Source organism: Arachis hypogaea, chromosome 18 (genome assembly GCF_003086295.3).
Source record: "Arachis hypogaea cultivar Tifrunner chromosome 18, arahy.Tifrunner.gnm2.J5K5, whole genome shotgun sequence".
Lineage (NCBI taxonomy): Eukaryota > Viridiplantae > Streptophyta > Magnoliopsida > Fabales > Fabaceae > Arachis > Arachis hypogaea.
Window position 1 is genome coordinate 126,456,476 of NC_092053.1, and position 144,179 is coordinate 126,600,654.

The 144,179-nt window shown below is 32.0% G+C and overlaps 7 protein-coding genes, 2 long non-coding RNA genes and 1 pseudogene across 16 annotated transcripts in view; 5 read left to right on the plus strand and 5 right to left on the minus strand.

Annotated features, from left to right (window-relative positions):
- The window catches only part of LOC112769364 (RNA-binding protein 208), a 7,348-nt gene extending 6,789 nt beyond the window's left edge, over window positions 1-559 (minus strand). The window contains exons 1-2 of one of the 2 annotated variants that reach the window (XM_025813867.3): window positions 362-559; window positions 1-192 (exon numbers count right to left, since the gene is read on the minus strand). In XM_025813867.3, coding sequence (XP_025669652.1) covers window positions 1-114 — 114 coding nt within the window. In that variant the 5' untranslated portion in view covers window positions 115-192; window positions 362-559. The remainder of the gene's footprint in view (window positions 193-361) is intronic. The other variant, XM_025813868.3, reaches the window with a different exon arrangement.
- Window positions 560-23,080: 22,521 nt separating this feature from the next.
- LOC112771939 (UDP-galactose/UDP-glucose transporter 7) lies at window positions 23,081-26,517 on the plus strand. The gene is made up of 8 exons (XM_025816801.3): window positions 23,081-23,508; window positions 23,700-23,823; window positions 24,037-24,142; window positions 24,398-24,643; window positions 25,109-25,219; window positions 25,332-25,490; window positions 25,737-25,880; window positions 26,147-26,517. The coding sequence occupies exons 2-8, from the start codon at window positions 23,783-23,785 to the stop codon at window positions 26,309-26,311; spliced, it is 972 nt and encodes a 323-aa protein (XP_025672586.1). The 5' UTR covers window positions 23,081-23,508; window positions 23,700-23,782; the 3' UTR covers window positions 26,312-26,517.
- A 195-nt stretch (window positions 26,518-26,712) lies between these two features.
- On the minus strand, window positions 26,713-27,265 carry LOC140181178 (uncharacterized). The gene is made up of 2 exons (XR_011875967.1): window positions 27,136-27,265; window positions 26,713-27,062 (listed from the first exon to the last, which is right to left on the minus strand). It is a non-coding gene; the product is annotated as an uncharacterized lncRNA (long non-coding RNA).
- Window positions 27,266-31,839: 4,574 nt separating this feature from the next.
- On the plus strand, window positions 31,840-35,853 carry LOC112771448 (probable xyloglucan glycosyltransferase 5). Its single transcript, XM_025816202.3, has 5 exons — window positions 31,840-32,920; window positions 33,484-33,792; window positions 33,893-34,183; window positions 34,550-34,663; window positions 34,789-35,853. Exons 1-5 carry the CDS (start codon window positions 32,180-32,182, stop codon window positions 35,431-35,433), a joined length of 2,100 nt encoding a protein of 699 aa, XP_025671987.1. The 5' UTR covers window positions 31,840-32,179; the 3' UTR covers window positions 35,434-35,853.
- A 2,792-nt stretch (window positions 35,854-38,645) lies between these two features.
- LOC140181177 (uncharacterized) lies at window positions 38,646-41,777 on the minus strand. The gene is made up of 4 exons (XR_011875966.1): window positions 41,609-41,777; window positions 41,467-41,523; window positions 41,323-41,382; window positions 38,646-39,263 (listed from the first exon to the last, which is right to left on the minus strand). It is a non-coding gene; the product is annotated as an uncharacterized lncRNA (long non-coding RNA).
- Window positions 41,778-52,828: 11,051 nt separating this feature from the next.
- On the minus strand, window positions 52,829-54,643 carry LOC112772362 (molybdopterin synthase catalytic subunit-like; annotated as a pseudogene).
- A 2,562-nt stretch (window positions 54,644-57,205) lies between these two features.
- LOC112772365 (probable aminotransferase TAT2) lies at window positions 57,206-66,176 on the plus strand. 3 transcript variants are annotated; one of them, XM_025817295.2, is made up of 7 exons: window positions 57,206-57,481; window positions 63,052-63,391; window positions 64,001-64,219; window positions 64,567-64,626; window positions 65,254-65,409; window positions 65,527-65,620; window positions 65,860-66,176. In XM_025817295.2, the coding sequence occupies exons 1-7, from the start codon at window positions 57,225-57,227 to the stop codon at window positions 65,976-65,978; spliced, it is 1,245 nt and encodes a 414-aa protein (XP_025673080.1). In that variant the 5' UTR covers window positions 57,206-57,224; the 3' UTR covers window positions 65,979-66,176. The 3 variants fall into 3 exon arrangements, with proteins under 3 accessions (XP_025673080.1, XP_072080479.1, XP_072080480.1); XM_072224378.1 differs by having other exon boundaries at window positions 65,866-66,176; XM_072224379.1 differs by lacking the exon at window positions 64,001-64,219.
- Window positions 65,476-68,856, minus strand: LOC112772366 (molybdopterin synthase catalytic subunit). 4 transcript variants are annotated; one of them, XM_072224380.1, is made up of 4 exons: window positions 68,659-68,856; window positions 68,519-68,577; window positions 67,227-68,011; window positions 65,476-65,950 (listed from the first exon to the last, which is right to left on the minus strand). In XM_072224380.1, the coding sequence occupies exon 3, from the start codon at window positions 67,823-67,825 to the stop codon at window positions 67,256-67,258; it is 570 nt and encodes a 189-aa protein (XP_072080481.1). In that variant the 5' UTR covers window positions 67,826-68,011; window positions 68,519-68,577; window positions 68,659-68,856; the 3' UTR covers window positions 65,476-65,950; window positions 67,227-67,255. The 4 variants fall into 4 exon arrangements, with proteins under 4 accessions (XP_072080481.1, XP_072080482.1, XP_025673081.1 ...); XM_072224381.1 differs by lacking the exon at window positions 68,519-68,577 and having other exon boundaries at window positions 68,659-68,834; XM_025817296.2 differs by lacking the exon at window positions 65,476-65,950 and having other exon boundaries at window positions 67,125-68,011.
- Window positions 68,857-69,687: 831 nt separating this feature from the next.
- Window positions 69,688-71,710, plus strand: LOC112772367 (probable sarcosine oxidase). 2 transcript variants are annotated; one of them, XM_025817299.3, is made up of 2 exons: window positions 69,688-69,850; window positions 70,186-71,710. In XM_025817299.3, exon 2 carries the CDS (start codon window positions 70,197-70,199, stop codon window positions 71,394-71,396), a length of 1,200 nt encoding a protein of 399 aa, XP_025673084.1. In that variant the 5' UTR covers window positions 69,688-69,850; window positions 70,186-70,196; the 3' UTR covers window positions 71,397-71,710. The 2 variants fall into 2 exon arrangements, with proteins under 2 accessions (XP_025673084.1, XP_025673085.1); XM_025817300.3 differs by having other exon boundaries at window positions 69,706-69,845.
- A 27,128-nt stretch (window positions 71,711-98,838) lies between these two features.
- LOC140181472 (uncharacterized) lies at window positions 98,839-99,747 on the plus strand. The gene has a single exon (XM_072225074.1). It carries the CDS (start codon window positions 98,839-98,841, stop codon window positions 99,745-99,747), a length of 909 nt encoding a protein of 302 aa, XP_072081175.1.
- The last annotated feature ends 44,432 nt before the right edge of the window (window positions 99,748-144,179 follow it).

Sequence of the window (144,179 nt, forward strand, 5' to 3'; positions counted from 1 at the left end):
CTGAGACATTGCAGCAGCAAGCATGCCAGGGTGGTACATCTGCTGTTGTTGAAGCAAGGCTTGTTGCATTAGGGCTTGTTGTTGTTGTTGCTGCAACTTCAGCCTATGTTGCATATTCCACACAATAACCCCAAAACACACACCGAGAAATCAATCGCAACTTCTCTCGTTATTTCTTCTCCCGATTGATTCCTGAGAAAAAGAGGTAGAACGAAATGGTGTGATTAAGAAACCAAGATTCGAAGTCGATAATCTAAATAGTGACGAGATGAAACGCCAATCGGTGATTGGAATCTGTGATTGGGGGAAAAATAAGGGTTTTTCTGTTTTCAATTTGAAGTTTTCGGTTCTGAGTGCTTACCGTGAATGTGAGAGAGGAAGAGGGCGATGTGGGTGGGGGTGGGTGTGAGGGTTGCGAAAGATGGTTCCCAATTGCGTGTGGCTACTCTTTCTTTTTGGAATTTGCACACTCTTTGTTTCTTCTCATTTTCTCTCTCTCTACTTTCTCTCTCTCTCTCTCTTCCTTCCATCCACTTACTACCACTGTAACTCAAACCACGGGATTCGGACCTTTGGTAGGGTCGGGCCTAAACCCGTTTAGTTTTACCCTATCCGCCTATTTTTTTTCCTTTTCTTTGTTTTTCTGGGCCAAAACCCGAGGGTTAAGGCTTAGGACAAAGAAATGAAATAGGTGGAGTTGAAACCATTTTGTGGACCGGCCTCAATTTCGACCCTCAAATTTATAGTTATCCAATTAACACTCTCAAATATTAGATTGTGTCTCACGCTTGTCTCTATAGCTATTTTCGTTAACGGAGATCTGATATGACACGTTAAGTTGACATAATGTGTATCTACGTGGCACCCAACTTGCTAGAATTGATGTGTGATGAGTGAATGATGTGGCAAAAGTTGAATGAACTCAATTTTTCCAGTAAAGTCTCGAACATATTGGAAAAAGAGGATCGCAAATTGAGTTCATTCAAATTTTGCCACGTCATTCACTCATCACACATCCATTCTAGCAAGTTGGGTGCCACGTGGATACACATTATGTCAACTTAACGTGCCATATCATATCTCTGTTAATGGAAATATCTACAGGGGCAAATGTGGATCACAATCTAATATTTGAGAGTGTTAATTGGGTAACTATAAATTTGAGGGTCGAAATTGAGGCCGGTCGAAAATTTCAGAGACCAAAATGGGCTTCAACTCGGGTGACACTTAGCTGTGGTCAATAGAATAATAAGGATTAATAGTCAAATTCATTTTTAAAAGACTATGAAGCATAGTATATTTGTATGTTGGACACATTTTAGATACGATATTTATGGACATTCGTCCAACATACATGTATGCTGTGTCCAACCGTGTCTTAATAAAAAATAAAAAATTCTTTTTTAGACACACTTAGACACACCTAAATATCATTACGTATCAGCATATTCACCCTTATTCTTAACATGCATTCATGAATGAGTTTAAAAATAATATATATTATTTTTTATTAAAACAAAAAATATTTTAAATACTTTTATTTAGTTAAAAGAAGATATTAAAAACAGTTAAAAAATTATTTTATATTTTAATACTAATAAAATATGAAAAATTTATTGTAACTTATCTAAAAAATACTTTATATTTTATATATATACGGTGTTCTCGTGTCTTATAAGATTTTAAAATTCGTGTGTTCATGTGTTCCCTATTGTGTCGTGTCCCGTGTCCGTATCAGTGTCCATACATCATAGCTAAAAGAACATTCATTTTTTAAATTAGTTCTCAAATGATTTTTTTAGTCATATTAGTCCTTGAAAGATAAAACGTAAGTCAAATTGGTCCTTCCATTAGTTAGATGATGACATGTCTGAAAGATTACCATGTGTTTATAACACGCAGCAGAAGAAAAAATAATTTTAAAAAGATTTATTTTATGCTTAAACTTTATTCAAATAAGAGGTAACTACCAAATCGGTACTCGAAAGATTCTGACGCTGACAAAATGGTACCTGACTTTTGTTATTGACAAAATAGTCCCTAAAAGATTTTAAAATTTGACAAGCGTGTCCCCAAACTCGCCGGAGCAAATCTCCGTCAAGCAGAATGCTAAAGTGACCACCGTAACCTGGCAAACCACCCCCAAACCCTAATCCCTCCCTCCCCAGCGCATACTCCCCCTCCCTCTCCCTCCCATCGCAACCCCCTCCCCTCTCCCTGCCCAACGCACACTCCCCCCTCCCTCTCCCTCTCCATCGCAACCCTCCCCCTACCCAATGCACACTCCCTCCCCATCGCAGCCCCCTTCCCTCTCCCCCCCCCCATCGCACCCCCTCCCCAATGCACATTCTCCCCTCCCTCCCTCCACTACCACTCGCAGCAACAACCACCTCAACATCAACAGCAACAACAACAACAAGCAACAATAACAGCAGCAACCCCAATACACATTTTTCTCTCTTTCCTATCGCAGCAACAATCTCAACAGCAATAGCAACTTCAACAGCAAGAGCACTATCAAGGACCATTACCACCACCATCGGAGCGACAACAAGGCCTGGAATTGCTGCATCTCCTCAGTCCCTCAGCCTTTCTCTCTTTCTCTCTTTATATTTATATATGCAGGTTATGTGTTTGTGTAAAATGTCTGTGTGTGTGAATGGATATTGTTATTATTATGGTCCTCCGATAAGAGAAGGAAGGAATGAGGGAAAAGAGAGAAGGAGGAACAAGCAAGGTTAGGTTTTGAATGTGCAGGTTCTTCTATTGGTTATGTTCTGAGTTCTGATGGTGTTGTTTTTGCTGTTATTGAGGCTTCTGCTGCTGCAATTAGGAAGAGAGAGGGAAGGAGGTAGTGTGCGTTAGAGAAGGGGCTGTAATGGGGAGGGAGAGGGAAAGGGGCTGCGATGGGGAGGGAGTGTGCATTGGGTAGGGGGTTGCGATGGAGAGGGAAGGGGGAGTGTGCATTGGGGAGGGAGAGGGAAAGGGGGCTGCGATGGGGAGGAGGGATTAGGGTTTGGGGTGGTTTGCCAAGTCACGGCGGCTACGTTAGCATTGTGCTTGCCGGAGATTTGCTTCGGCGAGTTCGAGGACACGCTTGTCAAATTTTAAAATTTTTTAGGGACTATTTTGTCAATAGTAAAAGTCAGGTACTATTTTGTCAGCGTCAGAATCTTTTGGGTACCGATTTGGTATTTACCTCATTCAAATAATATATATAGATCATATCTAAATACTTTGGACGCTTTAGTAAAAAATTTATTTTTCGATTGTACGAAGATTCTATGTGTATCCATACCGAGACCAACCTTCGCTATCAGCTCATTCACCAATGGATATCTGATTTAAATTGAGAAATCTCTTTGTAACTCTTTGCACACCATAAAATTCTTCTCCAAGAATTAGACACACATACGTTTATATGTGTAGAAATAAAGAAATAAAACTCTTATTTTGGTTTTCGTCTTTTTTCTTTACTCTTGGCATAGATATATATAGTATGAGATTTGTTACTAATTTTAAATTTGAATCTTTCAAATTTATGAATCATATCATAACTCTATTTGAAACATAATCAATTAGGATCTCATCTAAATTTAGAATTCAAATTTAGAAATAGAATGTTATTCTCAAATCTCATCTAGTATTCTCAATTATCATACTATTATTATATTCTTGGTACTAACAAAAAATATAATAATATTTTATTTGAATTAATATAATTATTTATTTGATCAAATTAAAATAATAATTAAATAATTCTACAGCAAAGATTAGAACGCTCGTTAATGTGCGACCTCATCGGTTCAATACTAAGTAGGTAGTAAATTAGGCATACTAAATTTACTAATCAATGTTGGCGTCTAACAACACTCCTCAACGACATGATAGTATGAATATAATTTTACTAAGAACTTGAGAAGAATAAAGTATAATTCCTTCCATCTTTCAGCTCTTGGTTAATCTTTAGAATATAGTTTAATTGCCAAACTCTAATTTATTACTATTATTATAATGAACTGTGAACGACTTCAAAAACTCATTTCTTCATTCATTCAATTTTCTTGGCCAATGTTTTATTCATTTCAATCATTATAATCATAGAGCTCAAACTCTTTACCGATAGTTGACAGATTCCTTTTTTACTAATCATTAATTCTATAAGTATTTCAATCATACCCAATATCTATTCAACTAGCATCATAGGATAGTATTAGGTATATGGAATCAAAATATAATAAATACATTGTTAATTACTATGACAGTCGCAAGTCAAAGGAAGCTTTATTACTATGTTCATCTTGAAAAATATCCTATTGACAAATATACATAAATTATAACCATTAAGAATTCTCAAATTGAATGAGTTCAATGGTCATGTCTCTATGTGTACCATCTATATATATAATTTAATAAATGAGATTTATTAATTTTCATCCAATGAAGACCATTATATATATATTGATATTTCCAGATTATTAATGTCCTTTTTAATAATCCTATGACCAAGAACAATTTAAATTAAATTATAAAAGATTTATCTCTCAATATTATAATTATTATCACAATGATAAATCTCTAAATTTAACCAAGGACCTTATTATATTAATATTTTAATATAATAACAATAACAAATTATTTGACAAATGATTGATTGGATTAGGATCATATTATTTATTCCCAACAGTGTCACGTTAAGTGCCACGTGACATGATGACGTGATAGGTTAATGTCACGTGTCACAAGATCATTGGTTGACGTGCCAGGTCAGTGACGCCTAGCATGCCACGTGTCACTTGACATGTCAAAAAGTTATTTATAATCAAAATAGTCTATAAAATTTCAGACGCAAGTCATTTTCATCCCAAAAATTTTAAAAAATGATCAAATTAGTCTTTATATATATTTTTTATTTTTTTCATAATATTAATTTTGAAAATTTTTTTATAGTACTAATTTTAATATTATTTTTCAGACCTTAATAAACAAAATTTTCTTTACATAAAATAATAAAAACAATTAAATTATTATAAAATTTTGTCATTTGTATTTTAAAATTTTATAATTTTAAATTATAATTTTTTTAATAATAATTTTTTTATTTAAACGAATTTATTAAATTATTGTTGATTATATATTTAAAAATTAATATTTTAAATCTCACTAAATAATATAATATTTATTTTAAAATTTAAATATTTTTAAATGATAATTTTATTATTGTTTAATTTATACGATAGAACTCAAAAATTGAAAAATTGATTTATGGGATCATTTGTTGAATCTTAATATTTTAATATAGTTTTTTTAAAATAACTACTATATTTATTTAGTGAGATCTAAAATATTAAAATATTTAAAATAACTACTATATTCATTTAGTAAAATTCAAAATATTAAAACTAGTTATATACTAAAAATTTTAATGTTTTGGATTTCACTAAATAAATATATTAGTTATTTTAAATATTTTAATCTTTTTGATCTCACTAAATAAATATAGTAGTTATTTAAAAAAATTATATTAAAATATAAAGATTCAACAAGTGATCCCACAAATCGATTTTTTAATTATTGAATTCTACCAAATAAATTAAATAATAATAAAAATGATAATTTTAAAAAATTTAAAAGTTTTAAATTTTAAAATAACTACTATATTATTTAATGAGATTTCAAATATTAAATTTTTAAATATATAATCAATAATAATTTGATAAACTTGTTTAAATAAAAAAATTTTACTATAAAAAATTACAATTTGTAAATGTAAAATTTTAAAATACAAATGACAAAATAACTTTATAATAATTTAATTATTTTTATTATTTTATGTAAAGAGAATTTAGTTTATTACTATCTAAAAAATAATATTAAAATTACTACTATCCAAAAATATTTCAAATTTAATATTATGAAGAAAAAATAAAAAAATTATATAAGGACTAATTTGATTAATTTTTAAAATTTTAGGGATGAAAATAATTTACGTCTGGACTTTTAGGAACTATTTTGATTATAAATAACTCTTTCGCATGTCAAGTGACACGTGGCGTGTTAGGTGTCACTGACCTAACATGTCAACCAATCATCTTGTGACAAGTGGCATTAACCTACTACGTCGTCATGCCACGAGGCACTTAACGTGATATGTCATCATCTAACTAACGAAAGGACTAATTTAACTTATGTTTTATCTGTCAAGGACTAATATGACTAAAAAGAATTATAAATAACTTGAAAGCTCACACGCTGGATGTTGAAAATTTTCTCAGAAATTCTTAGCCCAAAGATTATCCATATTAAATCATTAAGAAATAAAATATTTAAATGCAGAAACATACCTGAATTCATAAACATGAATCATGATGGGAAGAGTTTGGATCTTGTGGTTCTTTCGATTTTCCTCAACCAAATCCTTCTGTATCTCCAGGCAGTTGAATTGCAACTTCTCTGATGAGGAAAGAGTTGTTGAGGGGGCTTTGGTATATTGGGACCGAAACCCTGAAGGCACTATTTATATTTGAGCATGCCACCCATTAAACATTAAAGCTCAAATAAAATAGTATTTAAAGTCCAAAAGATAATATATCTAAAATCTAAAAGATAATTATCTAAAGTCCAAAAGATAATATCTAGTTTTATTCTCATTTAGTTCCAAATCAAAAGTAATTATGACTTATTCAATTTAGCATTTATAACAATAATTGATATCACCATTATATAAGTCATTTAATTGGAAATAGCATAATTTGTGATTATAATTAATATATGTATTGCCCACAAACAAATTAGAAAATTAAATAATTTCATAACAATCTCCCACTTGAGCTATATATATATTCGTTCTTGACATAATCACATCTTATAAACTTTATACGTGCATCTGAATGCTATTTCTCTTGTTACTTTAACAATCTTGTCCGTCTCATATATTAGATATGGAATTACCGCAGCTTTTATCACATTAGTGTCATGACTAAATCATGATGATCACTATACTAATATATTTAACGACATAGATTAAATTTGGATGAGTAATATGGAAATTACATGCCAAGTGATCTCATGCATGTTTATTTCCAGTTGGTCCAATTTTAAAATTTTATTGAGATAAAATACAAAACAAATATTGTAAAATGAACATTTCATGTAACATGAAATAAACCATCAACTTAATTCTGCAGAAAAATAATTCAATATCTCTCATAGGACATATAGCATAAAATAAACTTCCACTAAACCAAAGTATCATAAATATTGACACCCATCCGAGCCGTGTGCCCATGAAAGATTTAGGGATCAATTCCTTAGTTAATAGGTCTGCTAGCATATACTCTGTTTCTATATGTTCTATGGAAATCTATTTTTTTCTTGAACTTTCTCCTTGACAACTAAGAACTTGATTGTCTATATGCTTCGATTTTGTCAAGTTCTTATTATTTGTTGGAGTATAGTACTATTGACTTACTGTCACAAAATATTTTCAATGGCCTTTCAATGTCATCTACTATACGAAGTTAAGTGACAAAGTTTCGTAACAGTATGCCAAGAAATCGAAATCAGAGTACTCAATGATCTCCAAATTTTCTGATATCCGACAAGTAAGCATGTAATCCTTTGTTCTCTTTTTTAGATAATGCATTACGCATTTAACAGCTATCCAAGATCCATGCCCGGATTGTTCAAGTATCTACCAAACACTCCCACTATAAATGATATATCGGGACGTGTGCAGACTTGAGCATACATTAAGCTTCCTAGTGCTGATGCATAAGGTTTAATCATGCATTGTTTTTCTTTCAAGATCATTTTTAGGGCATTGCTTGAAACTAAACTTGTCTCCTTTAGCTACGGGTGTGTCCATTGGTCTACAACCTTCCATGTCATATCTACTTAAAATCTTTTCAATATAGTTCTTTTGTGATAATCCAAGAATACCTTGCGAGCGATCTCTTAGTATCTCGATTCCTAATATAAAAGAGGCATCACCAAGATCTTTTATTTCGAATTTGTTCGGTAGAAATTTCTTAGTTTCATGCAACAAGCCTATATCGTTACTAGCAAGTAGAACGTCATCAACATATAAGACAAAAAAAAGTATTTCCTCCCACTGAACTTGCGGTATACACATTCATCTATAATATTTATCTCAAAACCAAATGAGGTAATGACTTGATTAAATTTGTGATAGCATTGACGAAAAACTTGTTTGAGATCATAGATAAATTTTCTCTTTTCTCTGTTGGATCTCCTTAATGACATTTCTTGAGATTATTGAGCTTGCTATATGGATTAGGATTGAGGAGGATTCTCATTATTTTTCCTGTGCTGTAGCAGTATCTTGAGTAACAATGATATTCTCATTATTCTCTTGTACTTTAACTGGATCTACAGTAGGATTCTCATTGTGCTCTTGTACTATAACTGTGTCTTGAACAATAATAGGTATAAAGACCTGATCATTATCAGTTATAGAATCCTCATCAAAAGCAACATTCCTGATATTTCCTTCCCTTCCAAACTTAACATCCTCAAGAAATCTCACATTTTCCATTTCAAAATAGACCTTGATGCAAGATTGTGAAACTTGTACCCCCGTGAACACTCAGCGTAACCAACAAAGTAGCAACTAATTGTTCTTGAGTCAAATTTTCTTTCATGTAGCCTATAAGGTCGCGCCTCAGTTGGACATCCCCAAATGTGCAAATGCTTTATATTGGTCCTTTTTCCAGTCCAAATTTCATAAGGGGTTTTGTTAACTGCTTTGCTTGGCACCCTATTAGGGATGTACACTGCGGTCTTTAAGACTTCTCCTATAGTAATTCAGGCAAGGAATAATGACTAATCATACTTCTCACAATGTCCTTAAGAGTTTGATTCCTTCACTCTGCAACACTATTCATGTTAGGTTTTCCTGACATGATATATTGCGGAACAATACCACACTCCTCTAGAAAAAGAGCAAAAGGCCTGGGACGTTGCTCACCTAAACCGTCATATCTTTCGTAGTATTTACCACCATGATCAGATTTGACAGCTTTAATTTTCTTCCTAAGTTGAAGTTCAACTTCAACTTTGAAATACTTGAAAACATCCAATACTTGGGACTTTTCATGAATTAACTATAGATACCCGTAACGAGAGTAATGATTTAATAATAGACGAATCTGATACCACTTGTTGAAAATTTTCTCAGAATTTCTTAGCCCGAAGATTATCCATGTTAAATTATTAAGAAATAAAATACTTGAATGTGAAAGTGTACCTGAATTCATAAACAAGAATCATGATGGGAAGAGTTTGAATCTTGTGATTCTTTCGATCTTCCTCAACCAAAACCTTCTGTATCCCTAGGCGGCTGAATTGCAACTTCTCTAATGGGGAAAGAGTTGCTTAGGCGGCTTTGGTATATTGGGGACCGAAACCCTGAAGGCACTATTTATATTTGAGCATGGCTCCCATTAAACCCTGAAACCCAAATAAAATAGTATCTAAAGTCTAAAAGATAATATACTAAAATCCAAAAGATAATTATCTAAAATCCAAAATATAATATCTGGTTTTATTATCGTTTAATTCCAAATCATAAGTAATTATGACTTATTCAATTTAGCCTTTATAACAATAATTGAGATCACCATTATATAAGTTATTTAATTTGAAATAGCATAATCTGTGATTATAATTAATATATGTATTTCACACAAACAAATTAAAAAATTAAATAATTTTCTAACACTGGACAAGTTACACTTGAATCATTTAATGAGTCACGCGTGAATAGTATTTATACACTCCAGTAGACACATTCACCCTTCCGGCCACAGGCGTGTGGCTTCGTTAGTTTAAGTGGACATGTGGGGTCTTTGCACCTTGCTGGCAACATGATTGTGAGTGAGGTCTCCCCTTGGTGCTAACTCAGAATAAACCATTTAATTTTATCTTTAAATTTTTTAAAGATAATTAATTAGAAACCCTCTCTCTTTTTTATCTTCAGAAATAAGATGCTTTGTGTTGAAACTCTAACGGATAGGGAAGAACATGGGTTCATTCCAGGAAAAATCAAGCTCGTTATCCTTAAATTGTGGTAGTGCTATTGGTGGTAGATCTTTGTTATTGAGGAACAGGAACAAGAAGAAGAAATTTGACTACAACAATGGTAAGTGTTTTCACGGGATTGAAGCAGTGGTACTGAAGTCTAGAACAGACTGGAATCCAGACAGATTGTTTCTGCGATGTCCTCTATGGGAGGTAGGTTTTCAAATTGCGTTGCTTTTTCTTACTGGCTTTAGGGTTTCATCCATTTCTTCCCTTCTATATCCCTTTCAATTATTGTGTCAAATTTTCAAAGTGCTGAATATCGGTGTGAATATTTTGTTTGACTAGACAAAGTTGAAGAAAAACTAAGAAATGTGGAGACAGAGGTTAAATCTAAAGAAAGGCTGTAATACCCTACCACACAAAGCCTTATGCTTAAGTCATAAAGCTGAGGTGGCAACGTATTACGACCTCTAAAAGTAAAAAATTATATATAATAATAATAGTTGAAAGGAATGTTAACTAGAAGCTTGTGAAGAAAAGTTAAGCAAAGTGTTAAACATAAAATTGCATCACTCGCGTAAGAGATAACTATGAGAGAAGAACTCTTTAATACATATATATATCACTTTCTAACCTTACTTCACCTCCAAAGTACCTCCTCTTCCCTAACTTCATCTCATTACTAGGCATACTACCAAGATCTAGGATTAAAAGAGTGAAAATAGAGGTTTAGAAGTCTAAAATCATGTTTAAAACACAAAAAATCCCATTTGCTAAAAACAGGGGTCACGCGTATGCGTGGGCCACGCATACGCGTGGGAGTGCATTTACTGAAAGGTCTCGCATACGCGAGATGCTCATTCCGAATAGGTCGGTCGCGTCGTGTACAGTGGTCGCGTACGCAAGTTATGCAGAACAGCAAAAATGCTGAATGCTGCAGAATTTTCAACTTTGCACTCCAAACTTCCGACACGCATAACTTTTTTGTTTTAAAATATTTTTCATCCGTTCTCCGAACGACATAAACTTCACGGACCCAATTTTCATTTAAAATATGTTTGAATTAATTTGGTGGTGCGGAAGCCAAGTTATGGCTTTCCGAAATTTGGCTAAAAATTAGTTTTATATAAAAACCTTCAAACCTCAATTTTCATTAAAACTAAACTCAAAACCAAACTTCTATACCAACAATCAACTCAATAATATATCAAAGCACACTAACACCATACTAAATTGTTCATATCACACCACCTTCAATCGTACTTCGTTATTACACAATTTCAACCTAATTTCATCATTTTTCATCAATAACATTAACATATGTCCACTTACTCAATATATATCTTCATATCTTCCTATCATTTACCACCAATTCACCAATTAACATACTATTACCAATATACACAACAATCATCGAACACATATTCAATTCACATCATAATCATCATCAAGGGTGCTAAGCATTGAACGTTTTCATGCATTCCAACCTATCCTATGGTAATCTAGCCTAAGTTTTCACAGAACATTATATATTAAATACGTGAAACCTAAACCATACCTTGGCCGATTTCTCCCTAAACTCAAATACCTTAATTCAAGCCTCCAAGGTTCCAAATTAAGTGCTATAGGTTCCAGCCACCAAAAGCTCCAATTCAAGTATACCACTTCGCCAATTTGACTTCAATTTCACATATATACAACCTAATATCATATAATTCCATATACATACAAATCTTCAATATCCTAATCTCATGAAATTGACAAATTAGAAGGAAAGTAATGATTCCTTACCTTACCCACAGATTCAGTGGACAAAACCCAATAATTATCCACCGCTAGAGTATCCCTAAACCATCAAAATCACAAAAATCACTTAATACTCACACTAAAATGTGAATTCAGAAAGGGGAAAGAAACTGGCATAATATACAGAGTTTCTTACCATTTTGTTTGGATAGAAATGAAGATGATTCCAAGACGAACACGTAGCCGCTGACGGCTCATCAATCGGAGCTTCAAATCAAAAGTTATGGGCGAAACAAGTGAGGTGTGAATAGTGATTCTCTTCCTCCCAAGAGTTTCACTCTTTCAGCGTGCTTGATGAAGAAGGGGAGAAAGAAGGCTGATTGCAGCTTATGTATAGAGTAAGGTGAGTGGGCTTGGGCACATTGGGCCCGGTTCGGCCCAATTTTAAGCCAAATTTTTTAAAATTAGTGTTAAAATTCTTATTTTAATTAGTTCTACCTCGCTAAATCATAAAATTTCATTTTCTAATTTATTTGATTAATAATTAATTTATTAACTAATTATTCACTAATTACTCGGAGTTTACAAAGGCCATGAAAACAATCATACCAGAATATGATTGAGCTTACAGACCGTGCAACAAAGGTGGAAGAAGATGTGCAAAAATTATAGAAGATATTTAATCAGATTAGTGGTGAAATAAAGTGTATTAAGAATACAGTTATGGTCATTTGTTTGGGGTTGAAATTTTGTACATTATGAATTTTTATTATATATGCTCAGAAGTGAAGATTATGTGTAATCATTTTGAAACTTACATTGAATAAATGAAAAAAAAAAGCTATATTTCATTGTAAATTCCATATTGTACTCTGTGTAACAGAAACTATTGACAAAACAAAGTAGACTAAACCTGTGTAATGCAAATTAAGGACAAAACAAGCAATTGTCAGTTTTAATGGTACTGACTGTGACTCATAACCAAGCAATTCATTGTCATTGTATCACCAATAATACCCAAGAACATATTTAGAAGTCTCTACTTCATTATAATAACAAAATAGTCATAGTAGTGATATTAATCACTGAGTTTCCATACAAGGCTAAAATACCTAATTAAGATGCAAAGTCACTTCTATATTACATGTCACATAGTACCAAAAACCAAAAAAAAAAAAGTGTATCATCATAAACAACATAGTCTTATCCAAAGGTTTTTTAAATAGCCTAATAACCAAGAAAAAGAAAACATGCAGCATGCCTTCATTCTGGGTCCTATTTCTTAGTTGCAGTTCCTTGCATGGTCCCACCTCCACTTGGGCCACCTTGGTCAGTTGGTGTAACATCCTAATTACCCTAAGTCCTACCTCATGCCGTAAAGCAAAGGATAATTAAAGGTCATGACAATTCTAAGGCTTATACAATAGTATATATAGAAAGAGATAGTAATTTTAAAAGCCCGATGAAGAAATAAGCTCAAAAACAGAGTTACAAAAGCGCAATCATTCACACAAAGCTAAAATCAATAAGGCACAAGATATAGATTCAACATAACAAGGTATATGTAGATATATAAACATAATAGTCACAACTCGCAAGTACTAGCCTTAGCCCGCAGAATTTAGGCCAACTAGTATATACAGACATACAGAGTTTTGAAGGCTAAAACAGCATATACATCATCTCTCTCAAAGTTAGCCTCTGAGGCAAATAAAATACAAAAGTGAGAGTACTAAAAGATAATATCCAAAAGACTCCAAAATATGTTAAAGATCCTCCGCTCTGTCACCATCATGGAACTTACCGAGGTGGGTTACGACCTGCATCTGAAAAATAACAACAGAATATGGTATGAAAACCGGAGGTTCTCAGTATGGTAACAGTGTCCAGTAATGTAAGATATAAGACTCCGGGACGCCGAAGGCAATCATAGATCTTCACATCAATCATAATATTCAAGCTTATAAAACAGATAAACAAATCCTTAAACAAGTCAACTAATTTAGGGGATTTCTAAACTATCAGTTCACCGCTATCCCACAGCCTTCACCAGTCTAACCTCCATGCGATCCCATCGTCACCGCCTTCCGAACCTCCTCAATCCCAGTAGAAAATACAAGTAATAGCAATACAAGTAAAACACAAGTAGAATCATGTATATCAAGTAATTCAAGGAGTAATTAAACATGTTATACAATTAGGCAAACAATGCAAGTCGGCAAAACAAGAAAACATATAGAATATGCACATGATGAATGTCTGTCTTATTTGGCTGTGATATCACGTTGTCGCCAACCCGACACATTCCCATGGGAATGTCGCCTTTCGGTCACGAATATAAGTGGGATCCCCCCCCACCAATATAGTGTCGGGCACACTACCTACGGATATAGTGCCGGCCACACTCTTGTGGTCCGAAAGGATGTGAGTGGGATAAACCAACTGTCCTTACGCTGCCAACGCGACCTCGACAAGTGGGATTAACCAACCGTCATTGCCAGGCGCATAGCGTCTCAACAATCTCAGTATAAAACAATATCTCAGTGGTTTTTAGAAATCATTTTCAGAACTCAGTAAAGCCAACATTACACTTCGAGTCCTAGACTCATCTCAAACATCATCAAATCCATAACTCCACAATTCATCATATAAATCATCATTACAGTACATTTCCATCTCACTCAACTAATCCACCCTCACTACTCCAAAAACCTAAGGCTCTATCTTCTAAATTTATGTAAAATTCCACATATTTAAGTCACTAATTCTTCTCTATTAAACTTAGGGCCTAATTACTAGATAATACTCTTAAACAGCAATTTAAAGAAGTTTAGAAAGCAAGAAAATCCTTAAAAACGAAGAAAAAATATTTTCAGCAAAACAAGGTCTCTGTGTACGCACACTCCAAATTTGGACCATTCCACGTACACATCCATGGGCCGCGTACGCAGGAGTGCTTGATAGAGACCACCACTCGCGTATGGTGCATTGGGGCCACATACGCATCATTGAGTTTTTGGCCCATCCCGTGTATGCATGCATAGGCCGCGTACGCAAGAAGGCCTGGCAGAGACGCACGCCCGCGTATGGAGGTACTCGCGTACGCATGCCCCTCCAAATTTATAAAATTTTGTAACGTGCAAAATTTTCAGTTTAAACACCAAACTTTAAATATTTATAACTTCCTCTACAAAACTCCATTTCCTCAAACTTTATATCATTTTAAAGCTCTTGAGATAACCTTTAATTTAAAATAAAGTTCATCCAATTTCAATGTTTGAGGCTCAAGTTATGATCCGTCAAAGTTCGTAAAAAACCAAGTTTTACAAAATCAGCAAGGTTCTCAAAATTTCCAAACTTCACAACCCAAAACCATTTCATAAACAGCCTAATACATACCAAATCTCACCATCCACACTCACAATCACAACCATACATTGCATCATTTACCATTTTATTTTCTCCATCATTTTCACATCTAATTTATCATTCTTTCACCAATTCCCCAATCAATCTCAACAACCTTATTCATCAATAATAATCCATTCATACAAGCATCATTTATCATTTATCATCGTCCTATTAACATTCTACCACAATCATATCTCAACCATTCCATCAACATGCATATAACACAATCACAATTCAAATAACCAATATTCATTTCAATCCTATCCTATGGTCTACTATCCTAAGTGTCCAGAAATATTACATATTACATAGAGAAAATCGAAACCATATCTTGGCTGATTCCCAATATGCTCTATGCACCAAATTTGGACTCCAACAAGCCTCAATTCACCGACAATCCACCAACTCAAGAACCAATGTTCCAATAATCACAATTTAAGCTAGACATACATAATTAATCACAAATCAATAACTAGGGTTCTTAAATATACAATTTCACAAGGATAAAGAGTTTTCTTACCTTTCTTGATGGTGTTTGGGGCACAAACTACCAATAGCCCAACCTTAGATACCACTTAATCAATTGAAAATACAAAATCCACTCAAAACCAAAACCTTAAATTTCGAATTTTTTAGAGCAGAAGAACGGGGAGTGAAATTCGAAATCTTAGCTACAAAAGTTAGATAGAACTAACGATCTCGGCAAGAGTTTCGCGTGCCATTTCAGAGGACCGTAGCTCAAGTTATGGTTGAATGAAGTTGAAGGTGAATAGTGACAATGGAGGGTTTTCTCTCTTCTTCAACCTCACTTCAGCTGCTGGGTTTTGTGTTTCTGAGGCTGAATGGGTCTCATTAACACACATATATATGTTGGGTTTGGGCCCAATTTGGGTCCAGTACAACCCATTAGCGTTTTTGGTCCGTTTAACCCAATTTTGGGGCAAACCTTTAAAATTAGCGCTCGATTTTCAACTTCAAATGTTTTTATAAGTTTTTCTATTGTTTTTACCGCTCTCACACAGTACTGGACAGATTTAAGCCGGTACTGCCGGCTAATTTACTAGTACGCGTTTTTACGCAATTTTCTAACTCAAAAAAATCTACTGAGTCCAAAAATTATATTTAAATTTTTTAATTAATATTCTAAATTTTTGGATCCTATTTTGGATAATTAAATTAATTAATTAAGTGGTTAATTAATTATAGTTCTTACAGTTGGTATAGTTGGGTCAGTAGTTCTCTCAGGAACTCCTCTTGGGACCAGCTTTGATGGTCTTGGGCCAGGGACAGGTTGTTGTCTTAGACTTGGGGTTGACATGAACTGCTGAAACCTCTCTTTCATAGTTGGACTTGCAGCATTCATTATTTCAGTTGAGACCACAGGGTTAGATTTAGGTCTTGGAGCTGTAGCTGCATGATTAGGGTTCTGTTTTTGGGATGCATTAGTTGGAGGGTTCTCTTGTGGTGGTGGCGACTATGCAGGTTTTGGTTGGTTTTGGTTTTCAGTTGCAGCAGCAGCTTCCTCTGCTTCTATAGCTGCTACCTCATCAGCCATATCATCAAGCTTTTTTTTACAACTCCTATTGTTGTGGCCACTCTACAATATATACACATGTCTTGATGTAAATATAATATTATAAGTTTTTTCAATTTGAATAATAATACAACACATTCATATCTCACCACAGTACTTGCAAATAATTGTTCCATATCTCCTTTATGCTTGTGTGAGTTGGGGTTCGGTCTTACTTCATTTCTCTCCTTTTTTTTTCTTTTTTGTTGGTCAGCCAATAGGTGTCTTATAATGAGGAGGTGGGGGATATCCTTCAGCCTTATCCCAAAATTCTTTACTTGGTACAGGGTTGATGTTATGTTGATATGTTGTATTATATGCTGACATTCCCAGCCAGTTATGAATTTGATCTTCTGGTTTATGACCTCTCAGAACAAGTGCTTCACAAGCATGCCTGCAAGGCAAGTCTGTGGGCTGCCAAAATCTACAGGTGCACTTCTGATTTCCTAAGTCCACAGTTATTTTAGTAGGATATTTTTCAACCTCATATATTTCTCCATTGTCATCACCTGCCCATGTGGGAGTCCATTTATTGCATTCTTCGTTTTCTCCCTCAAGCCTACTAAGTTGTCTTAGTGCAACCGAACCAATATAGCTACTAAGAGACTTTTTGTTCTTTGTCATAACCCTCATGATATGTACTTTGATCTCTTCCAACATTGTAATGATTGGCTTGCCTCTGTAATTCAGAATCTTTTCGTTGAATGTCTCAGTTATTGTTAGTCACACTGTCCACTTTCGACCACTCACTAAAATGTGCCTTTGTCCAAATCTTTGGGTCAAGTCTATCTAAGTATTTCCAGGCAGCATTGTTGATTCCCTTTAACATCATCATTGTAGCCTCAAACTCATGAACAATGGTGGCTCTACAACATTCCCAAACTGCTCCTTCAACTGCTTATCCTTCCCCCCTTTAGTGAAGTTACCCTAAATGTGCATTGCACAATAATGATGATGAACTTGGGGCATAACCTGCTCCATGACTGGTATGAGACCCTACAAACACACAAACAACAACAGTAAAAAATAACAGTTTGCCAAATGAACCAAGAAACAATGCATAATCAAAGAAGGATGTGAGTAATTACCTTTTGTTGGTCACTCATGAAGTTCTAATCATGCACCCTATGGTTTCATAAATCATGATGCAGGAGTTCTAAAAATCATATCCAATTATCTCTTGTCTTTGAGTCAACAACTGCATATGCAATGAGGAAGATTTGATTGTTAGCATCTTACCCCACTGCTGTAAGCAACTGTCCACCATAATACCCTTTGAGGAATGTCCCATCCAGTCCAATTAATGCTCTGCAACCTTGTATGAATCCTTTTTTGCAAGCATCAAAACATATACAAAGTCTCTTGAAAATCGAGAGGGAATCAGGCATGGGGGTTGTGTCCATGTCAATAGTTGCTCCTAGGTTAACAGTCAATAGGGCAAGGATATAATCCCTCAACTCAGCATACTGCTCTCTCTCTCCTAGCCCTCAATATTCTTCCTTGCCTTCTTCATTGCTCTCTATATCTTCTTATAGTTAATGGTGACATTAAACTCTCTCCTAAACCATGCCTCAGCTTCAGCAGTTTTAAAGTCACTTTGGTCCCTTAACTTCTCCTCTAACTGTTCAATAACCCACTTTCTATCAGCTGATTTGTTGGTGTGGCCTTTTGCACAAACATGTTGGCTCACAAACATTTTTACTTGAAAGCTCTTTGGTTTATTAGACTTTGAACAATAGATAGTCCAAGAACAGTTGGCATCACAACAAATTGCCTTGCACTTCATAGGCTCCACTCGGCTAAACATGATACTCCTTCCAATTTGTATATTGAACTTCCTAATTGCTCTTTTGAATTGGTCCATAGTATCAAATTCCATCCTAAACTCTAAATGTACTGACCCAAAAGCAGCATTCGGATTTTCTTGAGGCCAAACCGTGCACTCTGCCTCATAGTCACTATCACAATCTGATGAATAAGGGCTATGTAACTCCTCAGCCTCATATTGATGGTAATCTAGGTCAGAGTCATCATTATCACTTTCTGAAGACTCACTCCTTGGACGAGGGACAAATATCTTAGGAGCTTCACCTTTGCCTCCTTGCATAAAGGTTTGTCCACTCGGAGCTGGCCTCTTATAAGAAGCTTTTCTGTTCTTTTGATTTTCTCTTGATTCCTGGGTAGGGACCTCATTTTATACAACTTTGGATTGTGGTTGAGTGCCAGATTCAGATTGTGGTGGTGGTTCAGTTTGTGTGGTTTGGGCTTGGGCCACAGGTGGTGGATCAATTTGTGTGTGTTGGGATTGGGCCACAAGTGCTGGATGAACTTGTTTGGGTTGGACTTGGGCTGTAGGTGGGATTGGTTTGGGCTGAGATTGGGCTCTAGTGGCTATATCAGATTGGATTTTTTGTTATCTTTCCCTTTGGTTGGTTCTTCTTGTTGAAGTTAAGGATGTCTGGGATGAATTCTGGCCTACTGTGTTTGTTAGTTTTCTTGGTCTTAGAATCCTGACTAGTGTTAAAGTCCTTTATGCCCTCTTCTCTGTCCTTCCACTGGGTGATTTGTTTACAGTATTTGCGTTCGCATTTGGATGGTTCTGTTTCAGAGGTCGATACCTCTTCTGCATCTACATCAACCACCTCAACTTCAGTTGGAATGTCTACAGTGTGCTCCCAATACACATATACCACCCTATCATCATTTCTAATTGCATTCTCATACATGTTCACCACATCCATATCAAGCCTAAGTAGCTTAAGAGCAATACCACCTCCTGCATCAGGCTTTCCTCAGTAAAAATCCTTCCAATGCATATATCCCAAGTCCTTGAATAACACTTCTATGAAAAAAAGGTTCAGCGTATCCACATTGACTCTGGGTATTAATGACACTTGACCTCCACTGTATACTGAAACCCCTTTTGAATTTCTCTCCAACCTTCCCCTATGGTGATACACGAGCGTGATGTGACTTGACATCTACGGAAAAAATAAAACTCTCATAATCACTACAAAATCCAGAAAACCCTCATTTTTGGGACAATCACTAACTAGTAACTAAACATCTAAGAGCGTTTTTTTATCATAATCGGTATAGTCGAAAATAGAAAAGTTAGTACCTTTTGATCGTCGCTGACTCCAGTGTGTGATCGTCATTGTTGTGGTATGGGTTGCCTTTTTTAAGTAAACTAGCAAAGAACTCCTCCAACAATCAATCGAGTGAGGACTTCACGGCAATGACATTGCCTCTCTGCTAGGGCTTTCTAACTTTCTAACTTTCTTTGAGTAAACTAGCAAACTCTTTTACGTTGAACAATAAAGGACCTTGACTCTTCATAATCCAATTACTGGAGGGTTTCTAATTAATTTTATTTAATAATTTAAAGATAAAATTAAATAGTTTATTCTGAGTTGGCACCACGGGGACACCTCACTCACAGTCACGTTGCCAACAAGGAGCAAAGACCTCCATGTGTCCACTTAAACTAACGAAGCCACACACTTGTGGCCAAAAGGGTAAATATGTCCGCCGGAGTATATAAATACTGTGCACACGTGACTCATTAAATGATTAAAGTGTAATCGTGTTAAGCGTATAAACTTTCAGGTATATTTTTGTCCCTTCTTCCTTTTAAATACTAAGGCAGTATTTGGTTAGTGAGTGTGTCTTTAAAAAATATAGACATGATAACACACGTTCATCGTTTGGTTATTGAGACACAAATTTTAAAAGACATAATGACATATAATTACACACAATAGACATTTAGTTTGTAAGGTAAAGTATGTTTTTGTATCCCTAATATTTTTGAAATTCTTCAAAAATATTCCTAACATCCAATTTCATTCAATTTTGTCCTTAACGTTTAAAATACACTTCAATTTTACCCTTTATATTAATTTTTTGTCAATAAAAAACTTTTCTTTCAATTATACCCTTCTCACATACTCATCATTATATATACCATCTTCTCTCATATCTCCTCGTTCCAGCAACCTCTCTCTACTTTCATCATCACCATCAACATCCTCTCTCTATACCTTCCTAACTCCACCGCCAGTCGCTCTGCCTTCACCACCCCACTTCCATCATCTTCTCATTTCTCCAATTTCCATCACCGTACCTTTTTTACACTACCGCCATTGTCATTGACCCACCTCCACCAAGCCCACCTTCTAATTTCAGCAAGAGAATCCAAGTTTGAAACAGAAGGACTCAAGGTCCCATGAAGCTTAAAATTTGGCAAATTAATCATAGAAACCTTGCCATTAGTATCACATTTGATTTCCAACCATGGACCTGAACAAAATTCATAGTCGAAAAGTGTCCAATTTTATGTTACCTAATGCATTAGGTACAATCCTAACTAGCTAGTTCCCATTGAGATTAAGATCCTTCAATGAATCTAAGTCTCCAATGTTCTTCGGAATTGACCCACTAAACTTGTTTCCATGAATTCACAAACTTGTTAGTGAAATCATAGTGATCAACCACATCAATTGTCCCAGTAAGTCCTTCACCATGCTGGTTGTTTAGCCATAAAACCTACAATATGGTACCGTTTAGTGCCACCAGCAACTTTTCGATCAAATTGTTGTCGAAAAGTTTCAAGAATGAGAGAGAGATTATCTTCACTAGAAAATTCGGCAAGGAACCCACCAAATTACAACTCATACAAGAGAGATTGGTCAACTGAGTCGAACCCCGAAGATTCGGCGAGAGACTCCAGCTGCCATTAGTGGCATTGAGGTTGTTGTGATCCAACGCAAGAACCTCCAAGATATCGAGACCGTCGAAGCAATTTAATGGTAGAGAATTTAGAGGCCAACGTTGGTAAGTGCGGTGAGTTAGTTAAAGGTGGTAGCCAAGGGACCAGAGAGGTTGAGATTCTTGGCTTGAATTTGAGCAACTCTTTTTCCGTTACAGAAAATGTAGTCCCGGCGAAGAGCGTTGCATGGGTAGCCACCATCTTTCGGGCCATGGAAGGAGCTTAGGGTCATCAAGTCCTTTTCGAAACTGGTGAAGGATGCTAACGTAGTTAGGGTTGGTTTCGACGAGAAAATGGTGGATAGTGGAGAAGAGGAGAGAGAGAGGAGGAAAGAGAAGGTGGTGGACATGGTGGGCTTGGATTCTCTTCCTCAAAGGTGGGCTTGGCGGATAGAGTGAGAAAGGTGTGGTGATGGAGATCGAAGAGATGAGAAGATAATGTTGATGATGGAAGTGGGGTGGTAAAGGCAGAATGAGTGACGGTGGAGTGGGGAAGATATAGAAAGAGGATGTTAATGGTGATAATGGAAGTGGAGAGAGGCTGCTGGAATGAGAAGAGATGAGAGAAGATGGTATAATGTGATGATGAGTACGTGATAAGGATATAATTAAAAGAAAATTTTTTATTTATAAAAAAATTAATATAAAGAATAAAATTGAATCAAATTAAATGTTATGAGTATTTTTGAAGAATTTCAAAAATGTTAGAGAAAAAAAACATTTTAATTTAATGTTATATTTTGTGGTTTTCAACATGCTTGGCTGGCACATCGCCAATTTGAAACTTATTGTAGATAATGTTATAGACTATGTCGTTTAAAATAGATATGATAGATAATTGGCCCTATGTATTTTGGTAAATAATATTTTTTAGTATCTATTAAAAAAAAGCCAAAATAATTGTATCGGAGTAAATAAGATTTTTTTAATAATATTAAAAGAATAATTATGATAGATGTATATCAAAATTAACTATTAATATAAAATATATATTAATAACTTAAATTACATATGTATTTATATATAAATTATATAATAGTTATTTTTTTTAATTAAAGATAGAGAGACTCGAACCCACAACCTCTTAGATGAGTACGAAGAGATCATGCCATTTGAGAATTCATTGGCATATAATAATTAATTTTAATTTTAATAAAAATATTATTTATATACTAAATTTAATTATTGTATATTTACATATAAATATATATAATTTAATTTATTTTTAATATATATTTTATAGCCGTGTTTGGATTAGTATACTCATTGTAATTTTACTGTGCTGTTAAAGACAATGAGGCATTTAACAAAAAAATATATCTAATTCGATTCCTAAGCTTTATTTTTATGGGATTGATTAGTCTTTGTGTTAAAAAAAATTAATGTTAAACCTTTTTTAATAGAAACTAATTAGTCTAAAAAAAATCAGAGATTAAATTGAATATTTTTGTTGGTCAAAAATTTCGTTATCTTTTTGAAATAATTGTTAGGAATAAGATTGAATATTTATTAAAGACAAAATGAAAATAGGATAACGAAAGATGTACAAGGTAGTGAAGATTCCATTTGGATTCACGAGTGTGCTGTGGCCTGTGTGTATGTAATGTATTCATTCATCTTTACCAAGATTTTGAGGAACACGATCCAAAACCGAAACGTCTCCTATACCTTGATGGCGATCGGTGCCTCGTGCCATTATCGAGCCAGCTGTTCCATTTTTTTTTTATTCATTCCAATTCCTATTCCATTTTATTTTACAACTTTATCTTCCTCTCTTCCTTTCCCTCTATCTATTCCCCAAATCTCAGAATCCCACTCTTCACTCACTCACTCAACAAATTCTCTTTGTCTCAATTCAATTTCCTCCTTTCACGCTTCACTTTCTCTCTCCAATTCCCTAAATTCCCAACTCACTCAATTAACATGTAAACCTCTCAATTCAACCTTCTCAGTTGTTTCTTCAGGTTTTTGCTCTCGCCTTTCATTGCTTAATTATTTTCCCTAACAAAATTGTAGCATTCTGTGTTAATGAATCTTCCTTCACCAGCTGTAGTTTGGTTTAATTAGTTTCCGAGCGTATTCTTTATTATGGTTTTGGATCCATTCGAGGTTGCTTCAATGTGATTTGCATTTGGTTTTGCTTTTGCTTTTTCAGGGTTGACTTTGTGTCTAGTGTAGAGGACACGGTAGCCGTTGGATTCGATTCGATTGGATCTCGTCTTCGCCACTCCATTGGCCATGGAGATCCGTAACGATGCAGAAACCAGCTCTTACATGAGGTTCTTCAGTGAATTTCAATTTTTTTTTTCTTGCTGAATTATTTTTAATGAAATAGTTTTTAGTACTGAACATGTTATGCATGTTGCTTGATTTGCCCGAAAAGGTGTCTATAATTAATCCTCTTATATTGCACTTTGAAATTAGAAAATAAGTCACTAATGCTTTTCAATTTCCAGTCTTATCTTAACCATGATGATGTTGTTTCGGCGCAGCTTGTTTGCGGCAGTATCGTATGGAATTGCGTCGATGGCCATGGTTTTTATCAACAAGGCTGTTCTTATGCAGTATGCACACTCAATGACACTCCTCACTTTGCAGGTAACCAATACACAGAGGCTTGTGTGGACTTTGGTTATTTATTTTCTAGTGAGTACTATGAATGAATGTACTCTTTCCCTTTGAAACAATCAAACGTAGTTGGACACGATAGCATCCATAATTCATGATACATCAATTTTCCAACGTACCAATTTAGTCAAAGAAAAAAATTGTGAAATTGTGGGAGTATATTTGTTTGAGATTATGAATTATGAATGTTGAATAATGATCGTGATAGTATGTGTGTTTCTTTAGCAACTGGCTACCACCATGCTAATACACTTTGGTAGAAGCATGGGGTACACAAAAGCAAGAGGTGTGGATGTGACAACGGCCAAGCGACTGCTACCAGTTTCGATCTTTTATAATGCCAATGTAGCATTTGCTTTGGCAAGTTTGAAAGGAGTCAATATTCCAATGTATATTGCAATCAAGAGGCTTACACCTCTTGCTGTACTTATTGCTGGTTTTTTCTATGGAAAGGGGAGACCTACAATGCAGGTAAATTTTTTAAAATTTTCTTATTTGCCTTTTTTGTTCTGTTTTACTTCTTGGTAAATAAAGATTTTATTAAGATGAAGAATGGAAGATTAGGAATCCATATCCTAGTCCCATGTACCTAGATCTCTAGTTTTCTGATTTGCCAAACGGCCACAAAGATAAAGAGAGGATATGAGATCCTCATTCAATAACAATAGTTAACAAAATGGGAAAAAACATTATAAAGCATAGCCTTTCAATCTTTCAACATATCTAAGAAAGAAATCCATCTAAAATGATTATTAGATTTACACTAAATGGAGGCCAAAGTATAATCTTATCCACTACACTTGCCTGACCAAAGTTTTGTGTTTAAAAATATGAGAATTATGCGGCATGGGCGTAAGTTTTAACTTATCTACCAATTTTAGTATTATTCAAACATTAACTCGATAGAAAATGACGTTTATTTATGTCATGTTTCAGGTGACCCTTTCAGTGGTAATGACAGCTGCTGGAGTTCTAATTGCTGCCCTTGGGGATTTTTCTTTTGACCTTTTTGGGTATAGCATGGCCTTCATTTCCGTTTTTTTTCAGGTTACATTCTGATATTTCGTTGCTATTATTAATAACATTATAATTATAATGTAGTAGTGTTAATGCTTTAGTTATGTGCTTTGCCGATAATGTTGTGTACTAATCTCTGCAGACCATGTATCTTGTTCTGGTGGAAAGATCTGGTGCTGAGGATGGACTTACATCAGTGGAAATAATGTTCTATAATAGCTTTTTGTCTCTTCCATTTTTGATGTTTCTTATCATAGCCACTGGGGAATTCCCAAATTCTTTATCAATATTACTAGCAAAGGTCAGAATCATAACCCATTTCTTTGTGTTGGAATTGGTGCATGATTAAGCTTTCATTGATTGAATGTTGCAAACATATGGCCTCTTCTGTATTTTGAATTTAGATGTAAATCACTTCATCAATATGATAATCTCAAAAGGAACTGCTAAAAAGATCGTTAGTGATAGTTTGATGTAGCTTCTAATATTATTTAATTAGTCATCTATTGATGTAAAAGCTCATGTCTAACATAATGTTTTCTTGCAGAGTTATTCTTTTCCATTTTTGGTGATACTTGTTCTTTCATTGGTAATGGGCATTGTTCTCAACTACACCATGTTCTTGTGTACTATTGTTAATTCAGCTCTAACGACAACTATTGTTGGAGTCCTCAAAGGGGTCGGTTCCACGGTAAGTAAGACTTTATTTGCCATTTAAAATTTCTGTCATGGGCGTGGCACTAAAATTTCGAACTATTTTCATGACAGAGAGTATTGATTCATAGTTTCATACACATTATCCATCTATGCTTGTTCCTTTATATTTTATTGATTGAACCAAATTCATGGCCTTTCTATTTAGAGAAGTGTTATCTGTATTATGGGGTGTGAGCTTACCATGTCACCTTTTCAAAACTTAGGTGCAAATATTAAATAAGTTTCTTGAATTTCTTTCAGACCCTTGGTTTTGTCTTACTTGGTGGTGTTCAAGTCCATGCTTTGAACGTGACTGGGTTGGTTATCAATACAGCTGGTGGTGTGTGGTATTCATATGCTAAATATCAGCAGAGAAGAAGTAAGACAGTGAAGCAAATAACAGATTTGGAGGCTCATCGTAAATAAAAGTGCCATTCTTTAGTTTCAGTGAAAAGTGAAAACTAACAATTTATATCATTAAAAAAAAAACATTTTGACTTACCGTGATGGTAAACTTTTGTACCATTTCATAATTTTTTACAGCTGTTACAGGTTTACATATTCAACCTTTGGTTAGTTTGTTCTGACATTAATTCATAATTTAATAAAATAAAAATGATAAGTGAGTGCCATATTTCATTGGTTCACTACTTCAAGAGATAAAATTATTGAATAGAAAAAAAAATATAAAATTAGAATATTATAATTCAATCAGTAAATAGATCACCTATAGACTAGTGGAACCGGTTTAAACAAATAATTAATAACATTATTTAATTTCTGAATATAAATATTAGATATCTAAATTCAGTAATTCGCTAACAATAGAGTTCAAAGTTTTTGTATTCCAACAGAAGTAAGTAGAGATTTAAACAATTAAACCCCTCTTTTAAACATTTGGTTTGCATAAGTACTTAATATAACTAAATTAGTAATTCAATTTGTTAATAATACAAAAATATTATTGGATATTATTAAAATTATATACCAAAAGATTAATCCTTTGATTAAACATTAGAATTAGAAATTGATTTTTTTTTCTAAAATAAAATAAAAAAATTATTATTTCTCCAAACCCAATATTCTAACTTTATACTTAGTGTTTAATTTGTACAACAGTGGAAAATCTCGTTGCAGCAGGGGCCTAATACGGCATCTTCTCTGGTAATATTAACATCTGCAGAAAACTTAAAGTTTCAACAAAAGAATTGAGATAAAAATATGTAAACTAAGTGAACATGAGATTTTACCCGTGTTTCACATTCCATATATCCTTTCTCTCGCTAGTCATTGATCTTTTCATGTTCTTTTGATTGACCCAATTCTTCTCCATACATGCACTCTGTATTTGATGACAGATTGTACACTTCTCTCTCGGATGAGTACATTATTATCGCCAACATATGCAAACTACTGTATAAAAAGACTCAGAGTACATTATTGGACTATGCATACTGATGATGGATGTGACGCAACAACTGACTGCGCAAAGATAGGGATAGCTGGATGTGACACATTCACAAATACATGCATCTGACACTGACACGTGCTCTTATAGGACACAGGTCATTTTTTATAAAATTGTAAGGGTATTTCTGAAATACAGTAAGTATTTTAAAATTGTAAAGATATTTCTGAAGCAAAAAAATTTTGAAAGTGTAAAGGTATTTTTGAATTAGACAATATACACAAAAATATCTGATACCAAGTGCTATTTCTCATGAAATTCTAGAAATATTTATGAAACACAAGAATTTGGTATCTTGGATTATACAGTATGCACAAAGACATCTAATATTGACACATAATTTTACATGCCCATTTGATTTATTATTAACTGATCATTTTTAAAAATTATTTTTTTCTAATAAATATAAAAAAAAACAATTTAAAATATTTCAAATTCAGACGAAAAAACAAAAGAAAATACACATGTTTCTGTTTTAACGTATTCATCTTCTTTTTACAACAAAATACTCTCTTTTCTATAATCAAATCATACTTACTCATATTTTTTTTATGATAAATTAAAATCACTTGTTGAGAAATTAGATAAAAAAAATAATTAAAGTTGAATTAATATTATTTGTTAAGTAATCATGCAGTATTTTTTGAATATTTGAATTGGCTTGTTTTTATTATTAAGCGAACGAGTGAGCTAACCACTCTATCAACCCAAGTTGATTATCTAATATTTTTGTTGTTAGTTTCATTTTCAGCAGAACCAACAAGTTTCAGGCTTTCAGCCCAACTAGCTGCATCAGAAAGTGGGTTGAACTTTATGCCAACACCAAACCTCACAAAGCCATGGTTTTTTTTTGGTCAAGAACTGTCAATGGTTTAAATTTGTCCAAACCAACACCTTCAAGTGCTGGCCCAAAGTCACAAGCTGCAAATTCAAGTAAAGGGAAGGTCACGTGCATTGGACAACTCAGGTACAGCATATTAAAAAGCATACGGTTTAACCAGTTGAATTAGGCTTCAGCTGCAAAAAAAAAAAAAAAAAAGGGTCACAAATAGTGGGGGCGTGAACTTCTACTACAATTAAGAGTGGTGGGACCGTGGGAGAGTGTGGGACATCAAAAAAATACCAAGACAATAAGGAGACCTGCTACAATCAAATAGATGATTGTTTTATACTTCAGCTTGGAGACAATATAATGAAATATTTTTGTGTATTATTTTTTTATATTTATAGTAACTGAACTGATATAAAATTAAAACTTTCAATAAATACAATATTTAAAATGAGGCTAATATTAATAGAAACAGATGGTATCACTTTAAATAAAAAGGCAATTAAATACTGCCACTAGTATAATTTATTAAATAAAATAATTAAAAATGATATAAAATTTAAATTAAACTCAGACTAAATATTAGAGTTATAAATTTTATATTGAGTTTTAAATTAATTTTTATGATATATAGTTCTATAAATACTTATGTGGTATTGTCTGATGGAGATAAAAAATGATAAAAAATATTTTATATATTTTAAAATTTGAGGAAGTACAATATTTGATTTGAAAATTTTTAATTTGGATAATTACTCTAAATACAAAAGTTTATTTATCTTGTGCCTTGAAAACACATGTCAAGATTATAAATTAATTTTTTATTAAAAATATAAGTTTTTAATACATTTTATTTTGTATTATGGGTGTTCATAAACTGGTGGTAAGTACACCCGAATTTAGTCCTAAAAAGGTATTGGGTATATTTTGATTCGACTTCGAAAGTGACCCAAAATAAATCTTGTTAAACCGGATCAATTCGATATAAAATTAGTATATACAAATTTGTAAATTTTATATATTAAATTAAAGTAGCCAATGAGCAATAACTCAAATGGCATAGACTCCCCATACTCAATTAAGAGGTTGCTGGTTCGGGTCTCCTATCTTTCCAAATTTTGCCGGCCAATGAGTAATAGCTCAAATGGCATAGTCTCTCCATACTCAATTAAGAGGTTGCGGGTTCGAGTCTCCTATCTTTGGTAAAACAAAAATTAAAGTAATAAAATTTTATTTTTAAAATTAAATTTAACAAATGTTATATCATATTTATATCAAAATAAATAATTTTAAAATAAAAATAATACTGTATAACATACAAAAATAATTGTAATATAAAACTATAATATAACTATTAATTTCACTCTAAACTATATATATTTTAATTGTAAAAAATAACTTCAAACTTAGTGACTCGAAGTATAATCCAAATTCCACGCAAAAATAACAGTAGAAATTACATACCATACCCTAATTTTGTATTTATTAAAAGAAAAATTTAAAATCTTTCACTAATAAGAATAACAAGTCTATGGTGTGCTTATGTGACAACTGTTTCTTATTCTGTTATTGTGGAAGGACAACCTTATGGTTTCTTCAAATCAAATAGAGGTATTCGACAAGGAGATCCTCTATCTCCCTATCTTTTTCTTTTCTGTGCAGAAGGTCTCTCCTTCTTACTACACAAGACAAAACAAAACAGACTAATTCATGGTCTTCAGATACATAGACGATGTCCCAATGTCAACCACCTCCTCTTTGCTGATGATTCCATCTTATTCTGTAAGGCTAATCCTGAATCATGTTCAAATATCCTGCATTTATTGAATTCTTATGAAAGCATCAGTTGCCAGAGGGTAAATCTTAATAAATCTGCTGTATTCTTTAGCTACAACACTCCCTCCACTACTCGTACACTACTGGCTAACTCTATGAATATTAATCATATTGGGCTCAGGATAAATACCTTGGTTTGCCTTCTACAGTCTCTAAATCGAAAAAGGCTTCTTTTAGTATGATCAAAGAAAATGTTCGGAAAAGAATCCAATGGTGGAAGCGCAATCTTCTATCGTCAAGTGGTAAACACGTATTGCTTAAGACAGTGGGAGAAGCTATTCCTATTTATACATTGTCTTGCTTCAAGTTGCCTGATGGTTTAATTTCGGAAATTCACTCTCTACTTTCTCAGTTCTGGTGGGGACAAAAAGGTTCTGAAAGGCGGATGGCTTGGATTAGATGGGACACTATGACTCGCCCACGAAAAGAAGGAGGCATTGGATTTAAAGATCTCAGAATCCAAAATCTGGCGCTTTTAGGCAAACAGTTTTGGCGACTTGTAACACATCCTATTTCCTTATTATCCAAAATCCTAAGAGGTAAATACTTTAGCAATGGTAATGCTATAACGGCAGAAATTGGAGTCTTACCTTCTTGGGGATGGAGGAGCATACTGGAAGGCCAAAAGATTGTTGAAAAAGGTCTTAATTGGGCTGTGGGTACTGGAGAGAATATCTGAACCTTTGAGGATCCTTGGCTGCCTCCTCCGTATCATTTAATGATTTCTGACATGCCAAATAGACAAGCTATTTCTGAGTTGGTTCCAAGAGTTAAAGATCTAATTACTGAAGATAGGAATTGGAATGAGAATCTTATTCAAGAATTATTTTCCCAAAACATTGCAAACAAGATTTTGTCAATTAAAATTCAGCAGAGTAGGGACAAATTGCAATGGGATTTGAACAAATCCAAACAATATGATACAGCTTCAGGTTACAGAATTGGCTATTTATTTTACCATCCACCTCTGGAGCTTTGCCCTAATTATATGCAACAAAAAAGCCGTGGATTGATCTATGGAAGTTGAACTTGCCTCACAAAATAAGCTATTTATCTGGAAAGCTCTCCATGGCCTGCTCCCGGTGCTTGCTCAGATTCATCACCGCATCCCATCTATATCACCAATATGCCCCTGCTGTCATGAAGCAACCGAAACAGTCACTGATTGTTTGATCGATTGCTCTAGAATTAAAGATGTATAGTCTCAGAGTTATCTTCGTGACTGTCTTCCTCCTCAGAGTCCTAACGACTTTTGGACATGGTGGATTGCATCAACAGAGATGCTTAACCCGTTGAAGAATGCTGACCGTAATCTTCAATTGCTTGCCATCATTTGCTGGAACTGCTGGAAAGCTCGCAATCAGTTGATTTTTGAAGGTTCTACTTCAATGCCGTCTGCCATTCTAGCAAGCTCTGTCAAGTTGCTCCGTAAAATCCAAAAAACTCCCAGTTTAGGTCGTCATCTCCATGAGGCAAGCTCTTAGTTGCATTCAATTTGATTTATCATTTTTTCTTCTTTAAGATTTTTTTCGTATTTCGACCACGTACCGTTGGATGAATACCTTCAGTGTAATGTTTTTGGGAAATCCCCATCTTTCATTATACTGTCTTACTTTTGGACATCTTTGTATTTCATTTTTCAATAATTAATGAAATATAACCTACTATCTTTGGAAAAAAAAGTAATTAGTATAAAATATATATTAAAATATAAATACACATTTAAAATAAATTAAACTAAACATGTATTTCTACACAAATACGTGGGTGGCTTTTATACTTTTCCATATATATATATATACACGTTAATTTCAGACTTTTGAGTGTTTCCCCAAAAAAGACCTTCAGTGTTTCAGTGCTTACAGCTACAGAGATACCTTCCCTCAAAATGTGGCTTTCTCATGTTAGGATTTCTTCGCTTCCTTCACAGTACAAAACACCTTCAAATGCTGAATGAACAACAAGAGCCTTCAACATCAATGCTCCAATAACAGCTTTGGAGCTTTGTCTCTTTTTGTTTTAGATCTGATCCTTTACTCTTTATCAAATGAATGTGTTGTTGTAGTGTACTATACAAGTGATTGATGAAGTAAGTTATTGCTTTGTGCATATAAGGTGTTTGTGTTTTGGTCTGTTTGAGAGTTCAAGTGCTTTTATAGCTATGGCTCCAAGATTGGATTTTCCCAATTGGTGGAGTAAGGACACACATGATAAAGGAACAACAACAACACCAGTGGTGGTGAAAATTGAGAATCCCACTTTCTCTGTTGTGGAGATTAATGGTGCAGATGCTGCATTCCGGCCGGTGGAGAAGAGCCGCGGCAAGAATGCGAAACAAGTCACATGGGTTCTGCTTCTCAAGGCTCACCGTGCCGTCGGCTGCATTGCTTGGCTTGCCAGTGTAATGTGGACATTGCTTGGAGCCATCAAGAAGAGGATAGTTCATGGACAGGGTGTTGCTATGGAGGGTGAGAGTGACAAGTTGGAGAGAGGGAAGTTGTTGTTTAGAGTCATTAGAGTGTTCTTGGTTGTTTCATTGGCTGTTCTTGCATTTGAGATTGTTGCTTACCTTCAAGGATGGCAATTCAGGAACCCAAATTTGCATATTCTTCCGAATGCCTTGGATTTCGAGGGGTTACTTCACATGGCGTATGTTGGTTGGCTGAGGTTTCGTGTTGAATACATCGCGCCGCCTGTACAAGCACTCTCGAAGTTCTGTGTTGTTTTGTTTCTTATCCAATCCGTGGACCGTATGGTTCTTTGCATGGGATGCTTTTGGATTAGATACAAGAAGGTTAAGCCAAGGTTTGCTGGGGATCCCTTCAAGGTTGATGATGTTGAAGGATCTGCAAGCCATTACCCTATGGTTCTGATTCAGATTCCAATGTGTAATGAGAGAGAGGTATGACCCCAAGTTTGCTTCACTCCATTTGAAGCTTATTTGTTAACTAAGTTTTTATTACTTATGCTAGCAGAAAACTATTCCTTCCATTCCCTTATATTAATTTGGCTATCAGATACATTGATCAAATGATGCACTAAATTTTCATAGTGACAGATAAAAGATTCAGATTACCTTTTATGCATTGTCTTAGAAAATTGCTCATGAAATAACAAAAAAAAAAAAACAAATAAATAAATAAATAAAGAAGTAGAAAAGAAGGAGGATATACATTATATGTTAAAATTTCTCATATAGAAGTTAGGAATTGTATGCCACCTTCTAGAACTGAAAGCATTGATGTTTTCCTGCAGTGATAAAGCTTGATGAACAATATTGGGTAATGAGTTTCCTACTATTGATTTCTGTAATGCACAGCAAGTTTGAATAGATAATATTAAGTTTTTGCCTTGACTACAACTGGAGGAGTTTCCACAAGAAGTTTTAAACAATTGTTGACAAACTTGAAATTTCAATGGATTAAAATTTATTTTATCAGCTTTGTCTGCACTGGCTTTATGCAGGTGTATGAGCAGTCTATTTCAGCGGTCTGCCAAATTGATTGGCCTAGGGATTGTTTACTGATTCAAGTACTCGATGATTCTGATGATGAAAGCATACAGTGCTTAATTAAGACCGAGGTCTCCAAATGGAGTCTAAAGGGAGTCAACATAATCTATAGGCATCGGTTAAACAGGACTGGATATAAAGCTGGGAATCTCAAATCTGCAATGAGCTGCGACTATGTGAAAGGCTACGAGTTTGTTGCAATTTTCGATGCAGACTTTCAACCAAATCCTGATTTTCTTAAACAAACTGTGCCACATTTCAAGGTTAAGAGAAGAGAATGAATCAGGCTCAGTAACAAATTAATGAATATTGCTAAAAGCATGCTTTATATATGTTAGTATCTCTATATGCTTTCTGTTGCAGGACAATCCTGAACTAGGTTTGGTCCAAGCTAGATGGTCTTTTGTGAACAAGGATGAGAACTTGTTGACTCGTCTCCAAAACATTAACTTATGCTTCCACTTCGAGGTAGAACAACAGGTCAATGGACTATTTCTCAATTTTTTTGGTTTTAATGGAACTGCTGGTGTTTGGAGGATCAAAGCCCTTGAAGAATCTGGAGGCTGGCTTGAGAGGACAACGGTAGAAGATATGGACATTGCGGTCCGAGCTCATCTCAATGGATGGAAGTTTATCTTCCTAAATGATGTTAAGGTGATTAGAAATGAATTATTTATTCATCACTATCTATTCATAGTGTACTAGTAGAGTAATATTATTAGTTTACCTTTCAAACTGTGCAATTTGACACACCGAAACTATCAAATAGTGCAAAAGGACTTTTGTTAACTGTCCTTCCGTACTTACCATTCATATGATGCATTTAATTGACAACATTTTCCTTTATTAGATGACTAATTTTGAAAGAAAAATTAACCAAAGGCCTTTTTGTCATCGGTTAATAACTCAGCGTGTCTAATTTCACATGAACAGTTTTATGATCTGCAGGGAGTTAAAACCATAATTTTTCAACTCAGGTCTCTGACACACTTGAATTTCCTCAAATTTACAAATTTTCAGGTGCTTTGTGAAGTTCCTGAGTCATATGAAGCTTATAGGAAGCAGCAACACCGTTGGCATTCAGGTCCTATGCAACTTTTTAGATTGTGCCTCCCTGCAATTGTTAGATCTAAGGTATGTCGGATACTCAGCTTGATGCAATAAATAGAATAGTGGTGAAGAGAAATAAAAGAAACTTTCAAGTATTGCTTATATTTTGCAGTATCTAATAGGGGCCTTAAAATCTTCTATAACTGCAGGTGTCAACATGGAAGAAAGCAAACTTAATACTCCTCTTTTTTCTTTTAAGGAAACTAATTCTTCCCCTTTATTCCTTCACCCTGTTCTGTATAATTCTTCCTTTAACCATGTTCGTGCCTGAGGCTGAGCTTCCGTTGTGGGTGATTTGCTATGTACCAGTTTTCATGTCATTCCTTAACATCCTCCCTGCCCCAAAATCTTTTCCTTTTATTGTTCCTTACCTTCTTTTTGAAAACACCATGTCCGTCACCAAATTCAATGCAATGGTATCTGGACTCTTCCAATTAGAAAGCTCTTATGAATGGATTGTGACAAAGAAGGCCGGAAGGTCATCTGATTCTGATTTGTTGGAAGCCGAACAAAGGGAAGCCAAGTCGATAGAGCATCAAAAGATCCATAAAGGAGCTTCTGAGAGCGAACTTGTCGAGTTACACCACTTTAAGGAACAAAAAGAATCTGCTCCAACACCTATCAAGAAAGCTAATAAGATTTACAAGAAAGAGTTGACTTTGGCATTCCTCCTCCTCACTGCTTCTGTCCGGAGTCTATTATCAGCACAAGGAGTTCACTTCTACTTTCTGCTTTTCCAAGGGGTGACCTTCCTCCTCGTCGGTCTCGACTTGATTGGAGAGCAAATGAGCTAGCTTTCATTTTCAATGCAGCTGAGAAGAGAGTGTGAAAACACCGTTTCGGATTTATTGACCAAGTTGCTATCAAGCAGCAAAATGAGCAATGCAGTAAGGGAAAGTACAATCTGTTTTTTTACCAAAGGATTTCTTTGTTGTTCAACTATATCCATTTTCTTTTTCACACTGATTGATTCCAAGTATTCAATATAAAATCTTAAGTTTTTTTCATTGTGTTCTTGAGTTGTATTTGGGATTGGGAGTTATGATTTGGGTTTTCTTGTTTTACCACTCCACATGTCTTAGTGGAGTGCATCTTCATTAATAGTTGATTCATAGATTCATAGGTGCCTTCTTGGTAAAAGGGGTATGCAAAGCAACAAATCTTTCTGTAAATTCATTGTTATCTAATGTAATCAATAATTTTTATTCTGTCAACCCTTTTCTCCAACTTTTGCTTGTGTTTTATGGGTGAGCATCAAGATATTCCTGCTTGGAGACGAGTTATATTTCTTGACCATCTATATCATTTTACTCCGCTGACACTCTTACCACTTCTAGCATCATATACATTGTGTCGGCAGAACAAGTAAACATACAAGCTTGATAATTTTGTTTTGAATCTTCTGATGTGGTCCCTCTAGCAGATCCATGTATGTTCATAGAATCTCAGTGAGCTATACCTAACCCAATGAATTAAGTCGAGGGGTTGTTTTGAATGAGCACCATTAATATAGCAGGCAAGGCATGTTGCTGATTGTGCTTGATGCCACAGTTTACTGCAACATTGTACGGAATTGGCCCATTTGTTTTAATGTCTGTGCTGGTCATATGATATTGTACTGCCTCTAAAGTGGATGTTAAAGAATGACATTAAGGTCTGATATGTCATGTTGAAGAGACTATGTAGTTCAAATGCATGAAGAATATTGCAGTTGAGGCTTGGCACAGATAGAAGATTCGTATGCCTCTCATCAAGTTGCATCCAGGATCGATTCCCAGCAATATGTCACGGTTAACAGTGTTTGTATAGTTTTCTGGAGTGTTTGAGAATGTTCTAGATGGTTCTGGAAGGTCCCAGAATACTCTAGAAGGTTCTAGAAGACTCTGGAAGGTCATAGAGTATTCTAGAAGAGTGTAGATGTATATAGAAGTATAAAGAGTAGTATGGAATAATCTACCAAAGCTTTATTTCTCGTGTTCTTAAATGTTCTTCCACCAAAGCTTCATTTCTCTTGTGTTCTCTTGTATTCTTAGCTTTCTTGCTAAGTATTGAGGGTTAGGCTGCTGACTTGGTCTTAGCTCAAGAGGTTGAGTAAGTCCGAGTGCTGGCACGGTAGTATTGGAGTGTGTCCAAGGCCGTGTATAGTGTGTATGAGTGTGTATGTCCAAAATAAAAAAAATGCATTGATTTAAATTTTTTAAAAATTAGATGCTAACTAAGAAAATATAATTTACATTACGATTTTTTATTCGTTTATTTTTTTTATCATATTGAAACATATAAATTAGTTACCGTATCGAAACAAATAATTAATAGATATTAGCTAGTTTTTATTAATCTATGTCTTTATTTGTCAATTATCAATAATAATAAAAATATTCTATTAATTAATATAATAAGTATTTTGTACTTTAAAAGGTTTGAATTTAAGTTTAAAAAAGGAATTTATATACCAAACTATTCTTATATTCTTAATTTGTATACTTATTATATGATTAAATAAAAATATAATGACCGTTATAAAGTTTGATGTGAGTTATATCTATAATTGATTAGTCCAAGGATCATTTTTCACATAAATCATAAATGACTCAACAATAATATAACATAATCTCAATATTTTTTTTTTCAGCGATTACATAATAATATACTAGGAAGAAAAATAACAATACATCAATAATACATATTTATACTATTTATTAACTTTTTTAACAGAGAAAAAAATTAAAAATTCTCGATCTAAACCCGTATTCCTCATATATATACTTCACTTAAATATGAATAAATTCCTTAATAAAAAAATTATTCTTAATCAACTCCAACTAATATCTCTATATAAGATTTTAGTATTACAAGTTGGCAACGTGCATCATCTACTAGTAATTTGGATGATTCACTTGTAATAATTAACATAAAAGTTCTTAATTTCAATTAATTTTACTTTTGTTTCTATATATTTTTAGATTCTTTAAGTTGTATATACTTGAATCAAGTCAAAGTTTCTAACTCATGTTAAAAAATCTTGAATACACTAAAGATTTTAATTCGACTTGAATTTTTTAACTTATTGATAATTGATACGTTTAGTTTAACTTTTAATATTTAATAGAATATATTTTATTAATCTAATGATTAATTAAATTACAATAATCCATAATAAATATTATTGGTGAATTTTATGGTGCTGATAATACAGTGCCTAATTTTTACTTAATTTATTTATTATGATAAATTTTAAATATTTAATAAATATTTATTTTTTTATTTTTAAAATTAAATATTAATTTTTAATTCTTTTAAAAAGTTAAACAAATATTTTTAGATAGCATAGCAATCGCTAACATCATTTATCAAATTTCACCTAGGCAAAGATTGTGAGGCTCCATTGGTGACACAAGTCCCAAAATTTCGTAAGACAACAATGAAAGGTAATGTTTTGTCGTTTCTGAAGAACTAGAAAACACGTGTTTCATGCACGGACAACGACATAACGTGTGGTCCGGGAAAAACCAAACTTTTAATTTCCAAAAATAAAATACTATGGAGAGATGATTTAATTGAAGTTAATAATTAAAAAATAATAAATAATTTAATTAAATATTTTAAATTATTTAATAATTTTTAATTATTAATTTTATAAAAAAATAATTATAAACAAATTAAAAAGATTATATTAGTATTATAATAAAAAAATAATAAAATATTAAAAAATTAATATAATTTATTATTTTTAGTTTACAATTAGCCAATAATGTTAAAAAACATGGCCCACAACACTAGAGATGTCGAAATTATAATTACATAAATTTATCAATCGGATTAGAGGTGTGCATGGGTCGGGTGAAACCGAGTTTTGTAACGATCCAATTTTCAGTACGCCTAGGATATACCAGAAATTGAGTGCTACCAATTTGTCATCCTATATATTATCTATTATTTATTATATGAGCCTGATTCGTTGTTAAAAGCGTAGTTAGTTAGCGAGGTACTTTTTTTTTTGAAAACATTTGGATTAATAGACGGATTCATTCATAATCAACTCACAGCTGATAACAGATAAAATAGTTATAAGTAGCCACACATAAATACATCACAAGTAGCTAGCAACATTCAGTTATCCAGCCTTTATTAGAGTATAGACCTTTAGTTAGAACACCCCTAGGTATAGCTAGATAATAACTATATACATATACATACATACAACATCCCAGGTCCTGACCTGTTCAAGAGGTCCCTAAGCTGGCACCTAGGCTAGCCTAGACTCTATACTCACCTAGTCCCTCTAAACTACTAAAGCGAGGAAAGTACGTTCTAAGTCTTCACAACTCAAGTCAGGTGGAACGTCATCAAAAGATAGAACATCATCTGCTACTCCTCTGCACGATCAGACTTTTCCACAGGACGTCTCTCTGGTACCTCATGAAGTATCCACAAAATAGGAATCTCGTACACAGGATTTAGGTTAAAGTGCGCATACAAAGGGGTGCAGACGTTGGCTGGTCTCACAGTATTTACATATAATCAGAGAATGATATTCACCCTAGACTCAGAAGACTATCTAGAGCAGAATCCTCTTCTTGCGAACAGTCATCAGCGAACTATGGTAAGGTACTCTTACTTCCATCTGAAGGGGGAAGGGAGAGAAAAGGGGTAAGAACTGGGGAGTTCTTAGTAGGGTCAGGGTTATTAGTTACGTTCATTAATTCTATGTTGTTTAGCAGACTATTAGCAGAATACAAGGAAGCAGTAATTAGAAAACACAGATAAGTAGAGAAGATAGAGAAAACAGATAGCAGAACACAAACAGAAGAATACAAGAAAATATCACAAGCGCAGAGAATGGAATACAAACAAGGAAAGCATACATTCATACCACAAACATAACAAAGGAAATGCGCAACCAAGTATGATGCATGTCTAGCCCTAGTGCAGGTAATGAGCTCATCTGTCGGTTACTAACCCGCTCCCGACGTTATCCAGCAACCTCTGTCTGGATAAGGCTTTCCTATTGGCTATACCCCTGTGTACAGGAAATAACCCCTCTGCCACCACAGGGTCCACTGCACGCAGGAAATAACACATCTGCCACTGCAGGGATGTACGCCGACACACCTTCTGTATACAGAAAATAACCCCTCTGCCACTACAGAAATGGAACAAGTGGTCACGGTACTTCTGTAGCAAACCCCTCTGCCTTACAGAAATAAAATATGGATCTGTACCGTAGGAAAGCGTTCTCAGTGATCACACCATTATCTATCTGACTGCCTCACTGCAGCAGATGATCATACAAGTATATCTGGAGTTGCCTTAACGCAACAAATGAATAAACACATCTCTTGGGTTGCCTCAAGCAACAAATAAATATCTCTTGGGTTGCCTCAAGCAACAAATCATCACATAATCATTCTCATTATCATCATTCATCATCATTCTCATTATTCATCATCATTTTCACATTTTTATGTAGTACCTCTTTCTTTCTCTGTTCAATCATACTGTACAAACTTTACATCTTTCACTTTTACAACATCTTAATTCAAACCATTTCTCTTTATCACATTACTCTTTTCTCTTTGTCTTTTTACTTTGCTCTGATTACTCTTTTCTCTGTATCCCTTTATTCTGCTCTGGTTACTCTGTTCTCTGTGTTTCTTTACTCTGCTCTGATTTCTCTGTTTAACGTATGTATTTAAAGCTTATGTAAATTTCGGTATGAATAGTTAGTCTGTCCCAAGTATAGGTTCATTAAGTCTATACTGAAACAGTTTAACTTTTCATATAATACCTAACCCTATTCGCAATTCCAAGACTAACTAGGTTGCCCTAGTTCGTTCACTAGTCTCTGTCTGTTTTTCTGTCATTAAAACTTTATAGACTTTTTCTTCGATTTTTATCTTTTCTTCAATTTTTTATCTTTTATTTATCTTTGCCTCACTAATATATTTTTACCACTCCCTAAGTGTTTTATGAAGATAATTATGAGATTCTGAGTTTAAAGTTGTCTTTCTAAAGCTTTTACAGAAAACTGCCTTTTCCGTATTATTTTATTATTTTTATTAAAATATTATTTTTAATTAAATATTATTATTTAATATTTTATTATTTTTTATTATGTTATCATTAAATTTTCGAAAATTAACTTACTTTTACTTTTAACCTTTAAAATTCACTTTTTACCACCCGTAACTTTTAATATTTCTACTTTTACCACCCTAACTTTCAGAAATTACTAAATAACCCCCCCCCCAAACACCAAATTAATTACTTCCTTACCCTTTTATGAATCAAAAAGGTGTTCTTCATTGTTCTTCATCACACTCAAAGTGTTCTTCATGTTCTTCATAAATTCTTCAGATTCCTTCTCTGTTTTTACCCGTTTTTCAGTCTTTTCGGCAACCGATTTTTACTATAATTCATAATAAATTAGCAGCCACTAAAACCCCATCTTTTCTACATGATTTCAACACAAATTGAACCTCAATTTAAGCTTAGGTTTTCGTTTTTCCAGCTGCCCAAGAACATGAACTTTAAAGCTTGAATTTCATCAAATTTCATCAAAATTTCACCAAATTTTCACCAAGAATCAATCATATAAGCAACCAATTTTTAGCACAGCCAATTTATACAACATTCACACAACTCAAACACAAATAATCAAGATTAATTTCGTGACACCCTACCTGGTTTTGCTGCTCCTAATTCGGTTAAACTTTCAGGTGGTCCTTAAGCATTTTTTCCTCCTAAATCACATCAAGAACAACTTTAAATCCAAAAAATCTCAACTGACCAAATCTCACTCAGTATGTTAGGAAGAGATATCTCACCTTAGACTTACTGAAAATTCATATTTCTTGGCCCTCAAGTCAAGTTAAGCATGATTCCTAAGGAAGAACATCAAGAAAACACATGTTTTGCATGGTTTTCCTTGAAAATCGAATTGAAATGGGAGGGAGACAGCCATCTCACCTTATTTCCAGCCTTGATAAGTCACATGGTTATGTAGAGGAAGAAGAGAGGATCATTTTGCTGAAATCGGAGTTTTGATTTGAGTTTTGGTTCAGAAGAAATCAAGCTTTGAAGATTAAGTGTTCATGAAGTTTTCTCTCTTTTCTCTCTTGTTATTTTCAGCCAAAATGATGAAATGAGACAGCCTTGGAGGTCTTGGGGGTGTAAGGTGAGTTGTGATTGGTTGGCTTGGAGGTGGATTAAAATAATATTAAAATATCTCTAGTGTACAACTACTAAAACTAGGTGTATTAGAACACTCGTAAAAACATCTTTAAAAATTATTTTCTGAGCTACTAGCATAAATGACACTAGTAACATATTTATTATGAGAATAGTATATGTATAATGAGGCCTTAGCATTGCTAAATTCATCAGAGAGTGTTGGTGCTAAGCTGCACCAGTAAACCGTAAACCCGGTTAAACCGATTTTCTGTTTTTAACTAAAACTAACCAGGTAACCTTATAATATTATTCAAGAAGCTTCTAATACTAATATAATGATAATATCATCCTATTATCTCTCTTATCTCATAAATCGAGTCCGGTTCGTCAAACTGAGACTATTTAAAAAAAACCAAATCAAAACTTCTAACCGATACGGTTCAAAAACCAGGTTCTTCGTGACCGCGTTATCGAGCTTGTCTCGGAAAAGGTTCTAACTTAAAGATGACATAATGACAATGAGGATTGAGATACTTGATGATATATCAAAGGTTTTCCCCTTACTAATTTTCCAGAGAAATCCGTACTTTCAAAAAAGATTCGCGTTCTCATAATAATTATGACCATCTTAGCCCCTTTTTATTCCTCTTTTTTGTTCTCGATTCCTTGAAACGTAAGTAAATACCAATATAATTTTCTATTTCATATTTCCTTAGGGTTGTGATTTAAAATATCTTGTTGTACTTGTGCTAGAGACATTGGTGTCACCTTTTTGTATTTCGTTATATGTGAATTTGTTTTGGAGTTATTTTGTTGAACTTAAGATTTAGGTTTAGTTTTGGATTAATTTTTCTTCTTTCATATGCACGGATTTCCCAAACAACGGTATGTGAAAAAAAATAATAATAAAAGTACACATAAAAAATTTTTCGAGTTATAAAAATATACATGACAGAATAATCAAAATTTTAATGTATATATTAAAAATGATTAACGATAGACAAAAGTAACGTACTATTAAACCAAGGTTGCGAGAACCAGACCGGTCATCGAATCGGTCAAGTGACTGGTTCAATAATTCAATAGTTCAACCGTAATTGAACCGATTTAATTAAATATAGAGCGAAATTATAAAAAATTGAAGAACAGAGCAGAACATAATTTTCAAAAAAAAAAAAATTGAAGAACAGATCAGAACATAATTTTCAATTTCAACATGCATTAATTTTATTCTCAAATCCAACATACAAGTATACAACAAATTCATTCCACATTTGATTAATCATATAAAAAAATAGAAGAACAGAAGCCAGAAAAAAAAATTGAAACAGTATACACTGAACAGATGCCAGAAACCCAGATCTTACCTCAAGAGAAGAACGAAGAAAAGCCAGAAAACAACACAGCACGAACAGAAGCCACAAACCCAGAAACTCATAAACCAAGAAGCTAGAAACGGAGAAACCCAGAAACGGAGAAACCCAGAAGCCAGAAACGGAGAAATCCAGAAATCCAGGTGCGCGACGGTGCACGAGCGTTGGCGACGGTGCGCGAACGTGGCCGAACGTCGGGTGTTCTTCACGGCGTCGTAAGATCCGTTGTATGCAGAAGCTGCTTCAATTTTGGAGAGCGGAGAATAGATTGGGAGTGGAGCTAATGGTTGGGAGTGGCAGTGGAGGTTTCTTCACTCTTCAGTCTTCAGTCTTCACTTCAAATATTTTGGAGAATAGAGATTAGGGATTTTCGATTTTCAATTTTGGGAGTGGCAGCCTGCAAGTCACGCGTTCTTCATCTTTTGTTTTTTTTTTTTTAACAAACGACGTCGTTTTACTAGCAGTGGGAAAAATCGACACCTATAAAAACCGGGCCGGTTCGCCCGATTCACCGGTTAACCATCAGTTCGACCGATTTTTTATCGATTTTTTGCAGGACGGTTTTCGAGATGGACTGGACCGGTTAAGTGATCGGTTTTTGGTTAACCAGGTTGAACCGGCCAGTCCGGTCTGATTTCCAGAACATTGGATGTGACACTCTTTATCATTGTTTAAGATATTTAATGTGAAAAATAATAAATTTTTTATTTAAAATTAACAAAAAATTATTATTAAAGGGTAGACTGTACACTGCAGTCTGTAGAATGCCCTTATTTTGAAACAAAATCCCAAAAAAGCGGATAAATTAACCCTAAAAGAGCTGATTTGTCATTTTCCACAAGCGTTATCGTCGTTCTTCATCCTTCATTATAGTCATCTTTAGTGTGGACATTGGAATTTCGATTCTGCTTTATATATTTTTGTGTTCTAAAAAATCTTTTATATGTATTTTTGTCCAATTATTAAAAAAAAATATGCTTTTTAACTATGGAGTGGGCCAAAAGATGAGAACTTAAAGAGACAATTAGACTGCCTTTATTTATAGGCACGAGACATTAAGACAAAGATACATAAACAAAAAATTATATTTGACACATAAGACAAAAAAATTAATATTTTTATATTTTTTCGTAGACTTTGGTGGGCAGTGAAATTTTTTTGTTTTTTAATATAAAAGACAAAAAAATTAAATATTTTATATTTTAAATTTTTTTTAAGTTATAAATTATATCAGGTATTTTTTTATAGTTAATTATTTATTAAGTTATGAACTTTTTTTTATAATTAACTGTATAATTATTTTTCACTTTTCAAAAGTAAAACAAATTTTATTGTGGCTAGCCTGCCATCCTACCAAAAAAATTAGGTGGGTAGAATTTTCAGACCATTAGATTTTTTTTTTGAAACAGACCGACTCACTCTATTTATTGGCAGACTTTTGGCTAGGTGGGATGAATTTGTGTGTTTGCCACTCCTAAATAATGCTTTCTTGCGACAAAATAACTCCAAATTCGTTAACCGGAAAAAAAAAAAAAAACACTCCAAATTCTATGAAATTCATAGCATAATATTAATATCAATTAGTTGACACAATTACTACTCTCAAATTAATTTCATAGAAAAATAAAATCAACTAGTCTCTTCAAAGTTAAATCGTATTTTATTAGGATTGTTCAATATGGAAAAAGCTTCGGAATCTATTAAAGGCCTGTTTCGGAAGCTTCAAAAAATTTTTTTTTTTAACTTTTGATTTATGAAAAGTAATAGTATTAATGTTTGGTGTAATTTTCAAAATCAAATTGCGGCTTTTTAATAAGCTATTTAGGGCCCGTTTGGATAGGTTCATAAGTGACTTTTTTTAACTTTTAACTTATAAAAATGTGCAGTATTAATGTCTAGTACAATTTTCAAAACAAAATTGCAACTTTCTAAAAAGTTATTTTGATACTTAAGAAGAAGTTAAAAAAAAATGACTTCTCTAATAACAAAAAGCTTTTTATTACTTTTTTCTTAAAATAAGTACTTTTAGAACTAAAAAAATCAAATACAAAATAACTTATTTATAAGCTACTTTTAATATAAGCATTTATTGTTTAAGCTATTTCTTCAAAAGTAACTTAATTAAGTTGTTTATCCAAACTGGACCTTAGAAGTTTATAGAGAAGTTAAAAAAAAGGGGTAAGTATGGTTTTGGTTCCTAAAGTTTAGTGCTAGAATCGAAATCGTCCCTCTTGTAATTTTCGTATTAAAATCATCCTTAACGTTTTTATTCGTATTAAAATCGTTTTTTTTATTTTTTTTGGACAAAAATACCCTCACCACTACCAACATAATTACTTCCTCCACCACCACCACCACCAATACCAACACCACCGCCACAACCTCCACCAACACCAACATACACCACCACCAGCACCACCAACACCACCACCAACGCCGCCGTCTCCCTCCCCCCTTTTCCCCTCCCCCTCCCCGCCTCCCCTTCCCAGCACCCCCACCCCCACCCCCACCCCGCGGTCACCCCCCCCCCTTTGCGTCTCCCCTTCCCAGCACCCCCACCCCCACCCCGCGTCACCCCCTCCCCGTTTTCCCTTCCCCCCACCCCACGGTCACCCCCTTCTCCGTCTCCCCTTGCCAGCACCCCCACCCCCACCCCGCGTCACCCTCCTCCCCGCCTCCCCTTCCCCCCACCCCCAAACAGAAACAGAAACAGAGAAACAGAAACTCAAGTAACAAATTAACAAATTCAAGTACAAAGCCAAATCAACAGAGGAGCATGCATGAACGGCGGAGAGGCAGCGGCGGGACGGCGAGACTGCGGCGGCGGGACGGCGGCTTCCCTTCCCCCTTCATCGTCATCATCATCAGAGTTTTGGAGGAGGCGACGGCGACAACGGAGGTTTCCCGGCGCCGTCCCCCTCCCCCTCTTCCCTTCCCCTCCCCCTTCATATACCCCTTTTCTTCCCCCACCCCCTCCCCCCAAACGCGTTTTCTTTCCTCTCCCCCAAACACGCGTTTTCCTTTTTTTTTTTAATTTTATAATTTTTATTATTAAAATAGGAATAGGAGTAGTCTAGGAATAAAACAAAAAATTTTATTAAAAAGGACGATTTTAATACGAATAAAAACGTTAAGGACGATTTTAATACGAAAATTACAAGAGGGACGATTTCGATTCTAGCACTAAATTTTAGGGACCAAAACCATACTTACCCCTAAAAAAATGACTTCTTCTAATACTACTATTTTTTATCATATTTTTATAAAATAAGCATTTTTAGAACTAAAAATCCAAACATAAAATAACTTATTTATAAGTTACTTTTAATATAGTCATTTATTATTTAAACTATTTTTTCAAAAAAAAATTAATTAAATTGTTTACTCAAACTTCCTAATTAGTATCTTTCAACTAAGTTAGTTAATTCTCCATTCTAAGTTAGATATTGTCATGGCAATTACTTTGGTACTCTCAGAATAAATTACATTTTCTTATATGTTATCTCATAATAAGAAACTAATTGTATACGTATGTAATACATAAAATAATTTTTTAAACATTTTAATGAATATAGAGTATTATATTTAAACTAAACTCTAAATAATTAATCAAATCATTTTCATTTTTATAAGATTATAACAATTTAAAAGTATTTGCATAATTTTAAAATATATTTAATGCGTATTTAAAAAATTTATCATCCAAACTTTAATATGTATTGAATTAAGTAAATATAAAATTATTTTATGTGTTAATATACAAAATAAACGTATTGTATAATACAAAAGAAAATATTATTACTCATTTACTCTTGTATATTTATGTGGGAGACTCTAGTGCGGCTAAGATTTTTATGATCACCGTGCCTATGTTAAGTTGTTGACCATTGAAAATCCAACACATAAAAATTAAAATACTCTTATAGGGAGGGAAGCTAAGATTGAATTTTGCTATTTATTTGATTTGAGGAATTTGGAGTTTGGACCACTGCACACCAAGCTTGTAGAAACATCGATATTTTAAAAATTAATTTAAAAAAATTTTAAGGAGTTAATTATAATATAAATTAATTAAGTTAATTCTTTTTATTTTAAAATTTAAAACATTAGAATAGTAAAAGATTGATTTTTTTTGTAATAAAATTATTTTTCAATTAGTTGACTTAAATTAGTTTCATTTCTGATTAATTTTTTAGTAGAATTTATTAATTTAATAAAAATAATAATCATATTTTACATGATAATATTTATAATTTTTTTTAGTTTATTTATTTTATATTCTAAGAATATATATTAAAATTATAAATTAAAATTATTTTATTAAAATACAAAAAAAATTAATTTTTTAATATATTTATTTTATATTTATTAAAAAAATTTAAAATTTTTCTCCAATAATAAATTTATGGCATCTGTTGGTTTTTTTTCCCAAAATGATAATTATCAAAATAATGTTTCAATTAAATGATTATATCCGTTTATGACGCTATTTTGATGACTATATAAATAATAAATAATTTCAATCAGATAGATATTATCTATATATTATATGTAGGATAAGTGAATATCACATCATACAAACTAACGTCATAGTAAGTATTTTCTACTATTTTTTTATCAGAGATTCTCATAAAAAAACTCATACATCTAATAAAAAAAATAGATAAAAAACAAATTATCATTTTTCAATAATCATTAAGATTTGAATTGTCTAAATTAAAAAAAAAAAAAAGAAGTAGGAACCAAAAAATGAATTTTACTATAAAAAATAGTTTTATGTGTCTACATCTTCTTTTGTAATATAAATAGTAAATAGAAATTAAATATTTTTTCTTTTTTCTAATAAAAAGACAAATTTTGATTCTTATTGTATTCCTACTTATTTAATTAATTAACATGAAAATAAACTAATATAGTTTTAAATTTTATTATAATGTGTTAACATATATTATTTAAAACTTGGTTAAAAATTAAATTTATTTTTGTAATAATATTATTAAAATTTTGAAAAAAATAAAAAATTTCGATTTTAATAATCTGCGAAACAAATTAAAATTTTAAAAATTTAACTATTAAATTTAATAATAACAACAAAAACAATATGAAAAATACATATATTAATAACTTTTTGTGTAAATACTGAAATTCCTCATAAAAAAATTCTAACAAATTTTGATTATTTTAAAACATTTAGAGAATAAAAATTGTCAAAAACTAATATATCCGATCAAAATCTTTTTAATAATTAATTTAAATATTTATTCTAATTTTTTTTAACTGTTGTCACACCTCTAAATAAAATAAGGTGAAAATTTACGTATAATTGTCTTTATATAAAACTAGAATGAGACCTGCGCGATACGCGGGACGGTAAATTAATAATAGTATATAATAAATATTAAAAATTGTTATGTTTTGTAGAAATAAATTAAATATGTGTAAATTGAAGTTAAATTTAAAAGGTATTTTATTTTAAATAATTTGTAGTACAAAAGATTTGGACGGGAGTTGTAAACAATTTTAAACATTTTTATTTGGTGGTTTCATTTTTGCATTTGTTTTAGTTGATGGACTTAGTCATCTTATGTGGCGCTCTTCCTCCTTTTTTTGTTGGTTGTTAGAGTTTGTGCTTTCTTCTTTTTGTCGTAGGTTCTTCTGAAGATATGTTTTTTATGAATTGTTGAATTTGATGCACTTTCTATTGTGTTATTTGGTTCCATCTTTGTATGTATGTTCTTCTTCTGAAGATGTGTCTTGAATTTGTATGGTTTTCTTTTTCGTTAATCTCTTGATGGGGTGGTGCTTCAATGTCATTATTTTTCTAAAATGTCATTAGATTTAAAGCAGTTGTGCCCAATAAATTTTTTGCGTCGCCATCAAATAGTACAAAAGTTATTGTAACACTTTGATCTAAAACCTTTAATTGAATTCTGAACCTAAAATAAGTATTGGGCTAACAACTAATAATTTGATAGATGAGATTATGAAAAGTATATAGAATTACCTTATTGTTGGATATTGTGGTGTTTGATTACATGTGCCACAAATGTAGTTGTTTCTTTTTTTTACATATGCTTTCTTCTAACACTTTTTACATTTAACACAGTTCCATCCTAATTTGTCATCAATTTCGTTTATAGTTGCTAAAATTGTGAAGATCTTTTTCTATTCCAATATTCAATTTATGTTATCATTAGGTATATGGTATTTGAGTAAGTATGAATATATGATGCATGTTGTGATTTTTTTTTGTCATACCTGATCATCAGATTCTCATTGCATGGCCATTAGATCTAATCGTTCTGCTCTGAAAGAATGATGCTCTATTGAGTAAGTTTGAGATATGCAGTTCGAAAATAATTTTTTTGTGCTAAATTTGATGTTATGTGAAGGAATAGTGATAAGAGACTTATATATATAGTTTAAATGGTATAGAATTTAAATACTTATAATGTAAAATTTATTATGATTAATAATATTATTATGACATTTGTAATATGGATGTTTATTACCTTTGGCGAGTTATTTATAAAAATTAATAAATTAATTATTACGGTTATAAATTTATTGTATTGTTTATAACGGTAAGATATAATAAATATAGGAATATGAATTCAATGTATTTGGATGTTACAAATTTATTGGATTCTATTTTTTAAATTTTTATTTGAATATTTTATTTTTTTGCTGATTTAAAAATAATAGTTGATTTGACAAAAATTGAGTGGTTGATTATAAAGTTGTGCCAAATAATAATTATTCTAAAGTTGGCAATGCAATTAACGTAGTCAATGGCTAAACTTATAGAGTTGCGATCAACATAATTATTGTAATAATTATATATTTAGATTTGTATCCATGCATGATGCATCTTGTATGTACAAATATACACAAAAAAAGCTAAAAGTTAAACATTTTTAGTAAAAAAAAAAAAATAGTTAATTAGTGTTTTGAGGTAAACATGCATGCATGATGCATTTTATATACTACAAATATATCTAATATGAAAATGTATGTCTAATATCATATATTTTTTTGTTTCGTTTTGATACTCTTTTAATAAATTTGTTTGTTTTTTTTTTAGTTTTCAAATATTCTTTTCAAAATTTATATTGGTAAAATAAAATAGAATTTGTTTTTAATAATAAGTAAAAACTACAATAATAATTCTTTGTACCTAGTGTTACTTCTAAAAATTAAAATGATTATTTTTTTTTACCAAAGATACAGAGACTCGAACTCGCAACCAATATGGGAGACTATGCTATTTGAGGTATAACTCATTGGCAAAAATTAAAATGATTATAATAAACATAATTATAATAATAAAATATAACGGTAAGATATAAATTAATTGTTGCGGTTATAACTTTATTGTATTGTTTATAACGGTAAGATATAATAAATATAGGAATATGAATTCAATGTATTTGAAGGTTACATATTTATTGGATTCTATTTTTTAGTTTTTTATTTGTATATTTTATTTTTTTTGCTGATTTGAAAATAGTAGTTGATTTGGCAAGAATTGAGTGGTTGATTCTAAAGTTGTGCCAAGTAAGCAATATTATTGACATGTCATTAGTAGGAGGAAAGAAATGTCTCAAAAGTAATGTGATGCATGCTTATGTATCTACTTTTATATATTAAGAATAGATTAATATTTAAAAATCATCAAATAATTTAATAAGTTTAACTAAATTATTATCTAACAATTTTTAAATATCAATTTTACATAAAGACAACTGCTAAACTAAATGTGAATCTTTATCATAACATAAATATGCTTTATTTCATTTTTTTTAATATTAACCGCCACGTTTTCTCCATCCCTAAGTCACCCAAACTTCTTTCCCATCGTCCTCTTCATTCCTCCAATGATACAAGTTCCCCTTTTCTTGCACAAAAGCAAAATGGGAACCAAATCTCGTTTTCATTGGACATATTCTAAAATTCCAATCGTACATTGTACATAACCTTTCGAAAAGTCTAAAATTGGTAAGATTTACTTGCTTGTAAACTGTAATTTGTCTTATATTCTTAGTTCATTCTTAAACGTTTTTTTAGTAAATAACGAGCATGACTTTTTTTTTAATTAAATAAATTTTAATTTTTTATTTATTATATTCTATATCAACGATTTATATTTAAAATTTAAAATTTTAAAATTAAAATTTAATATTTATAATTTAAAAATTAAAATTAAAATTTAATTTTAATAATTAGTTTAGACGTAGATTCAATCATATAACATCGTATTACATTATTACTAAAAATAATTATTTTTTATATCAATGAACCGTGAATATCTGTGACAGATAAATTGCTGAATATCTCTCACGTGATCTGCCATACGAGCTATCATGGGATGATGTTTTCATCACGTGCGGGTGCACGCACGCCATCCATGTTGGGGACGATGCTTGCAGAGGCGGTGTAAACATCCTACTGCCGAGACCAGGCATTCTTAAAAAAAAATCATTGATAATTTGAGACTTAACTCAGATATATGCTTTAAAGAGATAGAAGAGATTCCATGCATGTTTTGCCCTCATAAACCGAAAGGGTCCATACCTATGATAGTAAGAAGCTGAGAATAAAATTACAGGTGATGCTATTTCTTTGAAAACAGCATAAGCTCTATAAAGTCTTTTATAATGGCTTCTCTTTCAAATGTCTTTATAATTAATGAAATGCAGGTGAAATTAAACCTTTTGCTTCTAGAAGATATTAGTGATGATATTGATTTTTGTTTCAAACTTGCAAAGGAGGAATCTGTTATCATTCTTCCAGGTACAATTGTGCAGAACATGATTTCACTTCTAAGTCACTATTATAGAAGAAGCAACTTAGACAATTTGGAAATTTATGTGCCTAACTAAATTATTGTGAGAGATTGAAAAACTGCAAAGCTAATATTTAAGGGATTTGGATCCTCTAAATTTTAAATTTTATTTTAGAAGGTAAAGTGTGATTTATCACAATTTATTTTATAGATGGGACAAAAAAAAATACGAGAGAGAAAATATTCAATGGTAAAAGATCTTACTTTATTCTTTAAAGTAAAAATCTAAGATTTAAAGGATCCAAATCTATATTTAAGTCCTCTTTTAGTTTTTGATATAACTAAAACTCTAAAATGCTCTCATAATTTAATTTGGATTCTTTTGCTTGAATTTAGTTTACAAACAAAAATAACATTTCTTTCCAGGAACAACGGTTGGACTAAAAGATTGGCTTCACATTACTTTCATCGCCATCCATCTGCCCTTGTAGAAGGTTTGAAAAAGGTCAAAGTTTTCTGCCAAAGACATGCCAGAAAATGGCCGAAGCAATGTTGAATCCAGGAAACAAAATGGCTATACTAAATATGTTATGGCTACTAAATTTTCAAGTGTTTCAAGAAGATGGGTGTTCTAATAATTTTAGTTATTGATCTAACCATGTATTATGTATGTATTTTTATAATAAAGATCAATATCGAAAAGCACTAGTACCAAAGTTCCTGGTACATGTTATAACCTTCCTAAAGATTAATGTCACTGCTTTGGATTTAGATCAAACATCAACTATTTAATTTGCCATTGCAGCATATATATAGTGGAGATCAGATCCTCATTGCAGGACCAATGTAGCATCATCCTTATCAAATGAAATGTATTAATTTCATTGCAGTATATTACATAGAAGTTTCCAATATTTTTTTCAGAGATTTGGAAATGAAGATATTCTGCGAACTATTATAAGCATTTTACAACCCACCCTGTTGCATTACTTGATTAAAGGGAGAAAAATTAATGCTCCTAATGTCTTTTGATCCCTAACAGTAGCATTATTTCTGGCTTACTTCGTCATCAACCTTAACCTTAGTCCCACAGCAAGGCTTTTTGTTGCTGTGTTCCATACTTTTTGCCATTTTCGCACTGCAATCTACATCTTTGTTACTAAGATCACTCCTCCGCTCCAAGAACTCCAAGTTTTCTTTCCAAACTTCTCGTTTGAATAAACCGCCTTCTTCCAAATAGGAATTGGAGCTTTTACTTCATCTATTATAAATCTACGTGCCTCCAGTGCATCAGCCCTGTGAACAGATGAGACGGCGATGAAGATATTTGTTTCTCTTACAGGGACTGTGCCTAGGCGATGCGCAACAGCAATGGAATATAGATTCCATGACACTCTTGCAGATGAACAGACATACTTGATACAATGTATTGCCATTGGAACATAATCTTCATACCTCAACTCTAAAACTGTCTTACTTTCGAAAGTGTCGCGTGTCGTGCCTACAAAAGTAGCAATATATAGCACCAGCTTGTGGAGAACTTCATATATTTAGCAATGTCTATCGTGTTCTCTGAGATTTCGACCAGATTTTTATTATCTTCAGCAGCCATATCTACTAGAACTTCAGATAACGCGCGCGGATCCTTTTCTGTTCTCACATTTATTGGAGTAGGCAAAGTTGAGTAACATGTTCTTCAAATTGATCAAAGCATTTCATACAAGACATGTGAAGCTGATGCAATATCAACTTAAAACAAAGGCATCAAATAACCTATAAAAACAGAGAAAAACAAGGTCAAGCTTAGAAATAATATGCTTAGGCCCTTGAATATGGATGGCGGCTCTCCCCTAACTTAAGCATTACTGATTCATCAAACTATAACAATTCATTAGCAAAATTCTACTCAGATGATAATTAAGTCCAAAGTTCATATTAGTATAATTTAAGTTGGTAGAAACTCACATAGGCTTCATGCATTGAAAATTAAAAACCACAATTTAGCATGTAACAGATTTCAATTATCAACTTCATATCTGCATGTGAGTCTCCACCACTTAAATTGCCTTCAATCAAATGTAAGTGTCAGCCCTACAATATGTTCTGCTGCAGTGCATTCATTTCTAAATTGGATATTCCACGTAAATCCAGCAAAATACAAAAAAAAAAAAACATCTCGGCAAAAATGTACTCTTGATTAAAATATAAACCCATTAAATAACAATTTTGGCATCAAGGAAGTTTTTTTCCTTCTAAAAGACTAGAATTGTAATTATGAATCACAGAAGTTTACTACCCACTTAGTAATTTAATATCAGATTAAGAAAAAAAACATACCACTATGTAGCATCTATAAGAGTTTTTGAGTTTGAGAAACCCTAGGAAGTGGAGTGAATCTAAGTCAGGGAATTGAAATCACATAAGAATTCAATGATAGTAAAAGTATGGAATTGAAATCAGACAGAAAGAATACTCACCTTAATCAAGAACAGTAAGTCAGTAACACCTCTTCTCCAGAGCAAATTGGAGACGAATGTTGAAGGAAACAAGTTGGACGCGTACTCTAAGTGCCATCTAAGCTAAGGTGGCTTCATTGGGTCACGGGATTAACAATCCAATCCCACCTTTTGTTTTCAATGTGAACCAACTCAAACTTCTCTGTTTTATTTGAAAATTGATATATATTTGGAAGCATATTAATTCTTGTGTGAATATAAAAATATCAACTATCTTTATATATATATATATCCACTGAAATTTAGATCTCCTGTTTTTTCACGTCATTCTTGAATGTGTTTTTTTATACATTTGTTTAACTAAACACCTAAACCTTTAAACAATAATGGTTGTGTGTATACATCATTGTTTTATTGCATAACTGCACCATGTCGCTGTATTGTTGGCTAATAATAATAATAATAATAATAATAATAATAATAATAATAATAATAATAATGTTATTGGTCCTTCTTTTTCTTTTTCATCTTGTTGTAGACAAGGTGTTTGATAAAATGTTGAAGTTATGGATAAGAGTATCTAAAACTGGTGGAACTGTTTGTGGACTCTTTGGTTCATTTGTTTTTATGAATTCTACATTTTTAGCTCAGCTGTTGTTAGAGATTTATGAGCGAAATTCTGTACCAAAAGCCTAAGAAGATTGTTAATGTCATCAATAAAGTCAATGAGAAGAGAATAATTTCTGGTGATAAAGGAAACAATGCTGCTTTTACCAATGGTGATGATCTTTCTCCTATTGTTCTTCTTCATGGGATTTTTGGATTTGGCAAAGGGGTAAGATTTACCAAGTACTAATCTCCTTTTCTTTTTCGGCTTCAAAGTTACACTTTTTTTTTAGCTTTTGTTGGGTTGGACTAAGCTTTTCTATCTTCCAATAAATAATAATATGATAAATTAATAATATAATTTGATTTTAATTTTTTTTGCTGAGTGTTTTATTGTACATAATTGTTGTTTTCTCTTTTGGAAATTGGATGCTTTGTCATACTTTATTAGGGCAGAAAAGAAAGATGAAAGGGTTCTAGTTCTGAATTTGGGGTCTTTAACCAACGTCTATGATAGATGAGGTTCTAAGACTTAAGAGAAGAAACATTAATAATTTATGTCCAATGTTCATTAATGTGTTTTCCTCTTAATCCGTTGTGTGTGATTTTCCAACAATTTTTTTTTTAATTTTGATTACTTGTTTATTTATTTATTTATTTTTATTTCAAGGCACAAGAATTATTCTATTATTTGAAGGGTGGCCAAGTTGATTATGGAGAAGAGCACAGCAAGGCTTGTGAACACTCACAATTTGAAAGAATCTATTAACAAGGTTTGAGGGATCATTCATTCATTCATTCAATGTTTTCAGTTTGTTTTTGTTTTTTTGCACCGCACTCTGTTTTGCTTTCTTTGTATTTTTTCACAGAGTTTCAATAGTGTATTTGTTGTGTTATTAGGATGGCAGGGCACTATCCTGAATGGGACGAGGATCATCCTATTCATTTGTAATTACGTAGAATAATATTATATATAATTATATTTGGAACTATTGATATTGAGAATTTTTTTTGTTATACAGATTTATGTTTTATATTGAGAAATTGTGTTATAAAAAATTTAATTTTTAAAATTTGATATTAAAAGATAAATTTTTAATTTGAGAGAATATGTAAATGAGATGAGATTAATGAATGATTTGAAATTAAAAATAAATAAATAATACAAGATTTATGAAGGTTTAAAAAGTTCACAAAATAGTTAATTGTTGTCAAATTAAAAAATCAATTTGTGGAGGTTTTAAACTGCCATAAAAGTGATTTCAAATCGCCACAAAAATTTAATATAAAATCTCTCCTAAACACATGTAACCCCCCCAAAATGGATTGTGGAGATTTTTAAAAACTCTCACAAAGTATCTCGTGACACCTCAAATTTTAGGAGTTTTAAAAATCCCCACAAACCATTTGATAAGGGTTATAAACCTCTACAAATAAGAGAAAAAACTGTCACAAATAAACAAAAACCTTATAGTGAAAAAGAGTAATCATATTTCTACATTATAATATTTATAATTTTTTAATTGGTCTATTTTATATTCTAAGGTCATATATTAAAATTATAAATTAAAATTATTTTATTAAAATACAAAAAGAATTAATTTTTCAATATATTTATTAAAAAATTTAAAAATTTTCTCCAATAATAAATACAACTCCATATATAACTTTTTATGGAATAAAATAATAGTTAGATTCTCATAAATAAGGTGAAACAAAATGAAATTATTTATGTATTTTAATATCTACAATAATAGATGTCTCATTGCTATAACATAAGTATAAAAATAATATAGTTTTAGATAATAAAATATTATTATATATATTTTAAATTTTTCTATAATCTTTATCAATTACTCTTTATTTAATTACTATAAATATTATCAAAATATGTAAAATTTTATTTTAAAAATTGTTATCTACATGAGAATATTTTATAAATAAACACGTCATAGTAGCGAACGATACGTATAAGTATCACCGCTAACTTTAACATGATGAATTGATAAAGGATATAATATCTTTATCGTTTATTATCGTAAATGACCAAATTAATATTTTTTTTTAAAATTAATTAATCTACAATAAAAAATATTCTAAACCTAATTATTATTTTATTTTTTTCCTATATAAACATCGCGTCTGGCAGATTCTTTAATTGCGTCCAAGAAGATATATATAGAGAGATAGCGATGGAAAATGGTGGTAATGGTGTGAACTATGAATCAAAGGAAACTTCAACTATGACCATAAAGGGTATTCTAAGCCTTCTAATGCAAAGTACTGTGGAGAATAAAAATAAGAGAGTGATTTCTCTTGGCTTGGGTGACCCAACACTGTTTTCATGTTTTCAAACCACATCTGTCTCCGAAGAAGCTGTTGCTGACACGCTTTTCTCTCACAAGTTTCATGGCTATGCTCCCACCGCTGGCCTCCCTCAGACCAGACAGTGAGTAATAATGTTTCATGTTCACTTAGCTTTGTCCCTCTTTTTCTCGTCACTTTATTTATCCCTTTGGTTGAAATCATTTTTTACTCTTAACTATATCGTTCTAGAACATTTAGTTTTAGATTAGAACGTAAATTATCATATCCTAAGATAATAATTTATGAATTAAAATTTTAACAGAAAATAAAGGTAAATTGTCTTAGACTAATTTGTGTGTTCTAATTTGTGTTAAAAACACACATAAATTATTTTAGACTGTGACTATTTATATTCAAAAGCTAAATCACAATGGTTTCTGATAATTTATGAATAAAATTTATATCATTATTTAGCGATTAAAGATGATTAAAAATATATATATGAACAATGAGTTTAAGTATTTTTATGTCAATATTCTGAGACAATTTATGTTATTTTTTTTAAATAAAATTCAAGCATAAATAATTCTAGAGTACTATTAAATAAGTTCTATTTGCGATTTATATTATATCAATTCATTGTAACAAACTATATCGATTTACATTATATCAATTTATTTTTAAAAAAAATGTGGGTAAGAGATAATAATAAATAAAATAATAAATCAAACTTTTAAAATGTACTTAATGAGTACTAGAATAATAAAAATATAGCACATTTTAAAATAATAAAAACATTAGTATTTATAATTTTAAATTAGTTTTTAATTTAAACCATCTCTCCCAAATTTCTTATTTCACGTTTGTTTCGGTATACACCATATTCATTTATTTATAGACTTTGTTTTCATAGATCGTCTTAAGATTTTTAAGTTATCACATGCTTAAATCGTCTCAGGTCTTAGTAATTGCTTTAATGCATAAATCATCTCAAAATGATGTTTTCAACTTTTATTCGTTATTCTCTCTATGCCCTGTTTATAGTCATTTAGGAAAATACAAAATGCGTAGGACCATTATTTATATGCTTTTGGATTACCAAGTTTAAACATAGATCGTCCCAACTTAGTGATATTTGACTAATTAAGCTAAATCATAAAGTTCTCGGATGATTTATATAATAATAAAAAAATAATATTTATCATTTATATAGCAAAAACTGATTTAAGATATTCTAATCATTTTAAATCTTTCTTATTTTATATAAATAAAAAAATTCTAAAACATACTTGTCATCAGACAATGACACTTCCCTCGTGCAGGAGTAAAATTATACTTCAGCCTATTTAACTAAAATATTTTTTAATAATAATAATAATAATAATAATAATAATAATAATAATAATAATAATAATAATATAAAATATATATGTATTATTATTGTAATAATTGATTATTTATAATATTTTAAATTGATACAAAAATATATAATTTAATTTTTTTATGTTTTTGATGACTAATAATAAATATTAAAAATAAATAAAAATTTATTAATTTATAAATAAATACATGTTCTATATTATTATTATTACATAATATAAATTCCATTATTAATGATAAATAGATTTTATATTAGTACTTTTTATTGTTATACTAAAATCAATAATAATATAAAATACATATTTATTTTTAATGTAATATATTTTATTTTTTTAATATATTATCATTAATCGTGAAATATATAAAAAAATAAATATTCTTCTAACGACTTAAAATAATAAAAATGAAAGAGATTTATTACCATAATAATAAATATATGTTTTATATTATTATTTTTTAAATTAATTAAATAATTACCACTAATTTATATATAATTATAATTATTATTAAAAAGTATTTTAGTAAAATAGATTGAAGACTATGTTTGTTTATAGGGAGAGAACATTAAGATATAGACATAGATACACAAATAAATGTGTGTTTGACAGATAAGACATGAATAAAAATATTGTATCTATCTTTAAACATTGAATTAATATGTTTTGTATTTTTTCTGTCAAAAAAAATAATTTTTTATCAAATAAAACACAAAAATACTGAATAAAGATATAACTTATTTTATCTTTTTTTTATTATTGTCACGATCAAATTTTGATAATTATTTTTTTATCATTTTATTTTTTTCTAATTTTGTATGTAAGAAAAAATAAATATAAATTGATTTTTTTATTGTTTATTCTATCTCATATTTAATTTATCATCGAACAAAATGTAAAAATATTAATTTTTATATTTTTATTTTTATATCTAATTTTTAGTGTTATATATAATTCTGTTTTCAAAACCAAATTAAATATAACCAAAGTGTATTTTGTTTAAAACCAGAATACATATTTTAAAAATAATAATAAAAAAATTTATGTCATTTAGACATCTCACAAAAAAAAAAACATTTTTCCTTTTATTTTTAAGTAAAATCTCCCACTCGGTTGCCCTAATTAGCTTTAGGTGGTTTTTGTTTCAAGTTGTTATGAATCTTTGTGATTGTGTAACTAAGAAAAAGATATAACATATTCTGAGTCATAAATGGCACCTATTTAGCCTATTTATTAGACTCTCGTATGTACATTTTTAACCTATTTATTAGATGAAATTTAAATGTAATTGTTTTTATTTTAAATTGTTAGTTAAAAATTGTTAAATGATTTGATATGTTTAACTAAATTATTATTTAACAGTTTTTAACTATAGGTGTTTGCAGTGCGATTTGGATTGGATTGGATTTACGGTTTTATAAATTATATATATATATATAAAACAAGTCCCAACATCAAATTTTAAATAACCAATAATGACATAACAAGTCTCAACAATATCTTAAAAACCAACGATAACATAACATTAGAAATAAAATGATAGGTTAGTTAAAATAAATAAATAAATCACATTTTGAACATAAAATATTTATTAAATAATAATAATAATACACGAATAATATAAAAATATATAACAAATTGAACATGTTAAAAGTATAATTATAAATATAATAATAAAATAATAATATTATAGCACATTATACGGTTTGGATTGGATTGGATCGGTTATGAAAAGTAAATTCGAATCCGATTTACAAAAAATAGAATCCAATGAAATCCGAATTAGTGTGATTTTTTTTACCAAATATAGGAGACTCGAACCCGTAACCTCTTACTTGACTATGGAGAGACTATGTCATTTGAGTTATAACTCATTAGCGTGATCTTTAACCTTTTGTTGTTCTCTCTTTTATATTTATTCTTGGTCTTACTTATAAAACTATTGGTAAGAGATCATATTTTACTCCCTCAATTATTAAAAAAATTGAGAGAATTCATTCCCCTATAGCGTTGTGTTGTTTTGATTACTGTATAAGTAATAAACAATTTCAATCAAATAGTTATCATCCATATGTAGGATAAGTGAAGTTCTGAAGCTAACGTCATACGATAAATATTTTCTGTCACTTTTTACCTGAGATTCTCATAGAAGGGCTCATAAGTCTAACGAAAAGGAAAAAAAAGAAGAAATTATTATTTTTCAATTATTAAGGTGCAAGTTGTCTAAATTAAATAAAGAAAACAAAAATGAATTTTACTCTAAAAAACAGTTCTACACGTCTACATCTTCTTTTGTAATATAAATAGTAAAGAGAAATTAAATATGTTTCTCTTTTTTCTAATAAAAAGGACAAATTTTGATTCTGGTTGTATTCCTACTTATTTAATTAATTAACATGAAAATAAACTAATATAGTTATTAATTTTATTATAATGTGTTAACATATATTATTTAAAACTTGGTTAAAAAATTAAATTTATTTTTGTAATAATATTATTAAAATTTAAAAAAAAAAATAAAAAATCTCAATTTTAATAATCTGCGAAACAAATTAAAACTTTAAAAACTTAACTATTAAATTTAATAATAATGACAAAAACAATATAAAAAATACATATATTAATAACTTTTTGAGTAAATACTGAAATTCATCATAAAAAAATTCTAACAAAATTTTATTCTTTTAACACATTTAAAGAATAAACATGACCGAAAACTAATATATCCGATGAAAATTTTGTTAAAAATTAATTTAGGTATTTATTCTAATTTTTTTTACAATAATGCTCCACATTCACGCGCTACATATAACATAAATCTTCTTCTTCTTCTCGCGTTATAGGCTCCGTCGTTCTCCTCTACTCGCATTTTCTTTCTTGTTCTTGTTCTTCTTTTCTACTTGCATTCTTCGTTATGAATCTGGATTGACTTCAACGTAATAAGTTTCGTCGTTCTTCTTCTTCGATTTAGACTTCTAAATTGAAACAATGAATGAATCAACTTCAAATCAGTTGAATGAGAGTGATTTGAATTATTCTTTCGAAATGAATTAATTTGATGATGTTTGAATTATTCAATTTTGAATCGAATTCAACGGAATGCAATTGCTAACTTTATTTGAATTGAATTGAATGAACGGAGGTGTTCTGAATTTGAATTGAATTGATAATATCTAAATTGTAGACAGAGGTATTTCGAATTTGATTTTGTATAATGAATTATGTTTCATTCGCTGAATACTACACAATAATTTCACCTTGAGTACGTATTTCGGTTCATCATGCAGAAAGCTGTTTGAATTTGATTTTATATATTGTATTATGTTTCATTCTCTTAGTACTATACAATTATTTCACCATAATGATGTGTTCGGTTCATTTCTGTTATGTACAATTCAAAACTCTTCCCCCTCACCTTCTACTGCTTCTTTATCCGAGAGAGAATGAGGAAAAGACAAAAAATACAGCATCAACAATAACAAAAGAATGACGATAAGGAGAAAACACGCGAAAAAGAAGGAACGCGAAAAAGAAGGAGGAGAATGAAGAATGCGAAGTAGAAAAAGCTCCGTGTGTAAACGAACGTGAGAAGAAGAAGAAGAAGCACAGGGAGAAGAGAAGAAGCGTTGGACAAGAGCGATCGTTTTATGTGTGTTAGGCGCGTCTATTTCACGTTTTATTTATATAGATGTATACTATTTTTTTATTTGTAGTCACACCTCTAAATAAAGTAAATATGCTTTATTTCCTTCTTTTTAAATATTAACTGCCACGTTTTTTCCATCCTGAGTCGCCCAAACTTCTTTCTTATCATCCTCTTCATTTCTCCCATGATACAAGTCCCTCTTTACAAAATTGATAATATTTTTTTTTAAATTAAAAGTAAGGCTTAAATATGTGATTTTTAAATGAATATGAAAAGATTATGTTATTTAAATTATAGTTTATTGGCTAAAATTGGTAACATAGTTATTTACTTATAATTTGTGTTAAACGTTTTTAGTAAATAGCGAACATTATACTCTATATAAATTAAATAAATCTTAATTCTTTATTTATCATATTTTATATCAATAATTTAAATTTAAAATTTAAAAATTAAGATTTACACCTTAAAATTCAAAAACTGCTCATATTCTTGTATTATTGTATATAATCTTTTCGAAAAGGAAAAGTATAGGTAGACAATGAAAATATTAAACAATATGAATAATGGATAATTTAAAAGTGTAGTGTATTTTAATTTGATTAATAGTTGTTCATGTTGTTCAAAAAAGTTATTGATTACCTAACATAACCCTTTAAAAAGAACTGATTGCTTGAATCTCTATGACAGAAAAATTGCTGAATATCTATCACGTGATCTGCCATACGAACTATCATCACATGATGTTTTCATCACGTGCGGGTGCACGCAGGCCATCGACGTCTCGGTGGCGATTCTTGCACGAGGCGGTGCAAACATACTACTGCCGAGACCAGGCTTCCCAATCTACGAACTGTGTGCCGCATTTAGACAAGTTGAAGTGAGGCATTATGATTTACTTCTTGAAAAAGGCTGGGAGGTTGATCTTGATTCAGTTAAGGCTCTTGCAGATCACAACACTGTTGCACTCGTGGTCATAAACCCTGGAAATCCCTGTGGAAATGTCTACTCTTATAATCACTTGGAGAAGGTTACTTCAATAAACCACACTCTTAATTCTTCTTGCCATTTTTTTTTCTTACTTAAAAACCATTTTATTAGGTAGTTGGGATTGGCTTTTAAAAAAATCACTTAATTTTTTTAGTAAAAATTTTTTTTAACAGACAAAAATAAATTTATATTTAGATAATTTTTTTCAAAATATTTTTAAATATTAAAAATGTCTTTTTTTTTTATTTTTTTTAAGTAAGGTATTGTTAATTAAAAACAAATTATTTTTTTTAATAAAAATATTTTTTAAAAAGATGTATTCCAATAGATTTTGAGTTGAATAAAAGTATTTTATTTAAAAAACAAAAATACTTTTTTCATTAAAAAAGCCAATCCAAACTAGTACATAATACATGCGTACACAGTTTAATTAAACATGTTAGATTATCTAATAATTATTAACTATTGATTTTAAGTAAAGACTACTACGTAGGTGAATTTTTACCTGTTAGACCAGTTATTTTTAGATACAATTGATAGTCGATAACTATTATATAATAATTTGGTCAAATATATTAAATCATCTTACTTTTCTCAATTATCAACAACCGGATGAATTTTCACCTTTACGTTATGCATTGTAATTTAGATTGCGGAAACTGCAAAACAGATTGGAACAATTGTGATTGCTGACGAAGTTTATGGCCATCTTGCATTTGGGAGCAACCCTTTTGTTCCAATGGGTGTCTTTGGGTTTATTGTTCCTGTTATCACTCTTGGGTCCTTGTCCAAGAGATGGATAGTACCTGGTTGGAGGCTTGGTTGGTTTGTGACAACTGATCCTAATTGCACTTTCAAAAATCCCAAGGTCATATATATTCCCTCTCTTAGCATTTTTTAGTATCTTTTTTATTGTTAGTCTTAATGCTAATTTATTGGCCCTATGGTTCTTGAAAAACCACTGTTGGTAACTAACTCCGTGAGTCAATCTAGGTGATTCTCAACCTCTCTAACTACCAATATATTATTGTCTATTTATAATTTTAAACAAATGAATCAATTAACAAGTTTTGTCTATATTTGACAGTTATTTCTATATAATTTCTAAAAATGCTTTATTTGTATATTTATTTATTTTATTTTTGTTTATTGTACAATTCTATATTCGAAATCCTTTTGCAATGTGAAAGACTATATGCTTTTCTTTGTATGCAGGTAGTTGAGCGCATTACAAAGTATTTTGATCTTTTGGGAGGTCCAGCCACTTTCATTCAGGTTTTTACATTTTTCTTTGTAGGATCTAGAAATTTGGATATGCCGTGGCCAAATTTTATACAAATTTTTTATTATTTTTCATTATATAAAAATAATTTATTCATGATATATTATTAGTGAATTTTTTTGTGTGATTATATGTAATTAGTGAATTATTCTTTTTTAAAGATTTTATCAAAATATATAAAAAAAATTTCAGTAATTTTATTTTTGAAACAAGAATTACATAGTACTCTGTAGTACTCTATAAAATTATAAGATACTAATATTTGTATGATATATTTAGTTAAGAAGTTGTTACATATCTTTTTAATTAAGATAGTTTTTTTAAAAGTTTCGAAAACTTGAAAATAATTTATAAATTATTAATTATCACTAAAGTACTGGTACTCTTATAAAATATAAAATACCATTCTCAAAAATAAAACTATAGCTAAAATAAGTTATTATAAAAAAGTAAAACAAAAATTTTCTTTACAACAATATAAGTTTAGAAGAAAATTTGGTATTTTTTTACAAGAAAAGAATGTCTAACGTAGACAATATAATTATTAAAACAAAACAATGATTTATATATTGCTTATTTATAATTATTTTAGTTGATTGATGATGCTTTGGGTTTGGCAGGCGGCTGTACCGCGCATACTTAATCAAACTGAAGAGTCTTTTTTCAAAAAAACCATTGATGATTTGAGACTTAACTCAGATATATGCTTCAAGGAGATAGAAGAGATTCCATGCATGTTTTGCCCTCATAAACCGGAAGGGTCCATGACTATGATAGTAAGAAGCTGAGAATAAAACTACAGTTAATGCTATTTCTTTGAGAACAGGATAGGCTCTGTAAAGTCTTTTATAATGGCTTCTCTTTCAAATGTCTTTGTAATTAATGAAATGCAGGTAAAGCTAAACCTTTTACTTCTAGAAGATATTACCGATGATATTGATTTTTGTTTCAAACTTGCAAAGGAGGAATCTGTTATCATTCTTCCAGGTACAATTGTGCAGAGCAAGATTTCACTTCTAAGTCACTATTATAGAAGCAACTTAGACAATTTGAAAGTTTTATGTGTCTAACTAAATTATTGTGAGAGATTGAAAAACTGCAAAGCTAATATTTAAATCTTCTTTTATTTTTTGATATAACTAAAACTCTAGAATGCTCTCATAATATAATTTGGATTCTTTTGCTGTTGAATTTAGTGAACAAACAAAAATGACATTTCTTCACAGGAACAGCGGTTGGACTAAAAGATTGGCTTCGCATTACTTTCGCCGCCGATCCATCTGCCCTTGTAGAAGGTTTGAAAAGGGTCAAAGTTTTCTGCCAAAGACATGCAAAAAATGGCTGAAGCAATGTTGAATCCAGAAAACAAAATGGCTACTAAATATGTTATGCCTACTAAATTTTCAGGTGTTTCAAGAACATTGGTGTTCTAATAATTTTAGTTATTGATCTAACCATGTATTATGTATGTACTTTTATAATAAAGATCAATAACTAAAAGCACTAGTTCCAAAGTTCCTGGTACATGTGATACCTTCCTAAAGATTAGTGTCACTGCTTTAGATTTAAATCAAACATCAGCTATTTAATTTGCCATTGCAGCATATATATAGTGGAAATTAGATCCTCATTGTAGGGATTAGTTTCTATTATAAATTAAAAAAAATCACTATTTTTTTAAAAAAATTAATGAGATTTTATTTTTTGGAATACGATTTTTTGTTGGACATTTTTGTAAGCTTTGCCTAATCGTCCTTAAATTTTACTTCGTCTCCCTCCATAAATACTAGATTGAGGGAGAAGAAAAGTTGAAAAGTTAAATACTGGACAATCATTATTATGTCTCCAGAAATACATAGAAATACAAAAGAATACACAAGAATAAGTTGTATTTAATAATGGTGCGTAATAGGAATACCACCACCTTAATTTTGAAAAAAAGAATAGTTTGGTTTAATTTGGGTGAGAAGGAAAGTAAATTAAACCAAACTAAGTTTTTGCAAAATGAAAAATTTTGATCATAGTATATATTTTTTTCAAATTAGAAGTACAGACAATGTTAAAGAGTATATATTTTTTCTAAATTAGAAACACAAAAGCATAGGAATTTAAAGTTCACCAGGAACATGACAAACTTTATGAATTTTACAAGAGGAATGTCAGGAACCAGTAGAATTTATGATAAGTAGCCATCAATTAGTCATCATAAGTGTTTTTAATGGTGGGAGATGATATCCAATGGTGTAAAATTACTCATACTAGCCAAATTTTAATAAAAGTGCTGACTTTCTAAACTTTCTTATTTTATAAAGTACGTCGGGTAGACAAATTTTTCCCCACCAAAAAAGAGTTGGATTGGAGAATAAAAGTTTGAATAATTTTCTTTAGGAAATATTTTTTTTTTATTTTACAATAGAAAAAATTCCCTCTTTGCAGTGCCAGTGTGGCATCATCTTTATCTAATGAAATATATTAATATCATTGGAGTATATTTCATATAATTTTGCAATCTTTTTTCTGAGATTTGGAAATCAAGATATTCTGCAAACTATTATTAGCATTATTTGATTAAAGGGAACAAAATTAACGCTACCTAATGTCTTTTGATCCCCAACACTAGCATTATTTCTGGCTTACATCATCATCAACCTTAACCTTAGTCCCACAGCAAGGCTTTTTGTTGCTGCGCTCCATACTTTCTGCCATTTTCGCACTGCAATCTACATCTTTGTTACCAAGATCGCTCCTCCGCTCCAAAAACTCAGAGTTTTCTTTCCAAACTTCTCCGTTTGAATAAACCTCCTTCTTCCAAATAGGAACTGTAGCTTTTACTTCATCTATTATAAATCTACATGCCTCCAGTGCATCAGCCCTGTGAACAGATGAGACGGCGATGAAGATACTTGTTTCTCCTACAGGAACTGTCCCCAGGCGATGCGCAACAGCAATGGAATATAGATTCCATGACACTCTTGCAGATGAACAAATAGACTTGATACAACGTATTGCCATTGGAACATAAGCTTCATACCTCAACTCTAAAACTGTCTTACTTTCGAAAGTGTCGCGTGTGGTGCCTGCAAAAGTCGCTATTGCACCAGCTTGTGGAGCGCTGACATAGTTCATATATCTAGCAATGTCTATCGTGTTCTCTGAGATTTCGACAAGATTCTTATCATCTTCTGCAGCCATATCTACTAAAACTTCAGATAACACGCTGATGCAACAAAATCCAATTATTGCTTGGTCCTTTTCTGTTCTCACATTTATTGGAGTAGGTAAAGTCTAGTAACATGTTCTTCAAATTGATCAAAGCATCTCATACAAGACATGGTGAAACTGATGCAATACCAACTTAAACCAAAGGCATCAAATAACCTATAAAAACAGAGAAAAACAAAGTCAAGCATAGGAATAATATGCTTAGCCCTTGAATATGGATGACGGCTTTCACCTAATTTAAGCATTAGTGAGTCATCAAACTATAACAATTCATTAGCAAAATTCTACTCATATGACAATTTAGCATACAACGGATTTTAATTATCAACTTCACATCTGTATGCGAGTCTCCACCACTTAAAATGCCTTCAATCAAATATAAATGTCAGCCCTACAACACGTTCTGATGCAATGCATTCATTTCTAAATTGTATATTCCACATAAATTCAGCAAGAAAAGAAAGAAAAAGAAAACCATTTGGATTATAAATCCAAAAAAACACTATCGAAAATGTACTCTTGGATAAAATATGAACTCATTAAATAACAATTTTAGCATAAAGAGAGTTTTTTCCTTCTGAAAGACTGAATCCCAATCATGAATCACAAAAGCTTCCTATCCACTTAGTAATTTAATTTCAGCATAAGAGAAGAAAAACATACCACTATGTAGCATCTTTAAGAGTGTTTGAGTTTGAGAAACCCTAGGAAGTGGAATGAATCTAAATCGGGGAATTAAAATCACATAAGAATTCAATGATAGTAAAAGTATGGAATTGAAATCAGACAGAAAGAATACTCACCTTAATCAAGAATAGTGACGCCTCTTCTCTGAGCAGATTGGGGTAGAAGGTTGAAGGAAACAAGTTGCACGCGTACTCCTAAGTGCCATCTAAGCTAAGGTGGCTTCATTGGGTCACGGGATTAAAAATCCAATCCCTCTTTTGTTTTCAACGCGAACCAACTCAACTTTTCTGTTTTATTTGAAAATTGATATGTATATTTAGAAGTATATTAATTCTTTATATATATATACACTAAAATTTGGATTCCCTATTTTTTTCGTCTATTAAATGTTTTGTTCTTGTATTTTTCTCTTAATTTCAATGCAAATATAAAATAAATAATAAATTATCACACTTTATTCTCTCAAATAAAAAATAAAATTTAAAATATTTAAATTTACTAAATCAATTGTTAAATTAATTACAAAAAATAATAATAATATTGAACAAGTTATAATTGAATAAATATTTATAATTAAATAATTAAAAAATATTTTTATTATTTATTATTTTTAATTATTTTAATAAAACAAAATATATATCATATAACATTTCTAAAAAAATAAATTAAAGGAGATAAAAATGTGAGCAAAATAAACTATTATTATGAACTTCAATAGTATGAAGTGCCACACTTTATTTTTTTTATATTAGTTTAATAATAGTATTTTTTTGAAATATAGATGATTGAGATGTTAATCTCAAATATGATATTATTTAATTTAGAGTACATAAATTAAAAAAATTAAATTTTGAAAATACAAAAATTGAATCATTGAATTTTTAGAGCACAAAAATTGAATCTTTTGATTTTTGAAATTTTTTTTTAACAAAAAGAAACTCAACCCATTAAGTAGAGCGACACATAAAAAAAAAACATCACAGAAAAAAGATACAATCAAAGAAAAGGTAAAAATTTTAAAATATTTTAAAGTATAGAAAATAGATACTCCAATTTGTATATCTTTTACAATTTTAAAAAACATTGAAAATACAATATTTATTAAATATATCATCCATCTTATTTCGATAGAGAAAAAAATTAGCCATCAACTCGTCGAGTGCCAACTTGAACACCATAAATATCTATTTTCCCTCATCATCCTGTCACTAACAAAGCAACAACTCATATTTACAGGAAGGCTAAAGGCTGGCTCACTCCCTCACTCACTCAAGCACTCTCGTCTCCATCTTCTAACACTCAAGTCAGGTCTCTCTCTCACTCCTTAATCTATTTGTTCGTTGAGCTTATATTTTTTTACCATCTGAAGCAGTACTGACCACAAATCTAAGAAAAGAAAAAAATACTCCTAATTAACAAACTCAAGCATATTCACTAATCAGCACCTACCTATCTACGATTCCAGAATATTCTGCATTCATGATTCTCTCCACCAACCTGTGATTACGATATTCTTATTTAATCACTTTAAACCAAAAAATAAAAAATAAAAGAACACACACCCCTACTGTTTTTATATATCATAAAATAGTTGAATATTACAATCAAATTTATAACAGTATATCCTTTTTCTGATTCTGTAGATAAAGAAAATATGCAGAGCGGGCGTGGTAACGAGGTTTTCGACGTGATCATCGTCGGCGGCGGTGTAATGGGAAGCGCCACCGCGTATCACGCTGCAAAGAGGGGTCTCCGGACACTCCTCCTCGAGCAATTCGACTTCCTCCACCACCGTGGCTCCTCCCACGGCGAGTCCCGCACAATCCGCGCAACGTACCCACAGCACCATTACTACCCACTCGTCATGGAATCTTACACGCTCTGGCAGCAGGCCCAGGCCCAAATCGGCTACACCGTCTACTTTCCGGCCCACCATCTCGATATCGGCCCGGCTCAAGACCCAATCCTCCGCGCCGTCATCGACAATTGCCGCCGGCACGCCATGCCGCACGAGGTCCTCAACCGCCGCCAGCTGGCGTCGAAGTTCCCGGGCCGCATCGACATGCCGGACGATTGGATCGGAATATTCAACCGCCTCGGCGGCATCATAAAGCCGACGAAGGCGGTTGCCATGTTCCAATCGCTAGCGCACAAATACGGTGCAGTTTTAAAGGACAAAGCTGAAGTAATCGACGTTAAAAAAGACGGAGAAAACGGCGTCGTTGTTTTTACATCTAACGGCGAAAGTTATCGAGGAAGGAAGTGTGTTGTAACGGTAGGAGCATGGGTTAACAAGCTTGTGAAGAAAGTGAGTGGAGTTGAATTACCGATTCAGCCACTAGAGACTCATGTGTTTTACTGGAGGGTGAAGGAGGGGCACGAAGGGGATTTCGCAGTAGGGGGCGATTTTCCTACCTTTGCTAGCTGTACAGGGGAAGGAGGGATTTACGTGTACGGAACACCATCATTGGAGTTCCCGGGTTTGGTTAAGGTCGCGGTCCACGGTGGAAATCCGGTTGACCCGGATAAAAGACCTTGGGGTTCAGGGTATAGGGTTCAAGATTTAAAGAAGTGGATTCAACAGACGTTCATGGGCTTGGTCGATTCGAGCGAGCCCGTGGTGAAGCAGGCCTGCATGTATTCTATGACGCCAGATGAAGATTTTATTGTGGATTTCTTGGGTGGGGAGTTTGGGAAGGATGTGGTAGTGGGTGGCGGGTTTTCGGGTCACGGGTTCAAGATGGCTCCGGTTATTGGAAGGGTTTTAACTGAGCTTGCTATAGATGGGGTTGCAAGTGGGGTTGACATCAAACCCTTCAGGATTTCAAGGTTTAGCATGAATTCTAGGATTTGATTCGACAGAATTGATGTTTATGTGAACGGCCCATGCAAAATTAGACTGTGAATCTGTGATGAGTTGAGTTGTGAGATTGCATGATCAAAATAGCATTTGCCAAACGTTAATATTCTCCTTTCCATTTTCATGTACTAATAATGTATTAGTCGTACCTATGCTTGGTTCTTTGTGATGTGTTGTTTGTTTTGTTCTTTAAGTTGTAGTGGTAGCTGGTTGTGCCGTCTTGTCTGGCCAAGTTGCAATAAAGGCATGTGAATGGAGATTGAAAATTGAAATATAATAATAATTTGGTAGGGAAGCTTTTGTGATTTTGTCCTTCTTGTGTTGTCACTTCTGACCTCGTGATATTCTAATTTTAGAGGCACGTTTTTATTAATATTTTAAAGAGTTAATAGTCAAATTAATCTCTTAAAAAATAAGATACTCTTTAAATTCGTTCTTGAAAGATTTTTTTAATCAAATTGGTCTTTCAAAAATTACGAATTAATCATATCTATCCTTCAGTTACTCTCTCACAATTTTTGTCCATGATTGAGGATGTGAAATATTAACTAATACCATACATGACACATAACATATTCAAATAGGCGTTGACTAAATATGTTTACGAAAATCTATCAATTTAGTCATTAAGTCATATTAGAAATAGAATTTTTGTAATTGAAAAAAATGACTAAATTAATAAATTTTCATAAACATATTTGATCAATATCTAATTAGACATATCAGGTATTATATATGTTACCAATTAACGTTTTAGGACCAATTTGACTAAAAAAATCTTTTAGGGATGAATTTGAAAAATATCTTATCTTTTAGGGACTAATTTAACTATTAACCCATATTTTAAATGAAAAAAAATGATAGAATATCATCAAAATTTATTATTTTTTAGAGTAAAGTATGGTTTTTATCCCCAACGTTTGGGGTAAGTCCTATTTGTGTCCCTAACATTTAAATCGTCCTATTTGTATCCTTAACGTTTATAAAAGTGATTCAATATTGTCCTACTATCAATTATACTAACAAATCAGATTATATTTTTCAATTATTCTCACTTGAATAATATATTCATTCTCAATTAGGTCTCACTCGGATGTGTTCGATTTTAATATTATACCCACTATTTGTGTTTAGATTCAATTATGTCCTTAGAAAAGTGAATTATGTAAATGTTGTAGGAATTAATTTCAACGTTTGATGAGCTATTTTTCGCAGTAGATCATCGATTCTATCCCAGACATTTGTATTCTAACTTCAAGAAGAGATTTTTAAAACTCAAACTAAAACGCTCATGGTGTGTAATTGACGGCAAGATAACATTGAATCACTTTTACAAACGTTAGGGATACAAATAGGACGATTTAAACGTTAAGGACACAAATAAGATTTACCCCAAACATTTGGGACAAAAACGACACTTTACTCTTATTTTTTATATTAGTTAATCATTAATATTTAAAAAGAGTAATATTATATATTTAAGTTTTTTTATAAACTAAATCTAACTAAGTTAAACAATAAGACTTAGAATAATATTAGTCATAACTGATTGTTGTTATATTAGACCAATTTGATTGAATTTGGTTAACAAAAATATTTGAATGTGTAACCTTATTCTATTTGAAAGTATGAAAAAAAATATGGTATTAGACTACTAGAGTAAAAATACTACACTAAAAAAAGCTAAATTAATAATTAAATAATAACCAAAAATAATAAATTTTGATAGTCCTAAACATTTTTGTAAAATAAATATAGAAATTAACATTTTTAATGAATTAATTTTAACAAAAATTTTATTATATTATTAAAAGTATTTTTTTAATTTTTATGTTTTAAAAATTTCAAAGTTTAAGATTAGAATTTAGATATAAAATTTAAAATAAAATAATAATTTTAAAAAGTTAGTTGATATTAATTGAAAAATTAGTTTATTAATTCAATTATAATACATTATTCACAAGAATTTCTTTGGAAATATAGAAAATTAATTTTTTACAAATTTGTTATTATTCTCAAAAAATATTTTAATTTTCTTTTTTTTTTCTAGAAGCCAATTCTAATGCACCTTTACTTTAAATTTATAGAAAAGTTTTTAAGTATATCGATACACTAATATTTCAATAATTTTTAATAATTGATCTTAATCAGGGACAGATGTATGTATATGAGTGTGGAGGCAATTGCCCCATTACGATTAGACATTTTTTTGAGTAGTATATGAAAATAATATTTATTTGCCCCCACTAAATTATTAAATTTGACCCCACAATAATTTTTTACTCAACTTTTGGTACTTTATAGTCAATTTAAAAATTTAATATTAGATGTCATTAAAATTATCAATTTTCAATTTAAATGAAATTTGTGTTTTTTCTTAGAAATCAACTCAAAAGAGTGTTATTTATCTTTTGTTATATTAGTTTTAATTTTTTTCTGTAACTACATTAATTGAAAGAACTTTTTCAACTATGAATTCCAATAAGAATTGACTTCTAATTGTATAAGAAGTAAATTTCTAAATAAGTATTTACTTATATATATGTAAAAGAAATACTACACATCTAAGTCTTTTTATGAACTAAGCCTAATCAAGTTAAACAATAAAATTTAAAATAATATTAGTCATAACTGATTTTTGTTGTCTTAGACAAATTTGATTGGACTTGGTTAACAAAAAAATATGAATATGTAGCATTATCCTATATAAAAAGACAGATATTTATAAGGGTAAAGTATATTTTTTGTCCCCAAAGTTTGGCAAAAGTTTTAAAAATATCCCTAAGTTTTATTTTGTTTTAATTTTGTCCAAAAAATTTTCGATTTGCATCAAATATACCCTCGGAGACTAAATTTTCAAAAAATTTAAGACTAATATAACAACAATGCATGAAAATTATGCTTGATTTGCTTGTGTTGAGGGGTTGTTATTATGAAATTGTTGTTGAATCGATCTTAAATTTTTTGAAAAATTAGCCGTCAGGGGTATATTTGATGCAAATCGAAAATTTTTTGGACAAAATTCAAACAAAATAGAACTTAAGGATATTTTTAAAATTTTTGTCAAACTTTAAGGACAAAAAATATATTTTATCCTATTTATAAATGATTATTTTAGTGTTTTAATTATAAAATTAGATATTATAAAAACTAATCATGTTATATTTACATCGAAAATAACTACCTGTATATATATATATTGAAATAAAAAATATACATTAAAAATAAATTAAACAATACATATATTTATATACGAATATATAATAATTAATAAATAATTTGATAACTAATTTTTATGTACACATAATATTTTTATTATAAAAATTATTATTATATTATATATATATATATTTTTTTTCTTATCCCGACTGTCAAAATTTTTAGATCCGCCACTAATTTTAATTATATATATTATATATATTTTTTATAATTAAAATTAATGCTTAAAAATTAATAAAATATTAATATATCGTATACTTAAAAATTTTTTAAATTTATAATGGAGTAAGGAGAATATATCCCAGGCATGCAATGGTGGCTGGCATTGGGAGGCCCCTCGGTTGGATATGGTGAGTCAGCATCTATTCACAAAAGTGTATATGTATCTATACTTTTAGTTTTAGATAGGCCGCAACTTAACTTCTTTTTATTTTTAATATGGAGAAAAGTGTGGGGTGATACAATGTTACGAAGAATAGGGATATTTTTTTTATATGTGGTGTTAGAAAATTAAAATCGAATTGATGGATTTAGGATAAAAAATTCAGACAGTCCGATTAGAGAGAATCTATAAAAAAATATTTTTTTAATAAAACTCAAAGAATCTATTTTAATTAAAAAACAAAAATCCATTTTTATTTTAAGAAAAATTTAAAAAACAAAAATTGTAAATGGAGGGTCCGTTTTCAGTTTAACAAAAAAATAAATAAAAATTGTAAACGGAAGGTCCGATTTGATTTTAAGAAAAAAAAAGAAAAACTAATCGAACAGTTCGATTTGTGGTCAACAAATTTTTTAACAAAGAACTCGGATGGTCCAATTTCTCTCTATCCTATACTTGTGTCTAACACTTATATACACTATAACCAAACACAACTCACGCATTCCTGCAATATAAAAAAAATTAGCCGCAACTTAAATGAAGTGCTCATTGTATCTTTGACTCAAGTCCGATCACGTGTCACATTTTTTGGGTAGCGTTCGTAAATAGAAAATAAAATAGATTTAGATATTTTAAATTTTAAATTTTATTTTAAAAAATAAAATGTGATTTTTTTATTATTTATTTTATAGATGAAATTAAAAAAAAATATGAAAGAAAAATTATTTAAGAGTAAGAGATTAAATTTTATTTTTTAAAATAAAAATTTAAAATTTAAAAAATTCAAATTCAAATAAAATTAGAATTTGAATTAAAATTGCAGACTTAGTATTATATTTAATAATAAAAATATTTTTCGTACGTTAAAATTAATTCTTAAAATTAGTTATTAAACTATTTATATATAAATATATAATTTAATTTATTTTTAATATATATTTATATTTTAATATATATTTTATATTAGTAACTAATTTTAATAGTTAATTTTAGTGTAGAAATAATATAGTCTATTTGATAATTAGATATTAAAATTAGAATTTTAATTTTAAATATAAAATTTTAATTTTTTAATATTTTTAGAAAAAAATATATAAAATTTAAATTTTTTAAAATAAAAATTAAAACTTTAATAATATTTATTTTAAAATTATTTTTATTCAATTTTTTAAATTTAAAATCTAATTTTATTTTTTATAAAATATTAAGACATAACTCTATTTTATATATTTTATATCAAAACAAAAAATTTTTGTCGCTCAATTATAATTTTTTTTACATAAGTAATCTTAGCAAACACGCATTCAAAATAAATGAGCAAGTAAAATTCTAGTTTACTCCTTCATCTGTTTTGCACCTCTGATTTTATTTTAATTATTTTGTTAACATGGAATTCAACATAGTAAAGTAGAGCATTAAAAGTGAACAAAACAAATAAAACATAAAAATAAAAAAAATTTAATATTATCATCAATAATAAAAGAGATTTATATTATGTTACTCTATTTTTTATAGTTCTAAAACGAGATGTTTTAGATCATTATAAAAAAATGCATTAACCATTTTTTGTATATCTTCTTTCTAGTGTGAATACCTATCCAACTCTCAAAATATTATTTTAATGTGTCTGACAGAATATAATCTTTTAAAATCAAATAATCACACACACTACACTTGTCAAGTAAAGTCACAACAAAAAAATAAGTAGTAAATATATTCAACCTTTTTTGCATAATACGGGAACATTGTTTTACTGGTTAACAACTCCTAACTTACTCAATCTTTTTTTGATATTTACTCTGCCTATTAAAATAAACCAGACAAATAATTTTACTTTTGATGGAATTAAACCTTTTCAAATAGTTATATTGAACTGATAATTTGTTACTGCCTCCGGAAGCATTTTTGACTACGACACCTGTACAAAAAAACATTAGTAGAAAAAACAGTTTCTTTATCAAACTTTCATACAACTCTGTCATTTCTATCATTTGTTAGTTTTTTTTTTTTGGTGACTCTGTCATTTGTTAGTTTAACTGGCCTTAAAGTATTATGTAACCGATTAACTAATTTTATCTTCTATTGATTTAATTCTCGCCTCCATTAAAATTTTTAAATTCACTTTATTCCATCTCAGAACCCACAGTTTCCCTATAACAGATCATTTTTGGTTTGAAAAAGAAAAGAGCATCGAGAACCAAGCTTTTAAAGAACTATTCTATAGCCAGACATGCTCCCAAAATCGAGTCCTTTTTTCGTCACCTATTTCCATAGACAAGCTAGCAATCATCTTGTCCTTCACATGTGTTCCTTAATCTATAATTGACAAATATCCTTCCATGAACCTCTTCTAGCAGGTAGTGTCTGATTATACAACATCTTATTGGGATTCAGATTATTACATGAGCATGCCATCTTCTATAACGGACAATTCTCTTTAGAAAAACGTCACCACCACTTAAACAGAAGGCATGTGTTACGAATCGCTGCATCTTCGACCTCAGTCCACTTAATTTTTTTGGAGCTTGCACCACTTTCTACCTAATCAATGTCATACCATTCTTACCATCCTCCTTACTCTATAAAAATCTTCTCTGTAGTAAAATTAACTTCTTTGCAACAATCTTCGACATCTTATACAAACTTAAGTAGTGTAATGACAAACTATTTAACACAAATTTAATAAGAACTAATTTATCCGTTTTATTGAATACTTTAGCTTTTTATAAGTAGAATTTCTTCTCTACTTTGTCTATGATCGATTTTCAAATCTTCATCAACTTTAAATTTATTCTTAAAAAAATTCTAAGATATTTAATTGAATGAGTATTCTCTTTACACTCCAGCTAGCTACATAGACTCTGCACTATGTTTGCAATTAATCAGGATCAAATTAAACTGAATTTATAAAATTAATGTTTAGTCCTGACATCACGTTAAAATATTGCAAAAGGCTCTTGTAATTCTTTATGATCACCTCTTCATATGAGTAAAATAATATAATAATTTTATTGTAGTTGTATTTTAGAATTACTAGACCGCGTTGAATCAAATGGTGGGTCCCATTTTAAATGGTCCAAATTTATAAATATCAATAAGTGACATTTAAGTTAATTTGTTATGTTAATAAATTTATTTAATTTTTTGTTTGATCCTTTTAATAACAAAAATAGATTGACTAAAAAATTAGCTATGATTTGTATATCCAAATTAAAATAAATTGAAATAAAAAATTATACTAAGAAGAAAAGACTCTGTTTAAAGCTACTAATTCAAATATAAAAATAGTCAATTATTTATATTTGTAATTAAATTAAATGTTAAAATTATAATTTCAGTAATTATTAGAAAATTTGTGTTTTAATAAAAATTAAAAATCTATTATAAAGTCAAAAATTCCATTTTGGTTTTAATTAAGTGTTAATTATAATTTTTTAATTAAAATTAAGGTATTATTTCATTTCAAATACACTTTTTTAATTATAATTTCTGAATCAAATAACCTAATGTGTTTTCTTTCCTTCATAATTAACAAACATAATTAGAAGTAAGTGAATACAAATTTTTTATAAACCGGTTTGTTTATAAAACTGACCCAACCAAGTTTAATTTACAATGATCCAATTACAATGGTATAATTAATTATTTTTGTTAGACCACTCTTTTCTTTCAGTCAATAAGAGAGTAATCATGTCCACATGATCTGTGTACCAAAGTGCATCTAAGAGAACCCAAGAACATTTATATAGACGAGAGAAATAACAAACTGAATTAACTCCCATAATCACATATAACCGAATTTTTATAAGTGTCTTAACTAACTATATAACTAATTTATCTGAAATAAAGTAGTTGTTTTTTATTTCTGATATTTTTACAGCCCCTCAAGCTAGCTCAAGGAAGCTCTAGAGAAGACTATGAGTTTGTCCCTAAACACATCAAAGTTTGCTTGTGCCAAATACTATCTTAGAATATCTGCTCAGTGTCATCAAGATAAACAAGAATATAAATAGCAGTAAATCTAACAAAAAGGAAGTTGTCATTTATAAATCCAAAAGCAAAAAAGGTTGTTGGGATAAGGCCTAGTTTAGCTTACAAGCCAAGTTAGAATTAGAGTCATGGAAACAAGGTTGTTGAATTATGAAAACATGTTCATTAAAAAAAACCATGTCTACTCTTTTTCTTTTAATGTATTTTTTTTTGTTTGAATTTTTTTTGGATAAAATATACTTTTTGTCCCTAAAATTTGGCAAAAGTTTCAAAAATACTCCTAAGTTTTATTTAGTTTTAATTTTGTCCTAAAAATTTTTGAAAAATTTTCAAAAAATTTAAGACCAATCTAACAATAATGCATGAAAATTATGCTTGATTTGCTTGTGTTAAGGGTTATTTTTATGACATTGTTGTTGAATTGGTCTTCAATTTTTTGAAAAATTATCCGTTTGAGGTATATGTGATGCAAATCGAAAACTTTTGAAACAAAATTGAAACAAAATAAAATTTAGAAGTATTTTAAAAACTTTTGTCTTTAAAATAAAAAGTATACTTTATCTTTCTTTTTTTTTTGGTGGCTAGAAGTCCAAAGAAAAATTACAACTCTTAGATAATATTGAGATTTTAGTTTAATAGTTAAATATGTTACTTTTTAATATGTTGCATCTGGATTCAAATTTTAGGGGTGGCCAAATAGTAGATAAAATCTTTAAATGCGTGTATGAGTGTGTGATGCTTAGGATTGGAAGATATCCAATCTATCGGACCAAAAAAAAAAAAAAACACAGAATAATATAACCCCTCTTATATCATCATTTAGTATCTTGGAAACGAATCCTCTCAAATTTTTATTTCACTTAAAAGGATAAAGTATAATATTTCATCATATATAGAATTAAATATCACACTTTACACTTTACTCTCTCAATTAAAGAAATTGAAAGGATCTATTCTCTTCGTACATTTGGGGGAGAATCTAAAAAATGGAAACTAAGATATGCTAATAGAATTCTTCTTCTAATTTTGAAACAAGCAGAAAAAGAGATCACTAAAATGGGCCGAATGATTTTTGTCCACTGCCAACAGTATTTATTGGACTATAGATTTATGTTGGGCCGTGAGCAGTGAATAGAATTTTTATGAACCCGTAAAAAACCTGTCCAGAAAAACATAACAGGAAAAAAACGATGAGGGAAAACGAAATAGACAAATTCATTGGACCAAAAATATGGTGTCACATAAGTTAGGTAAAACAATTTGACCGTAAAGATCATGACCAAAAAAAAAAAAAAATTGACCGTAAAGATGTGCAATATCATGCAATATATATATATATATGCTAGTTCCAAGGTTAGAACCCATAATAAAATCATTACCAAAAAAATAAATAAATAATAAAATTATTATCTTGATAAATTGTGGGGTGCTATAGAAATGGTGCTTTTCTTTGCTTTCTAGAGAAAAAAAAAAAGCAGCTTTCTTAAATACAAAGAAAAAAAAATATTTTTTACATATTCTTATAAATTTTATAAAATAAAAAGTTTCTTCAACTTTTTCTTAAAGACTAAACAGAGTAACTCTTTATTAAAATAAACTTTTATCTTTTTTCACTCTAAATAAACAAAATATCAAATTGTAAAAGCATCTTTTGAATAATGAGAATCAAACCACCCAAAGTCATATAAAGAAAATAATAGAACAAGATCAACGAAGTTTGTGTACTAATAACAAAGTTATTTGGATAGTTATTAGAATTAAATCGGTAATTGACTTAATTAGAGTACTAATATTGGATTACTAGTTTAATTGCTGAGTTATTAGTTGAATCATTTACTTGGATATAATTATATTATTTTATTTTTTTTATAATAAGTATTTTTTTAATTTTATTTTTGTATTAACTTAACTTTTATTTTTTAATTTTAATAATTTATTAATTAATTTATGTCTATTATATGCTTCAAATATTTATTAAAAAATATAATATAATTATAAAAAATATATTCTGATTAATAAAAATATTTTTGTCCTCTTTCTTAATTTATAAATATTTCATAAAATTTAATGTTTGTTTCAAAAATTATATATAATCAAAATATTATTAATTTGAGAAAAGGTGAGTCGAAAACTAAAATCAACATTAAAATGAACAAGTATAAACAATTTTATCAAAGATATTATATCATGTATATTAATTAGCACATAATAACACAACAAATAAGTTAGTCTAATAGTTCAAGTAATTTATGTTGGAATAAATAATTTTATTAACCCAGATCATTCATATTAAATCACAAAAAATATATTATAATACGAAAGGGTACCTTTACTCAGAAAAGTCAAAAATTGATGGAAGGATTTGGATTTTGTGGTTCTTTCGATCTTCCTCAACTAAAGCCTTCTGTATTCCTGAGTGGCTGAATTGCAACTCTTCTGATGGAGAAAGAGCACAAAGGCGACTTTGGTATGTTGGAGACCGAAACCCTGAAGGCACTATTTATATTTGAGCATGACACCCATTAAATCCTAAAACCCAAATAAAATAGTATCTAAAGTCCAAAAGATAATATATCCAAAATCCAAAAGATAATTATCTAAGGAACAAAAGATAATATCTGGTTTTATTCTCATTTAATTCAAAATTAAAAGTAATTATGACTTATTCAATTTAGCATTTATAACAATAAATGAGATCACTATTATATAAGTTATTTAATTTGAAATAGCATAATTTGTGATTATAATTAATATATGTATTGCCCACAAACAAATTAGGAAATTAAAATAATTTTCTAACAATCTCCCACTTGGGCTATACATATATTCTTTCTTGACATAATCACATCTTATAAACTTTATGCGCGCATCTGAATGCTATTTCTCTCATTACTTTAACAATCTGGTCCGTCTCATATATTAGATATGGAATCACCGCAACTTTTATCACATTAAATGTCGTGACTAAACCACGACAATCACCATACTAATATACTTAACGACATAGATCAAATTTAGATGAGTAATATGAAAATTACATGCCAAGTGATCTCATGCATGTCTACTTCTAGCTAGTCCAACTTTAAAACTTTATTAAGATCAAACACAATACAAATATTGTAAAATGAACATTTCACATAACATAAAATAAACCATCAACTTAATTCTACAGAAAAATAATTCAATATCTGTCATAGGACATATAGCATAAAATAAACTCCCACTAAACCAAGGCATCACAAATATTGACACCCATTCGAGCAGTGTGCTCATGAAAGACTTTAGGGATCAATCCCTTGGTTAATGGGTCTGCTAGCATATATTCTGTTCCTATATGTTCTATGAAAATCTGTTTTTTACTTTTTCTTAAACTTTCTCCATGACAACTAAGAAGTTGATGTCTGTATGCTTCGATTTTGTCAAGCTCTTATTGTTGTTGGAGTATAGTACTGCTGACTTATTATCACAAAATATCTTTAATAACCTTTCGATGTCATCTATTATACGAAGCTCAGTGACAATGTTTCGCAACCATATGCCATGAAATCGGAATCAGAGTACCCAATGATCTCCAAATTTTCTGATCTCCGATAAGTAAGCATGTAATCCTTTGTTCTCTTTAGATAATGCATTATGCGTTTAACAACTATCCAATGATCTATGCGCGGATTGCTCAAGTATCTACCTAACATTCCCACTATAAATAATATATCAGAATGTGTGCAGACTTGAGCATATATTAAATTCCCTAGTGCTGATGCATAAGGTTTATCATGCATTACTGTCTTCTCAAGATCATTTTTAGGGCATTGCTTGAGACTGAATTTGTCTCTTTTAACTACGGGTGTGTCCATTGGTCTATAACTTTCATGCCATATCTACTTAAAATCTTTTCAATATAGTTCTTTTGAGATAATCCAAGAATACCTTGAGAGCGATCTCTTAGTATCTCGATTCCTAATACAAAAGAGGTATCACCAAGATCTTTCATTTCAAATTTGTTCGGTAGAAATTTTTTAGTTTTATGCGACAAGCCTATATCGTTACTGGAAAGTAGAATGTCATCAATATATAAGACCAAAATATGTATTTACTCCCACTGAACTTCCAGTATACACATTTATCTATAATATTTACCTCAAAACCGTATGAGGTAATGACTTGATTAAACTTGTGATGCCATTGACGGGAAGCTTGTTTGAGACCATAGATGAATTTTTTCCTTTATCTGTTGGATCTCTTTAATGACACTTCTTGAGATTGTTAAGCTTGCTATATAGGTTGTGGTTGAGGAGGAATCTCATCATTTTCCTGTATTGTAGCAGTATCTTGAGCAACAACAATATTCTCATTGTTCTCTTGTACTGTAACTAGATCTATAGTAGGATTATCATTGTGCTCTTGTACTATAACTGTATCTTGAACAATAATAGGCACAAGGACCTGATCATTGTCAGTTACAGAATCCTCATCAAAAGCAACATTCCTAATATTTTCTTCCCCCCAAACTCAACATCCTCAAGAAATCTCGCATTTCCCGTTTCAAACATAGACCTTGATGCAAGATTGTAAAACTTGTACTCCTGTAAACGCTCAACGTAACCAACAAAATAGCAACTAATTGTCATTGAGTCCAATTTTCTTTCATGCAGCCTATAAGGTCGCGTCTCAACTGGACATCCCCAAATATGCAAATGCTTTATACTAGACCTTTTTCCAGTCTAAATTTCATATGGCATTTTGTTAATTGCTTTGCTTGGCACCCTATTAAGGATGTACACTGCGGTCTTTAAGGCTTCTCCCCAGAGTGATTCAGGCAATGAAAAATGTCTAATCATACTTCTCACCATGTTCTTAAGAGTTCGGTTCCTTCGCTCTGCAACACCATTCATGCTAGGTTTGCCTAGCATGGTATATTGCGGAACAATACCACACTCCTCTAGGAAAAGGGCAAAAGGTCCGGGATGTTGCTCACCTGACCCGTCATATCTTTCATAGTATTCATCACCACGATCAGATTTGACAACTTTAATTTTCTTTCCAAGTTGAAGTTCAACTTCAGCTTTGGAAGACTTGAAAACATCCAAGGCTTGGGACTTTTTATGAATTAAACATAGATACCCGTAACGAGAGTAATCATCTAAGAACGTAATAAAGTACCGTTGTCCATTCCAAGAGACAGTAGAAAATGGGCCACATATATCGGTATATATCCATTTTAATACATCTTTAGCTCTCTCGGCACCTAATTTCTTTTTGTTTGTCCTTTTCCCCTTTATGCACTCAATGCAAACTTCAAAGTCAGCCAAATTTAGGGGTCCAAGAATTTCATCCGACACGAGCCTCTGAATTCTCTGTTTAGAGATGTGACCTAGGTGTTTGTGCCATAATGATGCCGAATTCTCATTTAGATTTTGTTTTGTACCTGCTTACAGTATTTCATTATTATAGGAATTCAAATCAAGCTTATATAGATTATCTACCAAATGACCAGAGCAAATATTATTCGAATTATAAAAGAGACTAACTTTAATATTTCTGAACGAACAAAAATAACCTGATTTGTCCAAACGAGAAAAAGAAACCCAAATTCTGTCTAAATGACGGTACATAAAATGTCTCTAATAAATCCAAGTAAAATCCACTCGTGGAGCATATTCTAAAGGTTCCTATAGCTTCGACTACAACTATATTGCCGTCTGCCACATAGATGTATTTTTCAGCATCACTTGGCGGTCGGCTCCACAGGCAACCATGCATAGTAACACTTATATGAGTAGTAGCAGCAGAAACTATCCACCAAGTATCAACAGGTACATAACTTAAACTAGCCTCAGAACAAATGAAAGTAAGAATTATAACCTTCTTTACACGCCAGGTGGCATATTTGGTACAATCCTTCTTCATGTGTCCCACTTTCTTACAGAAGAAACAGGTTGAAACTTGATCCTGTTTCTTAGCCTTTTTCTGCTGAGAAGGTACATCCGCAGTAGTATCACGCTTTCTTTTATACTGAGAAGATGAAGCCATGTAAGCACTTTCAGTCTTATCTTGTTGCAGCTTCTCTTCTTCTTGCATACAGTGAGATATAAGCTCATTTAAGGACCAAGTGTCCTTCAGAGTGTTATAACTCACTTTGAATTGCCCAAAGTGTGCGGGAAAGGAGATCAAAATGAAATTCACGAGTAAGTCTTCAGACAACTCTAACTTTAGTGCTTTCAATTTTGAAGCAAGATGAGACATTTTCGTAATGTACTCCTTTATGTTTCCTTTACCTTTATACCTCATGGAGACAAGTTTGCTCAAAAGGCTACTTGCCTCCGCCTTTTCATTCTTAGTAAAGAATTTTTTGACATCTTTCAGGAACTGTTTAGCATCTTTATCCTCAGTAATTGAGCCCGAAACGCCTCAGGAATTGAGCGCTTCATGATCATAATACTCATTCAATTGGATCTCTCCCACTTCTCTATTTTAACCTCATTCAGATTTTCTAGAGTGGAAGTGGGTTTCTCCTCTCGAAGAGCTATATCCAGATCTATACAATCAATGATAATTTTCACGGTATCCTTCCAAACTTTAAATTTTGAACCATTCAGCATAGGAATACTACTAATTTGTGCAGAAATATTGGTAGCTAAAGCCATAGTTTCTGGATTAGAACAAAAAAAATGCAGTAAATATTAGTTAAATAATAGAAAAAAATCCATATTGAGATATCTAGAACAACATTAATTTTCAATCTTTGGATAGAAAAATTAACTGTAAGTGATACTCTCATTGCAGTAATCAAATATTGTCGAAATTCCTGTCACACATGAAGCCTTTCTTTGGACTGACTTAATGCGCACATGAAAACTTAAACTTCGCAACCTATTTATTACCGCATATATTTTCTATTAATTGGCCAAACAATAACCTTCCTTTAACCTTCCTTTGGGCTGATTATTGACCGCATAATTAATAGAAAATAAACAAAAGTGTTCAATGCTTATTATTTGGCCAAACAATAAACTTTCTTTGGGCCGATTATTGTCCGCATAAATAATAAACATTACTTTATTCTTAATTAGTTACCCAAACATGTATTTACCATCAATATGTATATGTAATTTGGCCAAATATAGACCTTTCTTTGGGTTGAACAATATTCGCATGAATTACACATCACCATATTCCTAATGTTTTAAATAAATCAATTTTCATAAAAGGGGTTACTTTGGCAGCATAATGTTCAATCAATTTATTCCAAAACCAAATCTTTATAAAATAGGTGGGTATAATAATCTAAATTATTATTAATTTCCTTATGTAACAATAAAAAATACTTAAATCCCAAAAGGAATTAAATCTTAATGCTGTCTTATCGTACCTTAAAGAAAATATGATTATAACTCATGTGCCAAAAATTCTTAATCTGTTAAAATTAATGAACATTATCTTCTATTACTCAAATATTAGTAATATGTACACATAACTTGGCCAAATATAAATCTTTCTTTGGGTAGATTAATATTCGCATAAGTGACATATACATAATAATCCTTATATCCTAAAAGATAATCAATTAATTTTAGGTGTTTGTTACGGTACGATGATAAATTTATACGTACCAATATAATAAAAATGTAGACAAATTAGAACAAGACATGTGGATTATATTTTTCACGTCAATAATTAATTTTTCTTTTGTTAAATACAAATTATATCAATGCTTTTACTAAATCACCCTTATACTTTAATAAAAATAAAAAATAAATTTTATTTAATTTTAATGAAAAAACTTTAATATTCTTTTCTTTTTTATTGGACAAAAATCACCTTAATTCTTCTAATTTAATCAAAATTCAATTAACTTTACTTTATAATTTTATATCTGAATCAATTTAAAAATTAAAACTAAAATACATTTCATTATTCATATACAATGTAAAATTACTTTGTTTGTGATGAACCATAATCTAATTTCTCCTTCCCTATTCATACCCAAAAAAAAAATCTAAAGAGTAACCTCACCCCTAATTCTCTACTGGACAGCCGCATTCTATCATCATCCTCTCCCTTTCTCGTAGCCGCGCCTCCTCTCCGTCGGTCTTCACGCATAGCAGCACGCACCAGCAACCACTAGCTGTTCTCCGTCTTTCTCCTCTTCTTCTGGACAAAGAAGAAGAAGAACCCAGTTCCTCCAACAAAGACTTTTTCTGACGGCACCATCGGCTCTGCCGCCGCTGCAGCTCACGGCACCACTCTCGTCGTGTACTTGCACTTCTTTGCCAACATCATCCAGGTTCCTCAGCAAAAACTTTTTTCCTTTTAATTTATCAAATAATTTCTCACATTCTTCGTGCAACCTCTACAAAATATTGAATTGCAAGATAATTTCTCATTCTCATGTTAACAACGACATTATTAATACTAACACTAGTGAAGCCGATTCATCTATTTAGCATCAGCAATTGCAATTGTATAATACAATTACTCTATGTATTTGTCATATTTTCTCTCTCAAATAATTGTGTATTGCAGTGATCGATTTTTCCAGACAAAGCTATAGATCCTATTGATGAAGCTGGTTCACCTGTTCAGCTGCAACATGCACATTGCAATGAGAATCAAATGGACCAACCTAGTATTTGTAGAAAAAGGTCATTTAGAGAAGCCAATTGTTGTAACATTGGAAAATTAAATCAGGGTGAATGCTGCATAAATGTTTAACAAAGCTTTTGGTTGTACTTTGCAAGTTGTAATTGGATGTGGATCTCTCCTGTTTTCTTCCTTTGAGAAAATAGAGTTCTTTTATGAGAGTGAAACAATGTTTCAGTATGAAACTGGTTGACCCTTATAAACTATTTTTTTCTATCTTTGTAATAGCAATATCTACCAGCTGATCCACATTTGTTTGTCCAGTCTAGTTTATTGCAGTGGATAACTGTACACTGTAGTATAGTAGACTGAAAGTGGAGTAGGTGTATATCCCTTTATTTATATTACTTTATTTTCTTAGTTCTGAATATGTTTCTTGATTTATTGATTATCCTGGGAAATAAGTAATGGCTACTCAGACTGAACACATTTGGTTGAAGCAACATATTTTTCATGTTATATGAAAATGTGAGCAGGTCTAGTAATCTTATATCATATTTTAACTCTCTATTATCATAACTTAATTTTATTTATCCTTTTAGAAACTCAAAACTCAAGGCAATTCCCAACTTGCTTAATGATCTCCAGATTATATGCAAGCTGGAATTGAAAACAGAAGTCAAAGATGATCTGCTAGATTCTTCAAAGGAAGAATCACAGAAAAATAGCGATGGTCACCAATCATCACAGGAAGTCTTGCCAGTATTTAATCAGGATCTAAATTGCCGTCCTTTGGATGAAAACACAACTGAGTTGATCGACAAGAAGACAAATGTTGAAAGCTTACCAGGTTCAGAGTCAGTCTTCTCTTAATCCAATAGTGATAGCATAATTGTCTAGCACAGTTCACTCGATATGGATAAAAGTTATAGTGCAGTAGATATGTTAGCCAGATAATCTCTGCTTGCCCAGCCTATACTAAATCCTCTGTCCCATTTCTGAAGATTCCAATTGTAGAGTTAATCATCTCATTTGATTAGATGAATGGTTGCAGGTTTTGGAGCAAAGAAAAGGAGGGCTCAAAGCGACCACATAGCGAAAATTACTTTACCAGATTTGGTCAAGTATTTTGATGTGCCAATTGTAGAAGCTTTAAGAAATCTGAATATTGGGCTTACAGTTCTCAAGAGAAAGTGCAGATGGTGAAGATGGCATGGTGATTAAGATGGATGGAGAGCTGTGGCAATCTCTAGAGTCTTGTTTTATTTCCATTATTCTTGCATTGTCGTCTGCAGATCAGGCAGAGGTTTTAACTGAATGGTTGGAAAATGAGTGTATTTGATATCCGGACCTAACTGAGGCATTTGAAGTACGGTGCTACAGGTCCAAGGTAGCTAAGAGAAGATTGTCATTGCTAGGGGATGATCATGCCATGACCAAATCCATTTGAAAATTTCACAGATTCGGTTTCTTTCTAATGAACTACTTAGAACTGCTTATCCAAAGATTCCTATCCTAGTCAAGTCAAGGAATTTAGAAGAGAATATGAACCCTTTTTTTCGGCTTGTGAATGAAAATTTTTGTAGGAGCCATCTAAATCTGATCATCTCCATTCACTACAACAGTTCAATGTAAATTATATTATAGATTTTGTAAAACGTTGTTAGTTTTAACTATAAAATGTAGAAAATGTATTATGAGATGACTGATTCAAAGAGTAAACAAAATCTCTATGCATGATGATAGTTGACTGGTCTCACTTGGTATGTTCTAATTACAATGGAGCATGCTCAAATCAGTTATTGTTGTAAAGTTGTTGAGTATTTTACATCATATGGAAGGTTCTGAATAGTAGACTGGCGAAACAAAGTATCATAGTGCTACATTTATGAAGTATTTTTGTTTCTTAAATACAGATATATGAATCTCATTCTCCGCACACGCTCTAAACAAATAGATTAGGCACTTCAATGGCTGGAGAATTATGCAGAAAATATATATTACACCATATCATATCAATCGAGGAAAATATTTAATTTGGTATCTTTTATCAAAGTAAACTTTTATGACATCGCCCATATCTATCCCACCTTTAACAAGTTACAAAAATAATATACAACCTCATCCAACAATATACTCTCTCAAATCCTAAAGCTATACCTAAAGTAAGAACTCAAATGGTTCTATGCATGGTATGAACTATAAAACCTATACTAAAGTAAAGAATAATATTCCTCCTAATTCTTGAAAGCAATATGAAAGCACCTAATTTTAACTAAAATCGGTTGCTGTCTTGATTCATCTTTCTTCTTGAGATCAACAATATCTGGCTCAGACCCGAGAGCTCAGTGTGATGGATCCTTTGTTGGATTTGGCTCAAAATGGCATAGATAGAGGAAAAAGGAAGGCAGCACAATTGCTAGAACGCATGAGCAGGTTCCTTGAGCAGCAGAGTTAAAATGAACTGAACTTACATGGTCTCTCTCAGAACTTTCATCAAACACCCTCCACGCAAGCTCAAATTTCCCACACTTAAAATACATTCTAACAAACAGACCTTAATATATAAATTAGCATCAAAATAACCGTTCTTAACCAAAATGGCATGAACGTTAAACCCTTCTTGAACCGCATTTGCATCACCCAAGCTTTCGATAACATTCACAATAGAACAGGCATAATGTCACTGTCCTAAGACAAAATACGCCTAATTTGGTGTCCATCCAAAAGTTGGGGACCAGGGGAATTGAGATAGTGACATAAATATTTTCTCTGGTCTCAGTCTCATGCCTTTGTATTTTCTATCTTAAGATATATAATATAACAATAATCATGACCAAAAGCACATACACAATCTAAGAACAGATACAAAAAGTTTTAGCAGCTTTAGATAAGGACTTGAGCAAATATTATCTATATATATACCTGGAGAGCAAAAGAAAGTTTGGAATGCTGGAAAATTGAGGCTTGTGATCTCTATGAAAGGAAAAGATACAAAGCCACACTAACATAAGGAAATATAGAGTGAAATATATACATATTATACAATAGAATTTAGCAAGTTGAAGACAACAACATGATGCAATGAAAATGAGAATAGCACAAGATCATAATGAAACTAGAGAGTGGGTTTTATTTGTTGATCACTGTGGAAAAAACATTAGTTTAAGGCATTGAACGGGCGATCTTTTCCTTTACCCAGTGATGTCACAGTCTCTTTAGATAGCACTCACTCCAGATTTTTCACTGCTCCTCTTCCCCTAATGAAATGCCCAAAAGAAGCTCTTGATGAGGGTAAAAAAGATGCATGTTTTTCCCCAACTAGACAGAATCAACTTGCTTTACTTGTAATCAAGCATTTCTTATACATAGTTCACAAATTCAGAATTGCAGAAGTACATAAATTCAAAAGAAAATGAGCCAAATTAAAAATAAGATAATTTCATGATAGCAGTAATTTCCTAATTTAAATAGTTGAATTATATAATAGTAAATAGTGAATAGTAGAATGTGAATTATATAATACTGGAATTACATGAATAGTTGTATTTCATGATATCAGTAATTTCCTTAGGCTTGAACTACACTACACAAAACCAACCAAGAACAGAACAACTAAAATTATTTCAGATCTACAAGGATCACTTGACTTGTTCTATGAACCAAACACTTGAAATCCCCAGCCATATGTTACTTGCATAAGTGATGTGAATACACAATTTCATATATAACAATAACGAGTGTATGATTGATCTTATATTCTTACATACTAATAAAAAAGGAATGCAATGCATCTCATATCAGATAATCACACAGTCCAAACTCCAGGTCATTCCTAATTACTCTCTCCAAGCCTTAATTTACAGCATAAATTGCACTTAACAAGTAAAACATTAAGAATCTGAAAAATTAATCAATTAGCTCCAGTTGATAAAACTAAACAGCTATGGTTAAAGCACGAATGTATCGAATTAACACCAAAATCATAGGATATGTCACATGCAAATCAAATATGATAAATTGGAGGAAAATTAACGGAAAAAAAAGAACGAGATGATTCTGGAAAACAAAGCACTAAGAAAGAAAGAGAGTTTTGGAGAGAGAAATTGAGAAGTATTGAAGATAACCTGAGGGAAATTAGAGCTGAACCCAAATACTATCGTCTTGGCTGAGGATTGCTGCGGAGGAGAGGTGGTTGCCTTCAAGTTACTCTAGCACCTGCAAAAAAACGGACAAGAAAAAATATCCATGATCACTTATCTTCATGTATGATTATAGTTTAAACTAACTTCATGTAAGCTAATTAAAAAGAAAACACACCATCCAATAAGCACAAATACTTATATTTGTATGGACTTACTTCTGGCTCTAAATTATACGTACACAAATAAGAACAAATTCACAGAATAACTCTAAAATTTCATATGCCTCCCATATATTTTGTTCTCGAATGATATGCTCTACTTATTTAAATCAATGCAATCAAACAAACAACAAAGAAAATGCAGAGTGAGCTAAGATAGAAATAAAATTAACAAGCGTTATGAAACACTGAACAATTACCCGAATTCTAGCAATTGCCTCTTGGCCAGCCTACAAGAATTGGAAAGCATTTGCTTCAGTTGCGCATCTCTCTTGTTTTGCAGCAGCTTAATGCGTGACATCAACAGGTTAAGATATGTTTTACTACATCTTCAAAAGTCAAATAAACTCCTTGGTCTTATTATTATTTCAATCTATGCTGTGGTGGTTGCAAATTGCAATGAGAAATGATATGTGAGAATTAAGTGAGAATGTGACTTAAAAAGAAAATGAGGCAAAAAGTGTTAATTGATTGCCTTTAATTTTGGTACAAGAGACAAGTAATTGATGACAAGAAAAATAAATAAATAAATAAAAATAAAGTGAAGGTTAAAGAATCAAGCTATTCCGATTTAGATTTAATTCTACAACTCTCACATCCACACGCATGGCACAAAATTAAAACTACTACTAAAAGGGAAGCTTCATGTCATGGCTGGGTATATGTACATAACACCCTTTTTAAAAAAAAAGCATGTATATCTTCTTAAAATAATATAGTAGTGCATCCTATATAGTCACAAAATACATTTTAAACTAGGAATAAGTTTACATCAGTAACAATATGTGCATCGGTGAAGCTAGGAATTTACCAAAAAAAACATGGATGAGAACTGCAGAAACAAAATGATAAGTTGATAACTATCATATAGAAACATACTCTAGTAAACAACCAAAACAATATAAATTACAAAAGCATATCTATGGTCGGTATATAAGCTATACATCATATCAAATATATATATATAATCTGTACATGGGTGATTAATAAAAAAGTAATTTTAAGAAAAAACATGGATGAGAACTGCAAAAAAAATTTGTTTACATCATTGTTAATCATGGATGAGAACTTATTATTTTTTTTATTAATCAATTTTTATATCATAGGATAATTATCAATATTTGCAGGATTAATTTTCTTAGCAAACTAATCTTTCGAGGATTAAAATAGTGATATACTTGAGAAAAATTCAACTCTGTGCTAAAACAAAATCTCCATAGAAAGGTCTCATCCATAAATTACTTCAAGTTATAGAAAAATACAGCCTAACACTATAACAGTAGAAGATAATATCAGGTCATTTTAATATGAACACACGTGTAAATTGTGTAAATTACTTAAAAGCAAAAGCTTAATGTGATTTACCATTCTAAACTCTATTCTGTTAATGACTTAATCATAGTACTAGACTCATTATACTCAACCCTAGCCCATGTTTAAAATGGATACACATTTGCTATAGAAAAAAACATTCACGCATTCGCTATCAGAAGAAGAGATGTACCTCCTCACTATGTCTCTGGGGTAAGTAATAAACAAGAATTTTCACTTAAGGCAAATAGATAAGAAGGCCAGCACAAGCATGCCACAGTTCTGAATTCAAAGTCTTTCTCACCCCTGAAATTACCATCATCATAAAAAGAAGGCAAAAAGGTTAAGGATGAAATATTGAGCTTGATGAATGATGAAACCATATAATTAACCATCCATGATTAATTAATAGGAAAAGATTAAGTGAAAAGATAAAACAAAGATTACAAAACAGAGTGCTCTTGCATTTCCTTGAGGTGCTTCATCTCAGCAACTAGAGTTTGACCCCGCAACAATACCAACATCACAAGTTTTAACCTTTTCTTCTAAGGAAGTCATTAATGCTACACCACTCTCTACGTTTTTAAACATAAACCACTCAAAAAAAGAACTTATTTTTCTACTCCTTCATAAACAACCTTAAAAAAAAACTTCACATAAGCTTCACCCCACCAAACCAAACATGCCCCCAAAACACAAGCTTCAAATGAGGATGAATTTCACTACCCCATTTCACAAACACAAGTGGTGCATAGAAAACATAATAGGGGGTGTTTGAGCTGGGACCATATACTGGTATTAGTATTAATAATATCGTTGTTAACATGATAATGAGAAATTATCTTGCAATTCAATATTTTACAGAGGTTGCACGAAGAATGTGAGAAATTATTTGATAAATTAACAGAAAAAAAGTCTTTGCTGAGAAACCTGGATGATGTTGGCAAAGAAATGCAAGTACACGACGAGAGCGGTGCCATGAGCTGCAGCGGTGACGGAGCCGACGGTGCCGTCAGAAAAAGTCTTTGCTGGAAGAACTGGGTTCTTCTTCTTCTTTGTCCAGAAGGAGAGGAGAAAGACGGAGAACAGCTAGCGGCTACTGGTGCGTGCTGCTATGCGTGAAGACCGACGGAGAGGATGCGCGGCTACGAAAAAGGGAGAGGATGATGATAGAATGCGACTGTCCGGTAGGGAATTAAGGGTGAGGTTACTCTTTAGATTTTTTTTTTTTCTGGGTGTGAATAGGGAAGGAGAAATTAAATTAGGGTTCATCACAAACAAAGTAAAGTGTATATGAATAAAGAAATGTATTTTAGTTTTGATTTTTAAATTGATTCATATATAAAATTATAAACTAAAGTTAATTGAATTTTGATTAAATTAAAAGGATTAGAGTGATTTTTGCCCAATAAAAAAGAAAAGGATATTTAAGTCTTTTTATTAAAATTAAATAAAATTTATTTTTTATTTTTATTAAAGTATAAAGGTGATTTAGTAAAAACATTGATATAATTTATATTTAAAAAAAATTAATTATTGATATGGAAAACATAATCCACATGTCTTGTTTTAATTTGTCCACATTTTTATTATATCAGTATGTATGAATTTATCATCGTAGCAAAGTAAACACCTTAATTTTACACTAAATTAATAGCACACATAATTTAAATCTTTAGACAATCCAAATTTAGCAATATTTCATTAATGTTTTAGAATAAATCATTGATTTTATGAGTATCAATTTATATATATATAATAACTAAAACGTGCTCAACATACATTATAAGCACGCAACAATATATATATCAAAAGAATAATAATATAGGAAGCATTTCAGGTGTTTCACCGTACTTCAATGGAAGTTTGATACTTCAGGAACGAACAAATGGTAAATTTGGTATTTATCCTGTAGTGTGAGTTTAAATGATTATTGTATCTCCAAACTCAAAAAGAAGAAATAGTAAGAGGCAGCTGCTATACGACAAAGATCTAAAATACTGTTTGTGCTTGAATGTTTAGTTTTACAGGAAAAAAAATTTAAATCAACCTATCTCATCATCACATTTAAAAAAAAAAATTATATTTCAACATCAAATGTAAATGCTACGATTAGAAAAAAAAATAATTTCTTTTTTTTAGTTTTTATTTAAAAAATTAATATTTGTGAATTTTAATTAAATTAAAATAAAAAAGTTAGAAATTTTATTTTTTATCTGACTTATTGAATATTAAATTTAAGTATTCATATATATAATTATATTTTCTATAAAAAATGAATATGATCATTTTTTTTAATAATATCATTTAAAAAAATACAAATATATAATATAAAAAATTATGCATGAAATGACATTATCAAAAATAGAAGAACCATTATTATTTATTTTTTATGCATTATTTAGATAAAAATATTATTATATGTACTAAAAATTAGCTATTAAATTATTTATTATATATTTTTTTACTAAATAATTAGTTATGAGAGAAAATAACCAAAAAAAAAAAAACTCTATTATTAAGTATGATGACTAAGTAAATAGAAAAGAGATTTTAAAAGAATTCTGCCAACAAAAATTTATTGCTTACTTGTAAAAAAAATAAATTAAAAAAAAATCCAACTTCTATGTTAATATTAATATTTTTATTAAAATAACAAGATTAACATAAAAGTGCCGAAATGATTTTATATATGAAATATCAACTAGTGTAATTTAAATATCATATTTTTTTTTTAAATGCTAAGATTGATGAATATGGTTAAAATAATTATAAAATTCTATAAGTTTTTGTGTGCTAAAATATTAAAAATAAGAATAATACTTCATTGAAATTATTATAAAAAAATTTCTATTAGAAAAATAGTACACTATCTCTAATAAAATAAAATAAAAAATAAAATATTTTTTGTTTTTAAAATTTTAAATTTAATTCCTCAATAATATTATTGTTTAAAAAAATGAGGACTAATTTATACTTTATTTTACAACAAATTATTTTTTAAAATAAAAATATTAATTTTTAAATTTGTATTATAAACTGGTGATTTATATTTATCCATATTACTTATTAATTTCATTATACAGACTAGAGAATTAAAAAAGAAATGAATATTTAAAAAACACAAACTACAAAAATTATGAAACAAAGGAAATTACTCTTATTTTTGCATATTATGTAAGAAAAATCATAGTAAAAATATTCTAATCATAAATTTCAATAAAAAAAATATTTCCATCTGTATTAAATAAAATAAAAAGTAAAAACTAATACAAATTGAAAATAATTTTTTATTTTAAATCAAATTTATTTGTAAAATTGTATTTTTTATAAATCTATAACTTTAAACTACACATTTAATTTTAAAACAATTTATCTAATATATAATTTTTTTAAGATGGTGCAAAAGTTTAAATTTAAGAGTTTGGAATAACAAATAATTATAATAAAACAAAGTAACAATACTAACCAAATTTATGTAATTACGATTTTGAAAATACTTAAAGTATAACATTAGTTAAATTACTATTTAATTTGTAAAATAAATATAGTATAACAAATGTTTAGATATATAAAAAAAATGTTTCACATAGTGAGAGTACGTACTCTTTAAAAATGTTCTGCTAGGGTTTTTTGTGCTTTGGTAGGGCTCTGTGACTCTGCTAGAGTTTTTTGTGATTCTAAAATTTTTCTTCAATCAGTAAGTCATAAGCACAAATCATTGTGAGGATCTTCTTTTCTTTGACTCTTCTATCTTCTTCTACACAAATTCTACATGGCAGCAAGAGAGGTACGTGGAACTCAAAATCCTAATTTTCCAGTAGAAGAAGTGGAAGAGATCGTGAACCTTGAAGTGGAAGATATGAGGGAAGGGATTGAAACTTGTGCAAAAAGTTTGATAGGGAGATTAATGGCGGATAAGGGATTTAGTAGTGGTACAATGGAGGGTGCTTTTACTACAATTTGGAATTATCCAGAGGGATTCCGAGTTAAATCATACGGAGAGAATATTTTTTAATTTTTCTTTAATAAAGAAGCTGATGTTATCCAGGTGGAAAGGGGTCTCCATGGTTGTTCAGACAATTTATGATACATTTAAAACGGTGGAGTCCTAATATGAAGGTGGAAGAAGAGGACTATACAAGAATTCCAGTATGGATTCAAATGTGGGGAATGCCAAAATTTTGCAAAACCAGAACAGCAGCGATGAGGATAGGGCAGAGATTGGGGGAGGTAGTGGAGGTGGATTCCTTCTTGATGAGAGGGAAGGAGGATAGGATTATGAAAGTGAGAGTCAACTTAGATGTAACCAGAACTCTTCGACAGTTAATTAAGGTATCAAGCCCTGACAAAATTATGTTTGAAATCATGCTGAAGTACGAGAAAATTGGGATTTACTGTGGCTTCTGTGGACACATTGGACATGAAACTAGAAACTGTGCTAATTATTTGGAGATCTCAGAAATAAACCAGGAAGTGGAAGAAAGATGGAATAAGGAGTTAAGGGCAGATCAACTTGGCTGGAGAATTGATGAAACTAAGGAGAATGCCTACCCTAATCATAGAAGAAAGGAAGTCAGGTCAATTCACCCAGATAGTAAGCCTACACCAGTGAGCCTATTGAAGAGTTTTTCTCAACTATTATTATCCAACCCAAAATATACTCCTTTCTCTCACAATAACATAGCCCCAAAAGAACACACAAACCTACCACCTATACACAATTCCTATAACACCACAAAGCAGAATCATAACATGAAAAATCTACCACTGCTATCTGGTACTGAAGCTAACCAGAGCGTAGGAGGAATTGGGGGAGAGCTAAATATAGGAGAAATAGGAGGCTTTCAACTGGGAACCAATGATGAAAGTTCAGAAAGGTGCAAGAAGAAACAGAAAATCAAACAGCTAGCAAGAAGGACGAAGGTGAGGGATTCTATCGAACCAATCATTGGAGTAAAAAGGAGCTCTGAGCAAAGAGAAAAGGTGACAGACCATGAAGGAACTGGTTATGCAATTGAGGTTTCTGAAGGGCTACAGGGTGCCATCCCAAAAGCGGCACCCCAAGGGCCATGAAGATGCTCATGTGGAATTGTCGGGGTTTGAGAAAACCCCTGACAGTTCACAACATCAAAGGGATTAAGAATTTCCATTCCCCAGAGGTGTTGTTTTTGTGTGAAACTAAACAACAACCCTCTTATGTTGAAAGACAGTTGAGAAATTGTGGTTATCAGAAAATCTTCATTGTGAATCCTAATGAAACGGCTAGTGGACTAGCGCTTGCATAGAAAGAGGGTGTAAAGGTGGAAGTGGTAAAAGCTGAGGAGTTTTTCATCCTTTTTTCCATAGAGGATCAAGAAAGACAGCTGATTTGGGAAGTCTTTGCAGTACATTTACACAGCTCTGATCACATTCGCAATAACCAATATGAGGTGCTGCTAAATCTTATGGAGAATAGGGGAGAACGGCACTTAATAATTGGTGATTTCAATGCAATTTTTTCTAATCAAGAAAAACAGGGAGGAAGGGAGAAATCAGCTCAATCAATCCAATCTTTCCAAGACTTTATCAACAGAGGACAATTGATAGATATGGGTTTTAATGGTGATAAGTTTACCTGGTGGAACCGAAGTTGCCAAGATAGTGCTATTCGAGAAAAACTAGACCGAGGACTCCTATCTTCTAAACTAAGAGAGGAGTATCCTTGGGCCAATGTCACTTACTTAGAAGACACAGGATCAAACCACAGACCGCTCTTGATGTGCACTAACCAGACAACACATAAGGGCAAGAGGCGCTTCAGATTTCAAGAGAGATGGTGTGGAATGGCAGAGGTTGATAAAATTGTATCTGAGACATTGCTGACTTCTTTTCCAGGTTCATCAATGTACCAACTATTTCAGAAATTAAAAAAGTGCAGACATGAACTAGTTAAATGGCAATCAGCTGGAACAAGTAACTCTAAAAAGAAGATAGATGAGCTGAAAGCGCTATTATCAGTGGCCAAGGCAGACCCAACAATAGCAGACAAAAAACAGATTCTATTATTAGAAGATGAACTAGCTGCCGCCCACATTAGTGAGGAACGCTACTGGAAAGAAAAATCAAGAGTGAGCTGGCTAAAATGGGGAGATCAAAATACCAAATTTTTTCATGCAAAAAACCAGTCCAGAAACAGAAGAAACAAGATATGGAAATTAGAGGATGAAGAGGGGAATTGGTGCACCACACCCGAGGCAATTGGCAACAGGGCACAGAGGTTTTTTGTTGATCTATTTGAAAGCAATAATCCAGAAGATCCCTCTCAATTTTTCACCAAACTTAGAGTCAAAGTTTCTTCTGAAATGAATAGGAGTCTAACTAAACCAGTCTCAGATGATGAAATTAAAAGGGCTGCATTTTCCATTAATGCAGAAGCCGCCCAGGAAACGACGGATTCACCGCAAAATTTTATCAGTTCTATTGGAGCAGGATTAGAGGGGATGTATGCAAGGCTGTGAGAAGTTTTTTTAGTGGCAGCAGTATTCTAAAGGGATTTAACCACACCCAAATTTGTTTGATACCTAAAGTGACTCAAGCTACTTTTATGAATCAAATTTGACCAATCAGTCTCAGCACAGTCTTCTACAAAATTATCTCGAAAGTTCTAGTTCATCGACTTCAATCTTTTATGAGTATGTTAATAAGCGACAATCAGAGTGCTTTTATTCGGGGAAGACTCATTAGCGACAATATTCTTGTGGCTCATGAATGCATGCATTTTCTAAAGAATAAAACCCATGGGGAAACGACATGGCGATAAAGGTTGATATGAGTAAGGTATATGATAGGGTGGAATAGAGTTTTATGTGGTTTATTATGAAGAAGTTGGGTTTTTGCTCAAAGTGGATTGAATGGATGAAGGCTTGTGTCTCTACTATATCCTATTCTGTTATTGTGGATGGTACACCAACTGGTTTTTTCAAACCAAGTAGGGGTCTCAGACAAGGAGACCCCCTCTCACCATATCTATTTCTTTTCTACGCAGAGGGTCTATCCTATCTGCTCCACAAAGGAGAACAGAATAACCTCTTTCAAGGACTGCGATTAAACAGTAGATGTCCGACTATTCATCATCTCCTATTTGCCGATGATTCACTCTTATTTTGTAAAGCTACCCAATACAACTGCTCTAATCTATCCCAAATTCTCCAACTATATGGCAGACTAAGTGGACAACAAATTAATTTCTCCAAGTCTGCTGTGTTTTTCAGCAAAAACACCCCTTTACCCATCAAAATTGAACTAGCTGCATCTTTGGAAGTCCCAAATATTGGGACGCAGGATAAATATTTGGGGCTACCCTCCATAGTACACAGATCCAAAAAAGAAACATTTGCTTTTATAAAAGAGAAGGTGACAAAGAAGCTCTCGCATTGGAAGAAATCATTTCTATCTGCTAGTGGAAGGGTGGTGTTGATCAAAGCAGTGGGTTCAACTATACCAATTTATACTTTGGGCTGTTTCAAACTCCCAGATACCCTCTTGGATGAACTGCACCGAATGATGATGCAATTTTGGTGGGGACAGAAGATGCAATGGATTAGTTGGGACACTATGACCGGAGAAAAGAATTTCGGGGGTATGGAGTTTAAGGACCTAAAGGCATTCAATCTAGCCATGTTAGCTAAACAAGGATGGAGGCTGATGACTAAACCACATTCTCTTTTCTACAAAATCTTCAAGAATAAGTACTTCAGATACAGATCCTATCTAGAAGCCAATGGCAGAGTCTTTTGGAAGGAAGGAAAATTTTAGAGAAAGGAGTTAAGTGCAAAGTTTCAACTCAGGGATCTGTCAGAATCATAGAAGACCCATGGTTTGGGGACCAACCACCATTTCGCATTACAGTTAATGAATGCAGAGATGAATCACATACCTGGGTTAGACAGCTAATCACAGCCGAGGGAGAATGGAATCAACAACTCCTTATGGAAGCCTTCCCACTTGACACAGCTCAGTAAATTCAACAAATTCCTATCACAGAAGAGGAAGACTCGATTATATGGTGCAATAACAACTCAGGAGAGTACTCGGTAAAATCTGGGTATAGTATAGCATACCAATTCTTTCACCCCAATGAATTCACTCCATCCCCGATATGCAGACTCAGAAATGTGGAAGACCTTATGGAAAATGAGAGTAACACCAAAGGTCAAATTATTTGCTTGGAGATTAGCCCATGAAGGCATTGCAGTTAAAGCAAAATTGAACGAGAAATTACCACATGTTAGCAGCCTTTGTCCCCGCTGTCAATCGGAGCCGGAGACACCGATGCATGCCATTGTCTTCTGCCCAGAAGTTCTTCAAATTTGGAACAGCTACCCGTAGCTAGCACTATTCCCCGCGACCCTAACCTAAAAGCTTGGGATTGGTGGAGTCAATTCATGGAAGCTAAAAAATCCAAACCCAATTTCAGAATCAAAAGTGCTCAGGTGGAACACTTACCTTCTATGGCAGATTTGGTTGGCGCGGAACGCTTTAGTCTTCGAGGACCAACGCCAGGAACCTGGGAAAATTCTGTCTCAGGCAATATTGTTGGAGGAGGAATACCGGCGATATCATTTTCTCAGACCACCTTCTCTATGAACAGTAGTAACTAGCACTTTGGAACTTCTTTCTTTCTTAATTGTTTTCTTTCTCTCCTTTATCCATTAGATTATTTTTATTTAACATCTCGATTGAAAAATTCCTTTGTCTTGACATAATGTACTCCAGGAGAACATAATGTACTCTAGGTATAAAGTTCTTTTATGCAATAAAATATATCTTTGAGAAAAAAAAAAGAAGCAAATGTTTAGATATTATTATATGTTAGTTCAAACTCTAAAAATCCTAACTTTAAATTCATATGTTATATGTAGGACTATATGTTAAGTGTATTTAATCAAAATAAAAAATTTCGGTAATGGTTCTATGGATGATAATAAATTAAATGATGATTTATAATAAAACTTAAGAAATCATTACAGATTTGTTTTAAAAATAAATTTATAAAAATATAATTTTTATTGAATGTGAATTAAAATACAAAATTTAAATTATATTATATTATATTATATTTCAGCAAAATAAGATTATTTGTGAAATAAAACTATCCACAAAATTAACAAATAATATGCATAATAGTAAGTTTGTTCTTTTTAACACAAATTAAAAAATATTTTTTCTTTAAATAAAAACTCCTAATATCTCTTATATTCTAAAAAATTAAAAACCAATTTTTTTTTTGTTAAAAACTACTTTGTCCAAAAAAAATTTATTAAAAAATAAAAATCAATTAAAGTATTACTAAAAAATAAATGAACAAATTAAAGTCTTAAAATTAATGTTTTCTAATATAAGCCAATGTTAATCTTATTGTATTATGCAAATTTTGAATATTTTATACACATTCTTTCAAAACACTCATTACTTATTATTATTATTATTATTATTATTATTATTATTATTATTATTATTATCTCTTTTCATATATATATGTTTAGCCCAAAAATAAAAGAAATATTTTAACCTATAAATATCAAGTTTTCTACTATTAAATTTTAATTTAGTCATTTCATATATACCTATGCACTTATGGGTAAGACTACAACAGTCAAATTGGACTCTCTAACTCTACATATATGCGTAACATGTAAAATATATATATATATATATATATATATATATATATATATATATATATATATATATATATATATATATATATATATATATATATATATATATATATATATATATATATATATATAATGCATATATACGTATTGATGCATAATTTTATTAAGCGTGCAACAATTTTTTATATAATGTAAACAACTCATATGTATATATATTGATCCAACAAAATAAAATCAAATATTTTTTATGACTAAATTATGGATGGTTCTGATATTACTTGTTGGAATAAATAATTTTATTAACCTAGATCATCTATATTAAATCATCAAAAATATATCATAACCAAAAATATATCATAATGCTGAAGCTTACATTTATTTATAAAAGTAAGAAATTGATGGAAGGATTTGGATCTTATGGTTTTTTCGATCTTTCTCAACCAAAGCTTTTTGTATTCTTGGGCGACTGAATTGCAACTCTTTTGATGGGGAAAGAGCACAAAAGCGGCTTTGGTATGTTGGGGATCAAAACCCCGAAGGCACTATTTATATTTGAGCATGACACCCATTAAACCCTAAAACCCAAATAAAATAGTATCTAAAGTCCAAAAGATAATATATCTAAAATTTAAAAGATAATTATCTAAAGAACAAAAGATAATATCTGATTTTATTCTCATTTAATTCCAAATTAAAAGTAATTATGACTTATTCAATTTATCATTTATAACAATAAATGAGATCACTATTATATAGGTCATTTAATTTAAAATAATATAATTTGTTATTATAATTAATATATATATATTACTCACAAACAAATTAAAAAATTAAAATAATTTTCTAACAATTTATCTTATCTTAACCTAGATGTCTAAGAACATTTTTTTTTCAATTACAACTGATCAGACTATTAATTCATCAATTTTTTTATCGAATCTGTTAGTATGATTCGATTTTGATAACTATAGTTATTTGTTTTCTAAAACAGGAAAGCTCTGCATACAAGCCCTAATGACTTGTATGGTTTACAAGTTCATTAACAAATAAAACCCCAAAACGCGCTCCAAGGGTTACGTTGTATACACGCGCTATATAGAGATCTCGCGTATATCTAACTATCAAATTTAAAAGATTTGTTTCCTTCTTCGTTTTCGTTATTTGCAGATTTGCTCGTTCTTCTTCTCGCGAAGCTTCCCCTGGTTTCTTCGATCGTTCTTTTCCCCTCCTTTCTCACTCGTTTCTTCTTCGTCATTTACGTTAGTTCCTCTCTCTGTAACTCCAGCTTCGTTTTCTATTTGATTTTTTGTTTTCTGAAATCAAAGTTTGAACTCGTTTTGAAGATAATGGATTATTCAACCTCAGATTGTCAGCTGAATCCAGGCGAAGTGGATTATGAATTTGAATCTAACGAAGTTCCTGAGGTTTGATTTACATAGGATTACTATGAATTTTGTTGCAGTAATTTGTATAGCATTGTGTAAGTGAATAATTCGTGAACGTTGACTGTCAAAATAATGCATGAAGATAAATCTGTGGATTGAATATAATGTATTAGTTTTGATTAATTATCTGGAATTTATAGCAGACGATCATGTGTAGATCAGAACTTTTTTGGGTGTATTTTTGCGGGAAGTGTGGGTGTATTTACAGTTTACTACTTTTTCTGTTATTTTAACTGAGTTGTTGTTGTTCGGGTGTATTATATCAGACATGATTGGGTGTGTTTTTAGTTTTTGACATGGTGTATTCTGCAGCCTGTGTATTTACAGTTTATGGCTTTTATTGTCATTTTAGTTGAGTTGTTGCGGTTCGGGTGTATTATATCAGACATGATTGGGTGTATTTTTAGTTTTTGACATGGTGTATTCTGCAGCCTCTCTCTGTTGTTGATGACCAGTTTGTTCCGAAGGTTGGAATGACCTTTACCATCCTTGAAGATGCTGGAAAATTTTACAGGAACTACGCCAAGGCTGCATGTTTTTCTACAAGAGTTCGGAGCACAAATAGGAAGGGAAACGAGATTAAGAATCAATTGATTACATGTAGCAGAGAGAGAAAATGGAAATCTAAAATATCTCTGACCGAGAAGACTAATCCGACAGCCGGTTTAAACTGTCCTGCAAGAATTTATATACACACATTGAAGGATGTCAGTGCTTGGATCATTTCAAAGGTTGTGCTGGATCATTCACACCTCTGCTGTCCAAGTAAAGCAGAAATGCTCAAACAGCACAGGGAACTAAGCATGTCCATTCGTCGTACAATAGAGAATAACGAGGAGGCCGGTATCAGACCAAGCAAAATCTACCAATCATTTGTTGCGGCTGCCGGGGGTCACCGCGAGTTAAATTTTATCAAAAAGGATGTGAGGAATTACATTACCAGGGAAGTACAGAATGTTTCCGAACAAGAAGATGCAAGGGAATTCGGGAAATATTTGTTAAGAATGAAAGAGAAGAATCAGAATTTTTTTTTGAGCTTGAACTTGAGGAGGATCAATCGATTAAGCTGGCTTTTTGGGCCGATGCAAGAAGTAGAGCTGCCTTTGAGTATTTCGGAGACGTTATTTCATTTGACACCACCTACAATACAAACCGGTAACAAACTGTCCCTGTTTATGATGCTAAATTAATGTATTTTTATGAATCCGCAGCAGAGGTGTATATTGGCTGTTTTTTTGGGTGTATACGAAGCATTTGTTGGGTGTACCTAATGATTTTGCATTCTGCACTATGGTAATTTGTTTCAGGTATAATTTGGTTTGTGGTTCTTTTGTCGGGGTGAATCACCACGGTCAGTCAACACTTCTCGGATGCTCTTTGATGAAAAACAAAGAAATTGAATCATTCAAATGGTTATTTCAATGTTGGCTTCGTTGCATGGGAGGAAACGCTCCGAAAGGGTTTCTCACCGATCAATGCGCATCAATGAGAAGGGCTTTAGAGGCCTGTATGCCAACAACAATTCACCATTGGTGTATTTGGCACATCATGAAGAAGATACCAAGCAAATTAAACGGGTACAAGGGACATGCAGATATTGAATAAGAAATGAGCCAAGTTGTTTGGAACTCTCATAGCAAAGACTCATTCGATAGGAATTAGAATGATTTTCTGCTGAATTTTGGTCTTGTGGACAACAAGTGGCTTTCAGATAATGTTTGTTAAAAATCTGCAGCAGAGGTGTAAATTGCATGTTTTTTCGGGTGTATTTATAGTCTGTGTTTGGGTGTATTCTGCAGATCTGTATGAAGACCGTCATATATGGGTTCCTATCTATCTGGATCACCACTTCTGGCCAGGGATGAGAAGCACACAAAGGAGAGAGAGCATGCATTCATTTTTTAACAAGTTTATCACCCGGAACAGCTCGCTTATTCAGTTCGTCAAACAATACGATAATTGCCTCGGAAGCAGGGAGCAAGCAGAGAGAGAATCAGATGCTGCAGATTTTCATACGGTCATATCGTGTGCAACCAAATCCTTCATTGAAGCTCAGTTTCAAGATGTGTACACTCATCAAAAGTTTAGGGAAGTCCAAGCGCAATTCAGAGGAAAGGCAAATTGCATCACCAGATTAACGAATTCCGCTCTAGGCTATTCAGTATACGAAGTCAGAGAACAAGTTTCCAGCTCAATATTTAACAAGTTTGTGGTTACTTACGACTCAGTAGCAGCCGAGGTAAAATGCCAATGCTTATTATTCGAGTCAAGAGAGATACTATGCCATCACGCACTAAGCGTGTTAAGCTTTGAACGAGTAAGCCAAGTGTCACCTAGATATATACTGGAACGATGGAGCAAGAAGGTAAAGAGGTGACACACACACATCAAGAGAAGCCACGACGAGCCACTGTTGGAGCCAAGAAGCAAGAAGTTTGACCAATTAGTTTTTCGTTCGCAAAATATTTGCGAATTTGCATCCGAATCGGAGGAGCTAACTGCAATTCTGCACCGTGCGTACGATAACGTCATGGCTGAGATGGAATCATTAAAAGCCAAAAGGAAGGGGATATGTTCTTTATCCCACGAAGACGCCAACTTGGAATCCGTTAACGAGCTTCAAAGCCCGCCAAGGATTCGAACAAGAGGACGTCCAAAAAATAGGCTAGGTTCAAAGTTGGACAAACAGATTGCAAATGCCACAAAGAAGAAGAAAACGAAAGTTTTAAGCGAGGTAAAAGTAATGTTCTTTAAATTTGTGGTGATTGAGTTTATTTTTCTCGTTAATAGTTTAGCTAATATGTGAGTTTGTTATATTTAGATAAACTTGTTTGATGCTGCATCAGTGGTGTATTCAAATTCCAGCCAATATCAAGGACATGTTATGAATTATCAGTTCAGGATACCAGCAGCAGGGGATAACTCTTTGGGTGTATAGTTACAGAATATGAGTGTAAAAGCACTGTTCTTTTGGGTGTATTTTTGTAAATTTTCTTGTGATTCACATTTTACATATAGATACATATATTTAGGGTTTAGGTTTTTAGGGTTTACAGGTTAGGGGTAAGGGTTTAGGTTTTAAGTGTTTAGGGTTCAGGGTTTTAGGCTCAAATCATCAGGGGGGTAGATCTCAGGGTGTATATTCAACTTTCTTTGGGTGTAAAAAATCACAGGTTATGGGTGTATATTTGATTTGATGTTTTTCTTCATATTATAGTACCTGTAATTCATACATTTTGAATACAGCACAGATAGTTTGGGTGTATGTTTAAGCAATATTGGGTGTATATTAAACTTCCGTTCGGTGTAAAAGTTTATAATTTGTGTTTAGATCTGCCTTGATGTTTTCCTTCATATTTTACCACCTGTAATACAGAGCTTTTGAATACAGCACAGATAGTTTAACAGCACAGACAGTTTAACTATGGAAAAAAATTCCATTGAATAGAAGTTGTTTATAAATGGCAAATTTTTACAGCATTTGTTCAATTTACAAACTAGCTAGCAGTTAGATTACTCAGTTTCTATATCAGTAGAATTTATCTGACAAAATGGACTCAATAATAGTGAGGATGGCTTGGACAGTCTTATTGCATTACTCGCTCTAATTTCTTGATCTCTCTCTTTATTCATTTCACTGAATAGTATCCGCGAAGCATATTCTACTCTATAGTGGTCCACCTCGTCCTACAATTAAAAAGTATATTCTGTTTAAACAACAATATTAATTCAGTAAAGTAATATAGAGTTATATAGTTTTAAAGACAGTTACCTGTGGCCAATTATCCCATTCATACTTCGCCCTTTTAATGTTTTCGGGCTCAATTAACTCAAGCCACTTCATAACGTAAATAGCACAGTCATAGCTGAAAACGAAGAAAATAAATTACAAATCTCATTTAGGAAAGTTTAATGTTCAGAGTCACAAATTTATACCTTAATTTTTGGCCTGAGATATTAACGTATGTTACTTTAATTTCCAACTCATTCTCCTTTTTCTTCAGAGGTGCCCCGCCGGCATATGCTCTAATTCTTGAAATTACATATCCCTTAAAAAACAAAACAAATCAGTAATACACCCGAATGAAATACATCCAAAGGAGAACATACTTACACCCAAAGCAAAACATACATATACCTTATATTGAATTGAAATACACCTATCTATTAAAATAAAGAACACAGAGCCAACTTACAGTAAATTTATTAAGCTGCTTTCTCTCATTGCTTGGAGCTTTCTTGTGTAACGGGTCAAGTATATAAAATCTCCGCTTTGTTGTATCAATCACCCATAACCACCAATGGCCTGAGTAGCAAACAGGCGCAAAAATCTGAAGGATTGCCACATTTCAACAGTGTGTTATTTTATTTGGCATATAAGTAAAGAACGGTACTAACAAATTTTACAAATGAAAACTTACATATCGATGCGAAGTTAATTTTTTTGCATCTATGAAGGGAATAAACATTGGGTAGTCTTCCACCCTGAATTCTTTATTGGTTTTAGGTGATATGAATTCATCGTTTGGGTGCTTCGAAATAGCCATATTCTGCAACAATTGTAAAGCAACAAATGAAATACTGAAAATACATCCAAGTGAATACTTTAAATAAACCCAAATGACTACACAACTTACACCCAATTGAACGTAAAAAATACACCCAAATGAATACAAAAATAGACCCAGTTGATCAGAGAATATACACCCTAAGGAATACAGAAAATACACCCAAAAATCGTAGAAGTAACACTTACCACAATATCAGGGGGGAGACAGTATACTTGTTCTCGAAACCTTTTATCATTTTTCTAGTTGAGGATGAGGCACATGGTAGATACAATCTAGAAATATATGCCGAAATCAATTTACATTAATAAACAATGCAGTTAACTTTGGTGTAAAAACATTAATGTTATTCTAATATTACCTCAGCTTCTATATAACTTCCTGCCTCGAGCGATGCAAGGTGCATTCCAGACAATATGTATTTATCTTGGGCAATCAGAGTGCACACGTTGTCAAACTCGTTAGTTTTGCCATCTGCGTATGTCTTCACTCGCGTCGCCCAGATGTAGCACTTCTCTTTCATATCACCCGTATTCTGATTTATTCCCGCAGGAGTTTCAAACTTCCCAGAACTTTCTCCGCCAGTCTCCTTTTGAATTTGTGGACTTTTACTTTCTTCTTTCGCCACACTGCTTGCTATTTTTTGTACCAAATCCTCTAATTGTTCTAGCAAATTTGCAGTTTTTGGAGTTTTTGCCCTGTCTGCCTCCTGCGTTGACGCTCCCTCCTGCATTGCTGCTTCTTCTTGGCTTGAATCAGTCAAGCCAAGGCTAAATGATGGCATTGGATCTGTTTTAGGAACATATGATGCTGTCCGTGCCATCATCATCAGCGCAGCAGCGTCTTCTGTGGCTGGATAACTGCGTGATCATGTATAACGTATTATAAGAGTAATAATATACAGATGATAAGCAAAGATTGATTTTACTCTGATGAACTTACATTTTAGATAGAGCTGGGGGAAGTGTGGGTGTGCTTTCTTCAAGTTGTTGGGGGGGGGGGTTCAGGAGTGCTGCATAGTTTCAAAAATTAATCATGGCGTAAAAAAAACTATTCAGGAATAATATACACCCAAACTGTAACCAAATATACACCCGAACTGTAACCCAATATACACCCAAACTCTAAACAATATACACACAATACTATTTCTTACGTTTTTGTAGTTCCTTCAATTTGTAGCAGAGGGGTTGGTTCAAAATTTGTCTCAGGTGTTTCTTCAAATTCCGGCACAGTGGTTGTTTGGGACACTGGCACAAAAACTTGAATCGGAACTCTAAACAAGAAGAAAAATGAAAGGTTAACAACGCCTTTGAAAATAATAAGGTTATAAGGTTGAAATATTCTTGAAAAACTCACATTGCAAGCCCTTCCGACGGTGTCTCTTCCCTCACAACCATTATATTCGAATCAGCCGGCTCACTGGCTGACTCTTGAACCAGACTCAACCTAAAATACACCCAAAAAAAGTCAAAAAATACATCCAAACAATTCAAAAGAAAGACAGGCTTTGTTTTTTGAGAACTTACATACTTGCAGATTTTGCTTTTTTTTCCTGCCTTTTTTTTCTCGAATAAAAAAATAAAGGGCTTTTTTTTCTAAAAAAAAATATATACAGAATTAGAAGTAGAAGGTAATAAAAGAACAAAAGTAACGGTTATTTGAAAGAGAAATTACATGCTCTTTGCCGTCCTGTTTACACTACTTTGTTCTGTGTGTCCTTGAGAGGAAGGATCATCACTTCCCAAGTTCACGTCCGGTATTCTACACAGATTTCATGTTATTCAGACAAAATATGATACAGGTAAATCATGATAACAAGATTTTATTAAATAATGCTTCTTACGTTTCAGAGGAGACATAGCGACCTTCTGTCGATCGCAGGTCAGCTTCCTTCTCCCTGCGAAACAAGAAACAATTATTAGAAAAGAAAACACACTAAAATCTGAAATATACACCCCAAGAAGACATACCCCTCTGCAGCAGATTTTTCATTGTTTTCCATTAACAATTCATCTAGATCTTCACTTCCTATTTCATATCTGTCACTACATTCATAAAAGAAGATGTTAACAAAAATAATTATGATGATAGACGGTAATATAGCTTACGAAGTACTGTACCTATCATAGGATTGTTCTTCTTCAGGAGATGAATGTTCAACAACAACCTTTTTCTTTTTGGATTGTGTTCTCGGTGGAAAAAACAAGTATGAATCAGAAATAAAAAATTAATTTTATCACAGAATATTATCCAAAGAAGTGCTTACTTTTTTGGTGTTCTTTGTGTCTTTTTCTTTTTTTTGCTTCTTCACCGGTGATGATTCTTCGCTTCTATAAGTTAATAAGAGACACTTCAGTTAATACATGAGATCTTGATAATTAAGCCAAAAGAAAGGAGTAATAATTTCAGAACATTCCTCATCAGTTGATTCAGATTCTGAATCAGAATCCTCTTGACTCTTCTTTCTTTTTTGGAGTCCATTCTGGAAGGCAAACAATCATTATTTAGAACATACTAAAGATATAAAATACACCCAAATGAATGCACAAGATACAACCAACTGAATGGACAATATACACCCAACACAACAAACGAAATACACCCAACTTAATAAATAACATACACCCAACTTCATAAACAAAATACACCCAAATGGTTCCACAAAATACACCCAACTCGATAAAGAAAATACACCCAAGTATGGTACTTACTTTTTCCCCTTTTTGCTGGGTTGTTTCTTGGTGAATCCTCTGAGTCTTCTTGAGTCTCAAACTCAGAGGTAGAACTGTCACTATCAGTTGTTACTTTCTCCGAAGACGATGTTGAACTTGCCTTCCTTTTTTTGTTTTTTTATTTCTTGTTTTTTTTGTTTTTTCTCTATTTTTTTTCATTTTCTCTCTTGTTTGCGCCATCTTTACAATCCCTTGAAACATTAGATATTTTTGTTAGCAACATTCAGGTAAATAAAATACACCCAACATATTCTGTTCACTTACCATATTTTCCTCTCTTTCCGCCGTCATTCTTTCGTCCAACTGCTCTTTACTCCAGTTGGCAATCCAGGGTTTTGGCGGTCTTTCAGCCCACTTCTTGCCTTTATTTTTAGAAAGATAAAAGTAAATTATCATCAGGGCAAAGAGGCAGCCATCAATTGCCTTTTCTTTTTCTCCTTGTAGTCGGTTTGATGATAAAACTCAAAACATGCCCTCCCCAGTTTCGCTCTGTTATGGTGTCCATCTCAAAAATTGGGGCCAGGTGCACAGGCGAGATTTTGTTTATTGTCGTTGGTAAAAGGAACGCCATCTGTATATAGAGAATGAAAATCCTCTTGAACATTAGGCGATCCTCTTCGTTACCAACGCCAATATCCATCATCTCATCTGTAAGACTTTTGAGGGTCTTACCCTGGAATCTTCTAAAAATTTCTTTGTCATCCTCAGAAAGTTTCTTATAATCGACTTTCTGAGGAAATATATCTCCTACAAAAAGGAAAACAACATAGTATGAAAATCAGTTCAAATACACCCAAGCATCAACTAAAATACACCCAAATGACTACACAACTTACACCCAATTGAACGTAAAAAATACACCCAAATGAATACAAAAATAGACCCAGTTGATCAGAGAATACACACCCTAAGGAATAAAGAAAATACACCCAAAAATCGTAGAAGTAACACTTACCACAATATCAGGGGGGAGACAGTATACTTGTTCTCGAAACCTTTTATCATTTTTCTGGTTGAGGATGAGGCACATGGCAGATACAATCTAGAAATATATGCCGAAATCAATTTACATTAATAAACAATGCAGTTAACTTTGGTGTAAAAACATTAATGTTATTCTAATATTACCTCAGCTTCTATATAACTTCCTGCCTCGAGCGATGCAAGATGCATTCTAGACAATATGTATTTATCTTGGGCAATCAGAGTGCACACGTTGTCAAACTCGTTAGTTTTGCCATCTGCGTATGTCTTCACTCGCGTCGCCCAGATGTAGCACTTCTCTTTCATATCACCCGTATTCTGATTTATTCCCGCAGGAGTTTCAAACTTCCCATAACTTTCTCCGCCAATCTCCTTTTGAATTTGTGGACTTTTACTTTCTTCTTTCGCCACACTGCTTGCTATTTTTTGTACCAAATCCTCTAATTGTTCTAGCAAATTTGCAGTTTCTGGAGTTTTTGCCCTGTCTGCCTCCTGCGTTGACGCTCCCTCCTGCATTGCTGCTTCTTCTTGGCTTGAATCAGTCAAGCCAAGGCTGAATGATGGCATTGGATCTGTTTTAGGAACATATGATGTTGTCCGTGCCATCATCATCAGCGCAGCAGCGTCTTCTGCGGCTGGATAACTGCGTGATCATGTATAACGTATTATAAGAGTAATAATATACAGATGATAAGCAAAGATTGATTTTACTCTGATGAACTTACATTTTAGATGGAGCTGGGGGAAGTGTGGGTGTGCTTTCTTCAAGTTGTTGGGGGGGGGGGGGTTCAGGAGTGCTGCACAGTTACAAAAATTAATCATGGCATAAAAAAAACTATTCAGGAACAATATACACCCAAACTGTAACCAAATATACACCCGAACTGTAACCCAATATACACCAAAACTCTAAACAAATATACACCCAATACTATTTCTTACGTTTTTGTAGTTCCTTCAATTTGTAGCAGAGGGGTTGGTTCAAAATCTGTCTCAGGTGTTTCTTCAAATTCCGGCACAGTGGTTGTTTAGGACACTGGCACAAAAACTTGAATCGGAACTCTAAACAAGAAGAAAAATGAAAGGTTAACAACGCCTTTGAAAATAATAAGGTTATAAGGTTGAAATATTCTTGAAAAACTCACATTGCAAGCCCTTCCGACGGTGTCTCTTCCCTCACAACCATTATATTCGAATCAGTCGGCTCACTGGCTGACTCTTGAACTAGACTCAACCTAAAATACACCCAAAGAAAGTCAAAAAATACACCTGAACAATTCAAAAGAAAGACAGGCTTTGTTTTTTGAGAACTTACATACTTGCAGTTTTTTCTTTTTTTTCATGCCTTTTTTTTCTCGAATAAAAAAATAAAGGGCTTTTTTTCTAAAAAAAATATATACAGAATTAGATGTAGAAGGTAATAAAAGAACAAAAGTAACGTTATTTGAAAGAAAAATTATATGCTCTTTGCCGGCCTGTTTACACTACTTTGTCCTGTGTGTCCTTGAGAGAAAGGATCATCACTTCCCAAGTTCACGTCCGGTATTCTAAACAGATTTCATGTTATTCAGACAAAATATGATACAGGTAAATCATGATAACAAGATTTTATTAAATAATGCTTCTTACGTTTCAGAGGAGACATAGCGACCTTCTATCGATCGCAGGTCAGCTTCCTTCTCCCTGCGAAACAAGAAACAATTATTAGAAAAGAAAACACACTAAAATCTGAAATATACACCCCAAGAAGACATACCCCTCTGTAGCAGATTTTTCATTGTTTTCCATTAACAATTCATCTAGATCTTCACTTCCTATTTCATATATGTCACTACATTCATAAAAGAAGATGTTAACAAAGATAATTATGATGATAGACGGTAATATAGCTTACGAAGTACTGTACCTATCATAGGATTGATCTTCTTCAGGAGATGAATGTTCAACAACCTTTTTCTTTTTGGATTGTGTTCTGGGTGGAAAAAACAAGTATGAATCAGAAATAAAAAATTAATTTTATCACAGAATATTATCCAAAGAAGTGCTTACTTTTTTGGTGTTCTTTGTGTCTTTTTCTTTTTTTTGCTTCTTCACCGGTGATGATTCTTCGCTTCTATAAGTTAATAAGAGACACTTCAGTTAATACATGAGATCTTGATAATTAAGCCAAAAGAAAGGAGTAATAATTTCAGAACATTACTCATCAGTTGATTCAGATTCTGAATCAGAATCCTCTTGACTCTTCTTTCTTTTTTTGGAGTCCATTCTGGAAGGCAAACAATCATTATTTAGAACATACTAAAGATATAAAATACACCTAAATGAATACACAAGATACAACCAACTGAATGGACAATATACACCCAACACAAAAAACAAAATACACCCAATTTAATAAACAACATACACCCAACTTCATAAACAAAATACACCCAAATGGTTCCACAAAATACACCCAAGTATGGTACTTACTTTTTCCCCTTTTTGCTGGGTTGTTTTCTTGGTGAATCCTCTGAGTCTTCTTGAGTCTCAGACTCAGAGGTAGAACTGTCACTATCAGTTGTTTCTTTCTCCGAAGACGATGTTGAACTTGCCTTCCTTTTTTTGTTTTTTTTTATTTCTTATTTTTTTTCTTTTTTCTCTATTTTTTTCATTTTCTCTCTTGTTTGCGCCATCTTTACAATCCCCTGAAACATTAGATATTTTAGTTAGCAGCATTCAGGTAAATAAAATACTCCCAACATATTATGTTCACTTACCATATTTTCCTCTCTTTCCGCCGTCATTCTTTCGTTCAACTGCTCCTTACTCCAGTTGGCAATCTAGGGTGTTGGCGGTCTTTCAGCCCTCTTCTTGCCTTTATTTTTAGAAAGATGAAAGTAAATTATCATCAGGGCAAAGAGGCAGCCATCAATTGCCTTTTTCTTTTTCTCCTTGTAGTCGGTTATGCCCTTGACGATAAAACTCAAAACATGCCCTCCCCAGTTTCGCTCTGTTATGGTGTCCATCTCAAAAATTGGGGCCAGGTGCACAGGCGAGATTTTGTTTATTATCGTTGGTAAAAAGGAACGCCATCTGTATATAGAGGATAAAAATCCTCTTGAACATTAGGCGATCCTCTTCGTTACCAACGCCAATATCCATCATCTCATCTGTAAGACTTTTGAGGGTCTTACCCTGGAATCTTCTAAAAATTTCTTTGTCATCCTCAGAAAGTTTCTTATAATCGACTTTCTGAGGAAATAGATCTCCTACAAAAAGGAAAACAAGATAGTATGAAAATTAGTTCAAATACACCCAAGCATCAACTAAAATGCACCCAAGCATCAGTTAATATACATCTATAATTTTTAGCGTGTTACCTATTGCGTTGATGCCAAGCGCATCACCTATTTTTTTGGTGTTATTTTAAAAGAACCGTATCTGGTTTCCAATCTGTTCTCCCCTAATTTGAAGTTGTTAGCCAGCTCCCTTAACACTTGGTGATGCACCCTTAGTGGTGGGATGCGCATCAAGCCACCGAATCCCAAATCCCTCACAATCGTTTTCTTCTCTTCACTCATGTTTTTGAATTTATCACTTAACAAATGTGTTGCACACTTAAGGTCTTTGGTTTGCTGTAAACAAGAATAAAATTATATAAAACTGATTTCTATTATATAAAACTGATTTTATCTAAGACATATATTTATTCTTACATTTTTTCTAGCTTGGTTTCTCGCTGCCATTTTTTCTGAAATGAAAAATACACACATAGATATCAGCAAGATACACCCATATATATGAGTCAGATACACCCATAGATATCAGTAAGATACACCCATAGATATGAGTCAGATACACCCATAGATATGATTCAGATACACTCATATATATCAGTCAGATATCACTCAAACTTGTATCAATATACAAGGTCAAGCAATATACACCCATGGACAAGCAAATATAAGAACAGTTGCAACTGCTGACTATTACAGTATATTAGTTCAGAAACATACACCCAACAATTTGTGCCATATACACCCAACAAATTACCTCATATACACCCACCAAACTACGGAATATACCCCCAAAAATCAGTTACCAAAAAAACTAGAACAACAAGAACAGTAACACCTAGAAGAACTAAGAAGAATAGTGTAACATAGAACCAAGAATAACATTAAAACCTAGAACAAGTAGAACATGATAAACTGTAAAATGAGACGTAGAGCAAGAAGAATAGTAAAACGTACAACAACGTAGAAGAACAGTAAAACCTAGTTTTTCAATTTCGAAATGTGGAAAATATACAGGAATGGTAATGTAACGTACCTTGATTATTATAGCTTTGTTTTCTCTGGAGATTCTTGATCGAGAGTTCTATGTTGTGTTGATGGAATTTTCGAATCTTAGCGATGAGTTGTATATCTTCAGTATCGAATGATGCTCGAAAATGGAACGTTTGCTTTTTCTCTGAATGGTTTTGAGAAGTGGAAGAAGTGGAAGAGTCTGACATTAAGGGGCGGTTTACGCGAAGCGTAACCGTATGAGTGGAGCGCGTGAATGTTATGCTCCATTCAATATAATTCAGTGCGCGTGTGAAATGTTTGTGGGCTGGGGGATTGTATCACTTGTAAGGCCTTATTGCTTATATGTGTAGCAGGCCCGTTTCTCGGGCCTGCTACGCATACAAGCAAAAAGGCCTTACAACTTATCCAAGCCCCCAGCCCACAAACAATCCACACGCGCAGAGAAGAGCATTGAATGGGGCGTAACATTCACGGGCTCCACTCAAACGGTTACGCTTCGCGTAAACCGCCCCCTTAATGGCAGACTCTTCCACTTCTTCCACTTCTCAAAGCCATTCAGAGAAAAAGCAAACGTTCCATTTTCGAGCATCATTCGATACTGAAAATATACAACTCGTCGCTAATATTTGAAAATTCCATCAACAAAACATAGAACTCTCGATCAAGAATCTCCAGAGAAAACAAAGCTATCATACTCAAGGTACGTTACATTACCATTCCTGTATATTTTCCACATTTCGAAATTGAAGAACTAGGTTTTACTGTTCTTCTACGTTGTTTTACGTTTTACTGTTCTTCTTGCTCTACGTTTCATTTTACAGTTTAGGATGTTCTACTTGTTCTAGGTTTTACTGTTATTCTTGATTCTATGTTACACTATTCTTCTTAGTTCTTCTAGGTGTTACTGTTCTTGTTGTTCTAGTTCTTCTGGTAACTAATTTTTGGGGGTATATTCCGTAGTTTGGTGAGTGTATATGAGGTAATTTGTTGGGTGTATATGGCACAAATTGTTGGGTATATTTTTCTAAACTGATATACTATAATAGTCAGCAGTTGCAACTGTTCTTATATTTGCTTGTCCATGGGTGTATATTGCTTGACCTTGTATATTGATGCATGTTTGAGTGATATCTTACTGATATATATGGGTGTATCTGAATCATATCTATGGGTGTATCTTACTGATATCTATGGGTGTATCTGACTCATATATATGGGTGTATCTTACTAATAATTTTGGGTGTATTTTTCATTTCAGAAAAAATGGCAGCGAGAAACCAACCTGGAAGAAATGTAAGAACAAATATATGTCTTAGATGAAATCAGCTTTATATAATAGAAACATATCTGACTATAATTTTATTTTTGTTTACAGCAAACAAAAGACCTTAAGTGTGCAACACATTTGATAAGTGATAAATTCAGAAACATGAGTGAGGAGAAGAAAACGATTGTGAGGGATTTGGGATTCGGTGGCTTGATGCACATCCCACCACTAAGGGTGCATCACCAAGTGTTAAGGGAGCTGGCTAACAACTTCAAATTAGGGAAGAATAGACTGAAAACTGGATACGGTTCTTTTAAAATAACACCAAAAAGAATAGGTGATGCGCTTGGCATCAACGCAACAGGTAACTCGCTAAAGATTATAGGTGTATATTAACTGACGCTTGGGTGTAATTTAGTTGATGCTTGGGTGTATTTGAACTGATATTCATACTTTGTTGTTTTCCTTTTTGTAGGAGATCTATTTCCTCAGAAAGTCAAATATAAGGAACTTTCTGAGGATGACAAAGGAATTTTTAGAAGATTCCAGGGTAAGACCCTCAAAAGTCTTACAGATGAGATGATGGATATTGGCGTTGGTAACGAACAGGATCGCCTAATGTTCAAGAGGATTTTCATCCTCTATATACAGATGGCATTCCTTTTACCAACGACAATAAACAAAATCTCGCCTATGCACCTGGCCCCAATTTTTGAGATGGACACCATAACAGAGAGAAACTGGGGAGGGCATGTTTTGAGTTTTATCGTCAAGGGTATAACCGACTACAAGGAGAAAAAGAAAAAGGCAATCGATGGCTGCCTCTTTGCCCTGATGATAATTTATTTTCATCTTTCTAAAAATAAAGGCAAGAAGAGGGCTGAAAGACCGCCAAAACCCTGGATTGCCAACTAGAGTAAGGAGCAGTTGGACGAAAGAATGACGGCGGACAGAGAGGAAATTTTGGTAAGTGAACATAATATGTTGGGTGTATTTTATTTACCTGAATGCTGCTAACTAAAATTTCTAATGTTTCAGGGGATTGTAAAGATGGCGCAAACAAGAGAGAAAATGAAAAAAATAGAGAAAAAAGAAAAAAAACAAGAAATAAAAAAAACAAAAAAGGAAGGCAAGTTCAACATCGTCTTCGGAGCAAGAAACAACTGATAGTGACAGTTCTACCTCTGAGTCTGAGACTCAAGAAGACTCAGAGGATTCACCAAGAAAACAATCCAGCAAAAAAGGAAAAAAGTAAGTACCATACTTGGGTTTATTTTCCTTATCGAGTTGGGTGTATTTTGTGGAACCATTTGGGTGTATTTTATTTATCAAGTTGGGTGTATGTTGTTTATTAAGTTGGTTGTATATTGTCCATTCAGTTGGTTGTATCATGTGCATTCATTTGGGTGTATTTTATATCTTTAGTATGTTCTAAATAATGATTGTTTGCCTTCCAGAATGGACTCCAAAATAAGGAAGAAGAGTCAAGAGGATGAGGATTCTGATTCAGAATCTGAATCAACTTATGAGTAATTTTCTGAAATTATCACTCCTTTCTTTTGGCTTAATTATCAAGATTTTGTGTATTAACTGAAGTGTCTCTTATTAACTTATAGAAGTGAAGAATCATCACCGGTGAAGAAGCAAAAAAAAAAAAGAAAAAGACACAAAGAACACCAAAAAAGTAAGCACTTCTTTGGATAATATTCTGTGATAAAATTAATTTTTTATTTCTGATTCATACTTGTTTTTTCCACCCAGAACACAATCCAAAAAGAAAAAGGTTGTTGTTGAGCATTCATCTCCTGAAGAAGATCAATCCTATGATGGGTACAGTACTTCGTAAGCTATATTACCGTCTATCATCATAATTATTTTTGTTAACATCTTCTTTTATGAATGTAGTGAGAGATATGAAATAGGAAGTGAAAATCTAGATGAATTGTTAAGGGAAAACAATGAAAAATCTGCTGCAGAGGGGTATGTCTTTTTGGGGTGTATATTTCAGATTTTAGTGTGTTTTCTTTGCTAATAATTGTTTCTTGTTTTGCAGGGAGAAGGAAGCTGACCTGCGATCGACAGAAGGTCGCTATGTCTCCTCTGAAACGTAAGAAGCATTATTTAATAAAATCTTGTTATCATGATTTACCTGTATCATATTTTGTCTGAATAACGTGAAATCTATTTAGAATACCGGACGTGAACTTGGGAAGTGATGATCCTTCCTCTCAAGGACACACAGAACAAAGTAGTGTAAACAGGCCGGCAGAGAGCATGTAATTTCTCTTTCAAATAACTGTTACTTTTGTTCTTTTATTACCTTCTACTTCTAATTATGTATATATTTTTTTTTAGAAAAAAAAGCCCTTTGTTCTGTGTGACTCAAATTATACCTGAAACAAATTACCATATTCGAATCAGCCGGCTCACTGGCTGACTCTTGAACCAAACTCAACCTAAAATACACCCAAAGAAAGTCAAAAAATAAACCCGAACAATTCAAAAGAAAGACAGGCTTTGTTTTTTGAGAACTTACATACTTGCAGTTTTTGCTTTTTTTTTCCTGCCTTTTTTTTCTCGAATAAAATAATAAAGGGCTTTTTTTCTAAAAAAATATATATACAAAATTAGAAGTAGAAGGTAATAAAAGAACAAAAGTAACGGTTATTTGAAAGAGAAATTATATGCTCTCTACCGGCCTGTTTACACTACTTTGTTCTGTGTGTCCTTGAGAGGAAGGATCATCACTTCCCAAGTTCACGTCCGGTATTCTAAACAGATTTCATGTTATTCAGACAAAATATGATACAGGTAAATCATGATAACAAGATTTTATTAAATAATGCTTCTTACGTTTCAGAGGAGACATAGCGACCTTCTGTCGATCGCAAGTCAGCTTCCTTCTCCCTGCGAAACAAGAAACAATTATTAGCAAAGAAAACACACTAAAATCTGAAATATACACCCCAACAAGACATACCCCTCTGCAGCAGATTTTTCATTGTTTTCCCTTAACAATTCATCTAGATCTTCACTTCCTATTTCATATATGTCACTACATTCATAAAAGAAGATGTTAACAAAAATAATTAGGATGATAGACGGTAATATAGCTTACGAAGTACTGTACCTATCATAGGATTGATCTTCTTCAGGAGATGAATGCTCAACAACAACCTTTTTCTTTTTGGATTGTGTTCTGGGTAGAAAAAACAAGTATGAATCAGAAATAAAAAATTAATTTTATCACATAATATTATCCAAAGAAGTGCTTACTTTTTTCGTGTTCTTTGTGTCTTTTTCTTTTTTTTTTTTTGCTTCTTCACCGGTGATGATTCTTCGCTTCTATAAGTTAATAAGAGACACTTCAGTTAATGCATGAGATCTTGATAATTAAGCCAAAAGAAAGGAGTAATAATTTCAGAACATTACTCATCAGTTGATTCAGATTCTGAATCAGAATCCTCTTGACTCTTCTTTCTTTTTTTGGAGTCCATTCTGGAAGGCAAACAATCATTATTTAGAACATACTAAAGATATAAAATACACCCAAATGAATGCACAAGATACAACCAACTGAATGGACAATATACACCCAACACAACAAACGAAATACACCCAACTTAATAAACAACATACACCCAACTTCATAAACAAAATACACCCAAATGGTTCCACAAAATACACCCAACTCGATAAAGAAAATACACCCAAGTATGGTACTTACTTTTTCCTCTTTTTGCTGGGTTATTTTCTTGGTGAATCTTCTGAGTCTTCTTGAGTCTCAGACTCAGAGGTAGAACTGTCACTATCAGTTGTTTCTTTCTCCGAAGACGATGTTGAACTTGCCTTCCTTTTTTTTGTTTTTCTTGATTTCTTGTTTTTTTTTTTCTTTTTTCTCTATTTTTTTCATTTTCTCTCTTGTTTGCGCCATCTTTACAATCCCCTGAAACATTAGATATCTTAGTTAGCAGCATTCAGGTAAATAAAATACACCCAACATATTATGTTCACTTACCATATTTTTCTCTCTTTCCGCCGTCATTCTTTCGTCCAACTGCTCCTTACTCCAGTTGGCAATCCAGGATTTTGGCGGTCTTTCAGCCCTCTTCTTGCCTTTAATTCTAGAAAGATGAAAGTAAATTATCATCAGGGCAAAGAGGCAGCCATCAATTGCCTTTTTCTTTTTCTCCTTGTAGTCGATTATGCCCTTGACGATAAAACTCAAAACATGCCCTCCCCAGTTTCGCTCTGTTATGGTGTCCATCTCAAAAATTGGGGCCAGGTGCACAGGTAAGATTTTGTTTATTGTCGTTGGTAAAAGGAACGCCATCTGTATATAGAGGATGAAAATCCTCTTGAACATTAGGCAATCCTCTTTTTTACCAACGCCAATATCCATCATCTCATCTGTAAGACTTTTGAGGGTCTTACCCTGGAATCTTCTAAAAATTTCTTTGTCATCCTCAGAAAGTTTCTTATAATCGACTTTCTGAGGAAATAGATCTCCTACAAAAAGGAAAACAACATAGTATGAAAATCAGTTCAAATACACCCAAGCATCAACTAAAATACACCCAAATGACTACACAACTTACACCCAATTGAACGTAAAAAATACACCCAAATGAATACAAAAATAGACCCAGTTGATCAGAGAATACACACCCTAAGGAATACAGAAAATACACCCAAAAATCGTAAAAGTAACACTTACCACAATATCAGGGGGGAGACAGTATACTTGTTCTCGAAACCTTTTATCATTTTTCTGGTTGAGGATGAGGCACATGGCAGATACAATCTAGAAATATATGCCGAAATCAATTTACATTAATAAACAATGCAGTTAACTTTGGTGTAAAAACATTAATGTTATTTTAATATTACCTCAGCTTCTATATAACTTCCTGCCTCGAGCGATGCAAGGTGCATTCTAGACAATATGTATTTATCTTGGGCAATCAGAGTGCACACGTTGTCAAACTCGTTAGTTTTTCCATCTGCGTATGTCTTCACTCGCGTCGCCCAGATGTAGCACTTCTCTTTCATATTACCCGTATTCTGATTTATTCCTGCAGGAGTTTCAAACTTCCCAGAACTTTTTCCACCAGTCTCCTTTTGAATTTGTGGACTTTTACTTTCTTCTTTCGCCACACTGCTTGCTATTTTTTGTACCAAATCCTCTAATTATTCTAGCAAATTTGCAGTTTCTGGAGTTTTTGCCCTGTCTGCCTCCTGCGTTGACGCTCCCTCCTGCGTTGCTGCTTCTTCTTGGCTTGAATCAGTCAAGCCAAGGCTGAATGATGGCATTAGATCTGTTTTAGGAACATATGATGCTGTCCGTGCCATCATCATCAGCGCAGCAGCGTCTTCTGCGGCTGGATAACTGCGTGATCATGTATAACGTATTATAAGAGTAATAATATACGGATGATAAGCAAAGATTGATTTTACTCTGATGAACTTACATTTTAGATGGAGCTGTGGGAAGCGTGGGTGTGGTTTCTTCAAGTTGTTGGGGGCGGGGTTCAGGAGTGCTGCACAGTTACACAAAATTAATCATGGCATAAAAAAACTATTCAGGAACAATATACACCCAAACTGTAACCAAATATACACCCGAACTGTAACCCAATATACACCCAAACTTTAAACAAATATACACCCAATACTATTTCTTACGTTTTTATAGTTCCTTCAATTTGTAGCAGAAGGGTTCGTTCAAAATCTGTCTCAGGTGTTTCTTCAAATTCTGGCACAGTGGTTGTTTGGGACACTAGCACAAAAACTTGAATCGGAACTCTAAACAAGAAGAAAAATGAAAGGTTAACAACGCCTTTGAAAATAATAAGGTTATAAGGTTGAAATATTCTTGAAAAACTCACATTGCAAGCCCTTCCGACGGTGTCTCTTCCCTCACAACCATTATATTCGAATCAGCCGGCTCACTGGCTGACTCTAGAACCAGACTCAACCTAAAATACACCCAAAGAAAGTCAAAAAATATACCCGAACAATTCAAAAGAAAGACAGGCTTTATTTTTTGAGAACTTACATACTTGCAGTTTTTTCTTTTTTTTCCTGCCTTTTTTTTCTCGAATAAAATAATAAAGGGCTTTTTTTCTAAAAAAAAAAATATATACAGAATTAGAAGTAGAAGGTAATAAAAGAACAAAAGTAACGTTATTTGAAAGAGAAATTACATGCTCTCTGCCGGCCTGTTTACACTACTTTGTTCTGTGTGTCCTTGAGAGGAAGGATCATCACTTCCCAAGTTCACGTCCGGTATTCTAAACAGATTTCATGTTATTCAGACAAAATATGATACAGGTAAATCATGATAACAAGATTTTATTAAATAATGCTTTTTACGTTTCAGAGGAGACATAGCGACCTTCTGTCGATCGCAGGTCAGCTTCCTTCTCCCTGCGAAACAAGAAACAATTATTAGCAAAGAAAAAACACTAAAATCTGAAATATACACCCCAACAAGACATACCTCTCTGCAGCAGATTTTTCATTGTTTTCCCTTAACAATTCATCTAGATCTTCACTTCCTATTTCATATCTGTCACTACATTCATAAAAGAAGATGTTAACAAAAATAATTATGATGATAGACGGTAATATAGCTTACGAAGTATTGTACCTATCATAGGATTGTTCTTCTTCAGGAGATGAATGTTCAACAACAACCTTTTTCTTTTTGGATTGTGTTCTCGGTGGAAAAAACAAGTATGAATCAGAAATAAAAAATTAATTTTATCACAGAATATTATCCAAAGAAGTGCTTACTTTTTTGGTGTTCTTTGTGTCTTTTTCTTTTTTTTTGCTTCTTCACCGGTGATGATTCTTCGCTTCTATAAGTTAATAAGAGACACTTCAGTTAATACATGAGATCTTGATAATTAAGCCAAAAGAAAGGAGTAATAATTTCAGAACATTACTCATCAGTTGATTCAGATTCTGAATCAGAATCCTCTTGACTCTTCTTTCTTTTTTTGGAGTCCATTCTGGAAGGCAAACAATCATTATTTAGAACATACTAAAGATATAAAATACACCCAAATGAATGCACAAGATACAACCAACTGAATGGACAATATACACCCAACACAACAAACAAAATACACCCAACTTAATAAACAACATACACCCAACTTCATAAACAAAATACACCCAAATGGTTCCACAAAATACACCCAACTCGATAAAGAAAATACACCCAAGTATGGTACTTAATTTTCCCCTTTTTGCTGGGTTGTTTTCTTGGTGAATTCTCTGAGTCTTCTTGAGTCTCAGACTCAGAGGTAGAACTGTCACTATCAGTTGTTTCTTTCTCCGAAGATGATGTTGAACTTGCCTTCCTTTTTTTTGTTTTTTTTATTTCTTGTTTTTTTTTTTCTCTATTTTTTTCATTTTCTCTCTTGTTTGCGCCATCTTTACAATCCCCTGAAACATTAGATATTTTAGTTGGCAGCATTCAGGTAAACAAAATACACCCAACATATTATGTTCACTTACCATATTTTTCTCTCTTTCCGTCGTCATTCTTTCGTCCAACTGCTCCTTACTCCAGTTGGCAATCCAGGGTTTTGGCAGTCTTTCAGCCCTCTTCTTGCCTTTATTTTTAGAAAGATGAAAGTAAATTATCATCTGGGCAAAGAGGCAGTCATCAATTGCCTTTTTCTTTTTCTCCTTGTAGTCGGTTATGCCCTTGACGATAAAACTCAAAACATGCCCTCCCCAGTTTCGCTCTGTTATGGTGTCCATCTCAAAAATTGGGGCCAGGTGCACAGGCGAGATTTTGTTTATTGTCGTTGGTAAAAGGAACGCCATCTGTATATAGAGGATGAAAATTCTCTTGAACGTTAGGTGATCCTCTTCGTTACCAACGCCAATATCCATCATCTCATCTGTAAGACCTTTGAGGGTCTTACCCTGGAATCTTCTAAAAATTTCTTTGTCATCTTCAGAAAGTTTCTTATAATTGACTTTCTGAGGAAATAGATCTCCTATAAAAAGGAAAACAAGATAGTATGAAAATCAGTTCAAATACACCCAAGCATCAACTAAAATACACCCAAGCATCAGTTAATATACAGCTATATTTTTAGCGAGTTACCTGTTGCGTTGATGCCAAGCGCATCACCTATTTTTTTTGTGTTATTTTAAAAGAACCGTATCCGGTTTCCAGTCTGTTCTCCCCTAATTTGAAGTTGTTAGCCAGCTCCCTTAACACTTGGTGATGCACCCTTTGTGGTGGGATGTGCATCAAGCCACCGAATCCCAAATCCCTCACAATCGTTTTCTTCTCCTCACTCATGTTTCTGAATTTATCACTTAACAAATGTGTTGCACACTTAAGGTCTTTGGTTTGCTGTAAACAAGAATAAAATTATATAAAACTGATTTCTATTATATAAAACTGATTTCATCTAAGACATATATTTGTTCTTATATTTTTTCTAGCTTGGTTTCTCGCTGCCATTTTTTCTGAAATGAAAAATACACACATAGATATCAGCAAGATACACCCATATATATGAGTCAGATACACCCATAGATATGATTCAGATACACCCATATATATCAGTCAGATATCACTCAAACTTGCATCAATATACAAGGTCAAGCAATATACACCCATGGATAAGCAAATATAAGAACAGTTGCAACTGCTGACTATTACAGTATATCAGTTCAGAAATATACACCCAACAATTTGTGCTATATACACCCAACAAATTACCTCATATACACCCACCAAACTACGGAATATACCCCAAAAAATCAGTTACCAGAAGAACTAGAACAACAAGAACAGTAACACCTAGAAGAACTAAGAAGAACAGTGTAACATAGAACCAAGAATAACATTAAAACCTAGAACAAGTAGAACATGATAAACTATAAAATGAGACGTAGAGCAAGAAGAATAGTAAAACGTACAACAACGTAGAAGAACAGTAAAACCTAGTTCTTCAATTTCGAAATGTGAAAAATATACGGGAATGGTAATGTAACGTACCTTGAATATTATAGCTTTGTTTTCTCTGGAGATTCTTGATCGAGAGTTCTATGTTGTGTTGATGGAATTTTCGAATCTTAGCGACGAGTTGTATATCTTTAGTATCGAATGATGCTCGAAAATAGAACGTTTGCTTTTTTTCTGAATGGCTTTGAAAAGTGGAAGAAGTGGAAGAGTCTGCCATTAAGGGGCGGTTTACGCGAAGCGTAACCGTTTGAGTGGAGCGCGTGAATGTTACGCTCCATTCAATATAATTCAGTGCGCATGTGAAATATTTGTGGGCTGGAGACTTGTAAGTGTAGCAGGCCCGTTTCTAAAATGCCATATATTCAGGTTCGATTCCTAGTAATAACTGAGTTGTAATAATGTGTGTGTGAGTAAACGAGGGTCGAGGGGTGTGTATGACAAAAAAAAAAAAAAAAAAAAAAAAAAGAAAACATTAGCCATTTGAGTTGAATCAGGTAGATCTAGTCAATACCTAATCCGACTTGGGGTACACCCATGACAGCAAAGCTATCAAGTTGAAAATTCTTCTAAACAAGACAAACTCCTCAATTCCTCATATATGATCTAGTGGTGACCACTCACTTATAAGTCTCTAATTTGCTAAGTGGTGTAATCTCTTAACTTGTGATATTGATCAAATTTTAGACAGCAGAATAATGGAGTGATTTAATCTCCCAATAAACTAGTTTTCTCCATCTACCTAATATAGATACCCATATATACGAGTTATTTCATAATTATTCACATTTTTTTATTATTAATTTAGGGATTGTTTGGATTTATAGAAAATATGAAAAAAAATATAAAAAAAGAAAAAAAGTGATTTTTTTTTTAATCAGGAGTAAAAATTAGGTTAAAAAAAAATATAATGTTAGTTCTATATAAATTTTTTCTCTCCATAAATGAAATAAAAATAAGAGCAAAATGGGTAAAAGTTGGTAAAATTATAATTCTATCCTTTGATTAATAAAGAAAACAAAATATCTAAGGATATTAATGTAATTTTATTTCGTTATGATTTTTTCTTTTTTCACTTTTTTCTCTATCCAAGCAAAAGAAAAATTTTACTCTATTTTCTTTCTATTAATTTTCTCTTCGTCCAAACATCTAAAAAAAATCTACTTTTTTTTTATTTTCTTTCTTCTTATTTTTTTGTCTCATTTTTTTTTTCATTTTCCATCATTCATTCAAATAATATGTTAGAGTCTTATACATTGAACGTGTTCTTGGGTGAATAACCTGGATATAAGTTGGTCCCTGAGAGTCGATGCCGAGTTATCACCCTCAACGCCGAGCTATAAGTTTTGAAAGTCCGAACTCTTTGTTCTAGAGATATATCACACTGTGAAAAGTGTGAACAAAAAAGGAAGAGTGTACCTGCAAAAGACACTCCGATACTTAAGTTAGTATTGTGTATTTAAAAGTGTGTGTGCATCAATAAAAATGCCATACCTTTATAGATGATGTAGAGTACATCGGTTACGTTCTCAAGTAACCGTTTGTATTAAAGGTCAGTTATAATAGATCGAGAGTTATGGTATTTGACAGGACGTTAGGATTCCAAACTATACCGTTTGAGATGTGTTATAGTCCATAATGCTAATTTGTAACGTATGATGCCGAGTTATAACTCATGATCTGTAATAACCATCTTAGAATATTTTTACAAATACAATCTGGCTTTTTAAAATTTAATGTGGAGTATTCTAAATGGTCATCACCATTTAAATAAAGATGCCAAAATTTATATTTTTTTAAAAGATTTTAATTTAGTCACATTTAAAAAATTTATTCTAAAACGAGTGAATTAGCAATAAAAACATAATTATAGATAAAGTTGAACTAACAAGTCAATTAAAAATTTAAAGGAAGAAATATCTAAATTATCCAAATTAATAGATAAAAATTTAATGATTTTAACTAATGTCAGTTCTAATAGTATTATAAAATTTACAAAAATGATAAAAGAGTAAAAAGGTTCTTTAATAAAAAATTTTAGCATAAAATTTAAATTTTAAACAGAATAACAAAAACTGATATCAGAACCAAAATAACGATTCTAAAGATATTGTAATACTTTACAAAAACAGTGCTTTTTGAATCATACCACACATTAAAAATCTAATATATCTAAAACCTTATTTAATGAACAAGATAAAATATCTTTATTTAACGACGTTTTGATTGGTGTCTTCATCCTAACTAGTATCCGCCTTTCCAAATTTCCAAATTTCCAAATTGTATAACCACCTAAGTTTTCGATATATTTGTCCTAACAAAAGCTATTTACCACAAATAAATTAAAGGATATATATATATATAGGAAAAAAAATAATTTTGAGGTATAATTTATTTTACTTTTAGTAATAATAAAAATAACCATTAATACATTTATCAATAATTAAATATTAGTTATTTTATAATAATTTTACTGATATTTATAACAATCGTCGGTAAAATTCTTTTAATGATTATAAAAGTTCTATAACTTGTCATTATAACATAATATAATAAATAAATAACTGTCAAAAAAATGAACTAAAGAATTAATAGTAAGTACAGCAGTGCAATTTGTTTTTGTTTTGATATGAAGTAAACTTGAGAAAAGTTCAACACTAATTATTTTGCTAGTGCAGAACACAAAGTGCTCCTTGGTTATTGTTTAATATATAATGTAGGTCAAGGTCTTAGAATAATTTCAAAGATATATACTTTTATGTTGACGGTGGACAAACGAATATAATAATGCAGACTATTGGTTAATAAAATAAGACAAATAAATAAATATATATACAAAATATAAGTCAGACGTTGTGTTTAATATATTCTGGGCTGTTTTCTAGAATATTGAAAACGTCAAAAGATAACTTAGAAATAACATATAAATAATATAGGGGTCCTCTTATACAGCAGATCGAGAGAATGTCCAAATTGTTTTATCAGTTAAATTATATGTATTTAGGAATCAAATCCTCAGCCATATCCTTTAATTAATTTGTTTTTCCGTGTTAGGAATTAACACAAGAAGCAATCAAACATATTTATATAATATAATATAATATAATATAATATAATATAATATAATATAATATAATATAATATAGTAGAGGCTAGCTAGCTAGGCCATCAAATTAAATAAAACATAAAATGCAAAATTGTTCATCGGATGTGTTATGCGTTTTTTATCTAAAATTATTTAGATAAAGATATTTAAAATATTTTTTTAATAATTAAAATTTAATATATATAATTAATTAAATTATTATTTTTGTTAAAATTAAATCAGATAAATTAATTTAATTAAAAAATTAGTAAATTAAATTTTAAATTAATTTAAATTAATATTTTTTATAAAATATATATAATAGAAGTATTTTAGTCATTTTTTATAATAAAAATATTATAGTTATTTTTTATAAAAAAATATTAATTTAGACTGATTTAAAATTTAATTAATTCATTAATTTGTCTGCTAAATCAATTTTTTAAATCTAATTATGACCGAAATAATACGATTTAATTGATTACCTATATTAAATTTTAATTATTAAAAAATATTTTTAAAAAAAAAATTTTTAAATATCTTTATTTGAGTGACTTTCTTTTCCTTTAACATAGGAAAAATTTAAAAAGAATCTTCTAATGTAAACATTTTTAGGGTGAGTAACGGTATTAATTACTCATTCTCATTTTGGTTATATTAAAAATTTAAAATCGCAACAAAAATCAGTTAATAATCACCTACTAAAAAACATGTATATATAAAATCTTAAAAATCACATAATTTTAAAAGAAATGGAAGATAAATATTTCAAAAAATTTAAAAAAATGACAAAAATAATGATATATTAGATACATATTTTAAGTAAGATTATTAAACATTAGATTTTGATAATTTTTATGTAAGTATGTTTACAAAAATAAAAGAAATATTTTTAAAATTTAGTGATTTTATAACAAGTAAATTGCTTTGTGATTTTTTGTGTGAATGGCCAAAATTATTTTTAGAAAAATGAAAAAAGGCATATAGCAATCAAACTTTGTTATAATATTTTGCATATGTCTTTTAAATAGTTATCAAAATATTCTCATAAAAATTTAGATCACATGCAGTAATCATTTGCCAACAAAATTAGTTTCTACTTGTGAAAAAATCGTTTTTAATTAATTTTGACACATTTTTAAAATCTTTTAAAACTTATTTAGTGTTAGTATTTTTTAGAATTTTTTTTTCAGCAACATAAATTTTCTAATACTATTTTAATAATTTATCCTATCTATTTTTATTAATTGAGCCTAACTCAATTCTACCCTAATATAACAACCCATAAAAGTTTAAACTCATGCCCATGTAGAAACTTTCTATAGGTCATATATTCTAAAGAGATGTGAGAGTTTTAATATCCTACAAATATTTCAATTATTTTACCTTTTATTACATCAAGTTACAAGTTACTAGGAGAGTAATTTTGAAAACGTTATTAACTTTAAGTTCTGTTTTTACTATAAGTGTTGAAAATAAATTCTATTAAAAAATATAGCTTTCATACCAGTTGAACAAATAAAATATTTGTTCTCTATTGTTGACATTTATTGTTTATTAAATGGTTGTATTCAGGTTAACATATATGCATGTGATAATAAGAAAAAAAGCAAAAAAAAAAAAAAAAAAAAAAAATTCATTCTCTTTTAAAAGTAGACACACTTGCAAAAAGCATAAACCTCACGATAAGGTTGGCTTATTTTATTTGGCTATGCCTCTAACAATGCGTGGGGATTATATATCATGTAAATTAATATATTGATCAACTTATATATATGAGAATGGTAATACATTTAATATTTGAAAGAAGTGGCACCAACCGGAAAAAAATAAAATAAAAATTGTTCGCCATGAAAGACAGATCATAAAGGCTTGTTGGGAGAGATTTGCTAGATTTCTTCTCCTACCTAGATATCACAGGCACAAAGTCAAACCATATGCTGGGCAAATATAATATTAATCAATCAGCCCCTATGATCTTAAGGTTTATAATGTAATTCGAGGGTTTTGGATAATTTAAAAATTGTTCTTCTAGAAATATACATCATGACTCATTTTGTCTTTTTCTTTTTGGTTTTTTACCTAAATAAAAACAGCAAAAAAAAAAAACTAATAAAGTAATTTTCCTGATCTAATATTATTTATGCATATATTCTATTTTAATTTAGTGTAAAACTGTAAATTGCAGTGGCGTATTACAATTTAAAAGTTTACAAATAAATCACATTTCGGTGGATATCTTCTTTTTATTAAAAGCTAAAACTATATATATACACACTTTACAATTTGGTGAATTTTAATATATCTCTATTTATGATATATAGTTATAGTGATTATGAAATGTTGTTAAAATTAAAATTATATTTTTATATTTTAATTTTAAAAATATTTTTTAAAATATTATAATCACTGTAATCATTAGTTCTTACTGCCGTCACCGTTGTCGTTGAGGCGCCGGAGGAGAGAGAGATTTGCTTTGCAGAGGCGTTGAGGGAGACAGACGTGACGCGAGGAAGAGGAGCTCGTCTTCGTTGCCGCCGTCACCGCGCCTTGCCGCCGCTGCCGTTGACGGAAGCCGCCACCATCGTTGGGAGGAACCAAACAGGGAGAGGAGGTCGCCGTTGATGCTACCACAGAAAGGAAGGAAGCAACGCGTGTGAGGAAGTGACGCAACAGAGGAGGAGCCGTTCCTCTGCCGCCGCTGGAATTCCTGGTCGCTGCCGGAATTCATGGTGAGTTAATCGTGCCTAGCTACCATAATCACCACCTTTGAACCTTATTTGCTCTGTAACAATCCTGCACTTGCTTCTGATGTTCTTGACTCTGTTGAGTTTGCTGGAATTATCACAATTGAAGCTTGTCACCAGAGAAGACAAGTTGTTGCGCCATCCTTTTCATTCTGACATCGATTCTCCCGTTCAAAATCCTGTAACGCTTCCACTCTTGTTCTGTTTAGCATTGTTTCTCTGTTATATTCTTATTCTAATTACGGTAGCCAATATCGTTATTTTAGTACTGCTGTGTTCTGCCGGAAATGTCGAAATTGTTGCTGCGAGTGTGATCATAGTTGGTGCCGCTGCCTCTGTCCCGGTTACGTTGGAATTGTCGCTGCTGCTGCCACGATTGGGGATAAAGGGGATTTTTGCGTTAAATAATACGATTGCGACATCGAGGTAGGGGGTTTAAATTTTAAATGGTTTTCATTTAAGAATGCCCATAAAGTTTATTGAAAAACTGCAAATATGTTGAATTATTGTGAGTAATTGATTGGTTGTGTGGATGTTGAATTGTGGCTGTGAATTGATTGAAATTGTGGATTTTGTGGAATTGATTGATCATGGGTGGAATATGAAGTGTTGATGAGTGATTGACGAAAATTCTAAATTTTGATGGATTATGTTAGATTTGTTGCTGTTGAGTTGGTTATATGATTATTGTATCGGTGATGGATTTAGTTGATGATTGATTGGAATTGGGTTTAGAGAATATTTAAAGAATTGAATTTGAGATGTTGAATTGCTTGCTGAAAAATTTGAGTTTTGAAATTAAATGGCAACTTTGAAAGTGAACCAGCAACTTAATAGAGATTGGAATGTTATAAGATTAAAAGTTAAGCGAACTACAACAAGTATAGTTATTAATATTCCATTTTGAAGGTTTCATTTTAACTAGAGAATTAGTTATGATTTTTCAAAAATGAATTGTAAAATCTGATTTTCTACATTACTTCTAAACGAAGTTAGAAACTTTGAAAAGCTACAACTAATTCTGTGATGATCGAAATTGCATGGGACCATATCCGGATTAAACTTGGGAATATGTGGAGCTGGACTGAAAAATTTGAGACCTTTTTGTTAAATACACAATTTATGGCAAATTTTTAAAGTTAGGTCGATAAATCTGTCCTGTAGCAGAAAAGTTCAAACAAGGCAGCAACTTGTTTGTTGTACTGCGACTCCTACGAGCTGATTTTTGGAGTGAAACTAATTTTGTTTTAAAATTTGATTAACTTGGTTTATTTCTCTAAAACTTCAGAATTTTTTTAGGAGTTAAGGATTGGGAGTTGTGAATTTTTGAAAGTTAATGGTTTAAGCTGGAAAGAACCAGTTTTCAGCAAGTTATGCATCAACTTCCAATGCTTGTAACTCTTAGAATTGAATAGCAATTGGGTTGCAACCAAGACACACACTTGTTGCTAGATTAGGAGTTTCCAAACCAAACATTAGCCTAATTGAAGTTTTGTAGTAAAAGTTATACAAGTTGAAAGATACTAAGCTTGTTGGTTTCTACAATCAATGTAAAAAGGTAGTTTACTTTTGCTAGGTGACTTTACCTAATTGAATGCATGTCTAAAATTGCTTAACCTGAAAGTGCATTAAAGTTAAACTTTATAAATATGTCCTTGTGTGAGAGATTTTATTTCTGGTACGAAAATTTTATGAGAGCAATATTTATACAATAAGTTCTTTCTGGATCGCATCCGCAATGCCACAAAATAAATTAAGAGGATACAAATGAAGTGAAATGATTGGCTCACTTGTAACAGAATTGATCTTGTGGATTGTAATGTTATTATTATCTATCTTGTTTCAGATTTTGCTTATTAGACTTGGGAGGAGTTCAATTTGATTTCTTTTAAATTAAGAGGATACAAAACTCTTACCACTAATGGTTTCTTTTATTGTCACAATTTGATTGGAAGATGGCAACAATGATAGCAAAGGATTGCAGTGAAGGCAAAGCGTCTCGAGTTTTAGATGTGTCTGGTGAAGATGTTAGCTTTTATTGGGCTTCTTTTCTGCATCTTGATATTGTAGTTTGGGATAATATTTGATTTCCCTGATGTGGGCACTGAAGTTTAACATTTGATTTGTGACTGTGCTTTGGGTTTAGAGTTAGTTAACCTTCTCTAATTTGATTGCATTTATTTTGTTTTGTGTCATGTGACAGAGCCTTGAGCAAATTGGTAATAGAGCAGAACGCCTTAGGATTAAATCAGATATATATTTATATTTAAGTACTGATATTGAGGTGGAAATCTAGATTTTTTTTCTTATTAGTTTTGCTACTAGCATTCTTCTTGCTATATTATTTTCTGTTTTATACATGAATTTTTATTGAAGTCATTGTCTGGGTCCTATTAAGCGATTATTTCATGTAATAGCCTTAACTTGCGAGAACTAAGTCTAGATACTTGTATGCTTTTTTTTTTTTATCTTAATTTAGTATTCTGGACATATTGAAGAAAGCTTAGCTTCTTTCCCCTCGTGCTATGGTTGTTGATTCAATACAAACTCTTGATCCTATTAACACTGTTGGTAATTTTCCTTCAACTTTATTAACACTTTTTTTTTTCTATCATTTGCCAATGTCTTTGAATTTAACATTTTGTTTTGATTTATGTATTCTTCAGTGGTTAGAGCAAAAGGTTAAATTGAATGATGCTGAGCACAAGTTAAAAGATCAAGTACGTCAACTAAAGGTTCAACAGAAAAGAATTGGTTCTACTAAAAAGACAATTCATGCTTTGTATAAAAAGTTGAATCTCCTACTTCCTTCAACATTGTCTGATCCTGCAGAAGATGAGCTTGGGACAGGCTCTAATGATGATGAGGACGATAACATAAGTGATTGATATCAGGAGTATATGTTTTTTATGATTTAGATTAAGGAATTATTAGGTGAATTAGTTAGTACATTTTATTTTATTCATGATATTTGACCTTTTTAAAGGCTTTCTTTGTTTTAGTTTAAGTACTTTTTTCTTATTTTAGTTTGATTACATTTATGAACAAAAGTATTTTAATAATAAATATTTTTTTAATTCTTTTATGGTAATCAACTTTTTCATGACTTTATTATGTGTTTATAATTTCGATGATGTAATATGAAAAAAATGATTATGATGGTCTTAATATAGAAAGCAGATCGAATACAATTTATTTTTTAAAATATTTATATATTAAATAGAAAATTATTTTGTATGAAAATTATTTGAAATATTATATTTAATTTGTAGAAAATTTGTGCGAAAATAATTTTTTGTTTTGTATGAAATTTGTTTCAAATACGTAAATTCTTTTAAATTAAATTTGTCTGAAATTTAAATGAAAAGAAATATTTGATTTGTCTAAAATTTGTTCGAAAAAAATTTATTATATTTGATTAAATTCGTTTGAAATTTGTCTGAAATAAAATATATTTTTTGTTTGAAATTTGTCTAAAATAAAATATTTTTACGTTTGAAATTTGTCTGAAATACATTGTCTTTATGTTGGTTAATCTGTCTAAAATTTGTCTAAAATACATCATAATAGTTAGAAATCTAGCAGATAAATGCCTATTCAAAATCTGTCACAAAATCGACTGAAAAAAATTTCGGACGAAATTTCAGACAAAATGTAAATTAGCAACAAGGCTTTTTGGGACAAAAAAAATTCGTCCCAATTTTGTTTGAAATAAACATTTTGTCTCTAATTTGTTTGAAATTTATTTCGATTTCGTCTCAAAATTCATCCAAAAAAGTCCTATTTCTAGTAGTGCACTATAACATAAACATATTAGAATTACCTTTATAATTTATGTTTTTAAAAATTAAAAATGTACCTTCATTGCAATTTATGATACAGTAAAGACAAAAAAAAATAAGTGGAGTATTCTTGTTCTCCCAATTCAACATTCTCTATTTCCTTTCTATCCACCCTTCTATCAAAAATTGTTGATCGATGATAGCAGTGGAAGTTGGTGGCAACAGAGCTTTGAGACAACGACGGCAGCAACGGTGCTTGATTGGTGGTAGTAGAGACAACAATAGTGATAGAAGAAGGCTAATATGACTTGAGGAAGGTAAGAGATGTGGTGGAGGCAGCTAGTGGGTGAGGTGGTGGAAGATGGAGGCGGCGAGTGATAGCAATGGTAATGGCAAAAATAGTTTGTAGAATCTGAGGTTTGGCGAACCTTCACCTTCCTTTAGCCTCCAGTTTGTTGTTTAATGTTTTTTTTTTGTTTATCCAAACGGTATCCCCCAACCCGATAAGTTAAGGACTAATCCGTCGCAAATCTGAGCTCCATTTAAGGGTCTGTCACTGGCCAATGAGTTGCTACCATAGTAGCTAGAATCTCGATTTAACTCTTAAAATCTTCCGATATTATGATTTTAAATGAGTTTATCGATTTTACAAAATTTATACTAAGTCTGACGATTTTACGATTTAAATCCTGTTAAGATTTTACGTTTTACGTTTTTTATTTACTTTTCCGATTTCACGTAAAATCTCGATTTTCTCTACCTTGGTTGCTACATGCACAAGGCGGGGTTCGAACTCCCGACACTTGCTTAAGCAGACGAGTGAGCTGACCACTCGATTAACCCAAATTGGTTTGTTGTTTAATGTTTTTTTTTCGCTCTCAAATTTGGTTTCTCTTAAGTTTGGGTTTAATCCAAAATAGTACTCCAAATTCTGTAAGTTTTCCTTCTAAGAAAGACTTTTTGAATTTATCCTCAGTCCAAGCATCTCAATATGTTTTTAGTACTTTTTAATGAACCTATTTGTGTGTATGTGTTTTTTTTATTTTGAGAAAATTTTGAGGTTCTTTCAAATGGTTGCCCCAAACATTTTAAACTCTCCTTATTTAAATCACATTCACTACTTCATTTACTTCCTTATTAATTACTCTTACCTCAAAAACTTCAAAACACCAAAAATCTTCCCTTTTGTAGAATCATCCTTCATTCTCACCCACCATCTTCTTCTTCAGGGATGCTTTTCACCATCTTCCAAAATCATTCCTTTCTCTAAAAACATTTTTCACTCTACATAATTTCCTTCCCATATTTAATAATGTTGCATTTCCTATCTTTTTCACAGTTATATTTTCTAATTTTTTCTCTTTAGAACCTTTGACTGTAACATAATATGATGTCCTTTTATTTTTTGTGACTACATAATACAACGTCTAGAAATAACATAATCATTGTGTTCTATGTAGATAAGGGGTTTTGCCGATGTATAGCTCGGGCTCCTTAGGCACTGGGCTTCTCGGCGTCACTGATATGTCTTTACTTCTTTTGTAGCTTCGAATGTCAGGGTCTCTATAGAAAATACTCTGATGCTCAAATCAGTAAAGGACTAATAAAAGATATTGTTCTTAATATGCTTGTTCTTTTTCTCTTTTTTTTATTCTGTTTTGTTTATCAGTTTCTCCCCCCTTCATAGAGGGAGAGCCTATTGTCCTGTAACTGTTTTGAGCTTCGTGGTGCCTATTATTCGGGGCATGGTTTTCCACGTACTTTTAAATTTTAAATGTTAGTTTATTTTGTTCCTATCATGTGTGTAACTAATGCTCTTGATGTCAGCTTCTGGAATATCGTGCTTGTATTTGCTCTGTCCGAGACATACTCTCTTTACAATTTCAATTCTGAGGATTTAAGTATGGTTCACAACCCCAAGCTTGACCTTTTTTATTTTAGCTAAGTAAATAAGCAGGTTGAGCTTTTGAGATGTTATACCTTCGGTATGGTGAAATATATTTTGAATAGAACATGTTTATAGCCCCAATATATATATATATATAGGGTGTTGGCGCATTTTTTTAATAAAAATTGGGCCATTGATTTGGTTTGAATGTGGGACGTTAATTTATTTGGTTGGGTGGTCATAATAAAAAAACGTTTGAGTTAGTGGAAAGAGAGAGAGTATATGCGGTATTGGGTTTAGTAACTTCACATTAAGACAAGTATCTTGTGAACTATTTTTTCGTGAAGCTGTAACATTTTTGTTTGAGGAGAAGATCATGAGTAAAAAAGGTCAGTGTTTGCTTTTTTGCTTTTTAGTTGTCTGTTTGGTTGCTTGGTTTGTTTGAGTTTTGTCGAGTCATGGGGAAGAAAAAGAAGGCTGTCGTTGACGAAGGGGACATTTATGGTTAGGTTGATATTGACGTTAAGAGTTGAATTTTAATTTTTAGTACTGTTGGACTGGTATCACAATTAAATGAGGTGAATTGGGAGATGTTTGGGCAGCAGTTAGAGGCGAAGTTCTTACCTTGTGGGAAAAGAGATAGGGTGTGTGAATAGAGGTCAGACTGGTAGTATTTTTATTTGTACACATGCATATTGACATAGTTGGGTATGAGACTTTCATTTTTAGATTTTGAGTGCAGGGTTTTATCTCAACTGAATTGTGCTCTGACGCAGTTGCATCCTAATTCTTGGAACTTTGTGCGAGCCTTTGAGTGATTGATGGAGTATTTGGAGTGTTATCTATCCCTAGGATTGTTTTTCTCCCTCTTTCAGTTAAAGGGTGTATGGAAGGGGTCTTGGGTGAATTTGAGTAGTTATCCAGGTTGAGGTATTTTTAGTCTCTATAAGTCAATAGTTTAAGGATTCAAGGAGATGTTTGTGAAGGTGCGGATTGGGGATGATTATATCCTTTTTTCTTGGATGCGTTAATGAATGAGAGATTTCCTATGTTTTGGTCCTCAGAACCATAACAGATATTAGATTATGAGAATAGAGCGAAGAGTGAGGATTACGTGTTGGAGTTCTTGGTTTTAGCTATGTCATCATGCAAATTGTTATCTATCTTGAGTTTGTTAGAGCTAGAAGGAGATAGAGAAGCGATTGAAGATTATTCAGGTAATTTAGGCCTTTGCATTTATAATGGGTTTGTGGAGTGGTTGATGTGGTACTGATGTCTTTTTTTGTATTTTTTATTTCAAGTGAGAAAGCCTCTCTACCTTGACCACTGCCAATTTGAAAGCTTTTGTGAATAAGATGAAGAAAAGTGAAAAAGAGGGATCTTCTATCAATGTGATGAAAGATAGTGAATTGGATAGTGCTCAGTTTATGTCTTATCAGGAAATAGAATTGGAGAGTTGGAAAATTGGTTCCTCAACTAAGGTCATTGATTTGACCAGGCTCAAGGAGGATGGTGGAGCTCTTACAGCTAATGAGATCAATACTGCATATGAAGGTCAGTAGGTTCTTCATGGATACAAAGAAAGGGGTCCAATGAATTCTTTGTGGTCTAAAAATTATCCTTTTATAGCTAATGTTGATGAGTTTGCACAGAATGAGGTTGACGTGAAGACTGTGCATGAGGCTGGAAAAATTGGGGTGGCTCGGTATTTCTAGGTAATCTATTGTTTAGTTCTGAGTTATAAGAGCAGGGGTTAATTTTACTTCTTAATTTGTATTTTTTTTTGTTGGTACTTAGGTTATTGCTGGTTGTTTGATGTCGATTGGGAAGACTTCCAAATTAGACACGATTCAGGAGAGTAATAATATTGTTGCTATAAAGAAGTTAAAGGATTCTCTTAAAGAAAAGGGGGAGCAAACAAGCAAACTGAAAGTTGAAGTGAAAGGGTTGAAGGAGAGATTGAAAAATTCAAAGAGTGAGTATCAAAAATAGAAGAAGAGCTGAAGTTGAATGAGGTTGAAGGTGATAAGTTCAAAGCCATAATTGCCAAGTTAGAAAATGAGGTTTTAGGGGCCTTTACACAAGGTTTCGACCGAGCTATGGCTCAAATTGGGGTGATATCTCCTGAGTTGGATGTTTCGAAGTTTCATATCTCCAAAATTGTTGTTAATGCTGAGCTGTTAGATGATGATGTGTTGGTCGAAAATCAAGATGAGAGCGTGACTATTGGTCAGGAAAAGAAGTAGATGATTTGTTTTGTTAAATTGTTCTTTTGGAATGTTTTAGTATATAGTATAGCCACTTGTACGCATATTAGATATTTTGATGTTTGGTATTTGTAGTACGATCATACTCTGCTTGTTGAACGTATGGTAATTTTGTTATTTGATGAATATATTATGTTTGTATGAGGACTTTCTTTTTATTTGATAACTTTGGAACATAATGTTATGTTTTGGGATTGGTATACTATAGAAATATTTATTTTAAATTTGTGAAAGATACATGTCATTGATATAGTGTGGGAGACCTCATTAGAACCTCTCCAAGAAAAACCCAAATGAGAGAAAAACTTGTGAGTAGGAAAAAGAGTGTATCCTCTTGTTTATATCAGAGTCAAATAAAATAATGCTTAAGTGAAGAAATATTCCAGGTACCGGGGATGTTAGCACCTTTGAGTGTTTGGAGTGTGTACGCTCCTTTGCCGAGGACTTGTATTACTTGGTAAGTCCCTTCCCATATTGCGGCGAGCTTGCCATGAGTCGGTGGTTTTTTTGCCTCTTCTGCGCGCCTAAGGACGAGGTCTCCTTCGTTGAATGCTCGGAAATGGACTCTTTTATTATACTTTTGTTGGATTATTGTTTGCATGGCTCGTTGCCTTATTGTTGCTCTTTCCCGATCCTCGTCGACTGTATCAAGCTCGAGTCTTTGTGTAATATCATTGTTAGCTGGGATAGTGTGCTCAGCTCTTACTGAGTTTTGTGCGATTTCTACTGGAATCATAGCATCTGCACCATAAACAAGTTCGAAAGTTGTTTTATGCGTTGTGCTTTGTATGGTAGTATCGTATCTCTAGAGGATTTCTGGGATGAGCTCTGCCCATTGGCCTTTGGCATCTCCAATTTTTTTCTTTAAAGCCCGTAGGAGGACCTTATTAGCAGCTTTGGCCAACCCATTTGTTTGTGGGTGTTTTTCTGAGAAAAAATGATGTTTGATCTGAAACCCTGTAAAAATGCTGCAAGGTCATGATCAACAAACTGCTGACCATTGTTAGTTATAATAGAATTAGGTAAGCCAAAACGATAGATGATATTTTTCCAATGAAATTATTTTATTTTATCAGCACCATTTTTACTAATGGTTGTGCCTCTATCCATTTTGAGAAATAATTGATTGTGACTAATAAAAATTTTACCTGGGCAGGGGTTTTAGAGAATGGTCCGAGAATATCTAGCCCCCATTTGTAGAAAAGCCAACTTACCTCCAAACTGTGTAGCAATTCGGCTGGGTTATTGAATGATTGGGGAATGGTTTTAGCAATTGTCACAGTGTTTGACCTTATCTATATATCCAGTCTTATTTCATTGTTGGTCAATAATATCCTGCTCTTGCAATCTTAGATGCTAAGTTGATTCCACTGATGTGGTTGCCATACACTCCCTCGTGGACTTCTGCCATTGCGAGGTTACTCTCGTCTTTTCCAAGGCAACATAGTAGGGGTTGTGAGAATCCACGTTTGTATAATTCGTCCCTGATCATTGTAAATAGACTTGCTCTTCTTTTAAATAAGCTCGGATTGGTTGTTTCAATTGATATTTTTCTTGTTTGTATGAATTGCTTGTAAGGTTCTCTCCAATCCTGTATCTGTGAAAGAGACAAAACTGTTTTGTTGCTGATGCTAGGCTCAGCTAGGGTTAGTTAACAAAGAATATATTCATTCATATATTTTCTAGCTGTTGCTAGCTTAGATAGGGTGTCAGCTCGGGTATTGTATTTTTGGGATATTATGATATTTGGAATGAAATAAATTGTGAAATAAGGCTTTTTACTAACATGAAGTATCTATCTAGCAATTGATCTTGGACTTGGAAATTACCTATTACCTATTGAACTACTAGTAATGGGTCGCAATATACTTGTAAGTGTGTAATGTTTAAGGATTGTGCTAACTAGAGGCTAGCCTGTAGTGTTTCATACTCTGCCTGATTATCACTTGCTGGGAAGGAGGATCGAATTGACTTCTCGGTACATAGATCATGATTATTGGTGAGCAATACTCCTGCTCCTGAACCATCTATGTTAGCGGCTCCATCAACGTATAAATGCCAAGTGTCGATGTATTCTAATTTTGTGTTGAACTCGGCTACAAAGTCGAAAAGAGCATGTGCCTTTAGTGTCATTTGAGGCTCATAATGAATGTCAAACTCAGATAGCTTGACTGACTATTTCACAAGTCTTCCAGATACTTCAGGTCTTGTTAAGATCTACCGCAAAGATTGGTCTTTTCTAACAATAATTGTGTTGCTATGAAAATGATGCCTTAGTCTCCCTATCGTGGTGATTAAGTGTAAGACCCATAATTTTTAAAAAAATATTATCATGAGTTAATTTCAATTTGTTTATTCATTAAAGACTTTATTTTTAGAAATTATTTTATTAAAAATAATTAAATCAAATTTTGACAATTAAATTAGAAATTTTACTTAATATTATAATTATTAAATAATTTCCTATATTTAAATTAGATTTTTAATTAATACTCTATACCCCTAATTTTAATAAAATTACCTAAACTACCCTAATTAACCCTAATAATATCCCCAAATTTAACCCTAATCCTAATTTTACCTAACCCCTACCCACACCTACTCCTCATCGCCACTCACAGAAACCCCAACAAGAAAAGAAAAGGGGGAAACGGAAAGGGGAAAAGAGAGGGGAAAAAGGGAAACGAAAACAGGAAAGAAAGAAAAGGGAAAAGGGAGAAGAGAGGGAGAATGGTGAGGAGGGGAGAGCATCGCCGGCAGAAGAAGGCGGAGGAGGAGTCGCCGTTGTCCAACATGCCACCGCGCTCTGCCCTGTCTTGCGTCGCCACTGCGCCATGCGTCACCGCCGATCTGCCTCGAAGCCACCATCGCGAATCAAAATTGAGGCGAGAGAGGCAACCGCGTGAGGAGGAAGCGTCATCGTCCCGTGGAGTCGCGCCGCCGCTGTTGTCCGTGCCATCGATTTCGCCCTCACCGCGTGGCGCCACCACAAAGCCGTCACCGCCATCGAGCCCGGGACGGAGAAGAGAGCGCGCTCGATGAGTAAGGATGGAAGCTAGGTTTTGTCGCTGTATAACTCCATTGCTACCTCTGATGTGCCCTGTTGAAGCTTCTGGCCGCGCCTCTGCGTCGCCGGAGCTCCACGCCACCGCTGCCACCGCCGAAAATCGTCTCAGAAGCCTGTTTGCTTGGTAAACTCTAAACCTTGCTTC

Bases quoted from the DNA above. Each gene is read 5' to 3' on its own strand.
- LOC112771448 (XM_025816202.3), top strand. From the start codon at position 32,180: ATGGCTCCAAGATTGGATTTTCCCAATTGGTGGAGTAAGGACACACAT. The intron at 32,921-33,483 runs GTATGACCCCAA...GGCTTTATGCAG, and splicing joins CAATGTGTAATGAGAGAGAG to GTGTATGAGCAGTCTATTTC. The intron at 34,664-34,788 runs GTATGTCGGATA...CTATAACTGCAG, and splicing joins CTGCAATTGTTAGATCTAAG to GTGTCAACATGGAAGAAAGC.
- LOC112772365 (XM_025817295.2), top strand. From the start codon at position 57,225: ATGGAAAATGGTGGTAATGGTGTGAACTATGAATCAAAGGAAACTTCA. The intron at 63,392-64,000 runs GTTACTTCAATA...ATTGTAATTTAG, and splicing joins CTTATAATCACTTGGAGAAG to ATTGCGGAAACTGCAAAACA. The intron at 65,621-65,859 runs GTACAATTGTGC...ATTTCTTCACAG, and splicing joins ATCTGTTATCATTCTTCCAG to GAACAGCGGTTGGACTAAAA.
- LOC112772366 (XM_072224380.1), bottom strand. From the start codon at position 67,825: ATGGCTGCAGAAGATGATAAGAATCTTGTCGAAATCTCAGAGAACACG.
- LOC112772367 (XM_025817299.3), top strand. From the start codon at position 70,197: ATGCAGAGCGGGCGTGGTAACGAGGTTTTCGACGTGATCATCGTCGGC.
- LOC112771939 (XM_025816801.3), top strand. From the start codon at position 23,783: ATGGAGATCCGTAACGATGCAGAAACCAGCTCTTACATGAG. The intron at 24,143-24,397 runs GTAACCAATACA...GTGTTTCTTTAG, and splicing joins TGACACTCCTCACTTTGCAG to CAACTGGCTACCACCATGCT. The intron at 25,220-25,331 runs GTTACATTCTGA...TAATCTCTGCAG, and splicing joins TCATTTCCGTTTTTTTTCAG to ACCATGTATCTTGTTCTGGT.
- LOC140181472 (XM_072225074.1), top strand. From the start codon at position 98,839: ATGGGTTTTAATGGTGATAAGTTTACCTGGTGGAACCGAAGTTGCCAA.